Genomic DNA, 121,896 nt, shown 5'->3' with positions numbered 1-121,896 from the left:
CTTAAACGCTTTCTTGATAGTTGTGACAGGATCCACAGGCATAACACCAGACACAAACATCTCTATGACATTCCCCGTGTTCGACTAAACCTTTACAAAAATTCAATGTATTTCAAAGGACCTAAAATCTTTAACACCCTACCTGAAAACTCTAGAACTGCAGACACGTTCATCACTTTCAAAATTACAGTTAGAAAACATCTTATCTCCCTGATCCACCCCGACAACTAACTACATGATAACCACCTGGTGGTTCACACACACTCACTCACCCACTGACTATAAACCCAGAAATACTAATTTTAATCTTAAAATAATAAATCCTAACTAGTCATAAGTTTGCCTATGATACTCCAATATAGACACTTTGTATTGTGCCAAAACAAAAGCATTCACATTGCTAAACTCACAAATTATGATGTAGTCACTTAGCCTTAATACCATAATCTGTAAGGATTTAATGCTAAGAATTAATCTAAGTCTGCTCGAAATGCCTAGCCATGCTAGGTGTCCTAGAGACCCCTTCTGTAATTAGTATTTTATAACATGTAAACCACACAATACCCAAAACCTGTAAACCCCACATTGTAACCCTTATAGAGAATAAACTTGAATTGAATTCTGTAATACGGTGACCAAAACTGGCTTATACAAAGCCATCCCATATTTTAAATAATTTCTTCAATATTTGTAGTAAGTTTTTATGGGCATTCAGTTGTGCCAATAATGAAAAGTTAACAATAATAACCTATCAAAGCCAAATAGTTTGAAATGGTCTTTTATGTTCTCTTTTTAGTACTGAAATAAGGTAAATATTTCTGCCTTGATAGATTCCTGGCTCACTACACCTTCAGTTGTGGTGGCCCTTAATAACCCCATCAGCCTCACAACAGGTACAATTTAGGATTATTTGAGATATATTTACCACTATTGTCTTACATATTAATATATGTGTAAATTACCTTCAATAATTCTAGAAGTCAAATAAAATTACTTATTTTCAGTGGGGTTCATGACTTATTTCCAACACAATGGAAATAAGTCACTCTTGACTTTTTTGGGTTATCCTAGGGTCTTTACGCATATGCTGCTAGATTCAGATTTAAATTCATTTATTTCTTTGCAGGTAGTTCATTGAGATTATATTTTTACAATGATGGGTTGCAATGCAAATAGAGCCTCTGTTATGCCTTGGCATTATGGGCTGACTTAATTCAATGTCTTATTGACTACTTATCACTAAAGAAATTATCATAGTTGTACAGTGGTTCTATTAATAATAAGCGAATCTAATTTACACAAACAAAAGGATATATTCATATATTCAAAAATGCTTTTTATGACACATGATTCAGTAGCAGTTTTCAGTAGTTTACAGTATGAGACTGTTACAATTTGGTGAAAGGTAATATTGGTTTTGGTAGGTATGTATACTTCTATGTGGTAATTAGCCAATATATGAGCTGGGTTGTCTGGTCATGAGGATTTAGCATTTGGGTAATTAGTAGATTTATTGGTAGTTGAGTATTTAGTCTAGGGTGATCAGGTGGCTTTTGAGAAGTCTTAAATTAATTTTCAGATCGAGTTACTTTCGTATTTTCTGGCAATGAATTCCAAATTTTGGGGCCCTTTATGTGCATAGAGTTTTTATACAGTGTGATGTGGACACGGGGTACATCAAAAAGTGATCTGTCTTGTGTTGTGGTCATGTGTCCTGTTAAGATTGGTGAGGAAAAGTTTGAGTGGAGGGTTTATGTTTGTGTGTATTGTTCAATGTATGTATGTAGTAGGCACATGAATAAGTATGGGTGTTCTTAATGGTGAGCAGATTTAGACTTTTGAATATTGGTGGAGTATGCTGGCGGGAGTGGGAATTTGTTATCATTCTGACTGCTGCCTTTTGCTGGGTTATTAGGGGTCTTAGATGATTTAATGTTGTTGATCCCCATGCACAAATTCCATATGTGAGATAAGGGTAGATGAGTGAATGATACAGTGCAAGGAAAGCCGATTGTGGAACATAGTATCGTATCTTTGATAGTATGTCTTAGAGATTTTCTTGGTTATCTGTTGTATATGTGTCTGGAATTTGAAGCGACTGTCAAGGTGGATTCCTAGAAATTTTCCATACGTGAGTCTTGTGACAGGTGATCCGTTTAGCGTTATGTTATGCATGATGATCTATGTAACTGTATTTGTGTATACCTGAATAAACTTGCTTACAATTTGCACTATGGTGGCACATAAAACCCCAGTAGCAACAATAGGTACATTCTTTTAGTCTAACCCCTCAAGGGAGGTTCCTTGATGCTGGTGAAGGACTCTTGATCTAGGGAATTGGATCTGTGCTCCAGTTCCCCAAATTGAGCCTGAATACCTTCCATCCTATCCCCCACAGGCGCTGTATAATCCTTATGGGTTTAACGTGCCTCCATGAATATAATAATTGTTCAGCCTAACTTAACCAACTTTAAACCTAAATTCCTAAATTTGACCGTTGGATAACTCATAGTTATGTTTTAACACGTCACAGAACCTACTGCGTGGATAACTCACCTACGTAAGTGATTTGAAAATTCGGTGACTTAACTTGACTCCATTTAAGGGCACAGGGCACACATATATAGTATATTATGTATATTTAACTAAAGATTACTCATTATAGTCAAATCAAGTGGAATATATCTGTTGGGGTCCTTTTTAATTCTTGGTTTGCGGCTCTTGTGGTATCACTTTTGGGTGGCTCGGTGGTCTGGTGGCTAAAGCTCCCGCTTCACACACGGAGGGCCCGGGTTCGATTCCCGGCGGGTGGAAATTCCGACACGTTTCCTTACACCTATTGTCCTGTTCACCTAGCAGCAAATGTACCCGGGTGTTAGTCGACTGGTGTGGGTCGCATCCTGGGGGACAAGATTAAGGACCCCAATGGAAATAAGTTAGACAGTCCTCGATGACGCACTGACTTTCTTGGGTTATCCTGGGTGGCTAACCCTCCGGGGTTAAAAATCCGAACGAAATCTTATCTTATCTTATCTTAAGTACCAGGGTTCTGTCCCACCACAAGTGGAAACAGGGCATATTGCCCTACACCTCTTGCCCCTTTTCACTTGGCAGTAAATAGGTACCTGGGTGTTAGCCGACTGGTGTTGGTCACATTGTGGGAAAGAGAATCAAAGGACCCCAGTAGAAATAAGATATATGGCTTTACCGGCGTATCCTGGGTGACTAACCCCTAGAGTTAAGAAAATATTTACTGAGTTATGCTGAATGTCTAATCCTCTGGGTTGGACACCCAGGATAACCCAAGAAAGTAAGTGTGTCACTGGGGAGTGTCTGTCTTATTTTCATTGGAGGCCTTCAATCTTGTCCCCCAGGATGCAGCCTACACCAGTTGACTACTACCCATGTTAGTTAATTAGTTAGTTAGTTAGTTGTTCGTCCGTCGATTCGACGAGGACCATCTAGTCATCCTGGGGTCGAAGTTGGTGGGTACGCAGATGACTTGTCAGGCCAATCCGCGTACGAAATGTTCTCTGGCAGTGTGGACAGGGAAGGGTGGCGGCATCGAGGGGTCTGATGGCTCTGGTCTTCCTCGCCTGCCTGCGCTGCTCAGCTAGTGAGATTCTGCTTGCCTCGCAGGATGTTGCCCCTTTCTGGACAACTGCTTGCCAGTCATTCTTGTCCTGAGCTATCAGCTCCCACATGGTGTGGTTGGTGTTGAAAGCTTTCAGAGCAGTCTTAAGGATGTCCTTATAGCGCTTCTTTTGGCCTCCTTGAGAGCGCTTTCCATGCTGCAGTTCGCCAAACAAGAGTTTCTTTGGCAGCCAGTGGTCTGGCATGCGAGCAACGTGACCTGCCCAGCGAAGCTGTGTCTGCATTAGGATGGTGTAGATGCTAGGCAGGCCAGCTGTAGTCAGCACTTGTGTCTGGGATTTTATCTTGCCATTTGATGCCAAGAATTTTTCTGAGCCGTGTGGTGTGAAAGTGGTTCAACTTTCTGGCGTGACGTTTGTAGACAGTCCAGGTTTCGCAGCCATAGAGAAGTGTGGTGAGGACTATGGCTCTGTACACCTTGATCTTGGTGCTTGTGATGATGCCTCTTCGGTTCCATACATTCTTGTGGAGCCTGCCGAAGGTGGCACTGGCTTTGTCAAGTCTGGCATTCACCTCATCATCGATGACAATGTTTCTAGAAAGGGTACTGCCGAGGTAGGTGAATTTGTCTACAGCGTTCAGTCGCTGCCTGTTGATGGTGATGTTTGGCTCAACATACGTCTTTCCCGGAGCAGGCTGGTGCATCACTTCAGTCTTCGTTGTACTGATTGTCAGCCCGAAGTTGTTGCAGGCATCAGAGAACTTGTCAACACTGTGCTGCATGGCGGCTTCTGAAGCAGCATTGAGGGCGCAGTCATCAGCAAATAGCAGGTCATTGATGGTGTCAGTTGCAGCCTTGGTTTTTGCTTGAAGCCTCCTGAGGTTGAAGACAGACCCATCTGTACGGTACCTGATGCCGATTCCTGCGTCTGTGTCCCTGAATGCGTCTGTAAGCATGGCCGAGAACATCAGGCTGAACAGGGTGGGAGCAAGCACGCAGCCTTGTTTCACTCCATTTGAGACTGGGAATGGTTTAGACGTCTCTCCGTTGTCTTGGACTCTGGCCAGCATTCCATCACGAAGTTGGCGTATGATGGCAATAAACGTCTTTGGGCAGCCATACTTTACCATGATTCTCCAAAGGCCCTCTCTACTAACGGTGTCGAAGGCCTTGGTCAAATCGACGTAGGTGGAGTACAAGTTGGCGTTCTGTTCCTGACATTTCTCCTGTAGCTGTCTAGCAGCGAACACCATGTCGATAGTCCCACGATCTTTCCGGAAGCCGCACTGGCTTTCAGGTAGGAGTCCTTGCTCTAGATGTTCATTGAGCCGATTGAGTAGAACTCTAGCCAGGGTTTTGCCTGCGATGGAGAGCAGGGAGATACCACGGTGGTTGTCGCATGCCTGGCAGTTTCCTTTTCATTTGTAGAGATACACGATGGAAGCATCTTTAAAGTCCTGAGGAACTGTCTCGTACTGCCATACAAGCTGGAAGAGTTGGGGAAGTTTCTCTACCAGTGCCATTCCGCCTTCTTTGTAGACTTCAGCTTGGATGGCGTCAGACCCAGAAGCTTTGCCACTGGACAGTTGACGTATTGCTTGCTGAGTCTCCTCCAAAGTGGGGATGGCATTCAGCGTCTCGTTGGTCGGAATCTGAGGTAGACGTTTGATGGCTTCATCGTTGATGGTGGATGGACGGTTCAGCACGCTGTCAAAATGTTCTGCCCATCTCTCTAGAATTTTATCCTTGTCTGTGAGCAGCGTTGACCCATCTGCGCTGAGGAGTGGTGATGTGCCAGAGGTGGTAGGGCCGTAGATTTCTTTCAGGCCGTCATAGAAGTTCTTCATATCATTTCTGTCTGCAAAGCCCTGAATCTCATCGGCTTTGTTGCTTAGCCAAGAGTCTTGCATTTCACGCATTTTTCGCTGGGTATTGCTGCGTATGTTTCTCAGTGCATCTTGCTTCGCTCTGGACTTTGGGTCATTGATGTGGGCCATGTAGGCCTTTCGTTTCTCTTCCAGCAGCTGCTGGATTTCTGTGCAGTGTTTGTCGAACCAGTCCTTGTGCTTCCTGGTGACGGGTCCTAGACACTCCATGGCTGTGATGTACTTACTGGTAGGTGAACCATGGACACTCAATGTATGAGGCGAGTGTGTTGCCTACTAAGCCAACTGCATAACATTATATAAGAGCTAGACATAGGGTATTGCATGCCTGAGCAGATAGGCATTGTGCCTGTCTCTAGAGGAAATTTAACTTATATTTGCTTTTATTTTTTACTGCCTAAATTGTTAACTGTTAATTCACCTTACATATGAGGATCAAAAGATATTACTAAATATTTCACTGCTGTAATGGGTTCCTCATTTTGCAGTACCCTATACATAACTACAGTGGAACCTCAGTTTTCGTGATTAATTTGTTCCAGAAAGTCTGACGAAAACCGAATTGTACGAAATCTGAAGCAATATTTCCCATAAGAAATAATGTAAATCCAATTAATCCGTTCCAGACACCCAAAAATATAAACAAAAAATACATTTTATAGAGAATAACTAGAGTTTTACATATTGAAAACAATGAGAAATAAATATAAATGACTAATAAAATGGATAAGTGAACATTTAACATCACTTTTACCTTTATTGAAGACTTGTTGGTGTATGGAAGATGGCGAGGAGGGGAAAGGGAGGAGGAGAGGGTATTGTTTGGAAGGGGAATCCCCCTCCATTAGGATTTCAGGTATCAAAGCCCTCTCTGGGGTTACTTCCCTTCTTTGTCTTTTACGGGCACTAGGACCAGCTTGAGAGTCACTGGAAAATGCAGACATGGCTTGCAACAGCTTTGTTAGGGTGATAATTCTCCACCAACTCTTCCACATCCTAGCTACATGATATTTAATGGTGCCCAGGGCCATATTACCATCGACTGGGTGGTGACTGGGCCAGCACAGATTCATACACATTTTCTCTAATGCTGGAACAGAGAAAACATACTGTTTTCCCTCCGTCTGGCTAGCACACTTCCACAGTGTATAAACAATGCATGTTTACTTGCTATGTAATGTGTTTCTTATATAATATTGAAGAAAATATCATAGATGGATTAATGAAAATGTCTCTATTAACCTAAAATAAGACATTTAATGTGCCCAAGAGTGATTATTATTATGTATTAGTATTATTACTATGGCCTTAAGACTAGAGGGACACTTAGTGAACAAGTAACAAAGGCATGTTTATATGCTATGTGTAACGTGTTTCTTATATAATTTTGAAGAAAATATCATAGATGGATTAATGAAAACGTCTATATTAACTTAAAATAAGACATTTAACCCTTTCAGGGTCCGTCCCGTAGATCTACGGCTTTACATTCAGGGTCCAAACCGTAGATCTACGTCATGAGCTCAGCTCACTCTGATAAACTGTGAGTGGTACACTTGGGCCTAGATATGAGAGAATACATCTATGTGGTATGTGTGCACCACAAAAAACAAATCCTGCAGCACACTGTGTATAATGAGAGAAAAAAACTGAAACCAAGATTTTCGATTAAAACAGCAACTTTGCAGTGTTTTTTCGTATGTTTTTTATAGTTGTATTTGCAATTTCTTGGTCTCATTTGATAGAATGGAAGACATATTACAGAAATAGAGATGATTTTGATTGGTTTTAGCACTGAAAATGGCTTGAAACTGAGCTCAAAGTAGCGGAAATGTTAAATTTTTGCAGATGTTCAAGAGTAAACAAACGACCTCACACGTCTAATACACGCCAGCTGGTGGGTCTAATATGCATTCACAAATGTGGTGATGATATTTATACAATTATTACAATATTGCACAACAGCAAATCTTCTATTTTTTGGTGTGAATAAAAATTCATTATGTGAAAAAAAAAATCAAAACGGGGTTTATTTGTAACTAATGAACAGAGGAAATGTTAGTTTAGTGCCAGGAATGCCTACATTGTTTATTCTGGATGCTCTTTTGAAATTGGAATATTTTGAACTTTGTGTTAAATTGGCCAATTACCAATTTCCAATCACTTTATTTTGTAGTTGAAACAGTTGACTTGGCGATTTCTTGTGCTCAATCGATAGAATAGAAGTAATACTAGTAAAATAGCTAAGAATTTGGTCGACTGAAATGATGTAATTGGCCTAAAATGGGAGTCAAAGTCGGCAAAATCGCCGATTCGTAAATATCGCTGACACATCAAAATTCGCAAGAGCATAACTTCATCAGTTTTCCATCAAATTTCATACTTTTTGTTTTATTACCTTCACAGAAAGATTCTCTACCATTTCATAAGAAAAAATAACAAATTTTTTTTGGAAAATTCTTGGACACTGGGGCACCACTTCAGATTTTGGCCTTGGACCCTGAAGGGGTTAATGTGCCCAAAAGTGATTATTATTACGTGCTAGTCTCACGAACGTATGAGCAGCCCAGGTGGACGCGTCTGGTACAGACAATTTCCGAGTGGATGTACGAAACCTGGGGTAAAAATTCACCGAAAAAAGTGGTCAAAATCTGAATTGTACGATATTCAGACCGGACGAAAACCGGGGTTCCACTGGATAATGAGAACCTTCAGAACTAGGGATGCCAAGCCCATGATGACACTCTTCAGGTCGCTTGTTCTATCTAGGCTGGAATATTGCTGCACACTAACAGCACCTTTCAAGGCAGGTAAAATTGCTGACCTAGAAAATGTACAGAGAACCTTCACAGCATGCATAATGGAGATAAAACACCTCAATTACTGGGAGCTCTTGAAGTTCCTGAACCTGTACAGTAGGGCCCCGCTTTACGGTGTTTTGTTTTACAGCATTCTGCTAATACGGTCATTTCAAATTTTGACCAAAACTCGCTATACGGCTCCCCCCACCTGACTTTCTAATACGGTCACCACGCCCCACCCGGTTTCTTTACATTCTCTGTGAGATCCGTAAGCACTAAGTCTCTCCATTATGTCTGGAAACTCCAAAATTTCAAGTGTTTTTAAAAGTTATTTTATATATACTCTGATAATTATACTTATGTACAGTGGACCCTCGCCTAATGAACTCATCGCATAACGTTAAATCTGGCTAGCAATACATTTTAACGCCAAAATTTTGCCTTGGCTAGCGCTAAAAAACTCGCCCAACGCGATACGTTCCGTTCGAGACGCGTAAACTTGTGGCCTGAGCGCGCCTCACTTGTCCCGTGGGTGCCAGTGTTTACAAGCCAGCCACCGCAGTCGAATCGAACATACAATCGGAACATTTCATATTATCACACCGTTTTTAGTGACTGCACATGCCAAATAAGTCACCATGGGCCCCAAGAAAGCTTCTAGTGCCAACCCTACAGCAAAAAGGGTGAGAATTACTGTGGATATGAAGAAAGAGATCATTGCTAAGTATGAAAGTGAAGTGCGTGTCTCCGAGCTGGCCAGGTTGTACACAAAACCCCAATCAACCATCGCAACAATTGTGGCCAAGAAAGCGGCAATCAAGGAAGCTGTTCTTGCCAAAGGTGCAACTTTGTTTTCGAAATAGAGATCACAAGTGATAGAAGATGTTGAGAGACTGTTATTGGTGTGGATAAACAAAAAACAGATAGCAGGAGATAGCATCTCTCAAGCAATCATATGTGAAAAGGCTAGGAAGTTACATGACGATTTAATTAGAAAAATGCCTGCAACTAGTGGTGATGTGAGTGAATTTAAGGCCAGCAAAGGTTGGTTTGAGAGATTTAAGAATCGTAGTGGCATACATAGTGTGATAAGGCATGGTGAGACTGCCAGTTCGGACCAAAAAGCAGCTGAAAAATATGTGAAGGAATTCAAGGAGTACATAGACAGTGAAGAATTGAAACCTGAACAAGTGTTTAATTGTGACGAAACAGGCCTGTTTTGGAAGAAAATGCCAAGCAGGACCTACATTACTCAGGAGGAAAAGGCACTCCCAGGACATAAGCCTATGAAAGACAGGCTTACTCTGTTGATGTGTGCTAATGCTAGTGGTGATTGCAAAGTGAAGCCTTTATTGGTGTATTACTCTGAAACTCCCAGAGTGTTCAGGAAAAACAATGTCCTCAAAGCTAATTTGTGTGTGATGTGGAGGGCAAACAGTAAGGCATGGGTCACTAGAGACCTTTTCGATGACTGGTTACACCATGCATTTGCCCCCACTGTGAAAAATTACCTCCTGGAAAATAAATTGGACCTTAAGTGCCTCCTAGTATTAGACAATGCTCCTGGTCATCCTTCAGACGTGGCAGAGCGACTTTCTGGGGACATGAGCTTCATTAAGGTCAAGTTTTTGCCTCCTAATACCACTCCTCTCCTGCAGCCCATGGACCAGCAGGTCATTGCAAACTTCAAAAAACTCTACACAAAAGCTATGTTTGAAAGGTGCTTTGTAGTGACCACAGAAACTCAGTTGACTCTAAGAGAGTTTTGGAGAGATCACTTTAGCATCCTCAATTGTGTAAACATTATAGGTAAGGCTTGGGAGGAAGTGACTAAGAGGACCTTGAACTCTGCTTGGAAGAAACTGTGGCCAGAATGTGTAGACAAAAGGGATCTTGAAGGATTTGAGGCTAACCCTGAGAAGCCTATGCCAGTTGTGGAATCAATTGTGGCATTGGGGAAGTCCTTGGGGTTGGAGGTTAGTGGGGAGGATGTGGAAGAGTTGGTGGAGGAGGACAATGATGAACTAACCACTGATGAGCTGCTCCAGAGGAGGGGATAGAGAAATTGAGAAAGTTGCCTACTTCAAAGATTAAGGAAATGTGTGCAATGTGGCTTAAAGTGCAAACCTTTTTTGATGAAAATCACCCTCACACATCTATTGCAAGCCGTGCTATTACTATTACACTGACAATGTTGTGAAACACTTTAGGTTTGTCATAAAGGAACGGGAAATACAGGCCTCTATGGACAGATATGTTGTGCGACAGAGGTCCAGTGACTCTCAAGCTGGTCCTAGTCGCATTAAAAGAAGAAGGGAAGTAACCCCGGAAAAGGACTTGACATCTCAAGTCCTAATGGAAGGGGATTCCCCTTCTAAACATTAACACCATCCACACTCTCCCCTCCTCCCATCCCATCAGTCATCACCAGATCTTCAATAAAGGTAAGTGTCATGTAATTGTACATGTCTTCTTCAGTTTGTGTGTATTAAAATTAATATTTCATGTGGTAAAAAATTTTTTTTTCATACTTTGGAGTGTCAGGAACGGATTAATTTGATTTCCATTATTTCTTATGGGGAAAATTAATTCGGCTAACGATAATTTCGCCTAACGTTGAGCTCTCAGGAACGGATTAATATCGTTAGGCGAGGGTCCACTGTATACCTGTACCTAAATAAACTTACATACTGTGCTGGTGTGCAGGTACACATTAAAATCATTAAGTGTCTTATATCTCGAGACGTCATATTAGTAATGATAATACAGTGGAACCTCAAAAATCGAACTTAATCCGTTCCAGGAGCTAGTTCTAAATTCGAAAAGTCTGAAATTCGAAGCAATATTTCCCATAAGAAATAATGGAAATACAATTAATCCATTCCAGAAACCCAAAAATATTCACACAAAAAATACATTTTATAGAGATTAATTACAGTTTTACATACAACAGATACTATAGTTTTAATTATGTATAGTAATACTTATAAAATAATATTTTTACTTACCTTTATTGAAGATTGGTGATGGCATCTGGAAGATAGGGAGGAGGAGAGAGGGAGTTGGGGTTAGTGTTTGGAAGGAGAATCTCCCCCCATGAGGACTTCAGGTAAAGCCCTCTCTGGGGTTACTTCCCTTCTCTGTCTTTTAATGCCAATAGGACCAGCTTGAGAGTCACTGGACCCCTGTCTCACAAAATAACTGTCCACAGTCCTCTGTTTCTGGCACCTCTTTAACATTTCCCTAAAATGGGACATGGTTCTGTCACTGAACTTGTTGCAAAGATGGCTTGTTTCAGCTTGCTCAGGGTGGTAATTCTGCACAAACATTTGGATATCATTCCACTTGGCACGAATCTCCTTAATCTTTGAAGAAGGCACCTCATCCACTCCCTATATTAACACCTTTTGCAACATCAGCTTCCTTGATTTCTTCTTTCTTTGCCAGGATAGAACCGATGGTCGACTTGTTTTTCCCATACGCCCTGGCACACCCAACAAGTCTCACACCACTCTCATACTTCTTTATTATTTCCTTCTTTACATCTATGGTGTTTCTCACTTTCTTTACCACAGGGGTACCACTGGCAAGTTTCTTTGGGCCCATGGCAGCTTATTTCACAGTCCCACAAGCACTAAACACAACGAAATAATCGTAAAATGTGTGAATGAGAGCGCAGGTTAGTGTTCACTCAAGCATAAACAAAGCTAGACTGCTCACGGCACCTGCACGGGGACGCGGACAGAGTGGGCGGCAGACAGGCCCCGTACCCAGCAGTCCGAAAATAGGGGCGCGTTCGATAATAGGGACACAGTTTGTCCGAAAAGATGGTCCTATTTTTGAAACGTTCGATGTGTGATACGTTCGATTTTGGAGGTTCCACTGTAATAATCACCGAGTCTCATTTAAATGTTGTATATTACGTTAATATACACATTTTCATTAATCCATCTATGATATTTTTTCAAAATTATATAATAAACACGATGCATAACATAAAAAGATGATAAATACACCCCACAGTAGAATAAATAAACATAAATATGAGATGTGGGAGCCAGACAACTTGCACAAAGGACGCCATATTAGAAATGATTATAATAATAATAATCACCGAGTCTCATTAAATGTCGTATATTACGTTAATGTACACATTTTCATTAATCCATCCATGATATTTTTTTCAAAATTATGTAATAAACACGATACATAACATAAAAAGATGATAAATACACCCCACAATAGAATAAATAAACATAAATGTGAGATGTCATAGCCAGATAACTTGTACAAGTGACGGCAAGAATAACATTTTCTCTAGTCTAACATAAGAGAAAATGTGTTACTGGGGGTAACTGTAGAAAATTATTCCTTTTGTATGTATGTAAGTAAGTTTATTCATGTATACACAAATACAGTTACATAGATTATCATACATAACAGCACATGTGTAGAGAACCTAGGATAACCCAAAAAAGTCAGACAGAGTGACTTATTTCCATTGCCTTCACTCAGAGCATTTCTTCTAGACATGGTGTTACATGAGAATGGGAGTGTTCTTCTTTATTTATTCTACCGTATCAATGTGGAAACAACTTGTACACAATGTAACTTGTACACAAACCAGACGTGTACACTTTGTTTACAAGACTTACGTTCGCCTGGTTTGTTTACATAACTCTGCGCCTGTCCTCTCTCATGTACTCATTCTCTCTCTCTCTCATTTATTCGTTTTATCTCGTTTACTCACCCCTGACCCTACATTAAGACTACAAATATTTTAAGGTAAGTAATGAGTGAACTGTATATGCATTTTATTGCTCTGGGATTCTTATATGTAATAGAATATTATGTGTAGGTGGGGTGGCCTGGTATGGTAGCCTGGCTGACTACCATACATACCACACTTGATTTCTTATAATAAATACTACTCATCTCACCCTAGATTAAGACTACAAATATTTTAAGGTAAGTAATGAGTAAACTGTATATGCATTTTACCGCTCTGGGATGCTTAAATGTAATAGAATATTATGTGTAGGTGGGGTGGCCTGGTATGGTAGCCCGGCTGACTACCATACATACCACACTTGATTTCTTACAATAAATACTACTTGTCTCACCCTAGATTAAGACTAAAAATATTTTAAGGTAAGTAATGAGTGCACTACCTGGAGTTTACCTGGAGAGAGTTCCGGGGGTCAACGCCCCCGTGGCCCGGTCTGTGACCAGGCCTCCTGGTGGATCAGAGCCTGATCAACCAGGCTGTTACTGCTGGCTGCACGCAAACCAACGTACGACCCACAGCCCGGCTGATCAGGAACCGACTTTAGGTGCTTGTCCAGTGCCACCTTGAAGACTGCCAGGGGTCTGTTGGTAATCCCCCTTATGTATGCTGGAAGGCAGTTGAACAGTCTCGGGCCCCTGACACTTATTGTATGGTCTCTTAACGTGCTAGTGACACCCCTGCTTTTCATTGGGGGGATGTTGCATCGTCTGCCAAGTCTTTTGCTTTCATAGTGAGTGATTTTCGTGTGCAAGTTCGGTACTAGTCCCTCTAGGATTTTCCAGGTGTATATAATCATGTATCTCTCCCGCCTGTGTTCCAGGAAATACAGGTTCAGGAACCTCAAGCACTCCCAGTAATTGAGGTGTTTTATCTCCGTTATGCGCGCCGTGAAGGTTCTCTGTACATTTTCTAGGTCAGCAATTTCACCTGCCTTGAAAGGTGCTGTTAGTGTGCAGCAATATTCCAGCCTAGATAGAACAAGTGACCTGATGAGTGTCATCATGGGCTTGGCATTCCTAGTTTTGAAGGTTCTCATTATCCATCCTGTCATTTTTCTAGCAGATGCGATTGATACAATGTTATGGTCCTTGAAGGTGAGATCCTCCGACATGATCACTCCCAGGTCTTTGACGTTGGTGTTTCGCTCTATTTTGTGGCCAGAATTTGTTTTGTACTCTGATGAAGATTTAATTTCCTCGTGTTTACCATATCTGAGTAATTGAAATTTCCCATCATTGAACTTCATATTGTTTTCTGCAGCCCACTGAAAGATTTGGTTGATGTCCGCCTGGTGCCTTGCAGTGTCTGCAATGGAAGACACTGTCATGCAGATTCGGGTGTCATCTGCAAAGGAAGACACGGTGCTGTGGCTGACATCCTTGTCTATATCAGATATGAGGATGAGGAACAAGATGGGAGCGAGTACTGTGCCTTGTGGAACAGAGCTTTTCACCGTAGCTGCCTCGGACTTTACTCTGTTGACTACTACTCTCTGTGTTCTGTTAGTGAGGAAATTATAGATCCATCGACCGACTTTTCCTGTTATTCCTTTAGCACGCATTTTGTGCGCTATTACGCCATGGTCACACTTGTCGAAGGCTTTTGCAAAGTCTGTATATATTACATCTGCATTCTTTTTGTCTTCTAGTGTAAGCCATAGCTCCGTGTCTTTCTTTGTAGATGACACTGGATTACCATGGCAGTGACCTCCATTGAAGACACCACAAGACTTCAAGCAGACATCAACCAAAGCTTCAAATGGGCCACTCAAAACAATATGAAGTTCAATGAGGAGAAATTTCAATTACTCAGATACGGGAAAATTGAGAAAATTAAAAATGTATCAGGGTATATGAGAAATTCTAACCATACAACAGAGCGAAAAAGTAATGTGAAGGACCTGGAAGTGATAATATCAGAGGATCTCACCTTCAAAGACCACAACAATGTATCTACCTCATCTGCTAGGAAAATGTTAGGATGGATAATGAGAACATTCAAAACTAGGGATGCCAAGCCCATGATAATTCTCTTCAAATCGCTTGTGCTCTCTTAAGCTGGAATACTGCTGTACAATAATGGCCTCCTTCAAGTCTGGCGACATTGCAGACCTGGGGAGTGTACAAAGAACTTTCACAGCACACACAAGTACAATAAGGCACCTAAATTACTGGGAACGGTTGAAGGTCCTTGATCTGTATTCCCTCGAATGCAGGTGAGAGAGATACATGATAATATACACTTGGAAGGTCCTGGAGGGATTGGTACCAAACCTGCACACAAAAATCACTCCCTATGAAAGCAAAAGACTCGGCAAGAGATGCAACATTCCCCTGATGAAAAGCAGGGGCGCCACAAGTACATTGAGAGACAACACAATAAGTGCCTGCAACCCAAGACTGTTCAACTACCTCCCAGCATACGTGAGGGGGGATTACCAGTAGACCCCTCGCTGTCTTTAAGAAGGCACTGGACAGGCACCTAAAGTCAGTACCTGACCAACCGGGTTGTGGTTCATACGTCAGCTTGTGTGCAGCCAGCAGTAACAGCCTGGTTGATCAGACCCTGATCCACCATGAAGCCTGATCTCAGACCAAGCTGTGGGGGCATTGACCCCCAAAACCCTCTCCAGGTAAATGTATATACATACATGCATTATTGTGCATCCAAAATATTTCAGATCAAACAAAATATGTATTAGCAGAATGGAAATATTTGTGTGCTAATAATATGTGCAGGGTTTGATAGCAAATTTAATTAAATATTTCAATGCTAGTGTCTTTATTCCATTCTTTAATTTTTTTGCAGAATGTCTTTGTCTACATCATGGCTTCTCTTACCTGTAGTACGAAATTTTGTGACATCAGCTAAATCAAACATTAATTGTCATCGAGCTAGTATAGCACGCATTGGACGACTGACATATACACGCAAGTACCCAACAATATTAGTACAAAGTGATGGATCGACTCTAAACATTAGATACCATGAACCACGAAAAATAATTAAGGTATTTTGGTCTTGCCTCTGTTTGTAAATTTTAAAACTTATTTCATTAGCGAGTGGTTCAATTTGCAAGATTGGCTTGTATATTTTTGTAAGAAAATTACTTAACACGGTAGTTACATTCCTGAAAATGCTGTGCTAGGTAAAAACCATGTTCGATGAACTGAAGAACTTATGGGGAAAATAGGGTTATGTTCTTGAGAGCCCCCAAAAAAGCCAAACAACTTTTTTTTTAGGCCTCCACCTCTTACACAATAAAAATGAATATGTAATTGTAGTTCATTGTTGTGATGTATTATGTTGTTTTTACTGCTTAAGACTACAAATGTAACAGAAATAATAGTATTTCTTACCTTAAATTGTGGGTGCTGGTGTTTGTGGATGATTGTGGAGAGTTATGCTGTGGCCCTACTGGGTTAAGGTGGATGGTAGAGGTTCTGGTACTGAAGTTGATGGTTGTATTGGAGTGTCTAACTTTAAGTCATTCAGTCAATCAGTCAAGTCATTCAGTAAGTCAAGTCAGTAAGTTATCCAGTCAAGTCAGTGAGTTAGTTAAGTTATCCAGTAAGTCAGTCAAGTCATTCAATCAGCCATTCAAGTCAGTCAGTCAAGTCATTAGCTATTCAGCCAAGTCAGTCAAGTTATTCAGTCAGTCAGCCAAGTAAGTTATTCAGTCAGGTTGGTAAGCTATTCAGCCAAGTCAGTAAGTCAATCAAGTCATTCAGTAAGTCAGTCAAGTCATTCAGTAAGTCAGTCAAGTCATTCAGTAAGCCAGTCAAGTCATTCAGTAAGCCAGTCAAGTCAGTCAGTCAAAGTCCTTAAGTCAAGTAAGTTATTCAGTCAAGTCAGTAAGTTATTCAGTCAAGTCAGTAAGCTATTCATTCAAGTCAGTAAGTCATTCAGTAAGTCACACAAATTTATGTTTACCTCTTTTTATGTGTACAAAGTAACACTTCATTACACCACAGGTTATCTCTTGTCTGATATCTTTGTTTTCTTTGTTAATTCTAAGACTTAAATGCTTATACCTTTTCTTGCCACTTTCAGCAACACTGGTATGCCTACTGGGTGTCATGATTGCTTGTCAGATACAAGATATAGTAATTAAAAGATCAACACACAATTCACAAACACAGCTAGCTTGTAGCAGAGAAAAAAGACTGGATGCTTATGAAGTACGAATGCTGGGATGATGGGGTGGTGTAAGGGGGGGGTGGCAGGGGATGGCGGGAGGTCTCCCCTGCTGATCTACAACAACGCAGCTGCTTGAAGAAAAGAGAATTTTTTCCTTCCCACATACTGAACCGTGTTAAATTAATTTTACGAAGTGTTACATAAAATTTTGCCGCAATTCTTAAATCATGCTATACCCAAATCCTGCCACATAAACTCATTCTAAATGACGGTCTACTGTACATACAAATTTTTAAGTTATATAAGATGTGCATAATTTGAGATGCACATAAATATTTTCCATTTTGAAGATTTTTAATTTGGTGTTGTGGGTAAAGGCAAAAATCATACCAGTATCTTTTTTTTATTTTAGATCAGTTTTCCTTGATGGGAGGTAGCTGATGTAGCTAAAAAAAAAAAATGTACAGAGTTGTATTTTTTCTTGAAATGATGCAAATACAGTATTACAGACAAGGCCAGTCAAATATCTCGCCTTACATAACAACTCTTTGCTTTGAAATTTTATACTTCAGGGAGCTAGACTGGTTCATATCAGCTGCATTACTTACCATGTTCATGGTCTTCACATAATTCCTGTAGTTGATAAATCTTTTATTTCTGCCATGCCTTTTATAAATTAGTTGAAACATATTGGGTACTAAAAAAAAGTCTGAGTTCCCAGATACTGTATTAGGTACAGTTGGGCCCCACTTATACAGCAGGTTAGGTTCTGGACTACTGCTGTAAATTAGCTGTAAAGTGAATCATAGCTTTTCTTTCACTTGCAAATGCATATAAAATCCTGATAATATGTTTACACTATCATATATTAAGTAAACAATATAACTAGGACTAAAAAATGCATATACAGTGCACACATTACCTACCTTAAAATTTTTTTGTCCTTAGCTTATAGTGAGTAATGAATATTATATTTCAAATTCAATTCAAATTCAAAGTTTATTCTCTATAAGGATTACAATGCTGAGTTTACAGAATTTGGTTATTGTGTGGTTTACATGTAGTAAAATAATGATTACAGAGTGTACCAAAATGCCAAAAATGCCTAGCATGGCTAGGCATTTTGGGCAGACTTAGTTTAATTCTTAATTTTAAAATATTACAATTATGAGGTAAGTTGGTATTATGGCTAAGTGACTAAATACTAGTTTGTGAGTTTAGCAATGTGAATGCTTTTGTTTTGGCACAGTACTTAGTTTCAGTATTGGAGTATCACAGGATTCATTATTTTAAGATTGAGATTAATATTTCTGTTTATGGTCAAATGGGTGTGTGAGTGTAAGTGTGAACCACCAGGTGGTATTCGTGTAGTTAGTTGATGGGGTGTATCAGGGAGATAAGATGTTTTCTAATGGTAGTTTTGAAGGTGATGAATGTGTCTGCAGTTCTAGAGTTCTCAGGTAGGGTGTTCCAGATTTTAGGGCCTTTGACATACATTGAATTTTTGTAAAGGTTTAGTCGGACACGGGGAATGTCGTAGAGATGTTTGTGCCTGGTGTTATGCCTGTGGGTTCTGTCACAACTACCAAGAAAGCATTTTAGGTCAAGGTTGATATTGGAGTTTAAGGTCCTGTAAATGTAGATTGCACAGTAGTAAGTGTGGATGTACTGAACAGGGAGTAAGTTTAGATCTATGAAGAGTAGGGGGGTGTGTTGCCAGGGATGGGATTTAGTGATTATTCTTACTGCAGCTTTTTGTTGGGTTATTATTGGCTTTAGGTGTGTTGTTGCAGTTGATCCCCAAGCACAAATAGCATAGGTGAGGTATGGGTAAATAAGTGAGTGGTATAGTGTGAGAAGGGCATTTTGCGGCACGTAGTATCGTATCTTGGAGAGGATCCCAAACGTTTTGGATACTTTTTTGGTTATGTGTTGGATATGGATGCTGAAATTCAGGTTGTTGTCAAGGTATAGGCCTAGGAATTTGCCCTCATTATGTCTGGTAATTAGAGTGGTGTCGATCTTAATGTTAATTTGTGCATCTCCTGCTCTGCTACCAAACATAATATAGTAGGTTTTGTCAGTGTTTATTGTTTATTGGCTGTCATCCAAGTCGATATTTTGATCAGCTCATTAACAGTGGTGTTGAGGGTGGCAAGATTAGGGTGAGAGATGACATAAGTCGTGTCGTCAGCAAAGAGAATGGGTTTCAGGTGTTGGGATACGTTTGGAAGATCATTGATGTATATGAGGAAGAGCAGGGGACCAAGGACACTTCCCTGCGGAACTCCAGTATCAAGTGTAGGAAGTCTGAATAAATGAAGAATGGGTATAATTGAAAACAGTGTTAAGTGTAGCACTGTAAAGTGGAGCCCACCTGTACTTAATTCATCTTTTTCTGCAAAAATTAGGCTAAATAATTGTTTGCTGCAGTAAGTCATAATCTCTATCCATACCTATATCACCACATTTCATCAGATGCCACTTGACCTATCCACTCTTACTGAAGCTGAGAGGAAGAAACGGATAGAAGCTCGTAAACCTAAAATTAAGGTGAGTTTTTCCTACATGTTTTACGTCATAAATACAGGTCTCCCTTAACATTCGCGAGGGTTAGGGGATCAAGAGCCTCGCGAATGTTGAAAAACCCTGAATGTTTGGTGCCCCAATATATTGTAGGGAAATATAATACAATACTGCTTCCTTAACTTGTTGAACCATGAACAATCATAAAATACATGAAAACATCGTAAATTGTACTAAATATATACATGTTATGCTTTAATAACATGTATGTTATTAAATACCACAGACTCCACCAATGCCTCCACCACTTCCCCAACCACTGGGAGTCCCTACTACCCTCCCTCCGACCCCCGCAACTGGCAGCCAGCCCTCCCACCACTCAGTGTGGTGAGTGTTCTGTTTGTTCATTATTTGCTATTAAACTACAGTATAAATAATGTAAACCCATTCATGACTGCATATTGGAATGGCTATTCGGACAGGTATTAGACGGTGACATTATGTGTTTACTCTTGAACACAGCAAAGAATCAAACATTTCTGCTACTGCTAATAATAACAGTAGTAATAATAATAATAATAATAATAATAATAATAATAATAATAATAATAATAATAATAATAAATATGATATAATTGAAGAAGGAATTTGTACAAAAATACGAGGGAGTGGTTGACACATCGTCAGTGTGGCTTTGTTTATGCTGGAGTGAGCATTAGTCTCCCTGCTCTTCCAAACATTTCACAATAATTCAGCAGTTGAGGCAGTGGTATTTAATAACATGTATGTTGTAAATAATAATAGTACATATTATTAATAACATGTATTATTATTATTAATAACATGTATGTTATTAAATACCACTGCCTCAACCACTGCCTCAATCGCTGCCTCAACAGCTGCCTCAACCACTGCCTCAATCGCTTCCTCAACAGCTGCCTCACCCACTGCCTCAATCGCTGCCTCAACAGCTGCCTCACCCACTGCCTCAATCGCTGCCTCAACAGCTGCCTCAACCACTGCCTCAATCGCTGCCTCAGCAGCTGCCTCACCCACTGCCTCAGTCGCTGCCTCAACAGCTGCCTCAACCACTGCCTCAATCGCTGCCTCAACAGCTGCCTCAACAGCTGCCTCACCCACTGCCTCAATCGCTGCCTCAACCACTGCCTCAATCGCTGCCTCAACAGCTGCCTCAACAGCTGCCTCAACCACTGCCTCTACCACTTCAGTCGCACTCAATCTACAAGCACCAAACACAATGAATTATCGTGAAATGTTTGGAAGAGCACGGAGACTAATGGTCACTCCAGCATAAACAAAGCCACACTGACGATGTGTCAACCACTCCCTCGTATTTTTGTACAACTTCCTTCTTCAATTATATCGTATTTATTATTATTATTATTATTATTATTATTATTATTTTTTTTTTTATTATTATTATTATTATTATTATTACTACTGTTATTATTAGCAGTAGCAGAAATGTTTGATTCTTTGCTGTGTTCAAGAGTAAACACATAATGTCACCGTCTAATACCTGTCCGAATAGCCATTCCAATATGCAGTCATGAATGGGTTTACATTATTTATACTGTAGTTTAATAGCAAATAATGAACAAACAAAACACTCACCACACTGAGTGGTGGGAGGGCTGGCTGCCAGTTGCGGGGGTCGGTGGGAGGGTAGTAGGGACTCACAGGTGGCGGGAAACTTGAATATGATTTGGCAGCTGGGAATTTGGTGGCTGGGAATTTGGCAGTTGGGAATTCGCGAATGTGTGAAGCCCGCGAAAGCTGAAAACGTGAATGTTGAGGGAGACCTGTATACAGTAATAATTTATTGCTATTTTTAAGTGCAATAATAAAGTAGAACAATGTGTTTTTTTATATTTCACAAAAAACTGTGGTTGGATGAGGGTAACATCAGTAAATACCCTGAAACAAGAGACCAAAGGAACAAAATCATCATAAGAGGTAAAAATGCCCTCGTGGGGTAACATCATTTGCAGGGTGCCACAAGAATTAGTATGTGCTTCGATAATATTTCTAATTTATTTACAGTAAATGACTTGCCAGAGGGAATTAAAGCTACATGAATATGTTCTCAGATAATTCAAAAATTAAATTCCCAGCAGGATAAAAAATGAGTGACTGCATTCCTACAGGAAATCCTGGATAGATTATAAAATTTGTTCAGATTTTTAACCTGGATGTTTATCCACCCAGGATAACCCAGTAAATTCAGTGTGTCATCATTGACTGTTTTATTTCCACTGGGGTCCTTTTAACCCCTTAACTGTCCAAACATAGATCTACATCTTATTTTTCCTGCCTCCAAATTTGACACAATTGGCCTGAGATGCCTGGTCAGCATAGAATGGGTCTTGACACTCGGTGTGTGTACTATTAAAAAATCTGGGATCACTTAGTACCTTGTGGGAGCACCAGTTCAATTGAGCGCCAGCTAGAACAAACAGTACGGCAGACACCTGGGCTTCACTGATTTTTTTTTTTTTTTTTTTTTTCCAACAAGTCGGTCGTCTCCCACCGAGGCAGGGTGACCCAAAAAAGAAAGAAAATCCCCAAAAAGAAAATACTTTCATCATCATTCAACACTTTCACCACACTCACACATTATCACTGCTTTTGCAGAGGTGCTCAGAATACAACAGTTTAGAAGCATATACGTATAAAGATACACAACATATCCCTCCAAACTGCCAATATCCCAAACCCCTCCTTTAAAGTGCAGGCATTGTACTTCCCATTTCCAGGACTCGAGTCCGACTATATGAAAATAACCGGTTTCCCTGAATCCCTTCACTAAATATTACCCTGCTCACACTCCAACAGATCGTCAGGTCCCAAGTATCATTCATCTCCATTCACTCCTATCTAACACGCTCATGCACGCTTGCTGGAAGTCCAAGCCCCTCGCCCACAAAACCTCCTTTACCCCCTCTTTCCAACCCTTTTGAGGACGACCCCTACCCCTCTTTCCTTCCCCTATAGATTTATATGCTTTCCATGTCATTCTACTTTGATCCATTCTCTCTAAATGACCAAACCACCTCAACAACCCCTCTTCTGCCCTCTGACTAATGCTTTTATTAACTCCACACCTTCTCCTAATTTCCACACTCCAAATTTTCTGCATAATATTTACACCACACATTGCCCTTAGACAGGACATCTCCACTGCCTCCAACCGTCTCCTCGCTGCTGCATTTACCACATCCATATAAGAGTGTTGGTACTACTATACTTTCATACATTCCCTTCTTTGCTTCCATAGATAACGTTTTTTGACTCCACATATACCTCAACGCACCACTCACCTTTTTTCCCTCATCAATTCTATGATTAACCTCATCCTTCATTAATCCATCCGCCGACACGTCAACTCCCAAGTATCTGAAAACATTCACTTCTTCCATACTCCTCCCCAATTTGATATCCAACTTTTCTTTATCTAAATCATTTGATACCCTCATCACCTTACTCTTTTCTATGTTCACTTTCAACTTTCTACCTTTACACACATTCTCAAACTCATCCACTAACCTTTGCAATTTTTCTTTAGAATCTCCCATAAGCACAGTATCATCTGCAAAAAGTAACTGTGTCAATTCCCATTTTGAATTTGATTCCCCATAATTTAATCCCACCCCTCTCCCGAACACCCTAGCATTTACTTCTTTTACAACCCCATCTATAAATATATTAAACAACCATGGTGACATTACACATCCCTGTCTAAGACCTACTTTTACCGGGAAGTATTCTCCCTCTCTTCTACACACCCTAACCTGAGCCTCACTATCCTCATAAAAGCTCTTTACAGCATTTAGTAACTTACCACCTATTCCATAAACTTGCAACATCTGCCACATTGCTCCTCTATCCACTCTATCATATGCCTTTTCTAAATCCATAAATGCAATAAAAACTTCCCTACCTTTATCTAAATACTGTTCACATATATGCTTCAATGTAAACACTTGATCTACACATCCCCTACCCACTCTGAAGCCTCCTTGCTCATCCGCAATTCTACATTCTGTCTTACCTCTAATTCTTTCAATTATAACTCTACCATATACTTTTCCTGGTATACTCAGTAAACTTATTCCTCTATAATTTTTACAATCTCTTTTGTCCCCTTTCCCTTTATATAAAGGGACTATACATGCTCTCCACCAATCCCTAGGTACCTTCCCCTCTTTCATACATTTATTAAACAAAAGTGCCAACCACTCCAACACTATATCCCCCCCTGCTTTTAACATTTCTGTCATGATCCCATCAGTTCCAGCTGCTTTACCCCCTTTCATTCTACGTAATGCCTCACGTACCTCCACCACACTTACATTTCGCTCTTCTTCACTCCTAAAAGATGGTATACCTCCCTGGCCAGTGCATGAAATTACCGCCTCCCTTTCTTCCTCAACATTTAAAAGTTCCTCAAAATATTCTCGCCATCTACCTAATACCTCCCACTCCCCATCTACTAACTCCCCTACTCTGTTTTTAACCCTTTGAGGGTTTTCGTCGTACTAGTACGTTTTACGCGTAGGGGTTTTTGACGTACTAGTACTCATAAATTCTAGCGGCCTCAAATCTAGTGGGAGAAAGCTGGTAGGCCTTCATAGGAAAGAATGGGTCTATGTGGTCAGTGTGCACAGTCTAAAAAAAATCCTGCAGCACACAGTGCATAATGAGAAAAAAAAAACTTTGACCATTTTTTTTTAATAAATCAGCGACTTTGCAGTGTATTTTCGTATGGTATTTATTGTTGTATTCTAGTTTTCTTGGTCTCATTTTATAGAATGGAAGACATATTACAGAAATTGAGATGATTTTGACTGGTTTTACAAAGAAAGGTGCCTTGAAATTGAGCTCAAAGTAGCAGAAATGTTCGATTTTTACCAAACTTCAAAAGTAAACAAATCGTGCCAAGCGTGCAATACACGTCAACTGGTGAGTCTGATATTCTTTCACAAGTGCACCAATAATATTTATACCATTTTTTACACTAATGCAGTAGTCTGCATAACAGTAAATCTTATATTTTTTGTGAGAATAAAAATTCAAAGTGGAAAGCAAAAGAATATAAGAGGGGACTTGAGACATGACTAATGACCAGAGGAAATGTCATTTTAGTGCCAGGAATGTCTTTCTTGTTTATTCTGGACCCTATTCCGAAATTGGCATCTTTTGAAATTTGTGTGAAATTGGCAAAATTGCTAAATTCTGACCACTGTACTGGATAGTTGAATTTCATAAATGAGTGGTTTCTTGCATCCATTCGATAGAAAAAATGGAGTTCTAGCGAAATATTCATGTTTTTTGTCGACTAGTACAGTGAAATTGGCCAAAAATGGGGCTCAAAGTGGGCAAAATCGCCGATGCGTAAACATCGCCGAGACCGCTAACTTTGCGAGAGCATAATTCCGTAAGTTTTCTATCAAATTTCAAACTTTTGGTGTCTTTATGATCGGGAAAAGATTCTCTATCTTTTCATAAGAGAAAATAATTTTTTTTTTTTTTTAAATTTGGCCGACCCTGAGAACGAGTTTCGGAGAGGGCCTGTCGACCCTCAAAGGGTTAATGGACAAATCCATACTTTCCCTAGGCTTTCTTAACTTGTTTAACTCCAAAAATTTTTCTTATTTTCATTAAAATTTCTTGACAGTGCCTCTCCCACTCTTTCATCTGCTCTCCTTTTGCACTCTCTCACCACTCTCTTCACCTTTCTTTTACTCTCCATATACTCTGCTCTTCTTATAACACTTCTGCTTTGTAAAAACCTCTCGTAAGCTACCTTTTTCTCTTTTATCACACCCTTTACTTCATCATTCCACCAATCACTCCTCTTTCCTCCTGCCCCCACCCTCCTATAACCACAAACTTCTGCCCCACATTCTAATACTGCATTTTTAAAACTATTCCAACCCTCTTCAACCCCCCCCCCCCACTACTCATCTTTGCACTAGCCCACCTTTCTGCCAATAGTCGCTTATATCTCGCCTGAACTTCCTCCTCCCTTAGTTTATACACTTTCACCTCCCTCTTACTTGTTGTTGCCACCTTCCTCTTTTCCCATCTACCTCTTACTCTAACTGTAGCTACAACTAAATAATGATCTGACATATCAGTTGCCCCTCTATAAATATGTACATCCTGGAGCCTACCCATCAACCTTTTATCCACCAATACATAATCTAACAAATTACTTTCATTACGTGCTACATCATACCTTGTATATTTATTTATCCCCTTTTTCATAAAATATGTATTACTTATTACCAAATTTCTTTCTACACATAGCTCAATTAAAGGCTCCCCATTTACATTTACCCCTGGCACCCCAAATTTACCTACTACTCCCTCCATAACATTTTTACCCACTTTAGCATTGAAATCCCCAACCACCATTACTCTCACACTTGATTCAAAAGTCCCCACGCATTCACTCAACATTTCCCAGAATCTCTCTCTCTCTCCTCTACACTTCTTTCTTCTCCAGGTGCATACACGCTTACTATAACCCACTTTTCACATCCAATCTTTATTTTACTCCACATAATCCTTGAATTTATGCATATGTAGTCCCTCTTTTCCTGCCATAGCTTATCCTTCAACATTATTGCTACTCCTTCTTTAGCTCTAACTCTATTTGAAACCCCTGACCTAATCCCATTTATTCCTCTCCATTGAAACTCTCCCACCCCCTTCAGCTTTGTTTCACTTAAAGCCAGGACATCCAGTTTCTTCTCATTCATAACATCCACAATCATCTCTTTCTTATCATTTGCACAACATCCATGCACATTCAGACTTCCCACTTTGACAGTTTTCTTCTTCTTATTCTTTTTAGTAATCTTTACAGGAAAAGGGGTTACTATCCCATTGTTCCCGGCATTTTAGTTGACTTTTACAACACGCATGGCTTACGGAGGAAAGATTCTTATTCCACTTCCCCATGGATATAAAAGGAAAAGTAATAAGACCAAGAACTATTAAGATAAAATCAAAGAAAATTCAGATGAGTGTGTATAAATAAACGTGTACATGTATGTGTAGTGTGACCTAAGTGTAAGTAGAAGTAGCAAGACGTACCTGTAATCTTGCATATTTATGAGACAGACAAAAGACACCAGCACTCCTACCATCATGTAAAACAATTACAGGCTTTCGTTTTACACTCACTTGGCAGGACGGTAGTACCTCCCTGGGTGGTTGCTGTCTACCAACCTACTACTGATGTCATGTAGTATTAACACTTCCATTTTAAGAGGAAAGTGATGTTGACCCCGAGTTCAGTGGCTTTGAGGTGGATGTGGTCACAAGTGTTCGAGGAAATATCAAAAACCTCGATAATAACCCAACCCATGTGCAACATCTGTGCAACACCCTTTCAATTTTGGTACTACTGGTAGTGTCATCCTGCCAGAATGTCTTATAATCTATGCCCTAAGTAAAGAGAAACATTTATGGAATGTGCAATACATATTCGGCAGGTAGGCTGGCCAGCTGGCTGGCCGGCGGCTGGCTGGCAGGCAGGCTGGCTGGCTGGCTTGGCTGGCTGATTGACTTTGGCTGTCTCTATCTCTGTCTGTCTGTCTGTCTGTCTGTATCTATATCTTTCTGTCTTTCTCTGTCTATCTGTCTCTATCTCTGTCTCTGTCTGTCTGTCTCACAGGTACACATAAATACAATTATACATGGTGTAAATTGCCTAGGATAACCCAAAAAATCCAGACAAAGTGCTATACTGCACTTGTAGATATAATGCATAGTAAGCATGACTGGCAAGTAATACGTATTTACACTTGCTCAAGAATCAGATGTGACGACGCAGTTGTGTGTAATACCTGTTGGTTCAAAAGTGCCTCTCTCTGAGACAGAGACAGAAAGACAGATAAGCAGAGACAGATAAACAGAGTTAGACAGACATTTTTGTGTAACAGTGAAAACAAATCATGCCAAGGCAGTGCACACTCATGAAATGCCACCATTGCTGCACTGTCAGCAGTGGAGTGACTCATCTTACACCATGCTTCAAGAAAGATTATTATTATTATTATTATTATATACAGTGGAACCGCTACTTGCGAGTTTAATCCGTTCCATGACCTTGCTCGCAACTGGATTTGCTCGTTTGCAGAGTCAATTTTTCTCATTTAAATTAGCTGAAATACAATTAATCCGTTCCAGTGGAATTCTCTACTTCAATAATTTCGCTAATATCAGCTTTACAGCTTATTTATATATCTCACTTGACCTAATATGACATAACAAACAATAAAAATAACATAGACACCTGATATATACTCTAAAATGAATAAAATATGTAATTCATGTAGTGGTATGGGCAGTGTTGGTGGTGGACAACAGTTTGTCCGGAGACTGGACAAAACACTTCTTGAATAATTTTGCTAATATCATCTATATGGCTTATTTATCTATCACAGTTCATCTAATATGACATAACAAACAATATAAATAACATAGAAACCTGATGTATACTCTAGAATGAACAGGTGGAGGCAGCCACAACTGCTCCCTCTTTGTTGTGATAAACACTGCCATCTAGTGACAGCCTTTTGAAGCCGTCTATTATTATAATTATTATGTATTATTATTATACGTATTTTTATTATTATTATTATTATTATTGTATTATGTTATTACATGTATACTGTTATTATTATACGTATTATTATTATTATACATATTATTATTATTATAATATAAATAATTTATAATTTTTATTCACACAAAAAATATAAGATTTACTGTTATGCCTTACTGCAATAATTGTATATATAATGTCAACCTATTCACGACTGCATAGTCAAGCAAACGAGCATTTCTCCCTCGTTGAGCTCAATTTCAAGGTACTTTTCGTCATGAAAGCAATCAAAATCATATCTATTTCTGTAATATATCTTTCATTCTATCAAATGAGACCAAAAAAACAAGAATACAAGAAACTGCCCATTTACCAATTTCAGCTACCCAATAACATGGTCAGAAATTTGCAGTTTGGCCAATTTCATGAAAATTAAAAAATATGACAATTTCAAAATAGGGTCCAGAATGAACAATGCAGACATTCCTGGCTCTAAAATAACATTTTCTTTGTTCATCAGTCATGTCTCCAGGCCCCTCTGATATTACTCTTGCTTTCTATTTTGAATTTTTATTCAAACAAAAAATAGAAGATTTACTGTTATGCAGACTACTGCAATATTGTAATAATTGTATAAATAATGTTAACCCATTATTCATGACTGCATATTAGAATGGCTACTTGGACATTTATTGGAAAATGACATCATTTGTTTACTTTTGAACATCGGCAAAAATCAAGCATTTCCCTTAATTTGAGTTCCATTTCATTTGGGGCCTGAGAGACCAATACTGTATATAATGTATATATATAAACTCACTGTATTGAACACAATAACCGCACTAAAGTTATTATCGTATTATTGTTTACCACTGTTGTTTATTACAATAAACATGCACAAATATTGTATAATACTAATGTTCTATCATATATTTACATATTTACAATCACTGGACATGGTTTTAAAACTGCTGGAGCTTGTGGAACTCCTTGAAACAAGGCACCATGCACAGAGGCACCTTACATTCCTCACACATAAACCGAGTGTCTTTGCGTCTTTGTTGCCGTCGTTTTGTTTGTGCACAGACAATGCATCTCTTCTGAGCAAATTTCTTCTTAGTTGAAGGAAGCTGTATTATAAAATGATCACCTTCTCTCCTCAAACGCTTGGGTATATCCTGAGGAATTCGAGGACCATGTTGTATAGCAGGTGTTGTTACCTGGTACTTCATTATGAGTTGTCTGACAACAGACAAACAAAATTCACCATACGGTGGTCTGTTGCCAGTCTTTATTTGGTACATATTATATGCATTGAGCATTGAAATGTCCATAAGATGGAAGAAAAGTTTCATGTACCACTTGTAACTCTTACGAACACAGTCAACAAAACCAATCTGCATGTCACACTTGTCAACCAAGCGCATGTTTTGTGTATAATCAATCACTGACACTGGTTTTCGAATACGTTCATTAGTCACTCGATCAACTTTGCCACTGTCTTGCATTTCATTACGGTGAATGGTTGTCAACAATGTGACATCTCGTTCGTCATGCCACCATAATGCCATGATGTCATTGGCAGTAAACACCTGCACGTCATCACCACGAGCACCTGCATTGAGCCTGGGCATACGTTTACGATTAGAACGCACTGTGCCACACACATCTGTCTTGTTCACTCGCATGAAATAACTGAGTAATGGGCTTGTGTACCAGTTATCGGTATATAATGTATGCCCCTTACCAAGATAAGGTGCCATCATGTTTCTCACTACGTCACCTGAGATACCCAATAACATCTTGGTATCTTTCAATGTTTTACTACCCGTGTATACAACAATATCCAACACCAGGCCACTGTCACAATCACAGAGTACAAACAGTTTTATACCAAAGCGTTTCCTCTTGCTCGGTATATACTGCTTGAATGAGAGTCTACCTTTGAACAAAATCAAAGACTCGTCAATTACAAGATTCTTGAATGGATAAAAGTATATGCTGAACTTTTGTTTGAGATACATGAAAACATTTCTAATCTTGTATAACCTGTCACTTCTGTCAGGCCTGGTTTTGTCAGAGAAGTGCAACATACATAAGAGTAAGATAAACCTGTTCACTGGTATGATTTCACTGAAGACCGGGGTAGAAATTAGCCGATCTGTGGACCAGTATGCTTTTATATTATGCTTATAGATGTGAGGCATAAGCATTATTGTTGCAAAAAGCAAATACATTTCTGCAAGTCGTCTCTTTCCACCTGTGTAGTCTTGACTGTGGTGATAAGATCATATTTGCCATGGTGTACTCAAAATACTTATTACTTTCCCTGACAATAATTTCCATCAATGGCTGGTCAAAGAATAATTCAAAGAATTCCAGTTCATTGGCTGTGGTTCCAAGGGGACAAGTAGGTAGAATTCCACTTTGAGAATCATCAAAGTGGCGAGGCTTGGGAACAAAATTGGGATTTTGCTGCCAATCCCACATACGGTTTGCTGGTGGATACTGGACATCATAGGCTGGTTGTGCGGGTGGTTGTGGTTGTGGTGGGCTGGTGGCTGGCGCTCCGCTTTGTCCTTGAACTGACGAGTCAGCAGCATGGGTCCCAGCATGGCCTCGTGAGTCACGCATGGCGGTGCCACTACCATCACCACTAACACCATCCAATGATGCCTGTGGTCTATCCATGCCAAGTGTAGCCACATCATCCTCACTATCACTACCTAAAACTGGTGTTGGGCCACGGGATGTACTCCGGGATGTACTCCGTCCCCTGGGCACAGCATAGGGTACACTACCCGAGCGCGTGCGGCGGTGAACATACCGACGCTTCACTGGTGAATATGATTCCTCACTATCACTACTCGATTGATCGTCGAGCGCAATAAAATCACAGTCCACGTCACTATCATCATCATTACTGAAGTCAGAGGCCTGGCCACGCGAAAATATTAGTTTTCTCTTGCGATGAGGAACAACCGACCGTGAGTCACGAGTGCCCACACCAGAGGTAGAAGGTTGAGGATCGTCAGGGTTTTCTGCACTATTATCGATATCCTGGTCATTCTTTTCGGTCACTAACTGATCAAAACCGTAGAATTCGTCTTCATTTCCACTTCCATCAGTGTCAGAACTATCAGATAGGAAGAGGAGAGTCCCAATTTTCCGGGGAGTGAGAGCTGACTTGCGACGAGGCATGGCGAACAAGGGTAACTGAGCCGGCGTTCCCACAATGCTATGCGGGCGCCTAGATTTTTTGTTTATGGCGCACACCCACCACGCAGACCCATTCTGTCACATGTAGGCCTATGAGCGTTTTCGCGCTAAATTTGATGGCGCTAGAATTTTGGCGTTGATCTACGGTTTGGACACTCAACGTAAAGCCGTTGATCAACGGGACGGACCCTGAAAGGGTTAAACAAACCACCTCAGGACTAGATATCATCCAATAATGCAGAGCTGCTGTTTGTTCTGTTAGCAGCTGTATAACCCCAAGAGGTTTAGTGCTTCCCCTTGATTACCTGGAGGTTATTTCGGGGATCAACGCCCCCGCGGCCCGGTCCATGACCAGGCCTCCCGATGGATCAGGGCCTGATCAACTAGGCTGTTACTGCTGGCTGCACGCAGTCCAACGTACGAGCCACAGCCCGGCTGATCCTGCACTGACTTTAGGTATCTGTCCAGCTCTCTCTTGAAGGCAGCCAGGGGTTTATTGGCAATTCCCCTAATGCTTGATGGGAGGCTGTTAAACAGTTTTGGGCCCCGGACACTTATGGTGTTTTCCCTTAGTGTACCAACGGCGCCCCTACTTTTTATTGGGGGCATTTTGCATCGCCTGCCCAGTCTTTTACTTTCGTAGGGAGTGATTTCTGTGTGCAGATTTGGGACCATTCCTTCCAAGATTTTCCAAGTGTAGATTATGATATATCTCTCCCTCCTGCATTCCAACGAGTACAAGTCAAGTGCTTCCAAGCGTTCCCAGTAGTTAAGGTGCTTGACAGAACTTATACGTGCAGTAAAGGATCTCTGTACACTCTCTAGATCTGCGATTTCACCTGCTTTGAATGGAGATGTTAATGTACAGCAGTATTCCAGCCTAGAGAGAACAAGTGATTTGAAAAGGATCATCATGGGCTTGGCATCTCTCGTTTTGAAAGTTCTCATTATCCATCCTATCATTTTCTTTGCACGTGCGATCGTGGCACTGTTGTGATCCTTGAAAGTGAGATCCTCAGACATTACTACTCCCAGGTCCCTTACATTAGTTTTCCGCTCTATTGTATGGCCAGAGTCAGTAGTATACTCTGTTCTAGTTATTATCTCCTCCAGTTTTCCATAACGGAGTAGTTGGAATTTGTCCTCATTGAACATCATATTGTTTACCGTTGCCCATTGGAAAACTTTGTTTTTATCTTCTTGGAGATTAACCGCGTCCTCAGCAGATGACAGCCTCATGCAGATCCTAGTATCATCCGCAAAGGATGATACGGTGCTGTGGTGTATATCTCTGTTTATGTCTGATATGAGGATAAGGAATAAGATGGGGGTGAGTAATGTGCCTTGTGGAACAGAGCTCTTCACTATGGCAGCCTCCGATTTAACTCTGTTGACCACTACTCTTTGTGTTCGATTTGTTAGGAAGTTGAAGATCCAACTCCCCACTTTCCCAGTTATTCCTTTAGCACGTATTTTATGGGCTATTACGCCATGATCGCATTTGTCAAATGCTTTTGCAAAGTCTGTGTATATTACATCTGCATTCTGGTTTTCTTCCAGTGCATCCAAGGCCATGTCATAGTGATCCAGTAGTTGTGAGAGGCAGGAGCGACCTGCCCTGAACCCATGTTGCCCTGGATTGTGCAGATTTTGGGAATCCAGGTGATTTGCAATCCTGCTTCTTAGCACTCTTTCAAAGATTTTTATGATGTGGGACGTCAGAGCTATTGGTCTATAGTTCTTAGCTAATGCTTTGCTGCCACCTTTATGGAGTGGGGCTATATCCGTTGTTTTAAGTGACTGTGGAATTTCACCCATGTCCAAGCTCCTCCTCCATAGTGTACTTAGGGCACGCGAGAGGGGTTTCTTGCAATTCTTAATGAAAACAGAGTTCCACGAGTCTGGGCCCGGGGCTGAGTGCATAGGCATGTTGTCAATGGCTTTTTCGAAATCTATCGGAGTTAGGGTAATGTCGGAAATCTGGCATACATTTATGGAGTTTTGAGGCTCATTCATGAAGAAATCATTTGGGTCGTCGATCCTCAGACCTATTAGTGGTTCACTAAACACAGAGTCGTACTGAGATTTCAATATTTCACTCATTTCCTTGTTGTCATCTGTGTAAGTCCCATCCTGTCTGAGTAAGGGCCCGATACTAGATGTGGTATTTGCCTTGTTTTTGGCATATGAAAAGAAATATTTTGAATTTCTTTCAATTTCACTAATAGCTTTAAGCTCCTCCTTTAAAACCTTTAAAACCACCTGGTTCTGTTTTCTTCCACAATAAGTATATAATACATGTATAATAATACTGTAATATAATATGTGATGAATGGTTTGAAAAACCGACAAGTTGAAGATTGAGGCACTAATGCAGCATATGGGAATCTTTATTCAGGAAAATAAATAAAGATTCCCATATGCTGCATTAGTGTCTCAATCTTCAACTTGTTGGTTTTTCAAACCATTCATCACAACTGTCAGACACTGCTGCATCATGGGATCTTGTTACAAAGAATTCTTCAACACTTGTTCAACCTTTGGACGAAGACCTACTTCGACTAGTGGATGGTACCACTATGACCCCGCCTCCATCTGCTTCACGTCACCTCACTACAGTATATAAGCCACGTCTACGGCCCTATGCTGTACATTCTACAAGATTGATGGACTGAACACATCGACTCCAGGTTGAGGGACTGATTACCTCATTCTCCTCCTCTCCTTACGCCTTCCTCTTTGTATTGGACTGATGAAGCCACTGTGTGGCGAAACGTTTCCTGAATAAAGATTTCCATATGCTGCATAAGTGTCTCAATCTTCAACTTGTCGGTTTTTCAAACCATTCATCACAACTGTCAGACACTGCTGCATCATGGGATCTTGTTACAAAGAATTCTTCAACACTTGTTCAACCTTTGGACGAAGACCTACTTCGACTAGTGGATGGTACCACTATGACCCCGCCTCCGCCTGCTTCACCTCACCTCACTACAGTACATAAGCCACGTCTACGGCCCTATGCTGTACAGTCTACAAGATTGATGGACTGAACACATCGACTCCAGGCTGAGGGACTGATTACCTCATACTCCTCCTCCCCTTATGCCTTCCTCTTTGTATTGGACTGATGAAGCCACTGTGTGGCGAAACGTTTCCTGAATAAAGATTCCCATATGCTGCATTAGTGTCTCAATCTTCAATAATATAATATCTTTATTTCTACAAGTACATGTACAAGGTATACAGGCCTAGCTGATGTCAATGACATACTACCATATAGAAGCCACTTGTTATGCTCTCAGAGCATTTCAGGCAAATTAGGTTATTTTGTCCCAGGATGCAACCCACGCCAGTCGACTAATACCCAGGTACCCATTTTATACTGATGGGTGAACATAGCAGATGTCTTATGGAAACACGTCCTAATGTTTTCCAGCCATACCGGAGATTTGAACTCTGGACCTCAGTGTGTGAGCTGCGTGTCCTAACGATTGAGCCACTAGCTGATTAAGGGAGCCAGTGACTGCCCTCAACTATATTTCTTTTGCTTTGCTTCACTGGAAGGGGCTTTAATGTGGCTTTTGTGTTCTGTATATGTTCTTCCACATTAGCAGAGCATCATGTACTGTTTTGTGGCATTAGCCACAAACTTATTCCATCCAGAAACATGCCATTTCTTTTTAATTTTATCAGATATGTAGTAGGTTGGTAGACAGCAACCACCCAGGGAAGTACTACCGTCCTGCCAGATGACTGTGAAACAGAAACCTGTAACTGTTTTGCATGATGGTAGGATTGCTGGTTTCTTTTTCTGTCTCATAAACACGCTAGATAACAGGGATATCTTGCTACTCCTACTTACACTTTGGTCACACTTCACAGACACGCACATGCATATATATATATACATACATCTAGCTTTTTCTTCTTTTTCTAAATAGCTCTTGTTCTTCTTTATTTCTTCTATTGTCCATGGGGAAGTGGAAAAGAATCTTTCCTCCGTAAGCCATGCGTGTCGTATGAGGCGACTAAAATGCCGGGAGCAATGGGCTAGTAACCCCTTCTCCTGTAGACATTTACTAAAAAAGAGAAGAAGAAAAACTTTATAAAACTGGGATGCTTGAATGTGCGTGGATGTAGTGCGGATGACAAGAAACAGATGATTGCTGATGTTATGAATGAAAAGAAGTTGGATGTCCTGGCCCTAAGCGAAACAAAGCTGAAGGGGGTAGGGGACTTTCGGTGGGGGGAAATAAATGGGTTTAAATCTGGAGTATCTGAGAGAGTTAGAGCAAAGGAAGGGGTAGCAGTAATGTTGAAGGATCAGTTATGGAAGGAGAAAAGAGAATATGAATGTGTAAATTCAAGAATTATGTGGATTAAAGTAAAGGTTGGCGGCGAAAAGTGGGTCATAATAAGCATGTATGCACCTGGAGAAGGGAGGAATGCAGAGGAGAGAGAGAGATTTTGGGAGATGTTAAGTGAATGTATAGGAGCCTTTGAATCAAGTGAGAGAGTAATTGTGGTAGGGGACCTGAATGCTAAAGTAGGAGAAACTTTTAGAGAGGGTGTGGTAGGTAAGTTTGGGGTGCCAGGTGTAAATGATAATGGGAGCCCTTTGATTGAACTTTGTATAGAAAGGGGTTTAGTTATAGGTAATACATATTTTAAGAAAAAGAGGATAAATAAGTATACAAGATATGATGTAGGGTGAAATGACAGTAGTTTGTTGGATTATGTATTGGTAGATAAAAGACTGTTGAGTAGACTTCAGGATGTACATGTTTATAGAGGGGCCACAGATATATCAGATCACTTTCTGGTTGTAGCTACACTGAGAGTAAAAGGTAGATGGGATACAAGGAGAATAGAAGCATCAGGGAAGAGAGAGGTGAAGGTTTATAAACTAAAAGAGGAGGCAGTTAGGGTAAGATATAAACAGCTATTGGAGGATAGATGGGCTAATGAGAGCATAGGCAATGGGGTCGAAGAGGTATGGGGTAGGTTTAAAAATGTAGTGTTAGAGTGTTCAGCAGAAGTTTGTGGTTACAGGAAAGTGGGTGCGGGAGGGAAGAGGAGCGATTGGTGGAATGATGATGTAAAGAGAGTAGTAAGGGAGAAAAAGTTAGCATATGAGAAGTTTTTACAAAGTAGAAGTGATGCAAGGAGGGAAGAGTATATGGAGAAAAAGAGAGAGGTTAAGTGAGTGGTGAAGCAATGTAAAAAGAGAGCAAATGAGAGAGTGGGTGAGATGTTATCAACAAATTTTGTTGAAAATAAGAAAAAGTTTTGGAGTGAGATTAACAAGTTAAGGAAGCCTAGAGAACAAATGGATTTGTCAGTTAAAAATAGGAGAGGAGAGTTATTAAATGGAGAGTTAGAGGTATTGGGAAGATGGAGGGAATATTTTGAGGAATTGTTAAATGTTGATGAAGATAGGGAAGCTGTGATTTCGTGTATAGGGCAAGGAGGAATAACATCTTGTAGGAGTGAGGAAGAGCCAGTTGTGAGTGTGGGGGAAGTTCGTGAGGCAGTAGGTAAAATGAAAGGGGGTAAGGCAGCCGGGATTGATGGGATAAAGATAGAAATGTTAAAAGCAGGTGGGGATATAGTTTTGGAGTGGTTGGTGCAATTATTTAATAAATACATGGAAGAGGTTAAGGTACCTAGGGATTGGCAGAGAGCATGCATAGTTCCTTTGTATAAAGGCAAAGGGGACAAAAGAGAGTGCAAAAATTATAGGGGGATAAGTCTGTTGAGTATACCTGGTAAAGTGTATGGTAGAGTTATTATTGAAAGAATTAAGAGTAAGACGGAGAATAGGATAGCTGATAAACAAGGAGGCTTTAGGAAAGGTACGGAGTGTGTGGACCAGGTGTTTACAGTGAAACATATAAGTGAACAGTATTTAGACAAGGCTAAAGAGGTCTTTGTGGCATTTATGGATTTGGAAAAGGCGTATGACAGGGTGGATAGGGGGGCAATGTGGCAGATGTTGCAGGTGTATGGTGTAGGAGGTAGGTTACTGAAAGCAGTGAAGAGTTTTTACGAGGATAGTGAGGCTCAAGTTAGAGTATGTAGGAAAGAGGGAAATTATTTCCCAGTAAAAGTAGGCCTTAGACAAGGATGTGTGATGTCACCGTGGTTGTTTAATATATTTATAGATGGGGTTGTAAGAGAAGTAAATGCGAGGGTCTTGGCAAGAGGCGTGGAGTTAAAAGATAAAGAATCACACATAAAGTGGGAGTTGTCACAGTTGCTCTTTGCTGATGACACTGTGCTCTTGGGAGATTCTGAAGAGAAGTTGCAGAGATTGGTGGATGAATTTGGTAGGGTGTGCAAAAGAAGAAAATTAAAAGTGAATGCAGGAAAGAGTAAGGTTATGAGGATAACAAAAAGATTAGGTGATGAAAGATCGGATATCAGATTGGAGGGAGAGAGTATAGAGGAGGTGAATGTATTCAGATATTTGGGAGTGGATGTGTCAGCGGATGGGTCTATGAAAGATGAGGTGAATCATAGAATTGATGAGGGGAAAAGGGTGAGCGGTGCACTTAGAAGTCTGTCCTTGGAGGCAAAGAGGGGAATGTATGAGAGTATAGTTTTACCAACACTCTTATATGGGTGTGAAGCATGGGTGATGAATGTTGCAGCGAGGAGAAGGCTGGAGGCAGGGAAGATGTCATGTCTGAGGGCAATGTGTGGTGTGAATATAATGCAGAGAATTCGTAGTTTGGAAGTTAGGAGGAGGTGCGGGATTACCAAAACTGTTGTCCAGAGGGCTGAGGAAGGGTTGTTGAGGTGGTTCGGACATGTAGAGAGAATGGAGCGAAACAGTGACTTCAAGAGTGTATCAGTCTGTAGTGGAAGGAAGGCGGGGTAGGGGTCGGCCTAGGAAAGGTTGGAGGGAGGGGGTAAAGGAGGTTTTGTGTGCGAGGGGCTTGGACTTCCAGCAGGCATGCGTGAGCGTGTTTGATAGGAGTGAATGGAGACAAATGGTTTTTAATACTTGACGTGCTGTTGGAGTGTGAGCAAAGTAACATTTATGAAGGGGTTCAGGGAAACCGGCAGGCCGGACTTGAGTCCTGGAGATGGGAAGTACAGTGCCTGCACTCTGAAGGAGGGGTGTTAATGTTGCAGTTTAAAAACTGTATTGTAAAGCACCCTTCTGGCAAGACAGTGATGGAGTGAATGATGGTGAAAGTTTTTCTTTTTTGGGCCACCCTGCCTTGGTGGGAATCGGCCAGTGTGATAATAAAAAAAATATAAAAAATAATGTTTATCTCTGCTATTGATTACATTTTTGTAATGCTGTGATAGTTTGGTAATTTGTTGGGTGTATACATATATGGTTAGTTCCCCATAAGACTGCATACTCATTGGAGAAGACTGCAATCTGTATGCTAAACTTATATTCCTGCCTCCTCTCCTTACCATGAAAAATGATTGTCTTATAATATTGGAAGTGCTACAGTCTTACAGTTAGTAGAAAGTAGTCAGAGAAGAAACTCATTAACATTTGACACATTACATTAAACTTTCATAATGACAAAACCTATTTTTCAGAAGCATGTTTCATGAGGTAGGAAAGATTTCATTTCCTTTGAAAATATTTACTGCACTCCATTTTCACCAAGAAGTTGATAATTATGCAGTGAAGTAAACATTTTAAGATGTAATCACAAAAGGATATGGTTATGCCATGATTTTGCCAGGAAGCTCTGGTTTATTTAGATATAGCTACCCTGAGAGAGCTGTCCACATTAGCTATGGTTAAATCCTTATCCTCACATTGTATCTGAACCAGGGGTAGAATTAACATCACCAAGATGCAGATCCTAGATGCAATTTTGCTATGTAGTCTGTTTACTTTTATCTGTTTGCTGCTCTATGTACTAACTGTTCATTACACTAAAGAAAACTAAAACTAAAAAATATTGAATTACTTTCACTGTAATTTGTCAGTTAATTGTTTCTAATATTTAAAGACTTCCACCAGGCGTGCATGAGCGTGTTCAATAGGAGCGAATGGAGACGAATGGTATTTGGGACCTGACGATCTGTTGGAGTGTGAGCAGGGTAATATTTAGTGAAGGGATTCAGGGAAACCGGTTATTTTTATATAGCCGGACTTGAGTCCTGTAAATGGGAAGTACAATGCCTGCACTCTAAAGGAGGGGTTTTGGGATATTAGCAGTTTGGAGGGATATGTTGTGTATCTTTATACGTATATGCTTCTAAACTGTTGTGTTCTGAGCACCTCTGCAAAAACAGTGATTATGTGTGAGTGAGGTGAAAGTGTTGAATGATGATGAAAGTATTTTCTTTTTGGGTCACCCTGCCTCAGTGGGAGACGGCCGACTTATTGAAAAAAAAAATTAAAGAATTTATTTAATATTTTTACAGAATGGTATTACTGATATAGTGTATAGTACAGTACATTTCAGCACTTTTTTATTTTTCTCTTATACTGTATCTGTGGAAAATACTGTATATATTTTCCGGAAATACGGTAATTTATAGGTAAATAGATGTCCTATATTGTATTTTTAAAAGAAGTATGTTATCGAAAAAAAGTAGAGACACTCGCCATCTTGGTTTTTGAATTTGTATTAGAAACTTTGGTGAATGGGGAAGAATTTTTCGTGCTCTAGAGGTTAAAATTGTGCTGACACCTCTCAAATAGGAGGCGAAATTGGTGGATATGCATTCCTGCATAACTTGAGATATCAGGCGACTGGACAAGACCTCTCCAGGAACCTCAGATAAGCTCTCTAGATTTGTGTGTAATTCTGGCCAGCATTATTTTCATAGATTTAGTTAGTGAGGTTTTCTGAGTATGATACACATTAATCTCCAGTCAAATTGGTGAGTGATATTAAGATATATTTTCCTTCTGTTATGTAATTGTGTATATATATAACCATTTACTATTTTTAATATACAGTCCACAAATTTATATATTTACCAGTATTCCTGGTGTATGTATATTTCATTTATAATTAATAGGTCCAGAGCAACTTGTGGATACGACAGTGGTAGGTATCGAAGGGGGACATTTTTGTGACCTAGGTGTCCCAAATTCCTACTTGTCGATGTAACTCTGATAAATAATAATTATCTTTGTTATCATTTACTGTTATGTACATAATTAGTTACATTCAGATAAATGCAATTTTCCACAGTATCTCCTTTTTTTTTTTTTTTTTTTTTTTTTTTTTTTTTTTTTTTTTTTTTTTTTTTTTTTTTTTTTTTTTTTACCATTTCTTAGTTTCTCTGATGATGACAATGATGCATAAATCTGGGATGCAGGTAAGGGGAGTTAGGAGTTGTTCCAAGGACAGAAGGAAGGAAAGGAGGTTTTGAGTCCTAAGGGCTTGAGCATCCAGCAAGCTGTGTAAGCATTTAGGATCAGAGCGAGTAGAGATAAGTGGTTTTTAATGCTTGATGTGCTGTTGGAGTGTAAGCAAGGTAACATGAATGGATTCAGGAAACTGGTTAGCTAGACTTGAGTCCTGGAGGTGGGAAGTACAGTGCCTGCACTCTGAAGGAGGGGTGGGGATGCTGCAATTGAGGGTCATCTGAATTGTGATGTCACCACATTTTTGTCAAGACAGAGTTTGAATGAATGATGGTAAATATGTTTCAGTGTTTGGATCACCTTACCTTGATGGGAGACAGCCAATAAAATATAATAAAAAATTTGGTCTTTTCACACTCTTGTTTTAGAATCTTCTGCAACCTGTATTTTTTTGTACCTCTGTATGTTCAAATTATTAAATAAATAAATAAATAAATAAAAAACATATACTCTTCACATCAATTTATTTGTATTTTCCTTCCCATTAGTTTGACAAATTCTCTGTCCATTGGAGTGTGTTTTACATAGATTCAGTAGTTAATTATCGATAAGTTTAAAAGAAGAATTATTTAAAAAAATTTCACTCTTTCCTTGCAGGTGGTGATAGAAGAGGAAATTCATGATGACTTTAACCTGAGTACATATAAGCATCTGTGGAAGAAGTAATTTTTTAGTACTATTAACTATTTATGAAGGAAAATAGCTTTTTAATTTTGTTTTATTTGTTAATTTTTCATAAATTGTCAGGTTTATTTTTCACAGATTATTAATATCCTTGCATTTTTTTTGAGAGTAGACTGCTGATCACAGAAAATTTCATGCAACTTAATATTATTTTATGTATTTTTTATAGTATATAATTCATTATCTGACCAGCTTCAAAATTATGCTTGACATATATCAGGAGTTAAAGTAAGATGTGGCTCATGCACCACTAAACAGCAGCTTTTGCTCTGCAGTTTCCCATTAGTTTTGTCCAATAGACATGGTTGGAAATGAGTTCTGGAAGTTGGAAGTACATACTACATTGCCTACACTCTGAAAATTAGGTGGGCATGTTGCATATTGTAGAGTTACTCAAATTGTTATGTCTACACATTATGACTACACTGGTACTATTTGTCAAATACCTAATACCATGAAATGTTTCAAAGTTCCTCAGTATCCTTCAGTGTCTACACATTTCTCACTAATGTTCTTTTTACTGTGAATGTCCTGGGTTTCTCTGTAATTATGTATTCTGGCAATGGCACTTTAGTTTCACTCAGTTTTTGTTTTATAATGCTCTCAAATCATTTCATCATTATTCTTTAATCTTGGCTTGCATTCATGAACACTACTTAAACCGTAGCAGAATAAATTTTGGAGAAAATTACCCTAATTAATCCTCCAGTTTTGTACTCGTGGCAAACTAGTACTCCAGGTCTATAACTTTTCTAATTACTGTACCTTTTTTTTTTCTGATCAGTGTTCATCACTACCCATTTCATATTTTTTTAAAACAACAGCTGTCTCCCTCCGAATCACGGTGATCCAAAAAAGAATTAATGTAAAGTTTTTCTTCTTTTTACATTTAGTAATTGCTCCCTTCCTCTTAGATAATTCAGTTTAATTTCCCAAGAAGGCATATTCAAGTTAAAATAGTTAATTACCAGTATGGTAGAATTAGATGACTTGGTGAAGAAAATATTGCCATTTTTTTTTTTTTGTATCATTTCAAAAAAGAGGAGCTCTGGCATTTAATAAGCACTAAAATAAAAAACAAAAAGTTTAAAAAAGAATTACCATGTATTCTCAGCCAAAAGACAATCTTTATTTCATCATTCTTATAAAAAGTACAGAACAGTATTATTATGTTAATAATGTTTTATGTATTCAGGCATTGTAATATATATTAAACTGTAAACATAGGAATGGTAACAGTTCTCATATAAAAATCACCTTTAAATATCGTATATCACATCTAACAATATTACTATACTGTAGTGTGTTATGATGTATTTGTGGAATTTTATTCGAATTAAGTAAAATGAAGGTTTTATTATGGAAACATGGCAGGTCAGTGTTAACTTATGATCAATGATATACTGAGAAAAATAATGCTCAGAATATTTAGACATTAAACAATTAATTCATTCCAGATAGGCAGAGATATTTAAGTGATTACAGACTAATAGTTCAATGACTGTACTGTATTTACTGTTTTTTGCTTGATGGAGATCTAAACATTTAAAAAGAATTACCATGCTGTATTTTACTTTTTTCTGGTTATGCCCTTTATTGTGGCTAAAATACAGTATTAGTGTATTGTAATAGCTTTATTTCACTGCCCTGGAATTGATGGAAAGTGCATCCAGTATAATACTGTATATGCCACAAGTTCTGTATAGTTCACTGGTAAGATGGTTAATATAATTTATCTAGATAGCTACTTTCATGAGAGCATAGGTTTTGTAGTATGTACTGTACTTAAGACAAATACATATAAATACACAAAATACATATAAATACACTCCTAATACATGTATTCCAATGTAATTAAGAAAAGGTTTCCATATATGTAATTTTCAGGTATGAAATTACCATTCTGTACTATGTAATTGTACATATTTTTTTTTAATAATGGTATCAAATATTTACCCTTTACTTCTCCTTACTTTTAAAATAAAAAATAATTCTTATAAACTACTAAACATCTATATTTTATATTCCAGATTTTTCCCCAAATAACAGTATGTTTACTCTTTGCCAAGGCCATAGGTCATCAGGATCTCTTTTATAGTCATTCTTCCTTTAATAAGTTGATAATCCATTCTTGTTTGCAATTAATATTTTAGATATAACAATAATTCTCAGTTCCTCATGCTGTATTTTTGCCTTTCTATCTAGCTATTCCTCATTAAAAGTTGTACCATAATCTCTTGATGATTAAAGGCTTTGGTTTATTCTTCATGTATATTTTCAAATGCTTCTTTATGTTAAATACTTTATATACTGTGGGCAAAGAGGAAAATGTATGAGAGAATAGTGGTACCAACACTTAAATGGTGTAGCGAGGAGGAGGCTGGAGGCAGCAGAGATGTCATATCTGAGGGCAATATGTAATATGAATATTATGCAGAGAATTCAAAGTTCGGATATTAGAAAGTGCGGTGGTACTAAAAGTATTATCCAGAGGGCTGCAAAAAGGCTGTTGAGGTGGTATGGACATTTAGAGAGGATGAAGCAAAATAGGATGACTTGGAGGGTATATAAATCTATAGTGGAGAAGGCAGGACAGGGAAGGGGGTAAAGGTTTTGCATATGAGGGGTTAGGACATCCAATAGATATGTGTGAGTATGTTAGATAGGAGTGAATGGAAGCAAGTGGTTGTAATGCCTTGATGCGCTGTTAGAATGTGAGCTTAGTAACATTTACGACGGAATCCAGGGAAACTGGTTACCCAGACTTAGTCTTGGAGGTGGGAAGTACAGTGCCTGCACTCTGGAGGGGTGGAAATGTTGCACTTTGGAGGGGTATCCAAACTGTAGTATTGGCGTGCCTCTGGCAAGACGGTGTGGAGCGAGTGATGATGAAAGCATTTCTTCTTTTTCGTGGCACCCTACCGTGATGGGAGATGGCTGGTGTTGAAAAGAAATGCTGTAAATGGGGGAAAATATCATAAAGTTTATTACCACATATATGAAAAACTGCCACAAAACTTGTGGCATTGACATACACATCTTTGGAGGAATTTGTTCCTCTGAAGATGTGTGTGAAAGCACATGAAATATTCAAGTATTTCTGCTTTATTTTTCATTGGTATTTTTTCACACTGAATCAACTCTAACTACAGTACTGTAACATTTGGCCATTTTATAAATTCATTATTATATTACACTGCTGCTATTTATTACTTCCCATTACATTATTTTGGCTTTAAGTGTCATTATCTATACTACTATTAATTACTGTAAAGAACAACCTTGCATGGGGACAGACCATTACTGTAGACAATGCTTTGCTCAGTAAGCTTTATAAAGTCAATGGAAATGAACACTCAAATTATAGCTCATATCCTAATGCAGCAGGAGCTTGGGGTCAGAAGGTCAAGCTAGGGTAAAAAGGACAGTGGATACTGGTACAGATGCTAAGGTAAAGGTTTAATTGGGATTTATTTTGTCTTGTTAATCATTTCAGCTCTCCCCTAGCTTAGTATTGTAATAGGAAGTGATGTCAAATGCCCCTTGGTTTTGTTACAGTGTGTCTCATATTGTGATGAATGTTGCAGTGAGGAGAAGACTGGAGGAAGTGGAGATGTCATGTCTGAGGGCAATGTGTGGTGTGAATATAATGCAGAGAATTTGTAGTTTGGAAGTTAGGAGGAGGAGGTGTGGGATTGCCAAAACTGTTGTCAGAGGGCTGAGGAAGGGTTGTTGAGGTGGTTCAAACATGTAGAGAGAATGGAACGCAACAGAATGACTTCAAGAGTGTAAAAATCTGTAGTGGAGGGAAGGTGAGGGAAGGGGTCAGCCTAGGAAAGGTTGAAGGAAGGGGGTAAAGGAGGTTTTGTGTGTGAAGGGCTTGGACTTCCAGCAAGCATGCATGAGCATATTTGATAGTGAATGGAGACAAATGGTTTTTAATACTTGACATGCTGTTGGAGTGTGAGCAGAGTAACATTTATGAAGGGATTCGGGGAAATCAGCAGGCCGGATTTATGTCTTGGAGATGGGAAGTACAGTGTCTGCACTCTGAAGGAGGGGGTGTTAATGTTGCAGTTTTATAAACTGTAGTGTGAAGCACCCCTCTGGCAAGACAGTGATGGAGTGAATGATGATGGAAGTTTTTCTCTTTGGGCCACCCTGCCTTGGTGGGAATTGGCCGATGTGTTAATAAATAAATAATTATTGTCAGTAGTCCTAGTCATATATCCATTTGAATTTTTTTATTCCTCACAGTAAATAAATTTCACTACTTCTGAATGGCTTTCAAAAGCTCATTGCTAGTAATCCCTTCCTTAAATTTCTTGTTAGAGCAACTGCTCAAGAAGAAATTTCTCACCTAGCCGGTAGTAATAAGTTATCACAAGTTATATACACTGATGGATCTAAACAGGAGTCTTCTGGCAGGGCTGCATCTGCTCTTGTTGCCACCTCCCTAGTTAAGAACGATAATAAATTTGTTGAGTTAGGCATAAGAATTAACAACTGGGCGTCTACACTGCAAACTGAATTGTTTGCAATCCTAATGGCGCTAAAGCTAACCTATGACACTGAGCTTGACTCTATCATCATTACTGATTCTATGTCATCATTGAAGGCTCTTGACTCATATAATGACTCCAACAACATGCTCATTGGGGAAGCCAGGTATAGATACTCAAAAATTAGGGATAAAGGAATTAATGTACAATTGCTATGGATCCCATCACACATTGGATTACTCCTTCATGATAAAGTTGATATGTTAGCCAAGAAGAGTACCCAGAAGGAGAATGTAGAATATAACTTTGGTATAACTGTGTCTAGCATTAGGAATAATATTAGGAGAGAAGTAAATAATGAAAATGATTGTTATAGGAATGCAGTTAGAAGCCTGAGTAGATCTATAACCCACTATGATAACATGAACGTAGATAAGTATGTTTATGGAGCAACTTGCAATGTGAACAGACTGACTGATGTTGTAGTGGCCAGGCTTAGGCTTGGTTACAAGTACTTCTGGCAGTTTGGGAGACACAGATGATGATCAAACTAAATGTAAATTATGTGATCAGGCATATGGTCACTGTCTTGAACACTATGTGCTTAATTGTCCACTTATTGAGGAATACAGAGACAGACAGTATAATAACCTATGTGACATGTCAAGATATCTTATTAATGAAAATAAGATACCAGATATACTAAGCAAATTTCCTAAATTTGCTTGTAACAGATAAGTGAACTATAGATATGTAGATATAAATCCATATGTATTCCTGTTAACCCTTTGGGGCCTAGTTCCTAGGCCTTTTGTGTATCCATATGCTCTCGTGCTACCGTCCACAGGATGGATATGGGGTGCACAATAAACTAGCCACTTCGGTGGCAAAATCTAAATCTAATCTTTCAAAAGCATGAATGAGCAAAATGAGAGATTTGGGCATTGGTCAGCTTACTTCTCTGCTTCCACAAACAACTGAATCCCAATTTTTGGCTTAAAATCCTGAATCTCTCTTCTTTCTCTTTCTTCATTAGTTACCTTTGGATACTTTTTATGCACTTCTTCATAATGTCTTCAAGCTGCAGCAGTTCCATTCTTTCTTTGGAAAGGCGAAAAAGGCAGGTCAATCGCTCTAATTCCTGCTGACTTTCGTGTATTGAAATCTTGCAGAATTTCTTTCCATTCTTCATTATCACCTGTCACTGTCTCTAAAGCATCTAGAGTAAAAGTGTCCACCAAATTGAAGAAATTCTCCAGCACAGATTCCTGTTAATCTGCTTTGCAAGACAGGCTATCAGTTTCCAGCTGCTTTGCCAACCCAGTGTTCTACTTAAAAGTCAAACTTATGTAGATCAAGATCTCATCTCTGTTCCACAACACCCAGTTTTGCTTTGTTAATGTTCAGAGTGATTGTCACTGAGGATATTTAATATAGTTTTTAACAGATAGTCTTTTTAATGTCACCATAGTTCTTCATATTTTTTTCTGATCCATTGAACCTTCTACTAGCATAAGTTAATGTGTGCAGCTTGCCATCAGCCTCCTGTGACAAGATGGCGTCTAATTTCTAAAAACTGGCATTCTACCTGGAGTTTACCTGGAGAGGGTTTCAGGGGTCAACGCCCCCGTAGCTTGGTCTGAGGGCAGGCCTCATGGTGGATCAGGGTCTGATCAACCAGGCTGTTACTGCTGGCTGCATACAAACTGATGTACAAACCATATGTATGCTGGGAGGCAGTTGAACAGCCTTGGACCCTGGGCACTTGTTGTATTGCCTCTCAATGTACTAGTGGCACCCCTGCTTTTCATCGGGGGAATGTTACATCTCCTGCCGAGTCTTTTGCTTTCACATGGAGTGATTTTCATGTGCAGGATTGGTACCAATCCCTCCAGGACCTTCGAAGTGTATATTATCATGTATCTCTCTCACCTGCATTCCAGAGAATACAGATCAAGGACCTTCAACTGTTCCCAGTAATTTAGGTGCCTTATACTTGTGTGCCATGAAAGTTCTTTGTATGCTCTCCAGGTCTGCAATGTCTCCAGCCTTGAAGGGGGCCGTTAGTGTACAGCAGTATTCCAGTCTATAAGTGTCTCTGTAAATGGTTCAAGTCAAACTGAAACTTCATAATAAGCTCCTCTCTCCTATGTACGGATTATTTGTGTATTGTTCCAGTCACGGTATTATGTCTTTTTTGTTCTTTATACTGTAAGTCTCTTGTAAGAATGATGGCTTAGTGTAGCTCACATACATAGTGCCAACACTACCTTTATAGCATCTACTTCAGATTTTGCAAGTAGTGTAGTATCATATTCAGTCCATTTATCCATTGTTGTTTATGTTAGTCTGATAAACCCAGACGTGAGTGGCTGGACTTTCCACATCAGACAGCACTTATCTTCAAGTAATTTGTCTTATTTCCCCTCACCAGATACTGTACAGCCTCTCCTCACTCTCCTCGCCTCACGAGGTATTCGTTTACCGACGACTCGGACTTAGGACAGGCTCTCTGACCAGTGTGCATGCTTAAATAATGTATATTAGAGCTGATTTCCTCAATTCTGTTTATTACAATATACAGTACACTACTGTATAGACATTTAAAAATATATCAGAAATGTTATAAATGGTGCAAAGGTGACATTAAAACAATATCAGAGATGGTTGACACAAACCAGTTATCATTATAGCATGCTCTTCACTTACCAACGAACTCATTTACCGATGTGGTCTTAGGAACAGAACTCCGTTGTTAAGTGAAGAGAGGCTGTATAACCCAAAGAAGAAACCTTTAAAGTGAAACAGGGATTTAACTTAGTTATGCTAAGTAAACCATTTCTGAGCATTGCAGATGGCTTTCTATGATCTGCTACAGGACCAGAGCCCCAAATTCAGCATTTGTCATTGGAATCAGGGATGCTTTAAAATTACAGGATGGATAAAGGCAGCATGCAAGGAGTTGGCCAGAGACGATGCATCAAAGAGTCAGTCAAACTGGCAGTGGAGTTAAGGGTTTAAAAACGGGACCAATCTAGATGCAGAGGAATGAAATCACATTAACAGACAGTGAATACATGGCAGTGCCCAGAAAAGAAGATGAAGGGGTGTATGTGCAAGCCCTGAAGATATATGGCAGTGCAATAAGATCACAGTAAACAGGTGATATCACAATATGCAAACAACTGTGAAAAAATAGTTAAATTCCAAGCGATTACGCAATTTCTCACATCAAGAACCTGGTCCTTAATACATAATGTGAGAAATAGTAAAAACTCTTAAATTGTTCGATTACATGACATAACCGGAGAATGATTCATCTGATCAGCTTCAAATTTTCACTAATGATGTGGTTTACACTGCTCTTGGGTGGCATAAGTCCCAAAATGCCAAGTTCAATGATCATATAAATACATAGTGATATTAACTTTATTCAATAACTGAAGAATGTGTGTTATCATTGTCTTCAAAATATTGTTGATGGTGCATTCTATAAGAAGAATGATATCCCATAAGTGGGTGCAAATTTGAAATTTACCTGAAATTGTTAATAAACTTAGAATCACAGGAATGAGATCAATTACTGGGGAATGCCTTTTCTGATCAGCTTCAACTTTTAACTATGGGTGGGCTTTATTAAAACCAAGCTGGTCACTCTAAGCTGTGTAAATTTAAATTTGCCAGTTTTATTAAGTAAATTATTTCCAGTGGAATACTAGAAAATGCCTCTTCAAATTGGCTTCAAACCCTAAATACTGGTGTATCTTAAATGGAAAATTTTTTGGGATGAATCCCCCTCAAGGAAGGTTCCTTGATGTTGGTGAGGGGCTCTTGATTTAGGGAATTGGATCTGTGCTCCAGTTCCCCGAATTAAGCCTGAATGCCTTCCACATCCCCCCCCAGGCGCTGTATAATCCTCTAGGTTTAGCGCTTCCCCCTTGATTCTAATAATAATTGGGATGAATTTTTGGCTGTGGGCATGCCAATTAGCTACATAAATTTAGGATGATTTAAGTAGCCAGTATTTAGGTATTCCGTAAGATGGAGTATCCGGTATTATGAACTGTTAGGCAACCTGATCTAGGGAGAATCTTGTGTTAAAGTATTCTTTGTGATCGTGTTTCTTCTGTGCAGGTATCCTGTGTGATGGAGTATCCTGTGTATTGGTATTGTGCGTGATGGAATATCCTGTGTTCAACTATCCCGTATTGGGTAAAAACATCATGGGTACAAATACCCTTGTAAAATGTCACATAGATCAGAACAGCCACACAAAGAGGGCTCTTGATCCAAAGAATTATATTCCTTGGGTCAAATCAGATTATCTCCCAGGTGCTGAATGACCCTTACCGGTTCAGCGCTTCCCCCATTAATACATATTGATTGCTAATTCAAGTTCAGTTTTTTTTTTGTAGTACAAAAGTAATACAGTTTACATGTAATAAAACACTGACAGGCACAAAAGAAAGCTACTAGTATGCAAAGATCCCTTCGCAGCATATTCAAAGTAGGCATTATTATTTTTTTAACAAGGCCATTTCCCACCAAGGCAGGGTGATCCAAAAATAAAGAAAGAAAAACTTAAATCATTCAACACTTTCACCACCACTCGTACATAATCGCTGTCTTTGCAGAGGCGCTCAGATAAGGCAGTTTAGATGTCCCTGTGCTCCAGTTCCCCGAATTAAGCCTGAATGCCTTCCACATTCCCCCCCCAGGTGCTGTATAATCCTCCGGGTTTAGCGCTTCCCCCTTGATTATAATAATAATAATTAGATGTCCCTCCAAACTGCCAAATATCCCAAACCACACTTATAGTACATGCATTGCACTTCCCATTTCCAGGACTCAAGTCCAGCTAACCAGTTTCCCTGAATCCCTTCACAAAATATTACCCTGCTCACACTCCAATAGCTCATTAGGTCCCAAAAACCATTCATCTCCATTCATTCCTATTTAACACGCTCAGGCACATTTGCTGGAAGTCCAAGCCCCTCGCTCACAAAATTTCCTTTACCCCTTTGTCCAACCTTTTCGAGGACGACCCCTACCCCGCCTTCCTTCCCCTACAAATTTATGCGCTCTCCAAGTCATTCTCCTTTGTTCCACTCTAAATGACCAAACCACCTCAATAAGCCCTCTGACTAATACTTTTAGTAACTCCACACCTCCCCCTAATTTCCACACTACGAATTCTCTACATAATATTTACACCACACATTGCCTTTAGACACATCTCCACTGCCTCCAGCTTCCTCCTCGCTGCAGCATTTACAACGCATGCTTCACACCCATATAAGAGTTTTGGTACCACTATACTCTCGTACATTCCTTTGCCCCCATGGCAAAGGAATGTGTTGTGTTGAGGTCTCCACAGAGACCTCACCACACCACTTATGTTTTTTCCTTCATCAATTCTATGGTTAACCTCATCCTTCATAAACCCATTCGCTGAAAAGTCAACTCCCAAATAGCTGAACACATTCACTTCTTCCATACTCCCTCCCTCCAATGTGATATCTAATTTTTCTTTAAATCATTTGATACTCTCATCACCTTACTCTTATACTCTTATCTATGTTCACTTTTAATTTTTATACCTTTACACACACTCCCAAACTCGTCCACTAACCTTTGCAATTTTTCTTTAGAATCTCCCAAAAGCACAGTATCATCAGCAAAAAGTAACAGTGTCAATTTCCATTTTGTATTTGATTCCCCATAATTTCATCCCACCTCTCTTCCCAGCACCCTAGCATTTACTTCTCTTACAACACCATCTATAAATATGTTAAACACCATGGTGACATTACATATCCCTAAGACCTACTTCTACTGGGAAGTAGTCTCCCTCTTTCCTACACACCCTAACCTGAGCCTCACTAGCCTCATAAAACCCCTCAAGGAAGGTTCCTTGATGTTGGTGAGGGGCTCTTGATTTAGGGAATTGGATCTGTGCTTCAGTTCCCCAAATTATGCCTGAATGCCTTCCACTACCCCCCCCAGGCGCTGTATAATCCTCCGGGTTTAGCGCTTCCCCTTGATTATAATAATAATAATAATATCCTTATAAAAACTCTTTACAGCATTTAGTAACTTGCTACCAATTCCATACACTTCCCAACATCTGCCACATTTCTCCCCTATCCACTCTATCATAGTAGTAGTATTAAAATTTTATTGTAAACTAAGTTTAAATAAAATAAGCCTAGACTGATTATCAGAATGATTCATTAGAATGATGCATTAAAAAATATATTTCTGAACATTTGTCATGATGACACTCTTCAGGTCACTTGTTCTATCTAGGCTGGAATATTGCTGCACACTAACAGCACCTTTCAAGGCAGGTGAAATTGCTGACCTAGAAAATGTACAGAGAACCTTCACGGCGCGCATAACGGAGATAAAACACCTCAATTACTGGGAGCGCTTGAGGTTCCTAAACCTGTATTCCCTGGAACGCAGGCGGGAGAGATACATGATTATATACACCTGGAAAATCCTAGAGGGACTAGTACCGAACTTGCACACGAAAATCACTCACTACGAAAGCAAAAGACTTGGCAGACGATGCACCATCCCCCCAATGAAAAGCAGGGGTGTCATTAGCACGTTAAGAGACCATACAATAAGTGTCAGGGGCCCAAGACTGTTCAACTGCCTCCCAGCATACATAAGGGGGATTACCAACAGACCCCTGGCAGTCTTCAAGCTGGCACTGGACAAGCACCTAAAGTCGGTTCCTGACCAGCCGGACTGTGGCTCGTACGTTGGTTTGCGTGCAGCCAGCAGCAACAGCCTGGTTGATCAGGCTCTGATCCACCAGGAGGCCTGGCCACAGACCGGGCCGCGGGGGCGTTGACCCCCGGAACTCTCTCCAGGTAAACTCCAGGTAATGCAGGAGAATGGCTCAGCTGAGAGGTTGGGGAGGTGGTTAACCTCCCTAATTACATAATTAATGGCTAATTTTCGTTTTGTTGTATTTACCAGTGGCCCCATTAGCACGATGGTTAAAGAAATTTCACATATCGGAAAACATGTGCAAAAACTATTTTTTTTTCTGCATCACTTGATTTGAAATGAACTGAGGTAGGATAACAGCTGTTAGCCTATAAAATTTGTGTAAAAAAAATATCTTCGTCTCCTAGACTGAAATCTTACTGCGCCATTGTGGCTGGATGTACTCGATGACATTATAAGAGCCGTGGACCAGTGTGCACCGTGAGATAACACAGGAGTATCCTGGGAGATAACACCGGTGTTGATGTACTGACTCAAGTACAATATGACGTGAGTAGAATAGCCTTTGAATTATTAGAGTAACCTTGATACATTGTAGCAAACCACTTACCAACTTCCTCGAGGTGAAGTTATTTTGATTAATTGCTTTGTTAAGCACCTCATACCCAACCTGTCTGTGGGTGGTTACAAATTTACTGATACACAAGAAGCGTTCAGGAACTGGGTCCTAATATTTTGATAGCTAAGCAAGTTACAGTGAACTTCAAGTGTATGATCTGCTAATAATCGTAATCAGCGGTTTAAGCAGACATATGTTCAGTCACGACATTACAGCGTTCAAAAGTATGATTCAATTTAGACAATATTAAAGGTTATGAGTTATTCACAATAGGCAGTAAGATATTTGTGCAGAATGACTTAATATACCACTATGGATAAATGCTCTTAAGTGTCTGGAACGTCTGTGAGCCTTTTATTTCTAAATTCATTATTTTTTCCTCATTCCAACACATGATGCAAACATTCGGCTTCTGTTAATCTATGCCCTTCCAGAGAATGCTACCTTGATGCAAGTGAATATTATATCCTTGAGGAAATTCTAAACCCGTAGGGGGTCATACAGTGCCTGGAAAGTGGGAGACAATTGCTTTCGGCACCTAAAATGGAGGAATATAGCAAATAATGTTGTTGCAGTAATAACACCAGGAGGCAGCTCTGATGAGAACTCACACACACACGAGCTTTTAAATCTGCACAAAATTCAATTTAAACCAGCAAATAATAGAGCCTACTAGACTGGAGAATACACTAGACCTCATCTTCACAAGCAATGATGATCTGATACGAAATGTCACCATATCAAAAACAATATACTCAGATCACAACATAATTGAGGTTCAGATATGTATGCGCGGAGCCCCAGACCGACATAATGAGATTAGTCACGAGGGAGCATTCACCAAATTCAACTTTAATAACAAAAACATAAAGTGGGACCAAGTAAACCAAGTCCTAACCGATATAAGCTGGGAAGATAGACTAAGCAACACTAAGTGCACTCGATGTATGCACAAGGCTTATTCCTCTAAGAAAAAGGAGGAGTAGATGTAAAATAGAAAGAGACAGGCGCTCCCTTTACAGGCGACGGAAAAGGATAACAGAGCGGCTAAAAGAGGTCAATATATCTGAAATGCGTAGGGAGTCACTGGTCAGAGAAATAGCAAGCATCTAACTTAAGCTAAAGGAATCTTATAGGAGCCAGGAATCGCGGGAAGAGCTAAAAGCCATAAATGAAATCGAAAGAAACCCAAAGTATTTCTTCTATGCCAAATCAAAGTCGAGAACAACGTCCAGTATTGGGCCCCTACTTAAACAAGATGGGTCCTACACAGATGACAGCAAGGAAATGAGTGAGCTACTCAAGTCCCAATATGACTCAGTTTTTAGCAAGCCGCTAACCAGACTGAGAGTCGAAGATTAAAATGAATTTTTTATGAGAGCCACAGAATTTGGTTAACACAAGCCCATCTGATGTTATCCTGACGCCAAATGACTTCGAACAGGCGATAAATGACATACCCATGCACTCTGCCCCAGGGCCAGACTCATGGAACTCCGTGTTCATCAAGAACTGCAAGAAGCCCCTATCACGAGCCTTTTCCATCCTATGGAGAGGGAGCATGGACACTGGGGTCGTCCCACAGTTACTAAAAACAACAGACATAGCCCCACTCCACAAAGGGGGCAGTAAAGCAATAGCAAAGAACTACAGACCAATAGCACTAACATCCCATATCATAAAAATCTTTGAAAGGGTCCTAAGAAGCAAGATCACCACCCATCTAGAAACCCATCAGTTACACAACCCAGGGCAACATGGGTTTAGAACAGGTCGCTCCTGTCTGTCTCAACTATTGGATCACTACGACAAGGTCCTAGATGCACTAGAAGACAAAAAGGATGCAGATGTAATATATACAGACTTTGCAAAAGCCTTCGACAAGTGTGACCATGGCGTAATAGCGCACAAAATGCGTGCTAAAGGAATAACAGGAAAAGTTGGTCGATGGATCTATAATTTCCTCACAAACAGAACACAAAGAGTAGTAGTCAACAGAGTAAAGTCCGAGGCAGCTACGGTGAAAAGCTCTGTTCCACAAGGCACAGTACTCGCTCCCATCTTGTTCCTCATCCTCATATCTGACATAGACAAGGATGTCAGCCACAGCCAGGGCCGGATTACCGCATAGGCAAACTAGGCATTTACCTAGGGCCCCGCGCATTTGGGGGCCCCGTGGTCCAAGGGGTTCAGGGGCTCATCCAAGACTGCGCACATGGTGCAAGTGCTAAGGGGTCCCTACCTAAAAAGTTCAAGTGTTTGGAGAGTAAAATTGATTTTTAAAAATTAATCCAAACAAAAATAAATAGTGAAATAAAATAAAATAGAAATAAATAAACCTAACCATAGATGGCAACACTCAACACGCCTTTGTTTACATCAGAACAGCTGTGTTTTCCCGCTAATGGGTGAGTATGGGAGATTCCTCTCCAATTTTCTGTAGTAATTACACATAATGATTAGTTTAGTTATGAAAATGGTAATATAAATACCATTGTGCATTGTTCTTGGACTCGGTATGATTTCTGTTTAAGTAAATTGGAGATCAAGGAGGATGAATTAGTAAAATATTCGTAGCCCAAATCACTAACCTAATCTATGGTAAAAGTTCTGTATATGACTCCTTTCTGGTAACGTTTTGAATTTTTAGATGCGCAGCCAGAGGAAAGGGGGCTACAAGGGTCATATCCCCCCAATTGACAGAAAAAAAAATTAATAATGATTAAAAAATTAATAATAATTGATAATGAAAAATTTGTATTTGCATGATTACAGACAGTGATACATCCTCATTATGGCATCTCGTGAGCGTGATGTTGGACGTTCTTATGCGAGTGGGTCACAGAAAAGAAAGAAGAAAATTCAAGAAGAAGAACAGAAAAAGATGTAGGAAGCTGCAGAAAGATCACAGACATGCTCACGAAAACAGTTTCTGATGTTACCAGTACAGTTGAATCTGCAGATACGTCAGATCATACAGGAAGCCCTCCCTCCATTATTTCTCAGCCAGCATCTACTTCTTTTGTGTCTCCTCTCAATGTCTCAACGGACATTTCATCCACAGGATTTGTCTTAAAAGATCCTGCCTCATGGCCAAATGTAATCCCAGATTCTCTACGTAATGCTTTCATTGCAGAAAACTTCAGTCAAACTCTGAACATTGACTTTAGGAAATCAGCAAGCATTTATGATGATGGAAGTCGTCGTTGTTTAAAGTCATCTATGTTTTATAGGAAGCTTGCAAATTCAGAAACTGTGAAAAGATCATGGATGGTATACTGTGAAAGCTCAGGAAAAGTGTACTGTTCAGCATGCAAGCTATTTTCTACCAAAGAAAATACCTTCACACAGGGGTTAAATGACTGGAAAAATTCCAAGCGTTTCGAGGAACATGAAAACAGCACCACTCACAGGAGCTGCATTTTAGCCAGTGTATTTCGTGCACAGAAAAAAGGCTTGTTGGATTCTCATTTGGAAAATCAAACTGAAAAAGAGCGCACTTATTGGAGAAAAGTTCTAGAAAGAGTTGTTGCTGTTGTAAAATTCTTAGCTCTAAGAGGACTTGCTTTCCGTGGAGAAAATGAGGTTTTTGGGTTCGGATAACAATGGCAATTTCCTAGGGATCATAGAACTGTTAGCACAATTCGATCCATTCTTAGCAAATCATGTGTCACGCCTTGGGAATGCAGGAAGAGGCACTGTGTCTTACATGTCATCTACTATATGCAATGAATTTATTGAACTGATGACTAAGAAGGTCCTCAATAACATCATAGCAGCTATGAAAACTGCAAAATACTTTGCAATAAGTGTAGATTCAACACCAGATATTTCACATACAGATCAATTGACATTCATTGTTCGCTTTGTTTATTATGCACCCCATACCCATCCTGTGGGCGGTAGTCAAAAGATTACAGAGGTACATAATTGGTCCAGGGACTGGACTCCAAAGTTTTGATAGCTGAGCAAGTTACAGAGGTAATGAACTCACAATTTACAAAGGTAATGAACTCACAATTTACAAATGTAATGAACTCACAATTTACAAAGGTAATGAACTCCAGGTAGGTCTGGTCACAACCATGACAAGTTACAAAGGTATTTACAGATTACAGAGGTACGTAATGGGTCCAGGGACTGGGCCTCCAAAGTTTTGATAGCTGAACTAGGTACAAAGGTAATGAGCTCACAAGTTACAAAGGTAATGAATTCCGTAAGAATGGTTACTTACGTTTATACATGGCTACAATCATGAACAAATTATAGTGTAGTGAGCAATTCACACTTCCACACCCGGTCACAACTGTAATGAGTTATTGGTGCAAATATTGATTGTTGAGTCACACACACACACACACACACACACACACACACCTGGACAGACTGGACACCTGGTCCAGCAAATGGCTTCTCGAATTTAATCCTGCCAAATGCAAAGTCATGAAGATAGGGGAAGGGCACAGAAGACCACAGACCGAGTATAGGCTAGGTGGCCAAAGACTGCAAACCTCACTCAAGGAGAAAGATCTTGGGGTGAGTATAACACCGAGCATGTCTCCGGAAGCACACATCAACCAGATAACTGCTGCAGTATATGGGCGCCTGGCAAACCTGAGAACAGCATTCCGATACCTTAGTAAGGAATCGTTCAAGACACTGTACACCGTGTATGTCAGGCCCATACTGGAGTATGCAGCACCTGTTTGGAACCCGCACTTGATAAAGCACGTCAAGAAACTAGAGAAAGTACAAAGGTTTGCCACAAGGTTAGTTCCAGAGCTAAGGGGAATGTCCTATGAAGAAAGATTAAGGGAAATCGGCCTGACGACACTGGAGGACAGGAGGGTCAGGGGAGACATGATAACGACATATAAAATACTGCGTGGAATAGACAAGGTGGACAAAGACAGGATGTTCCAGGGAGGGGACACAGAAACAAGAGGCCACAATTGGAAGTTGAAGACACAAATGAGTCAGAGAGATATTAGGAAGTATTTCTTCAGTCATAGAGTTGTAAGGCAGTGGAATAGCCTAGAAAATGACGTAGTGGAGGCAGGAACCATACACAGTTTTAAGACGAGGTTTGATAAAGCTCATGGAGCGGGGAGAGAGAGGGCCCAGTAGCAACCGGTGAAGAGGCGGGGCCAGGAGCTAAGACTCGACCCCTGCAACCACAAATAGGTGAGTACAAATAGGTGAGTACACACACACACACACACACACACACACACACACACACACACACGCGCGCGCGCGCGCACACACACACACACACACACACACACACACACACACACACACACACACACACACACACACACACACACACACACACACACACACACACACATGGTAATGCATTATTTACAGCTAGCAAAGTCAGGGTATTTCTCCAGAATGGTCTGTAATATACCACTGTGGATAAAATGCTTTGTCATTTCTTGAACATTTCTAAGTGAGTTGTTTCTAAATTCATTAATTTGATCACACTCCAGTACATAATGATGCAAGGTGTGACAATAGTCCATCTGGCAAAGTTTACATTTCGTTTGGTCTACATCTGGTGGTGGTGATTTAACCTGCCATAGATACTTGTAACCCAGCCGGAGCCGGGCAGTAGTGACATCCAATAGTCTGCTTATCTTGTTGGATGCACCATAGACATGTGGCTCCTCCTGCATGATGGAATGATGATAGATGGACTGTTACACAACCCAGCAGTTACACAACCCAGGGCAACATGGGTTTAGAACAGGTCGCTCCTGTCTGTCTCAACTATTGGATCACTACGACAAGGTCCTAAATGCACTAGACAAAAAGAATGCAGATGTAATATATACAGACTTTGCAAAAGCCTTCGACAAGTGTGACCATGGGGTAATAGCGCACAAAATGCGTGCTAAAGGAATAACAGGAAAAGTCGGTCGATGGATCTATAATTTCCTCACTAACAGAACACAGAGAGTAGTCGTCAACAGAGTAAAGTCCGAGGCAGCTACGGTGAAAAGCTCTGTTCCACAAGGCACAGTACTCGCTCCCATCTTGTTCCTCATCCTCATATCCGACATAGACAAGGATGTCAGCCACAGCACCGTGTCTTCCTTTGCAGATGACACCCGAATCTGCATGACAGTGTCTTCCATTGCAGACACTGCAAAGCTCCAGGCGGACATCAACCAAATCTTTCAGTGGGCTGCAGAAAACAATATGAAGTTCAACGATGAGAAATTTCAATTACTCAGATATGGTAAACATGAGGAAATTAAATCTTCATCAGAGTACAAAACAAATTCTGGCCACAAAATAGAGCGAAACACCAACGTCAAAGACCTGGGAGTGATCATGTCGGAGGATCTCACCTTCAAGGACCATAACATTGTATCAATCGCATCTGCTAGAAAAATGACAGGATGGATAATGAGAACCTTCAAAACTAGGGAGGCCAAGCCCATGATGACACTCTTCAGGTCACTTGTTCTATCTAGGCTGGAATATTGCTGCACACTAACAGCACCTTTCAAGGCAGGTGAAATTGCCGACCTAGAAAATGTACAGAGAACTTTCACGGCGCGCATAACGGAGATAAAACACCTCAATTACTGGGAGCGCTTGAGGTTCCTAAACCTGTATTCCCTGGAACGCAGGAGGGAGAGATACATGATTATATACACCTGGAAAATCCTAGAGGGACTAGTACCGAACTTGCACACGAAAATCACTCACTACGAAAGCAAAAGACTTGGCAGACGATGCACCATCCCCCCAATGAAAAGCAGGGGTGTCACTAGCACGTTAAGAGACCATACAATAAGTGTCAGGGGCCCGAGACTGTTCAACTGCCTCCCAGCATACATATGGGGGATTACCAACAGACCCCTGGCAGTCTTCAAGCTGGCACTGGACAAGCACCTAAAGTCGGTTCCTGACCAGCCGGGCTGTGGCTCGTACGTTGGTTTGCGTGCAGCCAGCAGCAACAGCCTGGTCGATCAGGCTCTGATCCACCAGGAGGCCTGGTCACAGACCGGGCCGCGGGGGCGTTGACCCCCGGAACTCTCTCCAGGTAAACTCCAGGTCCAGAGGGGAAGGTGTGTTCAGTTCTTTGGATCAAGAGCTCTTCAAGTTCACCAGCGATGACTGAAGGGGTTCTGATTCAAGGAATTGGAGCTGCTCCACTTATGCACTGAGTTGGAGTTTTACGACTCACTCGCCATGGATTCAAATCCCACCCTTACCGTGGTATTGTATTCCATTCCCCAGGTGTATGAACCCTACATGCTTCAGGCTTCCCTCTTAATATAATAATAATGAATAAGATACTGACACATTGATGAATAAGATACTTGTGTCTTATTAATAGCGAGAGACGTTTCGCACACCCGGGGTTTCATCAGTCTAATATACACCCGAGAAACTCTTATATAGTGGAGCCAGTGGAATTGAAGCGATGCAGCAGTAGTAGACGTGGTCAAATGTGGGCGGGATCCACAAGTGGAAGTAGGTCAAAGATTTAGCAGTTGAATTATAGAATCTTAAATCCCCGTACCAAGATTCCATGGCGTTACTTGTCCGACACAGCAACATCTTTGAATATCCATACAGAGAATACAAGTTTCTACAACCTGGTTACATCGATGGAGATTCCTTGGTGCTAGTAAAGGGCTCTTGTTTTAAGGAATTGGCTTTGCCTTCCTTTGGATCAAACCTGAATGAGGAGCTGATTAAAATATCGACTTGGATGACAGCCAATAAACTTACGCTTAACACTGACAAAACCTACTATATTATGTTTGGTAGCAGAGCAGGAGATGCACAAATTAACATTAAGATTGACAACACTCTAATTACCAGAAATAATGGGGGAAAATTCCTAGGCTTATACCTTGACAACAACCTGAATTCCAGCACCCATATCCAACATATAGCCAAAAAAGTATCCAAAACGGTTGGGATCCTCTCCAAGATACGATACTACGTGCCGCAAAATGCCCTTCTCACACTATACCACTCACTTATTTATCCATACCTCACCTATGCTATTTGTGCTTGGGGATCAACTGCAGCAACACACCTAAAGCCAATAATAACCCAACAAAAAGCTGCAGTAAGAATAATCACTAAATCCCATCCCTGGCAACACACCCCCCCCACTCTTCATAGATCTAAACTTACTCCCAGTTCAGTACATCCACACTTACTACTGTGCAATCTACATCTACAGGGCCTTAAACTCTAATATCAACCTTGACCTAAAACGCTTTCTTGATAGTTGTGACAGAACCCACAGGCATAACACCAGACATAAACATCTCTACGACATTTCCCGTGTCCGACTAAACCTTTACAAAAATTCAATGTATGTCAAAGGCCCTAAAATCTGGAATACCCTACCTGAGAACTCTAGAACTGCAGACACATTCATCACCTTCAAAACTACCATTAGAAAACATCTTATCTCCCTGATACACCCCGTCAACTAACTACACGAATACCACCTGGTGGTTCACACTTACACTCACTCACTCATTTGACCATAAACAGAAATATTAATCTCAGTCTTAAAATAATGAATCCTGTGATACTCCAATACTGAAACTATGTACTGTGCCAAAACAAAAGCATTCACATTGCTAAACTCACAAACTAGTATTTAGTCACTTAGCCATAAAGATAAGATAAGATTTCGTTCGGATTTTTAACACCGGGGGGTTAGCCACCCAGGATAACCCAAGAAAGTCAGTGCGTCATCGAGGACTGTCTAACTTATTTCCATTGGTGTCCTTAATCTTGTCCCCCAGGATGCGACCCACACCAGTCGACTAACACCCAGGTACCTATTTGCTGCTAGGTGAACAGGACAACAGGTGTAAAGAAACGTGTCGAATGTTTCCACCCGCCGGGAATCGAACCCGGGCCCTCCGTGTGTGAAGCGGGAGCTTTAGCCACCAGGCCACCGGGCCTTACCAACTTACCTCATAATTTGTAATATTTTACAATTAAGAATAAAACTAAGTATGCCCGAAATGCCTAGCCATGCTAAGCGTTCTAGTGGTACACTCTGTAATCACAATTTTACTACATGTAAACCAAACAATAACCAAATTTCTGTAAACTCAGCATTGTAATCCTTATAGAGAATAAACTTTGAATTTGAATTTGAATGTCAGAAGATACCAGAAACACTGCTGGAACAAATGTTGAAATCGTCAAGAGAAAGCTGGACAAGTATCTTCATGGGGTACAAGATCAACCAGGCTGTGATGGATATGTGGGGCTGCAGGCCACCAGCAGCAACAGCCTAGTTGACCAGGTAGCACCAGACGAGCCTGACCCATGGCCGGGCTCAAGGAGTAGAAAAACTCAAAACTCGATAAAAGTAAAGGTAAAGGTCTCCCATTCCCCAGGAGCTGTGTGACTTCTACGGGTTTAGCATTCCTCCGTGAAAGTAATGTAATAAAACAATCCGATTGCTAATTCTTGCCTAGTCTTATTGGCCTGACCTACTTCCATTAGTGGGCCCAGCCCACATGTGACTGTGACTGCTATTACTCTACTCCTTTCACTGGCTCCACTATAAAAGGCTTCGTACTCATGTCTGTATTAGACTGACAAAGCCTCTGGTAGGTGAAGCGTCAGTCAGTACAGATAACCAGGTGTTGATCATGTGTCATTCATCATAATAATTTTAACAAACTTATCGTGTTTATTGATTAATGCAAACACTGTTATAGCCTTATATTTTAGAACAAATGATATCTACTTTTAAAATGATCTCAACTGTGTGTGTGTGTGTGTGTACTCACCTAATTGTGGTTGCAGGGGTCGAGACTCAGCTCCTGGCCCCGCCTCTTCACTGATCGTTACTAGGTCCTCTCTCTCTCTGCTTCCAGAGCTTTGTCATACCTCGTCTTAAAGCTATGTATAGTTCCTGCCTCCACTACATCAATTGCTAGACTATTCCACTTCCTGACGACTCTATTACTGAAGAAATACTTCTTAACATCCCTCTGACTCGTCTGAGTCTTCAGCTTCCAATTGTGACTCCTTGTTTCTGTGTCCACTCTCTGGAACAACCTGTCTCTGTCTACATTATCTATTCCACGCAGTATTTTGTATGTCGTTATCATGTCTCCCCTGACTCTCCTATCCAATGTCATCAGTCCAATTTCCCTCAACCTTTCTTTGTAGGACATACCCCTGAGCTCCGGAACTAGCCTTGTTGCAAACCGCTTGGAGTCTCGCAGTGTCTTCGATGGAGGTCACTGCCATGGCGATCCGGGTGTCATCTGCAAAGGAAGACATGGAGCTAAGGCTTACATCTCTGTCTATGTCAGAAATGAGAATGAGGAATAGAATGGGAGCGAGTTCTGTGCCTTGTGGAACAGAGCCTTTTACCGTGGCTGCCTGGGGCTTTACTCTGTTTACTATTACTCTTTGTGTTCTATTTGTCAGGAAGTTGTAGCTCCATCTACCAACTTTTCCCGTTATTCCTTTATCCTGCATTTTGTGTGCTATTACACCATGGTCACACTTGTCGAAAGCTTTTGCAAAGTCTGTGTATACTACATCTGTATTTTGTTTATCCTCTAAAGTAATGGGGAAGCTGGAGATGCTGTCCTGGGAGACAGTAATGGTGAAGCTGGAGATTTTGTCCAGGTAGTCGGGAATTATACGCAGGAAGGAATACATATGAATGACCTCATAGGGGACAGGAGCCATAGTAGGGAAACAAGTGTAGTCAAAGATAAGATAAAACCAATATTGCAAACTAGAAATACCGCAGGAAATAGCAAACAAGAGGACTCCACTAGCAATAGTGAGGATATATTACCAAAAACAAATGGTGGGAGCTCCATTGTTGGTGCTAGGGAGGATAGAAGTAAGACAGGGAAACATGCACCAACAGGGAATACAGTCACAGAAACCCAAGGCAAACGGAAACCAAGCCTGTGCACATACTATGCACTCGGTATCTGCTGGCATGGGAAATCTGGAAAAACAGATGGGACGTGCAACTATGACCACCCTAGGAAATGCCATGCCCATATGACAACAGGAAAATGCAAACTCCCTTCCTGTAAGCTTTTTCACCCTGAACTGTGTACCTCTTCAGTACAGGAAAGACTGTGCTATAACTTAAATTGCCAGGCATACCATCTAAAGGGGACAAAAAGATACAAAACATCCAGGCCATGGGAAAACCTGGGTAGCCACAGCCACTCAAGAGGGAGAGGTTTTTTAGTGCCAGGAAGGAAAAAAAACTGGCAGGAAATGGCAGAAATCGTACACCAAATCCAGTCATTCCTGGAGTGGAACCACAGTCGATGGCCTCCACTCCAAACCAACAGATACAGATACTAATGCCGGAAAAAAAATCCCCCCCCAGTACCAACAATACCACCAGTCCGATAACATTCTTCTTTGCAAATATACAGGGTCTAAAGCCAGCAACAAACAACAAAATACCTTTCATCCGTGGACTGCTTGCAGAGGCAAAGGCAATGTTCGCGGCTTTCACTGAGACCCACATAAAGGATCACTTGGACAACGAAATATGGATCCCAGGTTACAACCTATACAGATGTGACAGAGTGAACAGGCAAAAGGGGGGGGTTGGCCTGTACATTGCAGAGTCACTTGTTTGCACAGAACTGCTAAATGCCTCAAATGATGTAGTGGAAGTTTTAGCAGTAAAGGTCGAGAACCAAAACCTAGTCATTGTGATAGTCTACAAGCCTCCGGATGCAACATCCCAGCAATTCCAGGAACAGCTGTTAAAAATTGACCACTGTCTGGAAAATCTCCCAGCTCCTGCACCCAATATCTTGCTCCTGGGGGATTTCAACTTAAGGCACCTAAAATGGAGGAATATAGCAAATAATATTGTTGCAGTAATAACACCAGGAGGCAGCTCTGATGAAAACTCACACTCACGCGAGCTTTTAAATCTCTGCACAAAATTCAATTTAAACCAGCAAATAATAGAGCCTACTAGACTGGAGAATACACTAGACCTCATCTTCACTAACAATGATGATCTGATAAGAAATATCACCATATCAAAAACAATATACTCAGATCACAACATAATTGAGGTTCAGTCATGTATGCGCGGAGCCCCAGACCGACATAAGGAGATTAGTCACGAGGGAGCATTCACCAAATTCAACTTCAATAACAAAAACATAAAGTGGGACCAAGTAAACCAAGTCCTAACCGATATAAGCTGGGAAGATATACTAAGCAACACAGACCCCAACTTATGCCTAGAACAGATTAACTCGGTAGCACTCGATGTATGCACAAGGCTTATTCCTCTAAGAAAAAGGAGGAGTAGATGTAAAACAGAAAGAGACAGGCGCTCCCTTTACAGGCGACGGAAAAGAATAACAGAGCGGCTAAAAGAGGTCAATATATCTGAAATGCGTAGGGAGACACTGGTCAGAGAAATAGCAAGCATCGAACTTAAGCTAAAAGAATCCTTTAGGAGTCAGGAATCGCGGGAAGAACTAAAAGCCATAAATGAAATCGAAAGAAACCCAAAGTATTTCTTCTCCTATGCCAAATCAAAATCGAGAACAACGTCCAGTATTGGGCCCCTACTTAAACAAGATGGGTCCTACACAGATGACAACAAGGAAATGAGTGAGCTACTCAAGTCCCAATATGACTCAGTTTTTAGCAAGCCGCTAACCAGACTGAGAGTCGAAGATCAAAATGAATTTTTTATGAGAGAGCCACAAAATTTGATTAACACAAGCCTATCCGATGTTATCCTGACGCCAAATGACTTCGAACAGGCGATAAATGACATGCCCATGCACTCTGCCCCAGGGCCAGACTCATGGAACTCTGTGTTCATCAAGAACTGCAAGAAGCCCCTATCACGAGCCTTTTCCATCCTATGGAGAGGGAGCATGGACACGGGGGTCGTCCCACAGTTACTAAAAACAACAGACATAGCCCCACTCCACAAAGGGGGCAGTAAAGCAACAGCAAAGAACTACAGACCAATAGCACTAACATCCCATATCATAAAAATCTTTGAAAGGGTCCTAAGAAGCAAGATCACCACGCATCTAGAAACCCATCAGTTACACAACCCAGGGCAACATGGGTTTAGAACAGGTCGCTCCTGTCTGTCTCAACTATTGGACCACTACGACAAGGTCCTAAATGCACTAGAAGACAAAAAGAATGCAGATGTAATATATACAGACTTTGCAAAAGCCTTCGACAAGTGTGACCATGGCGTAATAGCGCACAAAATGCGTGCTAAAGGAATAACAGGAAAAGTCGGTCGATGGATCTATAATTTCCTCACTAACAGAACACAGAGAGTAGTCGTCAACAGAGTAAAGTCCGAGGCAGCTACGGTGAAAAGCTCTGTTCCACAAGGCACAGTACTCGCTCCCATCTTGTTCCTCATCCTTATATCCGACATAGACAAGGATGTCAGCCACAGCACCGTGTCTTCCTTTGCAGATGACACCCGAATCTGCATGACAGTGTCTTCCATTGCAGACACTGCAAAGCTCCAGGCAGACATCAACCAAATCTTTCAGTGGGCTGCAGAAAACAATATGAAGTTCAACGATGAGAAATTTCAATTACTCAGATATGGTAAACATGAGGAAATTAAATCTTCATCAGAGTACAAAACAAATTCTGGCCACAAAATAGAGCGAAACACCAACGTCAAAGACCTGGGAGTGATCATGTCGGAGGATCTCACCTTCAAGGACCATAACATTGTATCAATCGCATCTGCTAGAAAAATGACAGGATGGATAATGAGAACCTTCAAAACTAGGGAGGCCAAGCCCATGATGACACTCTTCAGGTCACTTGTTCTATCTAGGCTGGAATATTGCTGCACACTAACAGCACCTTTCAAGGCAGGTGAAATTGCCGACCTAGAAAATGTACAGATAACTTTCACGGCGCGGATAACGGAGATAAAACACCTCAATTATTGGGAGCGCTTGAGGTTCCTAAACCTGTATTCCCTGGAACGCAGGAGGGAGAGATACATGATTATATACACCTGGAAAATCCTAGAGGGACTAGTACCGAACTTGCACACGAAAATCACCCACTACGAAAGCAAAAGACTTGGCAGACGATGCACCATCCCCCCAATGAAAAGCAGGGGTGTCACTAGCACGTTAAGAGACCATACAATAAGTGTCAGGGGCCCGAGACTGTTCAACTGCCTCCCAGCACACATAAGGGGGATTACCAACAGACCCCTGGCAGTCTTCAAGCTGGCACTGGACAAGCACCTAAAGTCAGTTCCGGATCAGCCGGGCTGTGGCTCGTATGTTGGTTTGCGTGCAGCCAGCAGCAACAGCCTGGTTGATCAGGCTCTGATCCACCAGGAGGCCTGGTCTCAGACCGGGCCGCGGGGGCGTTGACCCCCGGAACTCTCTCCAGGTAAAGCATCCAGGACCTTGTCATAGTGGTCCAGTAGCTGGGACAGGCAGGAGCGACCTGCTCTAAACGCGTGCTGCCCTGGGTTGTGTAATTTTTTTTTATATTTTTATTAGAAACCTTACAAAAGTACAAAGGATGCATAATAAAGTACAGGAATACAAAACATTCTTTTGTGCTACTAGTACCAGGTTATTCCTGGCGGTAACAAGTATTATAACATCTTGTTATAGCAAACAATACACGCTAAGACAAACCTCACTAAAGTATAACAATCATTAATAGTTGCCGCCAAGCCATTGTACCCAAAGAAAACACACCAAAATGAAACTTTACATAGTTTAACAATATAAAATGAATACCTGACATGTCCTATTACAACAAAAACATCATACAAATGTACAACATCACAAGATTACTAAAGTTGAAATTGTCACACATGACTAAAACCATAACCACCTTTAACACACAATATATGTACTACACAAATCATGTCAGTAAAGTAAAAGACCCTAACCAAAGCTACCATAACAACTACAAAACAAGACAAAACCCTAACATACCCGCTATGACAGGGTACAGAGTATTGGTTATGTTACATTAGATCCTAACCAATAGGAATTCGGAAGGAACGTATGATTCCTTATGCACAATAACCATAGAGAAACAGTATTTTACTATTATTAATATGTTAACCCTCAAATACAATAATTCTGATACAGAAAACAGAACAACATACATGTAACATACAATAATAAAATAACCCAAAACAAGTTTTTATAACAAACTTCGGCACATTAAAGGGTTTAAAACCAAACCCTATACATAATTAAACCTCCCACATATGTATATAAACCGAAAATCTTGTCCACAAGACTTTTTTGGTATAACCCCATAAAAACATGGTATAGACCCAAAACCTATACATACACTTAAATTTTTTCACATAGAACCTTCATCAGACAATAAAAGTTAAACATAAGACAAGAGAAGTAATAAGAATAAGGCTGCTGTAATAATTTGCCAGTCCCAAAAGAACTGACACGTATCAGAAAAAATTTTTGTTAAAACCAACTTGCCGATCTAATTACTTAAAAACGAGATCCTAAGGGCTCGGTATCCTGGCTATCAAGGAAATTTTAAAACCAGTGAACATAACCATCAGGCTTAGAAATGTAACCCTGGAAACCACACTTATATCTCACTATGACAAACATTCTCGTGAAACATTGCGTACCATCCATACCTAATTCTCACTACCTTCCTCTTACACTCTACATAAGCTCCAGAGAAAAGCAAACCCCCCCCCTTTACATCCCCCCATAAGGAGACCACTCCTTTGTCCATCCTCAGGGACCCCGACAAAGGGAACCCACAGTGAGGTTCCTATAACCTTCCGGGAAAATTTCTTCCCAGGACTCCCCATAAACTATCATATTCCTACACTTCGTCCTAAAGAATCTAGCCGCCAACGCTTTTATCCTCGTATCACCCCTTAATCCCCTCATTCCCCATGAAATGTCCAGATAATCTACTATGATATACATTATAGCCCTTCCAACATCCCTAGGCACTCCCCTTACATCTAGTAGTAAAGCCATTAAAAGCGGCAAACGACCCCCTCCCCCAACAGTCTGATAACCCCACCCGTCCATGATCTCACCCCCTCCAAGGAGGTACAAAAGAAGACCACATGAAACGCCGTTTCAACATCACCACAAAACTGACAAAAAGCCTCTTCCACAAACCCTATACAACGTAACACCTCCTTGGAAGCCAGAATCCCCATGATAAAACGATACACTAATTCTCTTACTCTAGCCGGTATCCGAAGCTTACTAAAATCTTTCCAAATAACCCCCCAATCATATGTTGGATACACGGCTACCCCTTGCATAATTCCCTGACCTTTCACTACCCTCACCAACCTTTTCACTTTGATGTTATCCACCTGTTGCACTGTCAATAAAAATCTCAACATATCTTCACAAAACCTCAATTCCTTCCCACTCCACCATTTACGTGCCTCCTCCATAACTCTTCCTACTTTAGCGCCCCCTCACACCCCCTTCCCTCATATACCTCCGCTTGATATATACAGCCATTACTCTCAGTCCTAAAGGCAACAAACCTAAACCCCCTCTTCGAACATCCGTCATAACTACCTCCTTACTTAACCATGCCCTCCCAAATCCCCACACAAACTTCAGCACCCTCCTCTGCATTTCCACAATATCTCGTACCTCTAAGGGAAAAACCTCTGCCACCCCCCATACCTTGCTATAGACAAGTGAATTTACCACCACTACCCTCTGATGTAAAGCTAAGTCCCTCGCACTTAAACCTCCTAGTCTATTTAAAACCTTACCCATGACAGACTCCGAATTTACCCTTCTGCATGCCTGCACTTCTGCCATATACCATATCCCACATACCCTGATTCTGTCAACCACTGTCCATCCTAACCCCATCCCCAAGCCCCCCCATCCTATCCAATTATCGACCTCTAGTAACCTTGATTTCACCGTATTAACTCTCATTCTGGTATTCATACCAAACATCTGAATCACTCTACCCACCCTCCTTAACTCCTCCTTACCCCATAGCAAAACAGTAGTATCATCCACATACCCAACGATGCCCCCTTTGCACCCCCCTTCCATCTCCTGTTTGTCCATCACCCTCTCAACAGACTCATAAAAAGGATTCTACACACACGCAAAGAGCAGCTGTGACATCGGACAGCCCTGCCTCAAACCTCTCTCCATCGGTACACTTTCACCCAACCTCCCATTGACCTGTACCCTCACCTCTGCCTCAGCATACAGGGTGTTCACCCACCTCACTACCCCCTCCCGAAACCCCAGCCTCTCTAAGCAAACCCCTAAGAAATCTCTGTCCACGCAATCATATGCATTCACCCAATCTAAACCTAGTATTCCCCCTCCCATACATCTCTCTAGAAAATCCCTAATCAAACCATGTCCCTCCCTCATCCTTCTTCCCGGAATTCCCAACTGCCCCCTATGTAACACTAAACCCAACACTTTCCTCATTATGTTGCCCAAAACCTTAGCAAAAAACTTGTAATCCGAGCACATTAATGTAATCGCACGGTAATCATTCAAAACTCTGCATTCCTTCTTTTTGGGCACTAAAACCGTGACACCCGTTCTTTGCGATTTTCCCATCCTCCCACTACTTAACATACAATTCAAAACCCCCACCAGACAATGCCGTACACTCCCCCAATGACACCTATAAAAATCGTTTGGTATGCCGTCTATGCCTGGGGTTTTACCCTGGCACATCCCAAAAACTGCCTCCTCCACCTCCTCTACACTAATACTACCCTCGAGTCTGTCACTGTCCTGCTCACTTAATACCCTATTAAACCCTTCATCCCCAAAACGTCCCTCACCCACTCCCCCGCCAACCCTCCTCCACTTCTCCCTAAACCAAAAATCTGCATACAAACTAATATTTTCCATGGTGGATAGGCCTTGACCTTCCTCAAAGCCACCTCCCCCCCCTGTACTTGCCTCAATATACGCCAAGGTGGTTTTCGCCTGCCGTTCCTTAAACCTCCTTAATACAAAACCCGATGGCCTATCCCCCCTTAAAACATCCTCCAACCCCGCCCTAACTCGGATTGCCTCAAATTTTTCATTGTGAATTTCCGCCAACCTATTTCGCAAACGTTCCATGTCCTCACTCCACCCCACCCGTTCCTCTGCATAACAGTCATTTAACTGACCCTCAAGATAATTTTGTAGACCATAGCTCCACCTCGCCATCTCCTTACCCCGTACTTTAAAAAATTTCACGATTTCAACTTTAGCCCTCATTTCCCACCAATCCAGCAAATCCATTTCCATATTCCTAGTCTCCCAAAAGGATTTCCACCAATCTTCAAAACCTGTAGGGTCACCCTCGTCCCTAAGTAGCCTCACATTTAATTTCCAGTATCCTGCATAAACTCTCACTATGCCATCTACCCTCAAATCTGCTATAACAGCACGATGATCAGAAAAACCCACATCGATAGTCCTCACCCTCTCCACACCTATGCCCTGCCTAACATAAATCCTATCTAACCGTGCCTCATATCCCCTACGAATAAAAGTGTGCTCCACTCCATATCCCCTACTTCCCACCACATCTACCACTCCAACATCTCGCAAAACATCCCGCAGAACCCCCAAAACACAACCCGCCCCCCTCGGAAGCACATCACCATTCCTAATGACACAATTCCAATCCCCACCAATCACTGTAAAAGCAGGTAAACCTCTCAAGTGATATACCAGAACATCGCGTACAAAATCCACCTTCACTCTAGCGTTACTAGTTGCTGGCATGTACACACCTACAAAACTAGCCCTCCTGGCCCCCCAAAACTCATCCACCCTGACAACCCTCCCACCCCCCCCTCCTCCCAACCCAGGATACACAAAGGACTGGTCTCCTTTACCGCCACAGCCACACCTCCTTTCAACCTCAAAGCATCACATGTAAACAACCTATAACCTTTCAACAACAACTCGCATCCCAACCTATGGTTATGTTCCTGCAAAAAACAGACATCAATACTAATCTCCTCAAAACCCACTCTAACCATACCGTCTTGACCTCGGTTTTAAGACCGTTTACATTGAAAGTTACACACCTGAATTTTACAAGAATGGCGGCTTACCCCTGTGCCGCTGAGGCTTACTTGGTCCTCCTTTCATAGGTCTCGGTCCTTCTCTATCAATCCCTCGTTCCTGCCCTCCAACCCCTCCCTGTCCCTTCCCGCCGAGCTTCCCATTCCCCCCCCCCTCCTCCCGGACTTGCTGTTGCTACCACAGCTGCCCACATCTTCTTCCCACGCCTCTGCGCTGGTGTGAGGACTTCGTCCATGTCTGATGCCCCTGCTGATCTCTTGCGGGAGCTACCCTCTACACACATATCTTCTGCAACCACATCTTCTTGATGGACCTCCACCACCACATTGCTCTCCTTTCGAACCTCACTCAAGTCTTCCTTACCCCGCTTCTGTTCATCCATCACCTTGACATCACCTGACCTCACATCGCTTTCCACACCATGCTCCGACTCTTCCAAAAAATCCTTCAGCACAGCCTCCAAAATCCCTTCCTGAGCTGAATCTGTAGTACCTAACGGTCTGTCTGACAGCGATATTCCCTCCCCATCCCCGTTTCCACTGGTAGTGTAACACACGTCTCCAAAACCACCTCTGCTCTGTCGACCTCCTCACTCCATAGGCCTGTACCCCGGCTTTCCACTTCACCCATCATAACGTCCGCGGCTTCTAATGGCGTATCCACAGAAGCTGTCTCCTGACGCCTAGGGCCCTGTCTCCTGGGGCATTGTGCCACCATGTGCTCATAAGAGTCACATAAACGGCACGTCTTCCTCTGCCCCGCATAGTGTACAAAAACCTGTGTTCTATGGCTATGCAATGTGACATATGATGGTATCGGCCTCCTCAGGGTCATTTTCAGTGTGAAGAATCCTTCCGGCATCCCCTCGTAAGGGCCGTCCCTCCACATTCCCATGCTCGCTGAGTATACAGTCCCATAACCACTGAACACATCTTGTAGGCTGTATGCTGTTGCCTCAAAAGGTACATTCCTTACCTTCACCCAAGTAAAATACTTAGACACATCATGCAAGCATACTTCCACTGCCGAATTGATACTCATCCTCCTTTCTTGAAATTCGTCGACGATGGTAGAGTAGAAGTCAGCTCTCATGAACTTCACGAAGACCCTTGACATACCATTCAGTGCCACACCATACAGCTCTTCATTGGGGATGCCATAACAGTCCCTGATAATGCTTGGCAGGAGAACGTTCATCGTGGCGCTGCTTAAAGATCCTCTAACCAGCTCAATGCAGACAGTATTTATGCGCTGGTTCATTCGGTCCGCCATCTTGGTGCTAATGCTATGTTTTCCTCACCAGGTGGCGTGCAAGAGAAACTGCAGAAGCGTCCTCTCTCCCCGCAGGTCGAGAGACGAATGGGTTGTGTAATTGATGGGTATCTAGGTGGTTGGCTGTCTTGCTTCTTAGAACCCTCTCAAAGATTTTTATGATATGGGATGTTAGTGCTATCGGTCTGTAGTTCTTTACAATTGCTTTAGTGCTACCTTTGTGGAGTGGGGCTATGTCTGCTGGTTTTAGTGTGTGTGGGATGACCCCTGTGTCCATGCTCTCTCTCCATAAAATGCTGAAGGCACACCATAGGGGCTTTTTGCAATTCTTGATGAACACTGAGTTCCACGAGTCAGGGCCTGGGGCAGAGTGCATGGGCATGTCATTAATTGCCTCTTCAAAGTCTTGTGGAGTTAGAATAATATCCGAGATTTTTGGGATGACCAAATTTTGGGTTTCGTTCATAAAGAATTCATTTGGATTGTCGACCCTGAGTGGACACTGGCTCACTGAACAGTGAGTCATATTGGGACTTTAGTATCTCACTCAAGTCTTGGCTAACATCTGTGTATGTCCTATCCCGCCTAAGCAGGGGCCCAACACTGGATGTTGTTTTTCCCTTAGATCTGGCATAAGAGAAGAAGTATTTTGTTTTTTTTTTCAATTTCCTTTATGGGTTTTAGTTCTTCCTGTGATTCTTGTCTCCTATAAGATTCCTTCAGCTTAAGTTCGATATTTGCAATTTCATTGACTAGTGCCTCCCTTCGTATTTCACATATATTGACCCCACTCAGCAGCTCTGTGACTCTTCGCCTTCATCTGTATAAGGTGCATCTCTTTCTTTCTAGTTTACATCTTCTCTTTTTTTTTTTGTTAATGGAATGTGTCTTGAGCAGATCCCAAGAACCACAGAATTCATTTTTTCAAGGCAAATGTTCGGATCCTTGTTGTTTAGGATATCTTCCCAGCTTGTTTCATTTAGGACATGGTTCACTTGATCCTATTGTATGTTTTTGTTACTTAAATTGAATTTCGTGAGAGACATTCATGACTGATAACATTTTGCTGGTTCGGAGCCCTGTGCATACATGTCTGTTCCTCTGTTATGTTGTGATCTGAATGAATTGTCTTTGATACAGTTATATTAAGTATCAGATCATCCTTGTTAGTGAAGATGAGGTCCAGCGTATTTTCTAGTCTTGTAGGCTCTACTATTTGCTGGTTTAAGGTGAATTTGTTGCAGAGATTTAATAGTTCGTGTGTGTGTGAATTTTCATGAGCTGCCTCCCGGGGTGATCTCTGCTAAAACATTGTTTGCTATACTCCTCCATTTTAGGTGTCTCAGGTTGAAATCTCCTAGTAGTAAGATGTTTGGGGCAGGAGTTGGGAGATTTTCCAGACAGTGGTCAGTTTTCTCACACTGCTACTGGAATTGCTGGAAAGTTGCATCTGGAGGCTTGTATACTACCACAATGACAAGGTTTTGGTTTTCGATCTTTACCGCCTAAACTTCAGCTACATCATTTGAGGTGTTTAGTAGTTCTGTGCAAATGAGCGACTCTGTGACATACAGACCAACCCATCCCCCCTTGTTGCCTGTTTAGTCTGTCGCATCGGAATAGGTTATAACCTGGGATCCATATTTCGTTGTCATGATGATCCTTTATATGGGTCTCTGTGAATGCTGCAAACATTGCATTTGACTCTGTGAGCAGTCCGTTGATGTAAGGAATTTTGTTGTTTTTTGACGGCTTTAGACCCTGTATGTTTGCAAAGACAAATGCCATATTGGCGGAATTTAGGGGGGTTTTATTTGCTGGCTCTAATATCTGTTGTCATAGGGTAGAGGCCAATGTCTGTGCCTCTGCTCCAGAAGTGTTTTCAGGTGGTGTAGGATTATTTTATAATTATTTTATAATATGTAAACCACACATTGTAATCTATACAGAGAAATAAACATTTGAAATTTGTTCCAGAAGAACCTTAGAAAACTTACCTAACCTTATTATAACAAGCACCATTTAATTTAGCCTAATCCAGCTAAATATATTTTAGATAAGTTTACAATTATTTAATAATAAACGAACACAATGATTTTTTTTCCTTAGGTTCAGAATTATTTTTGCGAAATTATTGCATACACAATTTTTCGCTTGCCATACTTGGCAAGAACAGCATTGCTATTTAAGTCAAAATCGTAAGTTTTACCTATTCGGCACGAATATATTTATATACTTGTGTGTGTGTGTGTGTGTGTGTGTGTGTGTGTGTGTGTGTGTGTGTGTGTGTGCGTGTGCGCACTCACCTAATTGCGGTTGCAGGGGTCGAGACTCAGCTCCTGGCCCCGCATCTCATTATATGTGTGTGTGTGTGTGTGTACACACCTATTTACTCACCTCTTCACTGACCGCTATAGGTCCTTTCCCTGCTGCTCCATGAGCTTTATCATACCTCGCCTTAAATCTATCTACGGTTCCTGCCTCCATTACCTCACTTTCCAGACCATTCGTGTGGCCCGGTGGTCTGGTGGCTAAAGCTCCCGCTTCACACACGGAGGGCCCGGGTTCGATTCCCGGCGGGTGGAAATTCCGACACGTTTCCTTACACCTATTGTCCTGTTCACCTAGCAGCAAATAGGTACCTGGGTGTTAGTCGACTGGTGTGGGTCGCATCCTGGGGGACAAGATTAAGGACCCCAATGGAAATAAGTTAGACAGTCCTCGATGACGAACTGACTTTCTTGGGTTATCCTGAGTGGCTAACCCTCCGGGGTTAAAAATCCGAACAAAATCTTATCTTATCTCTCTTATCTTATCTTCCACTTCCTAACAACTCTGTGACTAAAGAAATACTTCCTAACATCCCTTTGACTCATCTGAGTCTTCAATTTCCAATTGTGACCCCTTGTTTCTGTGTCCCATTTCTGGAACATAATGTCTCTGTCCACCTTATCTCTTCCTCACAACATTTTGTACGTCGTTATCATGTCTCCCCTAATCCTCCTGTCCTCCAGTGTCGTCAGGCCTATTTCCCTTAACCTTTCTTTTGTGTACTCACCTAATTCACCTAATTGTGGTTGCAGGGGTCGAGACTCAGCTCCTGGCCCCGCCTCTTCACTGATCGCTACTAGGTCCTCTCTCTGCTTCCTGAGCTTTGCTATACCTCGTCTTAAAGCTATGTATGGTTCCTGCCTCCACTACATCACTTGCTAGGCTATTCCACTTCCTGACGACTCTATGACTGAAGAAATACTTCCTAACATCTCTCTGACTCGTCTGAGTCTTCAACTTCCAATTGTGACCCCTTGTTTCTGTGTCCCCTCTCTGGAATAACCTGTCTCTGCCCACCTTATCTATTCCACGCAGTATTTTGTATGTCGTTATCATGTCTCCCCTGACCCTCCTGTCCTCCAATGTCATCAGTCCGATTTCCCTCAACCTTTCTTCGTAGGACATACCCCTGAGCTCCGGAACTAGCCTTGTTGCAAACCTTTGTACTTTCTCTAATTTCTTGATGTGCTTGACCAGGTGTGGGTTCCAAACTGGTGCTTCATACTCCAGTATGGGCCTGACGTACACAGTGTACAGTGTCGTGAACGATTCCTTACTAAGGTATCGGAACGCTATTCTCAGGTTTGCTGCAGCAGCTACCTGGTTGATGTGTGCCTCCGGTGACATGCTCGGTGTTATGGTCACCCCAAGATCTTTCTCTTTGAGCGAGGTTTGCAGTCTTTGGCCACATAGCCTATACTCTGTCTGCAGTCTTCTTTGCACTTCTCCGATCTTCATGACTTTGCATTTGGCCGGGTTGAATTCAAGAAGCCAGTTGCTGGACCACGTGTCCAGCCTGTCCAGGTCTCTTTAAAGTCCTGCCTGATCCTCATCTGATTTAATTCTCCTCATTAACTTCACATCATCTGCGAACAGGGACACCTTTAAGTCTATCCCTTCCATCATGTCATTCACATATACCAAAAATAGCACTGGTCCTAGGACCGACCCCTGTGGGGCCCCGCTCGTCACAGGTGCCCACTGTGATACCTCATCCCGTACCATGACTCGTTGTTGCCTCCCTGTCATGTATTTTCTGATCCATTGCAGTGCCCTTCCTATTATACGCGCCTGATCCTCTAGTTTCTGCACTAGTTTCTTGTGAGGAACTGTGTCGTCGAAGGCCTTCTTGCAGTCTTGTGTGTGTGTGTGTATGTGTGTGTGTGTGTGTGTATGTGTACTCACCTAATTGTGGTTGCTGGGGTTGAGACTCAGCTCCTGGCCCCGCCTCTTCACCGACCGCTACTAGGTCCTCTCTCCCCCTGCTCCATGAGCTTCATCATACCTCGTCTTAAAACTATGTATATTTCTTGCCTCCACTACATCGCTTGCCAGACTATTCCACTTCCTAACTACTCTAAGACTGAAGAAATACTCCCTAACATCCCTTTGACTCATCTGAGTCTTCAGCTTCCAATTGTGACCCCTTGTTTCTGTGTCCCATCTCTGGAACATCCTGTCTCTGTCCACCTTGTCTATTCCACGCGGTATTTTGTATGTCTTTATCATGTCTCCCCTGACCCTCCTGTCATCCAGTGTTGTCAGACCGATTTCCCTTAACCTTTCTTCATAGGACATTCCCCTTAGCTCTGGAACTAGCCTTGTTGCAAACCTTTGCACTTTCTCTAGTATTTTGACGTGTTTGACCAGGTGTGGTTTCCAAACTGGTGCTGCGTATTCCAGTATGGGCCTGACGTACACAGACACAGTGTGTGTGTGTGTGTGTGTGTGTGTGTGTGTGTGTGTGTGTGTGCGTGTGTGTGTGTGTGTGTGTGTGTGTGTGTACTCACCTAGTTGTACTCACCTAGCTGAGGTTGCAGGGGTCGAGTCTAAGTTCCTGGCCTGTGTGTGTGTGTGTGTGTGTGCTTACCTAATTGTGGTTGCAAGGGTCGAGACTCAGCTCCTGGCCCCGCGTGTGTGTGTGTGTGTGTGTGTGTGTGTGTGTGTGTGTGAAGCAGAATATTCAAACATCCTCAAGGAGGAATCTTGATGTTTTTCCTGAAAACCAATTTATTTATAAATTCATAGACGTGAGGAAACGCAGGAGGGAGCAATAAACCAGAGTGGGCACGCCATTATGCACTCACCGCGGCGCACGTATTGACAACATAGAGAGCGATAGTCTACGCTTTTTATTTTGTGAGCAATATTTTTCATTGCATTTCGAGATTCTAGCTTTTTATTTTTATCTTATCGCATGGTGGCACTGAGTTCACATCCACTTTAACTGCGTTTTAAGTGTCTCCAGTGCAGATGTTCCCCACGCTGGCTATATTTACGCCAATGAATATATGTTATTTTTTTTTGTTAAAGTAATGGCCTGTTTAAGTATACTATCAGCTCCTTGCATACAAGTAAATAGGTACTTGGGCATTAGCCCAGGTACCTATTTACCTCTAGGTGAACAGGTCCAGTAGGTGCATGCCTATAGTACCTACCGAAGAGGTAATATATATTGGAACCAGATTTTCAGCTGAAATTACGTATTGTGATCTGCCCTAACTCGTGTCCTAGACAAACATTTTATTCGTATTCCCTTAAATCTTGTGCCTCGTATTGTTGTCCATTATATATAAACAACCCTTGTTAGCAAAACCGATTTTTTTTTTGTACGACCAGTTACTCCAAGAACTTTTTGTAGGGCCTGGCAACTTGCTCGAATGTCAACACTCACTCCAAAGAAAAATATTTAATTACGTAAATGTGCACATATGTAACGTTTTGGATTTTTTTTTTCCTGTTACGTGTCGCTGACCAGAAATTTTGTCACCCTTAATATGAGAGCTTGACAAATCTGCTGAGCCAAACGTAGCCTATGATAGCCTCACAAACGCTGCATATGTATGTCTGTCTACCTAATTCATCGTTAAAGTTTTCATAACTTTTATACTCACAGAAAAAAAATTGTTAAAGCATGTAACGCATGTAAAAATGTCAATAATATTTTTGTGGTTATTAAATTACGGTTTCCTGAGAGGAGATTAAATTTGGATGCTGTGCTCTCCGCCGTCAGGGGAATTAAGCCAAACTGACCGCCAGAAATAACCAGAGGTAAAAAAGATTTCCTGATTTAGATGCGGTTCTGCACTTCATGGAAAAGTTTCCACAGATAATGCAGTGATTATGCGTTAAACCAGCTCAGCACCCTCGACTTGTATGTTATTGAATGTGTGCCCCTTGGTCAACTAGGTTAAGATCCACTTAGTCTGGCCAGTAACCAGATGGGAGACCGTGCATATGTAGCCTTGCCCTTGGTAAAACCATAATCCGTTATTTAGATAAGATAGCGGTGTGAGAGCAATGATAAATTTGGAGCTCGACGGCTACGCTTCATCTCGTGAAACTAGTAATTATGTATGGAAAAGATAATCGTGGACGAAGTTACACAAACAAAAATATTTTTTTTTAAGAGTTTTTGACTTTTCTTTTACGTCTTTGACGTGTTCTCATTTTAATAATGTTGATATTTGTGATACATTGTTCGCTGATGATTAAGTAAAAATCAGCTTAAGCCTCATGTAACAAGAATCCACTTGGACGTCCTTGGCTTATTTCATATATTAATCGCTTTATATTTTTCCCTAAGTACGCTTATTGTCTTGTCTGAGGAAGAGGGTCTCTAACTACCAAAGATGATCTCTCTCTCTGTCTCTCTGTCTCTGTTTTTTTTTTTTTTTTTCACACAGGGTTTGACAAGGTTAGGATCCCTTGCATTATTGACAAGCTCTCTCGCTCTCTCTCTCTCTCTCTCTCTCTCTCTCTCTCTCTCTCTCTCTCTCTCTCTCTCTCTCTCTCTCTCTCTCTCTCTCTCTCTCTCTCTCTCTCTCTCTCTCTCTTTCCCTCTCTCTCTCTCTCTCACAATCATTATCATCACGTATTGCCTGCGTTATGTTGTGGTTGAGGTAGGAGGGAGGAAGGGCAGGGAGTTAACACGCAGTAACCTCCTCAGTCAACACTGCTGCTATCTGAGGTTCCTTTCATTTAGTCATTGCTGCGCTCTAAGGTATACAATATTTTACACACAAGGTCGCTCACGTAGAACCTAGGCAGCACTTAAACCCAGTGACCGGTCATTCTCCGTACCCACCGGTCAACCAAAACCTATGTTTGGTATTAAAGGGGTGGACACGGAATTTGTTGGGCTGTAGTTTTTGGAAGTAAACTTAAAAACAAGTTTTAGTTGTTCTTCAACTCCCCCCCTCCCCTCAAATCTAGAGAAGGTTCTGGGTAAACGTCTTTGGAGCGAAATTGCTAAGGCATCCCAAAAAATGAAAATGTAGTTTTAATGGGAGATTTTAACTTTAGCCAATCGATTGTAGCAGTTTGGCAGGAAAGCTGGAGTCTAGTAACTTTCCTGAAATGATCCTGGACTGCTTTCTAAAATAGTTTGTGCCAGAACCATCTACAGGAAATAACCTGCAGAACTTTTGGTTCTGGCAACCAAGGATTCTCTTGATATATTAGTTATCGTTATTAAGGCAATTCCATGAGATATTGAAACTAAGTAATTTGTGATCGGTTTCATCAAGTTCTTCACTAACAGCTTGGAGAAAATGATCACAAATCACTTAGCTTCAATATACAACGGATTTACCTTAACGATAACTATAAGTTCCCCAATTTTCACGCTGCAAATTAAACGGGGCTAAGGGATTAACGAAGTAGTGTAGTCTCCGGTAACCTGGCTATTAATTATGAGAAAGGCCTTATAGACGGTGGTTAATGATTGACAGTATAACATTTTCCAAAACACTGTACAAGCTGGCTAAGCTGTGTATATTCCTAATAGAAAATTTAGATCAAGCATAAAAGACCTGAATAGATAAATAGACTCAAACATCTGGATGAAAAGAGAGATATTTACATGCGAATCAAGAGGTGAGGGGGTCACCTTATTGAAAATATATTCAATTGAAGAAAGACGTAAAAAAAAGCAATGAGGGAAGCCAAAAGAGGATACGAAAATAAAGTTGTGAGGAAATTAAAGACCATCTAAAAGTTTCTTTCAGGTGTATACGAATAAAACGGGAAAAAATAGGCCCACTTAAATGTAACTCAGCTGATCTTACTGTTAGTGACGAAAAAAGGGGTACCATTTTCCACATTTATTTCCTCTGTGTTTTTACACAAGATGATACAAACGAGATCCCGGATATTTATAATTACATGGGTCAGAACGAAAACAACTAGAGTGAAACCAAACAAGTCACTGGGGCCCTGATGAGCTGTTTTCTATTACGTGCGGACAGTTTGTGTACTGTTCCAGTCACGGTATTGTGCCTTTTTTATTTTATTCTTTTCAAGGGTTCAAAAGGATTGTAAGAAATAACTTGGCAGACCATTAGTCAGCCTCTTCAACATATCACTATAAACAGGTATGGTACTGGACAAGTGGAAAATGAAAAATGTGATGCCCCATTCACAGAATGGCTGACTAATTTCCCACCAACACTTAATGAAGTTAAAGTACCCTTGCAAACAGTTCGTCGGGGCACAGGAACTTATTTTGTTTTAATATCTCTTCTTCTTTAATAACTATATCCCTCGTGACTAATATTAGTTTTCTTCGGTTCCATTATAATTATTAATTGCTGGGATATCATTTATGTCTTGTGCGAAAACTGAAAGGAAATAATTATTAAAACAGCATATTTCCTGCTGTTTATCAGTAAACAATCCAGACCTAGTTCTCGGTGGTCTTATTTTTTGTGATATATGGTTTAGAAAACTGACAAGTTTTCTAAACTTCTGCACTTTTGGATTAGTCTATGATTTATTAGCTGCTTTAAATGTATAGTCTCGTTTAGCCTTTCTAATCTCTTTCTTTACATCTCTTTTAATATAAACATATTGGTCAGTAAGGTTACTATCTCCCCATTTGATGCGCCTATAAATTCTTTTTTTTTCATCCTAATAGATACTTTAGTCTCCTAGTCATCCATTTCTGATCGTTCTGGTGCTTACTAGGCAGGTCCTTCTACATGGACACAGAGGGTATGTATCAGTAACAACGTGAAGTGAAAGAGCAGTAGTAGTAGAAATGGAGGTAACTCATGGTTCCTACGTGATGGCATGGTTTATTGTTTTGAGAATTCAGTTGCTGATACTTAAGAGATGATGAAGCTGCCTTTATTTTCTTTATTGGTGTCTGAAATGGCGAGTAAAGATGATTTAAGACATTTACCCCTCAAGGGAGGTTCCTTGACGCTGGTGAGGGGCTTTTGATCTAGGGAATTGGATCTGTGCTCCAGTTCCCTGAATTGAGCCTGAATACCTTCCATCCCCTCTCCCACATGCGCTGTATATTCCTACGGGTTTAGCTCTCCCCCATGATTATAATAATAATTAAGACATTTACGTGTGCGGAAATTTGGTTCTTTGATCACTAGGAAAGCGCCACTGAATTTGATTAAATGGTTGGTGGAGTTCCTGTGCTGTACACATACCTTCGTCAAGTTGTCGTTTCAACTTACATTGATGTGTTTACTGAGACTTGTTTCTAGGCTTCGTGCTATTTCACCGATGTATTCATTGTCACAGCCTCCGCAAGGGATTGTGTTATCAACTACATTAACTGATTCAGGATGCTTCACTTTGGTCCTGGCCAGGTCTCTGATGCAAGCGCTAGCTACGATGGCGCAAGACAACACTAGAGTCGATATATAGATTGTATACTGTGACAAGGACATAAAAAATAGAATTCGTATTTGTCTCTGGTATGGCAATGAGGGACTTTGATGACCGGATGACCAATATTGTGCCTAGTTGTGAAAATAATGCTGCTGGTTGTAAGCGCATGGGTGGCAATGATATCAGGAGGGCAAGAAGTGAAGATTTGCTACACATGTTTGGCTCACACCTACGAAGACTGATAAGGGTGTTATGTTTGTAATATGTAGCATTCTGTCTGCAATGATGATAGAAAACATGTAATTGTCTAGGACACTTGGAGTAAATAACCGGTTTGGTAAATACTGCGAGGAATCCAATATAACATTTATAGACAACTGGGGCACCTTTTTCGATATGCCTTTGCAAAGGATGGAATTCATCTTTCTCGGCAGGCAGTCAAAGCTTCTGCTGTGTCGGTGGAAAGGTTGGTGAGTAGCCTGTCGGAGGGTTTAAAATAGTTTCTGACAGTGGTGTGGGAAAAGTTAACGATTTTGAAACTGTGGATGGGCCTGGAGCAGATGCGCCAAGATTTTCTGGAATAGGAATTGGTGTTACCTGGAGGTTACCTGGAGGTTATTCCGGGGATCAACGCCCCCGCGGCCCAGTCCATGACCAGGCCTCCCGATGGATCAGGGCCTGATCAACTAGGCTGTTACTGCTGGCCGCACGCAGTCCAACGTACGAGCCACAGCCCGGCTGATCCGGCACTGACTTTAGGTATCTGTCCAGCTCTCTCTTGAAGGCAGCCAGGGGTTTATTGGCAATTCCCTTAATGCTTGATGGGAGGCTGTTAAACAGTTTTGGGCCCCGGACACTTATGGTGTTTTCCCTTAGTGTACCAATGGCGCCCCTACTTTTTATTGGGGGCATTTTGCATCGCCTGCCCAGTCTTTTACTTTCGTAGGGAGTGATTTCTGTGTGCAGATTTGGGACCATTCCTTCCAAGATTTTCCAAGTGTAGATTATGATATATCTCTCCCTCCTGCGTTCCAACGAGTACAAGTCAAGTGCTTCCAAGCGTTCCCAGTAGTTAAGGTGCTTGACAGAACTTATACGTGCAGTAAAGGATCTCTGTACACTCTCTAGATCTGCGATTTCACCTGCTTTGAATGGAGATGTTAATGTACAACAGTATTCCAGCCTAGAGAGAACAAGTGATTTGAAAAGGATCATCATGGGCTTGGCATCTCTCGTTTTGGAAGTTCTCATTATCCATCCTATCATTTTCTTTGCACGTGCGATCGTGGCACTGTTGTGATCCTTGAAAGTGAGATCCTCAGACATTACTACTCCCAGGTCCCTTACATTATTTTTCCGCTCTATTGTATGGCCGGAGTCAGTAGTATACTCTGTTCTAGTTATTATCTCCTCCAGTTTTCCATAACGGAGTAGTTGGAATTTGTCCTCATTGAACATCATATTGTTTACCGTTGCCCACTGGAAAACTTTGTTTATATCTTCTTGGAGGTTAACCGCGTCCTCAGCAGATGACAGCCTCATGCAGATCCTAGTATCATCCGCAAAGGATGATACGGTGCTGTGGTGTATATCTCTGTTTATGTCTGATATGAGGATAAGATAAGATAAGAGATAAGATTTCGTTCGGATTTTTAACCCCGGAGGGTTAGCCACCCAGGATAACCCAAGAAAGTCAGTGCGTCATCGAGGACTGTCTAACTTATTTCCATTGGGGTCCTTAATCTTGTCCCCCAGGATGCGACCCACACCAGTCGACTAACACCCAGGTACCTATTTGCTGCTAGGTGAACAGGACAACAGGTGTAAGGAAACGTGTCGAAATGTTTCCACCCGCCGGGAATCGAACCCGGGCCCTCCGTGTGTGAAGCGGGAGCTTTAGCCACCAGGCCACCGGGCCTGGAATAAGATGGGGGCGAGTACTGTGCCTTGTGGAACAGAGCTCTTCACTATGGCAGCCTCCGATTTAACTCTGTTGACCACTACTCTTTGTGTTCGATTTGTTAGGAAGTTGAAGATCCATCTCCCCACTTTCCCAGTTATTCCTTTAGCACGTATTTTATGGGCTATTACGCCATGATCGCATTTGTCAAATGCTTTTGCAAAGTCTGTGTATATTACATCTGCATTCTGATTTTCTTCCAGTGCATCCAAGGCCATGTCATAGTGATCCAGTAGTTGTGAGAGGCAGGAGCGACCTGCCCTGAACCCATGTTGCCCTGGATTGTGCAGATTTTGGGAATCCAGGTGATTTGCAATCCTGCTTCTTAGCACTCTTTCAAAGATTTTTATGATGTGGGACGTCAGAGCTATTGGTCTATAGTCCTTAGCTAATGCTTTGCTGCCACCTTTATGGAGTGAGTCTTCGCGGAGAAGGAAATAGTTGTGATATTAAAAAAAATACATGAGAAATACATTTCGAAACCAGTAAAAAAATTTATTAGGTGGGTAAAACAAAAGTGCAAAAAATGAAAGAGAAAGCAAAGATGAACAGAGGAAAAAAGGCATGGAAAAAACTTTTTCAAAATCTGTTACACTAAAAGTCGGAGATGTGAGACCATACATGAAATAAATATCTTAACATACTTGATAAGATAACGTAGTCAGTTCCTCAGGCTTAAAGGTGCTGCAACTGTTGACAGAAGGTGAGGTAATCAGTCCCTCAGCATAGGTGTTCCAACTGGAGACAGTAGAAGGTGAGGTAATCAGTCCCTCAGACTAGAAGGGGTTGAAACTAGAAACACTAGAAATTAAGGTAATCAGTCTGTCAGCCTTGAAGTTCTTCACCACCTTAGCCTTCATCAGTCTCCAAAAGACTAAGTGGTGATCACCTTCTAGGCTGAGGGACTGTTTACGTCATCTCCGACTGTATCCAGTTAATAACCTCTGTGTTGAACTGATAATGCCACTGGATGGCGAAACGTTTACAGAATAAAAATACTCAAGTGTTGAATGATGCCGACACGTTCGTGGTAAAAAAAACACGGGTGTGTTGATCAAGACACTTCATGAGGGAACGTTTCGCCACGAGTGACGAAACGTTTCCTTGGTAAATTTCTTGAAGAATGCATAAATGCCGTTCTCCTACAAAAAAATAGTTATAATCGCAATTAAATAAACATGGTTTGATTTAAACGAGTCTGGCCATACCTGACGACTTCGCTGTACGAGAGTTGAAATTATTCCACATTGTCAGAACATGAAATGGAATGGTATATAAACGTTTGTTGCAGGTTGGTGGTATATAAACGTTTGTTGCAGGTTGGTGGTATATAAACGTTTGTTGCAGGTTGGTGGTATATAAACGTTTGTTGCAGGTTGGTGGTATATAAACGTTTGTTGCAGGTTGGTGGTCTATAAACGTTTGTTGCAGGTTGGTGGTATATAAACGTTTGTTGCAAGCTGGTGGTATTTAAACGTTTGTTGCAAGCTGGTGGTATTTAAACGTTTGTTGCAAGCTGGTGGTATTTAAACGTTTGTTGCAAGCTGGTGGTATTTAAACGTTTGTTGCAAGCTGGTGGTATTTAAACGTTTGTTGCAAGCTGGTGGTATTTAAACGTTTGTTGCAAGCTGGTGGTATTTAAACGTTTGTTGCAAGCTGGTGGTATTTAAACGTTTGTTGCAAGCTGGTGGTCTATAAACGTTTGTTGCAGGTTGGTGGTATATAAACGTTTGTTGCAAGCTGGTGGTATTTAAACGTTTGTTGCAAGCTGGTGGTATTTAAACGTTTGTTGCAAGCTGGTGGTATTTAAACGTTTGTTGCAAGCTGGTGGTATTTAAACGTTTGTTGCAAGCTGGTGGTATTTAAACGTTTGTTGCAAGCTGGTGGTATTTAAACGTTTGTTGCAAGCTGGTGGTATTTAAACGTTTGTTGCAAGCTGGTGGTATTTAAACGTTTGTTGCAAGCTGGTGGTATTTAAACGTTTGTTGCAAGCTGGTGGTATTTAAACGTTTGTTGCAAGCTGGTGGTATTTAAACGTTTGTTGCAAGCTGGTGGTCTATAAACGTTTGTTGCAGGTTGGTGGTATATAAACGTTTGTTGCAAGCTGGTGGTATTTAAACGTTTGTTGCAAGCTGGTGGTATTTAAACGTTTGTTGCAAGCTGGTGGTATTTAAACGTTTGTTGCAAGCTGGTGGTATTTAAACGTTTGTTGCAAGCTGGTGGTATTTAAACGTTTGTTGCAAGCTGGTGGTATTTAAACGTTTGTTGCAAGCTGGTGGTATTTAAACGTTTGTTGCAAGCTGGTGGTATTTAAACGTTTGTTGCAAGCTGGTGGTATTTAAACGTTTATTGCAGGCTGGTGGTATTTAAACGTTTGTTGCAGACTGGTGATATATGAACGTTTGTTGCAAGCTGATGGTATTTAAACGTTCGTTGCAGGGTGGTGATATTTAAACGTTTATCGCAAGTTGGGGATATTTAAACGTTTGTTATAGGCTGGTGATATTTAAATGTTTATTGCAGGTTGGCTGTATATAAATGTTTATTGCAGGCTGGTGATATATATTCTTGCCGAATAAGGTAAGCGAAACTTTGTGTATGCAATAATTTCGCAAAAATCATTCTGAACCTAACGAAAAAAATATATATATATTTCATTGTTTGTTTATTATTAAATTATTTTAAACTTATCTAAATTATATTTAGCTGGATTAAGTTAAATTAAATTGCGCTTGTTATAATAAGGTTAGGTAAGTTTTCTAAGTTTTTTCTACAAAATTATTAATTTTAACATTAGCATTACATTAATCGTATAAGAGAAAATTTTAGAAAGGCCTTAATTTTAAATGAGTTCTTGCTAATTGACCAATTTTACCTATTCGTCACGACATATATATGATCACAAGGTGCCTGACAAACTGAATTATGCACGGGAGACAAGTGTATAACAATACAGTGGGAAGAATGTACGATATTGACTACCGTGAGTGTGTACGTGGTCTGAGTTATGATGTGTCATGAACTAGTGAGTCCAGGCTGGCTGGCCCTTTAGGGTGAAAGGCTTTTAATCCAAGAAATTGGAGTTACCCTTCCCTTTCCTCATACTGAATATGACTGTCTTCCATTATCCATGGGACGAGTTCCCCCATGTAATAAGGAAATCTAGGCTGGCCGGCTTATTAGTGTGTTTTCTTCCCTTTGCACCATATCCTCCTCCATTTATTATTATTCCCATTTTGGACCACATATATTCTTCCCCTCTTATTATACCCCCTTCTATTCTCTCGTGCCTTTACTCCTCAAATCCCTCTCAGATCATCACCTTTACCAACCACTAAACGCAGGGTGACATGCTTGATATCCTCAGGATGACACTTTTTTTTAACCTTATGTATCAACCCATATTGAAAAAGACACAATATGTGACTTGTCTCATTTTATTGAGAAGCCGAAACATCTCATTAAAATTCCAAACACTTTATATTGTATCTTATTCACATACTTGTGAGTATGTTCTAACCAATGATATACCTGTGTAACTCATACTGTAATATATGGCATCTGCTAGCTATTGTTGCCACACTATCATATAGACCTTCATCGCCGCACAAGTTTCTCCGTTTGTTGCACCCTCAACCCCTTCCCCCATGTCACCCCTTCACCCCTTCCCCTTTGTTGCTCCCTCACCCCTTTGCTCCCGCCAAGTCAGCATACAGGAATTTCACTTGTATGTTACTATTGATTTGTTGCAGCAGGTTGAGAGCGCCTTGATCGTCACAGTGCAGTGTTCATGCTCGAGAGAACCTCCTCCAAGGTGTCAACAAAGGCCACGGCCTTAAGGGGCACGTAACTTCCCCTGTCTTCTAATAATATGTTCATTTTCCACGATAATCTACCTTGCCCATAATTACTATGGCATTTGCTTTGTCTGTTTCGTTAGGTAAAGTCCAGGATCTTTCCTTAATTCATGGTATAACTTAACAAATCTTTGATGACATTTGTTATACCATTAATTAAGGAAAGACCCTAGACTTCACCTTGCGAAACAAAGCAAATGCAGTAGTAATTATGGACAAGGTAAATTATAGTGGAAAAATGAGCATGCTATTAGAAGACAGGGGAACTTACGTGCCTGTGGGGTTTGAATTTATGCTCGGGTCCAAAAGTTTTGTCCTCTATAACAATACGGAAATAAGGAGTGTGTCGTAAAAGTGGCTTGGATGCGCTAGAAAACAAGCAAAATGCTGACGTAATGTACAATAACCCTGCGAAAGCGTTTGTCAGGTGTAATAACACACAAAATACGCCCAGGAGGAATAACTGGGGAAAAAATGGGAAATTGGATGTTGAATTTCCTAGCTACTGGGACCTGATGGGTGAACATGGACAACAGGTGTCTTATGGAAGCACGTCCTCATGTTTGCACCCGTAGTTGGATTGCTAGCTGAGTGCACTAGCAATCCAACTACGGGACAACACATGGAAATAAAGTTTTCTGGCGGGCTACAGACTACACCATAATGATCAACTCAGACACATTTTATTTGTTCTGCTGTAGAGAAAATGAAAAGTGGAGCACAAAACAATTAAACCACATAATAGACCGTAAGAATATAATGGAGCTGAGTGTAAGCACGGAAGCAGTTCATGAGTTAAACATATCATTTAGCACCGACTTTGTGCTCATGATACTCCGCCTGTTTAGGGAGGCGCCTTGGTACTCTTGATCCAAGGAACTAGACTTATTTTTCTCTTGCTTTTATCGAATTTGAATATTCCCATTCCACAGACGTTATATGACCCCTACGGATATAGTGCTTTCCGCTGATTAAAATATAACAATGATGACCGGTATCAATCTTCATTGGTTGATGCATCGTACGAGATGGATGGAACATTTCATGGGTTTAGGCTGTGTAGGCACAAATTTTGTTGGATTCTTTACAATAACTGAAAAATGTATCTTCTGGTCGGCTTTAAACTTTGAGTGTTGATGTGTTGACTTCAAGGTAAACAATGTCTTTATGTTAGGTTGTGTAAGTTATCATCTGCCAATTTTATTTATTAAATTGATTTCTGTGAAATAATTAAGGAATGTTTCTTCTGCTCAGAAATAAGTCACAATGTGTGACTCTAATTATGTTAGGTTATATCAGTGTAATGTTCTTATATGTGTATACCTGGAGGGAGTTTCGGGGGGTCAACGCCCCCGTGGCCCAGTCCGTGACCAGGCCTCGTGGTGGCTCAGTTCCTGATCAACCAGGCTGTTACTGCTGGCCGCACGTATGTGTATATAACACTGTTAAAAATATGTATGCTATGTACACTAAGCTTACATAAAGCTTGCTTTAGTAACTGGTGGTCAGTCTTAGAGAAAAGTTGCAATTGATTTTGACCTGTAAAAACAAAAAAAAAAATCGGAAGAAATTTGAAAAACTGAAATACTGCTTTTCAGTGCGATAATTTGTGAGTGTCTCTTGTTATCTTCAATCCTTCCATGATGATTACTTGAGAGCGCAACATCTGACCGGTTTCAAACTTAATATGCTTGTGTATTTTAGGACATTGGTCACTTTAGTTCCTCTGTAAGATTTGAAATTTTGATATTAGATTCCATATGATGGCTCGTGAATGTCTTTCCTGATTTCATTTAAATCTTCAACGCTAACATTTAACTGCAAAATAAACCAATGCCACACTCTGCACTATTCCAATCGCGTTCATTGAGGCACACGGACAGCAGTTACGGAATACGGAGATACCTTCCGCGAATCGCCCAGCGACTGAAATATACCTAGTTTATTTTACTTATACGAAGAGTACTCGATTTGATGAAAATAAATGGTATAAAATACCGACACAATGGAAACAAACACATATGCAGTTTAATGTGATTTACAAACATACGTTCTTCCTATTTTTTTTAATTTATAGAAGAATTGTTCGTATAGAAAAAAATAGCACAAGTGATGGTTATCTTTGACTCATGTTGGTACTGCAACTTGCTGCTTGGGAAAACATTAACTGGTTTCTATGTGTCGTGTTTGTGTAAATTGTGGTTTTTGTAAGTGTGGTGTGTGTAACTTGTGGTGTAATTTGGGGTGTTTGTAAGTGTACATGTGTGTGACTTGTGGTGTTTGTAAGTATACATGTGTGTAATTTATGGTGTTTATAAGTGTGGTGCGTGTAATTTTTGGTGTTTGTAAGTGTACATGTGTAACTTGTGGTGTGTGTGTAACACGTGGTGTTTGACCATAATAATAAGTGCCTTGATTCATATAGTACGTGTTTTAATTCAGTATTTTAAATCGCATAATACTGAACTATTACTGCCGTACACATTGCCAGTTGAAGTGTTGCAACACCTGACAGCGTGTGTGGCCCTGGCCAGAGTACAGTACGTCATGTAATGATAGGGAACTAAACTCTCCCGACCTGAACAGTCCGCTTGTGTTACTGGAAATACTCGATTTCCACACAGCGCACCCGTGTGTGCGTGTGCGTGCGGGAGTGTCGGAGTGTTCGTCCGTGAAAGTGTGGAGTGTAGGTTGGTTGGTGTGGGTAATAGATGTGGGATATTATGAAGCAGAATTGGATTAATAAGCAATGTGCTGCTATCCTGTTTTATATGATAGTTACACAGTGAGAACAAAAGCTAGCTATGTTTCCCTGTCATATTCCATCACACATGATGGGTTTCCCTTGTCATATTCCATCACGCCGTATGGATTTCCCTTGTCATATTCCATCACACAGAATGGGTTTCCCTTGTCACATTCCATCACACAGAATGGGTTTCCCTTATCGTATTCCATCACGCCGTATGGGTTTCCCTTGTCATATTCCATCACACAGAATGGGTTTCCCTTGTCATATTCCATCACACAGAATGGGTTTCCACTGTCATATTCCATCACGCCGTATGGATTTCCCTTGTCATATTCTATCACGCCGTATGGATTTCCCTTGTCATATTCCATCACACAGAATGGGTTTCCCTTGTCATATTCCATCACGCCGTATGGATTTCCCTTGTCATATTCCATCACACAGAATGGGTTTCCCTTGTCATATTCCATCACACAGAATGGGTTTCCCTTGTCATATTCCATCATGCCGTATGGATTTCCCTTGTCATATTCCATCACACAGAATGGGTTTCCCTTGTCATATTCCATCACACAGAATGGATTTCCCTTATCGTATTCCATCACGCCGTATGGATTTCCCTTGTCATATTCCATCACACAGAATGGGTTTCCCTTGTCATATTCCATCACACAGAATGGGTTTCCACTGTCATATTCCATCACGCCGTATGGATTTCCCTTGTCATATTCCATCACGCCGTATGGATTTCCCTTGTCATATTCCATCACACAAAATGGGTTTCCCTTGCCATATTCCATCACGCCGTATGGATTTCCCTTGTCATATTCCATCACACAGAATGGGTTTCCCTTGTCATATTCCATCACACAGAATGGGTTTCCCTTGTCATATTCCATCACGCCATATGGATTTCCCTTGTCATATTCCATCACGCCGTATGGATTTCCCTTGTCATATTCCATCACACAGAATGGGTTTTCCTTGCCATATTCCATCACGCCGTATGGATTTCCCTTGTCATATTCCATCACACAGAATGGGTTTCCCTTGTCATATTCCATCACACAGAATGGGTTTCCCTTGTCATATTCCATCACGCCGTATGGATTTCACTTGTCATATTCCATCACACAGAATGGGTTTCCCTTGTCATATTCCATCACACAGAATGGATTTCCCTTATCGTATTCCATCACGCCGTATGGATTTCCCTTGTCATATTCCATCACACAGAATGGGTTTCCCTTGTCATATTCCATCACACAGAATGGGTTTCCACTGTCATATTCCATCACGCCGTATGGATTTCCCTTGTCATATTCCATCACACAGAATGGGTTTCCCTTGTCATATTCCATCACGCCGTATGGATTTCCCTTGTCATATTCCATCACACAGAATGGGTTTTCCTTGTCACATTCCATCACGCCGTATGGATTTCCCTTGTCATATTCCATCACACAGAATGGGCTTCCCCTGTCATATTCCACCACACAGAATGAGTTTCCACATCATATTCCATCGCACAGAATGAGTTTCATACACCTAGTGATAAAATTTGTCCGCCTATAAGATAGGAGACTTCGATGGAGGTTATGAGGATATTCTCAGATATTTCATTATGGATTCAGAAGCTAAGTCAACTTCAAAGTATTCCTTCCAGCAGAGTTGGAGTTACTATCACTTGCGAGTCTTCATCTCCCAGGATGCCTCATCTCACACACTTAAGTGGATGGGGAGGATATGTAGGGATACGTGTGTGCGGATGAATATAGGGAAAAAATAGGCGCGGGGGGGGGGGGGGTGACAGTGTTATTCCCCTGTCCAGAAGACTGGTTTATGAAGATATATTGAGAACCCTTATTGTTATGATTATTATATTCTTATTATTATTGTTATTATTATTATTATTATTATTATTATTATTATTATTATTATTATTATTATTATTATTATTATTTTACTATTATTTTTTTTCCACTGGGAATCGCTAAACCCGTAAGTCACATAGTGCCTGCAGAATGGGAAATAATTAAGGAATGCAAAACTAGCTCCAACTTAATGGATCAAGAGCTCTTTACCAGCATCAGTGCATCCTTTTACTCCTTCCCCTGGAAGGGTTGAGAGTCCCGGACCCACACAAGCGTTGTTGATGACATAATCAGATGAAAAAAAAAATAACGAAGCGAGAACTTCAAGCAACGATGGCATGAAAAAGTTGACCTTAGAGCGAAACGTTGCCGCAGTCAAGCTGGGTTTAGAGGGAAACGTTGCCGCAGTCAAGCTGGGTTTAGAGCGAAACGTTGCCGCAGTCAAGCTGGGTATAGAGCGAAACGTTGCCGCAGTCAAGTTGGGTTTAGAGCGAAACGTTGCCGCAGTCAAGCTGGGTTTAGAGCGAAACGTTGCCGCAGTCAAGCTGGGTATGGAGCGAAACGTTGCCGCAGTCAAGCTGGGTTTAGAGCGAAACGTTGCCGCAGTCAAGCTGGGTTTAGAGCGAAACGTTGCCGCAGTCAAGCTGGGTTTGGAGGGAAACGTTGCCGCAGTCAAGCTGGGTTTAGAGCGAAACGTTGCCGCAGTCAAGCTGGGTTTAGAGCGAAACGTTGCCGCAGTCAAGCTGAGTTTAGAGCGAAACGTTGCCGCAGTCAAGCTGGGTTTAGAGGGAAACGTTGCCGCAGTCAAACTGGGTTTAGATTGAAACGTTGCCGCAGTCAAGCTGGGTTTAGATTGAAACGTTGCCTCAGTCAAGCCGGGTTTAGAGGGAAACGTTGCCGCAGTCAAGCTGGGTTTAGAGGGAAACGTTGCCGCAGTCAAGCTGGGTTTAGAGCGAAACGTTGCCGCAGTCAAGCTGGGTTTAGAGGGAAACGTTGCCGCAGTCAAGCTGGGTTTAGAGCGAAACGTTGCCGCAGTCAAGCTGGGTTTAGAGGGAAACGTTGCCGCAGTCAAGCTGGGTTTAGAGCGAAACGTTGCCGCAGTCAAGCTGGGTTTAGACCGAAACGTTGCGGTAATAAAGCTGGCGTACGAGCTGAGCGTTGTTCCACTGGTTGATTGCTGTAGGTCTCATCCTAGACAGGACCTAAACAGACTAAGCCGGTGTCGTGTCTCGTAGCTCGATCGTTATCGCAGTCAGCTCACACATTGAGTTCAGGGGTTCGATCCTCGTAAGGATGGAAACATTAGGATGTGTTTCCTTAAGACATCTGCTGTCCTTGTTCACCCATCAGGAAAATACGTACCTGAGTGTTAGTCGACTGGTGTGGGTCGCATCCTGGGACAAAATTGACCTAATTTGCCCAAAATGTTTTGCATAACAAGGAGCTTTCTATATATGTAGTAGTATGTCAGCTTTCTCGCCCTGTCCCGGAGGCAGGCTTACCTGCTGGTTGTCTGGTTGACCAGGCTGTTGCTGTTGCTGTTGTGCCCTTCCCTGCAGACCCCAAATATCCATTACAGCTGAAGAGTGAGACACATGGGTAACAGGAGTCTTTATTGGCGAAACATTTCACCTGCGCTGTAGGCTTCATCAGTCGATTACGGAAACATCAGCAAGGGTGGAAGATGAAGTGGAGAGGTAGTTTGATGTAATCAGTCCCTCATCCTTAGAGCAAGATGATAAGTCTCTTAGTCTAATTATATACAATTTGTAACATGAATATGATAATGGTATACAATACCGACAAGTTGATAAGTAAGACACATGTGCAGCAGTTAGGTACCGAAATAAAGATACCTAACTGCTGGGCATGTGACTTACTTATCACGTAACATGATATCCATCACAGCTTGGTTGGTCTGTCACAACGCTGAGGTAGTGAGGTTCCAAAAAGATAATTATTCCAGGTAGAGGCAGACTCCAAACATGTATAACAAGTGCCGGACCGCGGCTCCTGGAAAGTGAAAATACCAAAACAAAATAAGTCAGTCAAGAAATAGCATCAGAATCTCTCCATAACCAAGAAAGTTTGAATTCAACTTATTATCGGATAATGATTAACATTTTCTAATGTTTCCTGGGTTTTTCAGTGTTTTATTAATAGTAGAAGAGGTTTATATTCATTAAATTCAATAATTCTTTAGCGACTTACCTGTGACAGATTTCGAGAGTTCTACATTCACCCCCCGGCTGGAAACAAGATTTCATTGTTGACTGCTTGGTCATTCAAGCTGTTGATGCTAGCGAACTGCAGATCTCTTACTGTGTATGCTCCTTCACCGTATGTACTCCGTCACCCAGTGTACCTTCTCACCCGGGAGAGAGAGAAAGAGAGAAGGGGGAGAGAGGGGGAGAGATAGCGATAGCGATCGCAGGAGAGAAAGAGAGCAAGTTGAATGGATGACTGGAGGTGGCGTGGGCGAACTGAGGGGCTGCGCTGCCCCCTTTCTCTTCCCCTCTTTCCTCTCCCCTCACCAGTCCTTTCTCTCTTTCTCCTCCCAAGTCCTTCCTCTCTTTCCCCTCCCGTCCCCTCTCACACTCTCCACCACCAAGGCCACAACATCCCTGTATCGATTCCTGCACCGTCATTTTTACACTTTAATTTATCAGGGTTGCCTAGCACACATTAGTGTAGTCAGGAACTCAGATGAGAAACTTCTGATTGTTCACACGTTGTCATTTGTAACTTATCAGATAGATTATAAACAAATTGTATTACCGTATTGTAAATACATATAATTTTTGGAAAAGCCTGTAGCATACATTGTAACTATAGTGCATTTTGGTATCCTTGAAAGTGAGATCCTCTGATATTATCGCTCGTAATTCCTTCGCGTTATTTTTAATATTGGAGGTGAGGGGATTTAGTTCTTTACGGTAGTTTTCAGTGTGCTGATTTGGGACCAATCCCAAATCAGCACACTGATTATCTAGCCTGCATTCCAAGGAGTCCAAGTCGAGGGACTTCAAATATCCTCAGTAATCTAGATGCCTGACTGACTATATGAGCAGTAAAAGTTCTCTGTACATTCTCTAGGTCTTCGATTTCGTCTGCCTTAAAAAAAGGAGCTGTTAGTGTACAGCAGTATTCCAGCCTAGAGAGAACAAGTAACTTAAAGGGGACCGTCATTGGTTTGCCATCCTGTCATTTTCCTTGCGGTTGTGATAATCACACCGTTGTGATCCTTGAGAGTTCCTCTGACACTATCACAACTAAGTCCTTCGTGTTAGCTTTTCGCTGTTGAGTGGTTAAGGTTAGTTTTTTATTCTGTTCTAGTTTTGTTTCCGCAATATTTCCAAAATGGAGTAATCGAAAATTGTTCTCATCCAACATATTTTTTTTTCTGGGGCACGCTGGAAGACTTAGTTTATATCCACTTACAGATATGCAGTATCCTAAGTAGATGCCACTCTTACACATATTCTAGTATCGTCTGCGAAGGATGATAAGGTACTGTGATTTATGTCCCTGTCATTAAGACTGCCATCCCCACGAGCCCCTTTGGGGCGGGGCAGATGGCAGACCAGAGGCCTAGCTTCTCCCTACGAGCCCCGTGAGGGCGGGGACTGTGGCTAGGCCTGGGGACAGTTGGTTCCAAAGATGAGGGGGTACTTGTACCTCCTCCCATGGGAGACTTTGGTCTCGAGACACTCCCCAGATAGGGAGCCAAGGCCGGGTCACCACTACTTGGAAAAGACCCGGGCCGGGAGAATACCGGCGAATAAAAAAAAAAAATGCCCCTGTCGCACATGAGGTTGAGAAAAAAGGATGGAGGCGAGTATTGTACCTTTGGGAACAGCTTTTGCTATGACAGCCAATGACTTAACTCTGTTTAACATTACTCTTTGTTTTTTTTTCTCGTTAGAAATTTAAAAATACATCTGCTCACTTTTCCATTTATTCCTTTTGCACACATTTAGTTGCTGATACACTATAGTTGCACTGATCAAAAGCTTTTGGAAAGTCTGTGAATACTGCATTTTCATTTTCTTTGTATGCCAGTGCATCCAGGAACATGTCATAATGGTCCAGTAGTTGTGAGAGGCAGGAGTGACATGCTCTGAACTCATACTTAGTGAATTCATGTGGTTAAGATACGATAAGATAATAGATTGTTCGGATTTTTAACCCCGGAGGGTTAGCCACCCAGGCTTATATACAATTATTACTGCTAAAACTTCAGTTACGTAAATTGTAGAGAAAAGTAAGTCTGTGTAAAGCAGCTCCTTGCCACATAGGGCAATCTTCCAACCCTCATCACATTCTTTTTCTTGCCTGTTCTTTCTGTCGCATCTAATTTAAGTTGTACCCAGGTATCCGTATTTCGTTCTCAGAGGAGTCCTTTGTGTGGATTTCTGTGAAAGCTGTAAACTTTGCATTTGACTGCAAAAAAGTCCACTGAGAAATGGTATTTTGTTGTTGAGTGATGGTTTAAGGCCTTGAATACCTGCAAAAACTAAAGATGTATTGTTTGTATGTCGGGTGATATTTTGTCGACGTTAATTTAATGTTTGTGAGTCTCTTGTTGGGGCCACTGGCTGGCCCGTCAGTCTCTGAAGGCTCACAGCTCTTGAAACATTTTGTTCATTTCTTGCCATTTTTTCCGAGCTTCCTGGGACTAAAAACATTTTTTTTTTAATTTGAATGGTTGTAAATACCATAGATGTTTTCCTTACAATGACACGTGTGACTGTAAGCCACAACAACATTCTGACCTTGATAAGGAGGTTAGACTGTTCATAGCATTACATACCCACCTTGGTAAGGAAGAGTGACTTCATACCATCACATACACTGGTAAGGAAGAGTGACTTCATACCATCACATACACTGGTAAGGAAGAGTGACTTCATACCGTCACATACACTGGTAAGGAAGAGTGACTTCATACCATCACATACACTGGTAAGGAAGAGTGACTTCATACCATCACATACACTGGTAAGGAAGAGTGACTTCATACCGTCACATACACTGGTAAGGAAGAGTGACTTCATACCATCACATACACTGGTAAGGAAGAGTGACTTCATACCGTCACATACACTGGTAAGGAAGAGTGACTTCATACCATCACATACACTGGTAAGGAAGAGTGACTTCATACCGTCACATACACTGGTAAGGAAGAGTGACTTCATACCATCACATACACTCACATACACTGGTAAGGAAGAACTTCATACCATCACATACACTGGTAACTTCATACCATCACATACACTGGTAAGGAAGAGTAACTTCATACCATCACATACACTGGTAAGGAAGAGTGACTTCATACCATCACATACACTGGTAAGGAAGAGTGACTTCATACCATCACATACACTGGTAAGGAAGAGTAACTTCATACCGTCACATACACTGGTAAGGAAGAGTGACTTCATACCATCACATACACTGGTAAGGAAGAGTAACTTCATACCGTCACATACACTGGTAAGGAAGAGTGACTTCATACCGTCACATACACTGGTAAGGAAGAGTAACTTCATACCGTCACATACACTGGTATGGAAGAGTAACTTCATACCATCACATACACTGGTAAGGAAGAGTAACTTCATACCGTCACATACACTGGTAAGGAAGAGTGACTTGATACCATCACATACACTGGTAAGGAAGAGTAACTTCATACCGTCACATACACTGGTAAGGAAGAATGACTTCATACCATCACATACACTGGTAAGGAAGAGTAACTTCATACCGTCACATACACTGGTAAGGAAGAGTAACTTCATACCATCACATACACTGGTAAGGAAGAGTGACTTCATACCATCACATACACTGGTAAGGAAGAGTAACTTCATACCGTCACATACACTGGTAAGGAAGAGTAACTTCATACCGTCACATACACTGGTAAGGAAGAGTAACTTCATACCATCACATACACTGGTAAGGAAGAGTGACTTCATACCATCACATACACTGGTAAGGAAGAGTAACTTCATACCGTCACATACACTGGTAAGGAAGAGTAACTTCATACCGTCACATACACTGGTAAGGAAGAGTGACTTCATACCATCACATACACTGGTAAGGAAGAGTAACTTCATACCGTCACATACACTGGTATGGAAGAATGACTTCAGTGGTGTAGCCAGGTTCTAAAATTAGGAGAGCACATAAAAAAAGGCGGCATGACACGTACCTAATAATTTTAAATTCGTTATACATTTTTATTTTGTATTTAAAATCAAAACACAAGGAAGATACACTTTTAAATGACGTACATAACTGTTATTTTGTATTTAAAATCGAAACAATAAAAAAGTTTTACAGTAAGTTCATAAATCTCAAAACATAATAAAAACATTTGTGTTATTTATTTTAAATTTAACGTAAAAAGAAAACAAAACGAAGTAATATGAAAAATGTATGAAGGAACTACAACAGTGTTTCGTCTAGGCTTCATTCTAGCAAAGTTATTTGTAAGTTTATTATAATCCAACTCAGTGGATTATAATAAATGGAGAGCAAAGATAACCCAGACAATGTATCCTTGACCATTGTAGAACCAAGGTAGGACTTGATGTTTGTGCTGATTAATGGATCGTTCCGCAGCTGCACTAGTTATTGTTAACGTTAGAAAATGTGGTACAGTGTGGACAAGTTAGGATAAATGGAACATATATCGTTAGCACAACTGAACTAAAGAGTTAAAAAAAAATTTGAAAAGGCGCCACTTTCGAAAAATGTGCTCAGGGGGAGCGGTCGCTCCCTGTTCTCACTCTAGCAACTCTACTGAGTGACTTCATGCCATCACATACCCACCTTGGTAAAGAAAAGTGACTGTTCATACAATCATATACCACATCAACCTTGATAAAGAGGATGAATTGTTCGTACCATCACATACCCATCTTGGTAAGGACTGATTGTTCATACCATCGCATACAAAGTCTACCGATTTTATTTCTTTCATAAATATGGCAGAGCAAGCAGTGCTGTAGGCTTGACCCTCCGTCTGTTAATTATTGGTACTCACCTAGTACTCCATATTCATGCGCTAAACCTGTGTGGGTAACAAAGCTGATTCATAATGTTTGAAAATAACACCGTGCCTAATTTCTAGGAATTAGAAGCTACCTTTCTTCTCCCTTGGATCTGTATGATCCCCACGAAATTAACTTTTCCCTAAATAATAACGATAACAATAATCGCAATAATAATAATAATATTAATAATAATAATCATAATCATAATAATAATAATAATAATAATAATAATAATAATAATAATAATAATAATAATAATAATAATAATAATTACAATAATAATCATAAAAATACGGTGGCAAAGGGAGGGTGGTATGTGTTGTCAAGCAACTTGAAGGTCACACTTTTTCCTGTCCCCGGGAGTCTGGGTCTCACGTGGTGTGGACATGCATCACAATGGTCTGGGAGGACACGTGGTGCTTGGGGTGGATAGGATATGCATAAACTTGCCCTGCGACTAACCCAGTGCACGTCCTTCACACTCTAGCCTCCCACCCCCTTGCCAGGGTCAACAAGAACACGTGGTGAGGGCGGAGAAATACGTACAGAAGAAAAAAAAACAGGAAGGTTACTGTACTTAATACAAGAGCGAAGATAATCTTAGCCGGGAGATCGCCGAGATAGAACAAAAACTCATCTTTTGTAGCAGAAATTCTGAAGCACAAAGCTGTACGTTTGATTATAATAATTACAACGAATATTGTAAGAGGTTCCTTGCAATATCCTGAACGGATATTGCAAGAAACCTCAGTTATTTCTACACATGAGAAATCCTAGTCACAAGAACTACATGTAGAACTGAACCATTAATCACCGGAGGTTCATACCATACACTCACGAGCACGAGAGAAAAAATGAGTGAAATTTTAAAAGATTATATGAACCAGTGTTCAGCAACCCACTAAACGAAAGCAGAGTGGAGATTGTCAGTGATGACATCATTCAAATCACTTATGCTCTCTTGCCTAGAGTATTGTTCAGTGTTGGCTCCTCCGTTCAGGTTCAGGAGAGATAGAGCTGGAACAAATACAAATATTATTTACAGCCCGCATAGAGCCAATGATGCATTTAAATTACTGGCAAAACCTCAGAGTTCTAAATATGTACTCGTTGGAGCGTAGGAGAGAGATATACACGATAATATATACCTGGAAGGTCTACCTACCTACCTACCTGGAGGGCATTTCGGGGGTCAACGCCCCCGCGGCCCGGTCCATGACCAGGCTTGGCTCTAAATCTGCACACTGCCTTGTACCAACGCACTGGAGTGAGATATATGAGATGAACTGTAAAATAAACCCAGTAAAAAGTAGGTGCGCTGTAGTCACAATAAGAGAACACTGTATCAGCATCTGTGGGCCTAGACTATTCACATCTTACCAGAAGATATCAACACTGGGAACAAGTGTAGAAGTCTTCAAATGGGAAACTGCGCAAGTACCTCCACCAAGTGGTGATAAATGATATGAAACTTCTACACGATGGAAAAATAGAAAAATAGACACAAATGGAGTATAATGCGATCCTTTATTGACTACATTTCGCCCACATAGTGGATTGTATCAAGTCACAAACAGATATGATCTGATTATTTATGACTTGATAAAGCCCACTGTGTGGGCAATACGTAATCAGCAAAGGATCGCATTTTGTACTTCATTATTGTCTATGCCTCCACCAAGTTCCAGATCGACCAGGCGGTGAAAATATGTAGGCCAGTGGGCCGCCAACAGCAACAACCAGGTTGATCAGGCAGGCACTAAGCAAGCTTGGTCTAGGGTTGGGCTGTGGTAGTAGGAAAACTATCGAAACCCACCAAGAGTATATTAAAGGTCGAAACGTTGTCAATAAAGGATCACATTATACTTCTTCTGTGTTTATTTTACCATTGTGTCGGTATTTTATACCATTTATTTCCAATTTCACATCATTTGCGAAAAGGGACACTTCTGAGTCTATCCCTTCCATCATGTCATTCACATATACCAAAAACAGCACTGGTCATAGGACTGACCCCTGTGGGACCCCGCTCGTCACAGGTGGCCACTGTGATACCTCATCTTGTACCATGACTGCATCGAAGGCTTTCTTGCAGTAAAAGAAATGCAATCCACACACCCTTCTCTCTCGTGTCTTACTTCTGTTACTTTGTCATAAAACTCAAGAAGGTTTGTGACACAGGATTTGCCTTCCATGAATCCATACTGGTTGTCGTTTATAATCTTGTTCCGTTCCAGGTGCTCCACCACTCTTCTCCTGATAATCTTCTCCATGACTTTGCATACTATACACATCAGTGACACTGGTCTGTAGTTTAATGCCTCGTTTCTGTCTCCTGTGTGTGTGTGTGTGTGTGTGTGTGTGTGTGTGTGTGTGTGTGTGTGTGTGTGTGTGTGTGTGTGTGTGTGTGTGTGTGTGTGTGTGTGTGTCTGTGTGTGTGTGTCTGTGTGTGTCTGTGTGTGTCTGTGTGTGTCTGTGTGTGTGTGTACAAGGTCATGAGACGTAAGGAAAGAGAGAGTAAACCGGAAACGGAATACAGGTGAGAGATACGACAGCTGCGACTCTCAGAGCAAGGGACCTTGTATGTACTTCAGTAACAAGCACATCACCTCAACAAAGACTCATTTAAGACCTTGTATATGTTATCACAGAGCAAGCGGCATCGGCAGGAAGCCCGCGCTTGATCAAGCACACCCAGAAAATAGAGAAAGTCTAGAACTTTGCTAGAAGACTGTTATCCGAGCTGATAAGAATGCCTTATGAAGAATGACAGAACTAATCATTAGAAAAGGAGATTTACAGGAGACATGACCATTATGTACAATACAAAGACAGAAATCTCCAGGGCAGAAACTGCATTCAAGGAGAGTCCTGGTGGCAAGGAGAGTCTTGGAAAGGAGAGTCCTGTGGACAAGGAGCGTCCTAGGTAAAAGGAGAGTCCTGGGGACAAGGAGAGTCCTGGAGTCACAACATTAGACAACTGATTGGTTTTATAAAAATAATAATGATAATAATAATAATAATAATTATTATTATTATTATTATTGGTATTATTATTATTATTATTATTATTATTATTATTATTATTATTAGTGGTATTATTATTATTATTAGTGATATTATTATTATTATTATTATTATTATTATTATTATTATTATTATTATATTCAAAGGGAAGCCTTAATCCTCCGGGGTGATAAATTCCAATGTGTGGCTGCTCTGATCTATACATGTCGCTAGGTCTGAACCAAAATTGTGACAAAAATACCTATCACAGGATGTGTTTTCCCGTCATACGTCATCATACAGGATGTGTTTTCCCGTCATACGCTGTCACACAGGATGTATTTTCAGTTTTAGGTTGTGGGTTAGTTATGAATTACGCATGTACAGCGTGACGTCATGCTGGAAGAAGCGTTGGTGAGGTCATTGTCAAGCTCTACCACTTGTCCCGAGTGATAACAACACTGCCTCCTTAACTTGCAGATGATCCTCTATATCCACACACGGACTTGGGACTTTAGGATAATATAGAAAGTGGATAATTGGACAGTGAGTGTGAGGATGTGGTATTGCAAGGTGTTACACCAGTCTCTCTCCAGCACGTTCATCACTGGTAGTGCCAGAGAATGTGTTGCCAGGTCACACACACACACACACACACACACACACACACACACACACACACACACACACACACACACACACACACACACACACACACACACACACCCACACACACACACACACACGCACACACACACACACACACACGCACACACACACACACACACAAGTACGTGTGGGTGTGTGCAATCGTTCATGGTTGCAGGGATCAATTTTTAGCTCCTGGCTATGCTTCTAAATAGTTTCACTCCCTCCCAAGCTAGTGGGCCTGATCATGCCTACTCTAAAAGCTCTGTATGGAGTCTGTCTCTTCCACTTCATGCAAGTCATTCCACTTTCTTACCCCACTTAATATAAAGAAATACGTCTTAACATCCCTGTGACTCGTTTGTGTTTAACTTACATTTTTGTCTTCGTGGTCCCATTTCCATAATATGTTCTAGTGTTTGTTCACTTTTTTTTAAACCACTTGTCAACATAGTTTATATCATACTCATCTCCTGTCCCTAGAACACTCCATCCCTGTCCATTCTATCAACTCGTCTGAATATTATACAAGGTTTTTATCATGTTTTTTTCCCGTGATCCTTCTACCCTTCAACGTCATACCCCGAGTCTCTCGTCACAGTTCATTCCTCTTAGCTCCAAGGCTAGTCTTGTCGCGAACCTTTGCATTTTCTCCAGTGTCTTGACATATTGAATCTGGTAAGAATTCCATGTTGTTACTTTATACTCCCAGATGAGCCTGGCGTGTGTTGTATATAGGGTGGTGAATGGCTCTTTTGCTTCCTGAAAGATACTCTTAAGATTCGCCAAACACGCATTCGCTGCCTACTCACCTAATTGTGGTTGCAGGGGTCGCGTGAACCCGGGCACGTGTGTGTGTGTATACTCACCGATTTGTATTTTTCGCGTTTCGTTCTGGCCTCTTGGGCTTTATCATATCTACCCTTGAAGCTGTGTATTGAGTTTGCCTCCACCACTGCCTCATCCAAATTATTTAATTTTTTTAACTGACCTGAGACTGAAGAAATTCTCTCTTACACCCCAATGACTCATGTCTCTTCAGCCTCCCCGTGATCCTTCTCCTCTTCTTAATTCAATCTGTGTGTGTGTGTGTGTGTGTGTGTGTGTGTGTGTGTGTGTGTGTGTGTGTGTGTGTGTGTGTGTGTGTGTGTGTGTGTGTGTGTGTACTTGCCTAATTGTGGTTGCAGGGGTCGATTCATAGCTCCTGGCCCCGCCTCTGCACTGGTAGCTACTAGGTCCACTGTCCCTGATCCATGAGCTTTATAAGAACACAAGAAAGAAGGAACACTGCAACAGGCCTACTGGCCCATGCAAGGCAGGTCCAAGTCTCCTACCGGCTTAAGCCAATGCCCCAACCTAGTCAGGTCAGGTCACATTCACTTAAGGAAGGAACACGGCAACTGACCTAGTAGCACAAGCTAATCAGATCCAACTCATACCCACTCATGTATTTATCTAACCTATTTCTAAAACTATACAACGTTTTAGCCTCTATAACTGTACTCGGGAGTTTGTTCCACTCATCCACAACTCTATTACCAAACCAGTGCTTTCCTATATCCTACCTGAATATGAATTTTTCCAACTTAAAACCATTGCTACGAGTCCTGTCTAGACTAGATATTTTCAGCACGTTATTTACATCCCCTTTATTTATTCCTGTGTTCCATTTATACACCTCAATCATATCCCCCCTGATTCTAGGCCTTTCTAGAGAGTGCAGATTCAGGGACCTCAGTCTATCCTTAAGGTGCCCCGGTGGCCTGGTGGCTAAAGCTCTCGCTTCACACACGGAGGGCCTGGGTTCGATTCCCGGCGGGGTGGAAACATTTCGATGTGTTTCCTTACACCTGTTGTCATGGTCACCAAGCAGCAAATAAGTACCTGGGTGTTAGTCGACTGGTGTGGGTCGCATCCTGGGGGACAAGATTGAGGACCCTAATGGAAATAAGTTAGACAGTCCTCGATGACACACTACCTTTCCTGAGTTATCCTGGGGGCTAACCCTCCGGGGTTAAAAATCCAAAGAAAATCTTAACTTAAGTTACTGTTGTACTATTGTTAAGATATCACGAAGATAAGAAGGTATGAACCAGCATAAATAAATAGAATATGAAGAACCAATGGGAGCTAATGAAAATAAAGTTCATTGTTTTGATTATTTGACAGAAGTGGAAATAGAGAGAAGGGAAAATTTATTATACCTGGATGATAGGGAATGATAGGAGATGAAGGACTGAAAAAAAAGGAAAAATAATACAAAGCACAGACATGTAGTGAGGCCTTAGTTAAAAACAACAAAAAAAAAAATAAAAAAAGTAAAGTTTAAAGAAGGAGTGCAGTGAACAAGGAGCTAAGCAGAAGCGCCAAGAACGACTGTGTAATGAAAAGAATTGAAGCCGGAAAATACTAAAGGTCATAATGGATCGGAAACGGACGCACAGCCACGTAAGATGGAGGCCAGAACCAAGGGGCAGAGAGATAATTCAAGAAGAATTACAGGAAGATATGAGAGGTCAGAACTGATATTGAATAGGGAAGGAAAATCCACATGAAGACCTAAGAAGAAGGATCTGGATGGGGGGGGGAGACCTCTTCCATGAAAGGCGTTGTTACAAGTTTTAGGGACACAGGTCATTTAATAGTATTACAGGTTTGAGGGAATATTAGTTTAAGAAGGATTCAAGGTTGGAGGAGGAACAGAGTGCATTGGCACGTTGTCTCTTCAGTGGGAGGTTGGAGGGGGAGGCAGAGGGGTTGTTCTGGCAGGTTCCCCAAGCTGCAGCTGGCTTGAGGAGGGTTCTAGGTTCACACTGTCACACAACGTAGTCGACGACGTTCCTACTGAGGTATTTCTGGGTCTTGGATCTTATCGTCACCACATTTTTGTCTGGGTTCTGGCAGAGTTGCCGAGTGTGTGGCCAGACCAGCATAATGAACTAAATACAAGTATATACGTTGCTAGTATATACTGCAATATTTGTCACTAGTATAACTGTAGTATATTTGTCACTAGTATATATTGTAGTATATTTGTCACTAGTATTTACTGTAGTATATTTGGACAAAATAGCTTATTACAGTCATGAATAAATGATCGTTCAGTGATTGTGTTGACTATAAGTCACTCTGTATATTATATATTTACCATTTGGTTATCTTGCTTTTAATTTATGAAAAACTACCCAATTAGAAGACTGTCAGTCTGTCTATTGTAAAGTCGTTTATGCGGAACTTTGTGTTTGCTAGCAAATGATTCAGGAAATTGCAAGGAGAATTTAATTTTAGCTTCCGGAGGGTCGTTCCACTGTCAAGGTCACGTTCACCACAACCCTGTGTAGTGGCTCTTCAACCCTGTGCCAGCCCTGGCGACCCTGTGCCAGCTCTGGCGATCCTGTGTCAGCCCTTGCGACCCTGTGTCAGCCCTGGTAATCACACGTATTAATAAACCTCTCCCTAGAAGACTTGGTAATAGAGTTGTAAGAGGTGTTGGAACAGTCACTCTTCAGGATCAAACCACTTAAGATCAGGTAATACCCCCACACAGTCAGGTAACACTTCTTCGTGATGATGGTCAATTCATATCTTACCCGAAAAGTCTCTTATGATATGTCGCAACGATACCGGGTGTTTATCTCTGTTAAACTGTGCTCTCCTGTCATTTATCATCACCTCTACTGAGAGTTTCTTGATGCAGGTGAAGAGCTTATGATTGAAGGAACCAAAGTTACCTTTCCATTTCTTAGATAAAACATCATTACCTCCAGTTCTCCAGATTTTCTATACCTCCTACGAGCTTATCGATTCTCTATGAGTATTATATTACGATTACAAAACGGCCATTATTCTGCAGACCCGTGTGGAGGGTTCATGTATCCTCGTAACCTGGTCTGATGTCAGTCAACGAGAAGGCCTGGCCTCAGGCCGGACTACTACGGTAGAACTCTCAAAATCGGTCACATATATACTGCAGAAAATAAAAATGTATCGGCGTATAAAACAAATTCCAATCACACAATAGAGCGAAAAACTAATGTGAAGGACCTGGGAGTAATAATGTCAAAGGATTTCACGTTCAAAGAACACAATATTCTACCACATCTGTGAGGAAAATGATAGGATGGATAACGAGAACTTTTAAAAATAGGGATGACAAGCCCATGATGAGTCTCTTCAAATCGCTTGCTCTCTCTATGTTGGAATACTGCTGCACACTAACGGCCCCTTTCAAAAGCAAGCGAAATCGAAGACCTGGAGGATGTACAGAGAATTTTCACGGCACGTATAAGTACGATAAAGCACCTAAATTACTGGGAACGGTTGAAGTCCCTTGATTTGTACTCCTTAGAACGCAGACGAGAAAGATACATAATAATATACACTTGGAAAATTCTAGAGGGACTAGTCCCAAATTTGCACACGAAAAATCACTCCCTAAGAAAGCAAAAGCTAGGCAGGAGATGCAACATCACCCAAATGAAAAGCAGGAGCGCCACGAGTACGCTAAGAGACAACACAGTAAGTGTCAGGGGCCCAAGATTATTCAACTGCCTCCCAGCATACATAAGGGAGATTACAAATAGACCCCTGACTATCTTCAAGAAGGCGCTGGACAGGCACAGTACCTGATCACCCGGGCTGTGGTTCGTACGTCGGTTTGCGTGCGGCCAACAGTAACATCCTGGTTGATAAGGCTCTGATCCACCACGAGGCCTGGTCACAGACCGGGCCGCGGGGGCGATGATCCCCGAAACCCTCTCCAGGTATATTCCAGGTAGACCGTCACAGGAAATGGTACACTGAAGACCTCGTCAAAATGACATTTATAACAAAAAATCTGTGTTCATTGGTAATGACAGATCAATAAACAGTGAAGACAGCGGTGTCTTAGAATCAAAATACTAACTTCTCATCCATGACACTTAAGAGAAACCTGCCGATAACACGAGATCACAAGTTTAAACAAAGGTTTGCCAAAAGGTATATATCGGCACGGAGGAAGAATAATGATGAAGAATGGTACAAAAGCTGGAATTTATAATGCTAAAATAATGCGGGGAAAAGAAGAGACATATTTATAGAATGTAATACACTAGAAGGAACAGTGTTCAACACAAGTGTTCAATATAGTGTTCAACACAGTGGTACCAGAGGAAGTGTACACAGTGTTCAACACAGTGGTACCAGAGGAAGTGTACACAAACAGTGTTCAACACAGTGGTACCAGAAGAAGTGTACAAAAACAGTGTTCAACACAGTGGTACCAGAGGAAGTGTACGCAGTGTTCAACACTGCGTACCAGAAGAAGTGTACAAAAACAGTGTTCAACATAGTGGTACCAGAGGAAGTGTACACAGTGTTCAACACTGGTACCAGAGGAAGTGTACACAGTGTTCAACACAGTGGTACCAGAGAAAGTGTACAAAAACAGTGTTCAACACAGTGGTACCAGAGGAAGTGTAAACAAACGGAAGCTAGATATCCAGAACAATCACAGAGATGTTAGAAAACACACCTGCAGCTTTACTTAAGAAGTGGAACAGACTAGAGAGCGACACAGAAATAAAAACACTTCACACCTTCAATAGAGAAGATAGTGTTAGATCAAGTCATTAAACAGAAAGTTAAGAGGCAGCTTTAAAACAGTAAACTCAAATAGATATTTAAGTAAAACACACACACACACACACACACACACACACACACACACACACACACACACACACACACACACACACACACACACACACACACACACAGCATGATAATGCTGTGCAGCATATGGGCGCCTGGCAAACCTGAGAAAAGCGTTCCGATACCTTAATAAGGGATCGTTCAAGACACTGTACACCGTGTACGTCAGGCCCACAGTTACAGAGTTGTCGGGAAGTGAAAGAGTCTGGAGAGTGATGCAGTGGAGGCAGGCACCATACACACTACATAGCTTTAAGAAGAGATTACGAATTTATTAATTTTTTTCACTAAGGTATTTGAGGAGGTAGATCATGATAAAGAATATGATATTGTGTATATGGACTTCAGTAAGGCTTTTGACAGGGTCCCACATCAGAGACTACTGAGGAAAATTAAGGCACATGGAATAGGAGGAGAATTTTTTTCCTGGATAGAGGCATGGTTGACAAATAGGCAGCAGAGAGTTTGCATAAATCAGAGTGGGGAAGCGTCACGAGCGGTGTTCCACAGGGGTCAGTGTTGGGCCCCCTGTTGTTCACAATCTACATAAACGACATTGATGAGGGCATAAAGAGCGACATAAGCAAGTTTGCCGATGACACCAAAATAGGCCGTCGAATTCATTCTGACAAGGACATTAGAGCACTCCAGGAATATTTGAATAGACTGATGCAGTGATCGGAGAAGTGGCAGATGCATTTTAATTTAGACAAATGCAAAGTTCTAAATGTTGGACAGGAAAATAACCATGCCACATATAAACTAAATAATGTAGATCTTAATATTACAGATTGCGAACAAGATTTCGGAGTTCTGGTTAGCAGTAATCTGAAACCAAGACAACAGTGCATACGTATTCGCAATAAAGCTAACAGAATCCTTGGCTTCATATCAAGAAGTATAAATAATAGGAGTCATCAGGTTGTTCTTCAACTCTATACATCCTTGGTTAGGCCTCATTTAGATTATGCTGCACAGTTTTGGTCACCGTATTACAGAATGGATATAAATGCTCTGGAAAACATACAAAGGAGGATGACAAAGTTGATCCCATGTATCAGAGATCTTCCCTTAAACAGTGGAACATAATGGGAACATTTTTAAAAAGTTTCTTATCTTCTTAGTAAGTTACTTATGCCTTAAGGACGAAGATTGCGTGAACTGTAACAATGATAGCTGACTATACAATACTGAACTGCCTTTGAAGGAACAGCAAGGGATCCAAGCCTAGTTAATGCAATCGGACTCATTGATTCATCGGATACAATATTTAACAGTAGCAAACACCGATGGAAATTTTTTTTAATATAGATCTAAATAGAAGTGGAATGGTTGGGGCGCATGCTTAATCTTGAGGACCACGGAAGTTGTAAAACAACTCTGTGTGGGGAGCCACAACTGTTACTCAACTCTTTTACATAAAGTTCCTGACGTCAACTCGGGAACTACAATATATCGCCAGTCCATAACTACGAAGCACTACCATTCAATTTCTTTCTGGTTGCTACACTCATGATAGTGTAGATTTTCAGTTTGTATGAATCCAAATATTTTGCTCTGTAAGGACTTCACTACAGTTAACCAAAAAAAATGCGAATCGGAAAAATTACAGAACTTGTAGTAGCTCTTTATTTTTTATATAAAATAAATGGAAAAGTGAAGGCAAAGCGATGTAATCGCTTAGATGACCTGTTATTCCCACTACAGACAGCACACCCCACCAATATTCAAAACTCTAAACCTACTTACAATACAAAACATCCATACTTATTACTGCACCTACTACATACATAGAACAATTAACTCTCACATAAACTCTCCCCTCAAACATCTCCTTACCAACCTCACACGCTATGCAAAAAACTCAATGCACATAAAAGGCCCTAAAATCTGGAATTCATTACCTGTGAATATAAAAGAAACACTACCTGTTTATAAATTCAAGTCTCTTCTCAAAAATCACTTACTCACCCACAACTAAATAAATACTGAATAATTGTATCTCATATATGTCTCATTATTGCATATCATAAATGTCAACCTGTGACCCAATCAAACTTTGTTACTATTTAACTGCATTACCTAACATAATACTCCATTCTACTGATTACACAGCAACACAGTAAATGACCATATGACCTGTCTTTGTAATACTCATTTGTACTAAATTGTTATCTGTTTTACAATAATTTTTGTACCACTGAATATATCATTTCTTAGTTAATCTTAAGTTAATTTTAAGCTGCCCATAATGCTCTGCATACAAGGGGCTTTGGCATACTGCACTTTAAAAATTGTATTCCTTGTACTTCTCTATATCATGTTCAAAATAAATAAATAAATAAATAAATAAATACTGATTGTACAACAATGCATGCAACCATACGACCTGTTTTTGTAATACTCATTTGTGCTTAATTGTTATCTGTTTACAATAATGTTTTACCACTGAATACTTCATTGCTTAGTTAATCTTAAGTTAATTTTAAGCCTGCCAGTAATGGTATGCATTCAAATGGCTTTGGCATGCTGCATGTAACTGTATTCTTTTGTACTTCTCTGTATCATGTTCAAATTAATAAATAAATAAATAAATGCCAAGCACTCAGTGTAAGTTGGTCACGGAGACTGCTAATTGCCGTCAAAAACAAAAAAAAATGTGTGAACTAGTTGGATGTCAGTGATGACCTGCAACTTGCCTTGTGCAAGATCACTACACTTGTCCAAGATCACTAAACTTGTCCAAGATCACTATACTTGTCCAAGATCACTACACTTATCCAGGTTCACTCCACTTGTCCAAGGTCACTACACTTGTAAGATCACTACACTTGTGCAAGATCACCACACTTGCCCAAGATTACTACCCTTGTCCAAGATCACCACACAAGATCACCACACAAGATCACCACACTTGCCCAAGATTACTACCCTTGTCCAAGATCACCACACAAGATCACCACACTTGCCCAAGATTACTACCCTTGTCCAAGATCACCACACAAGATCACCACACTTGTCCAAGTTTACTACACTTGTCCAAGATCACTGCACTTGTCCAAGATCACCACACTTGCCCAAGATTACTACCCTTGTCCAGGATCACCACACAAGTTCACCACACTTGTCCAAGATCACTACACTTGTCCAAGATCACTACACTTGTCCAAGATCACCACACTTGCCCAAGATTACTACCCTTGTCCAGGATCACCACACAAGTTCACCACACTTGTCCAAGATTACTACACTTGTCCAAGATCACTACACTTGTCCAAGATCACCACACTTGTTCAAGATCACTACACTTGTCCAAGATCACCACACTTGTCCAAGATTACTACACTTGTCCAAGATCACTACACTTGTCCAAGATCACCACACTTGTTCAAGATCACTACACTACATCAGTATCTTCTTCAGGCCAAGACACAACAGCTGTCTCATTGAAATTTACTGTTTATTACATTTGCATATTTTGGATTTATCTCAAGCTATTTCAGGAAGTGGCCATAAATTTTTGCGTGCAAAAGCGAGGTTGAAATAAATAAATTTTGGTATAGTCATTTTATTTTAATATTATTAAGCACATTTTTTTAAGATTTTTTTTATATTCTGACTATCTGGAGGGTTTTCCGGGGGTCAACGCCCCCGCGTCCCAGTCCTTTACCACGCCTGTCGGTGCAAAAGAAAGCAGTTTCCAACGAAATAAAATGCTAATAATTAATTGACACCTCCAATTACTAAGGCAGTTATTTTAAAGCGTGGTATACCACCGACTACTTTTAATAAGAGTGATCATTTTTCTGTCGTTTCATTTAAATAATGAAACCCAATTCCTTGTTTTGCGATTTTCTGAATTATCTTTGGTATATGAGTTTTATAATTTGAGATTATTAGTGTCAAAAAAAAATAAAACTGTTGAAAGAAAGCTATTCAAATCACATTTAATATTCTGACTTTGTAACAGGATAAAAAATGACATCTTAGAATAGGCTGGGGGCATTGTATTGTGTATATGTATTTATGTGCATTGTTGAGGTGTTCCATGCTTTCATCACACATTGTTGAGGTGTTCCATGCTTTCATCACACATTGTTGAGGTGTTCCATGCTTTCATCACACATTGTTGAGGTGTTCCATGCTTTCATCACACATTGTTGAGGTGTTCCATGCTTTCAATCACATTGTTGAGGTGCCCCATGCTTTCATCACACATTGTTGAGGTGCTCCATGCTTTCATCACACATTGTTGAGGTGCTCCATGCTTTCAATCACATTGTTGAGGTGCTCCATGCTTTCATCACACATTGTTGAGGTGTTCCATGCTTTCAATCACATTGTTGAGGTGCCCCATGCTTTCATCACACATTGTTGAGGTGTTCCATGCTTTCAATCACATTGTTGAGGTGCTCCATGCTTTCATCACACATTGTTGAGGTGCTCCATGCTTTCATCACACATTGTTGAGGTGTTCCATGCTTTCAATCACATTGTTGAGGTGCTCCATGATTTCATCACACATTGTTGAGGTGTTCCATGCTTTCATCACACATTGTTGAGGTGTTCCATGCTTTCAATCACATTGTTGAGGTGCTCCATGCTTTCATCACACATTGTTGAGGTGCTCCATGCTTTCATCGCACATTGTTGAGGTGCTCCATGCTTTCATCACACATTGTTGAGGTGTTCCATGCTTTCAATCACATTGTTGAGGTGCTCCATGCTTTCATCACACATTGTTGAGGTGCTCCATGCTTTCAATCACATTGTTGAGGTGCTCCATGCTTTCATCACACATTGTTGAGGTGTTCCATGCTTTCATCACACATTGTTGAGGTGCTCCATGCTTTCATCACACATTGTTGAGGTGCTCCATGCTTTCATCACACATTGTTGAGGTGCTCCATGCTTTCAATCACATTGTTGAGGTGCTCCATGCTTTCAATCACATTGTTGAGGTGCTCCATGCTTTCATCACACATTGTTGAGGTGCTCCATGCTTTCATCACACATTGTTGAGGTGCTCCATGTTTCAATCACATTGTTGAGGTGCTCCATGCTTTCATCACACATTGTTGAGGTGCTCCAAGCTTTCAATCACATTGTTGAGGTGCTCCATGCTTTCAATCACATTGTTGAGGTGCTCCATGCTTTCATCACACATTGTTGAGGTGCTCCATGCTTTCAATCACATTGTTGAGGTGCTCCATGCTTTCATCACACATTGTTGAGGTGCTCCATGCTTTCATCACACATTGTTGAGGTGCTCCATGCTTTCAATCACATTGTTGAGGTGCTCCATGCTTTCATCACACATTGTTGAGGTGCTCCATGCTTTCATCACACATTGTTGAGGTGCTCCATGCTTTCAATCACATTGTTGAGGTGCTCCATGCTTTCATCACACATTGTTGAGGTGCTCCATGCTTTCAATCACATTGTTGAGGTGCTCCATGCTTTCATCACACATTGTTGAGGTGCTCCATGCTTTCAATCACATTGTTGAGGTGCTCCATGCTTTCAATCACATTGTTGAGGTGCTCCATGCTTTCATCACACATTGTTGAGGTGCTCCATGCTTTCAATCACATTGTTGAGGTGCTCCATGCTTTCATCACACATTGTTGAGGTGCTCCATGCTTTCATCACACATTATCAAAGAAGTTTGTCACCAAAAAAAAAAAAGGTTAAGAACACCCTCATCTAGAGTCATTTTAGGGTAAAAGTTGTGAACAAAACAGAGTTTAATCTAACTTAATCATGCAGCATATAAAGACGTCAGTTACTGAGCTAAAGTTTGAACAGTTGTTTTTCAGTTTACAATATTGTGTTAGTTGTGTGTATCTAGTGTCTTGTCACGTCGGTGGCAGGTACCTCGCTGCTGCCTGCCAGAGTATATGGTGTGAAATCAAAAGGATCTGGGTACAATCCAAGGCGGGGTAAGATATATCAGCAAGTTTCTTAACACTTGTATTTTGGGGGGGGATATCATGTATTATTAACCCTCCGGCGTTAATGGGAAGAAAATTACTTCAAGAAAATGTTAATATTGTGGTTCACATAGATTATTTATTTTCGTACCTCGGTTTTCAAGCATAGAACTCTGAAGTCAAGCACATAATATTTATATTATTATTGACGTTGGATACAACTGTAGGAAATTGTCGTAGTAAAGGTAATAATAGGTCGATTTCAACTTATCATCATCAGGGCTTGGTGGTACTCAACACCCTGCCCCTCACCCCCCGTCTGCCCTCCCGCCAACCCTCCTGCCTGCCCCTCCCCCTGCTCTACCTCCTGCGCTCCAGCCTACCCTTCCCCCTGCCGAACCTCCTGCCCAACCTCCTGCCCTCCCACCTGCCCCCCCACTTGCCCGCCCTCTGTCTGACCTCTGTACCTGTCCACAGTGACTCTTCCCCCACCTGACATCCCCTCGTTCTCCCAGCACTGTCTCCACTCCAACTAGTCTCCATCTTAAGCACAACTGCCTCATCCCCCATAATTTCTCTCTCTCTCTCTCTCTCTCTCTCTCTCTCTCTCTCTCTCTCTCTCTCTCTCTCTCTCTCTCTCTCTCTCTCTCTCTCTCTCTCTCTCTCTCTTTGTAATTTAGGTGATAGAAGAGGTTTTACAAGTGATTTACTTGTGACCTGTTTCTGGAGTTTTCTGGGGAGCGACCCGGGCCCAGACCTCCCTCTTGATTGCCTGGTCGACCAATCTGTTGCTACTGGCCGCCCGCTAAGTCATGTCTATCACAGCCTGGTTGATTTGGCAAACTGCGGAGAGTGGTCTAGTTTCCTCTTGAAGGTCCCTTCACAAATGCCAGTAATATTTTTAATGTTTGTTGGTAGCTTCCTTGGTGTCTTCCTTTGCAGATGACACCCGAATCTGCATGACAGTGTCTTCCATTGCAGACACTGCAAGGCTCCAGGCGGACATCAACCAAATCTTTCAGTGGGCTGCAGAAAACAATATGAAGTTCAACGATGAGAAATTTCAATTACTCAGATATGGTAAACATGAGGAAATTAAATCTTCATCAGAGTACAAAACAAATTCTGGCCACAAAATAGAGCGAAACACCAACGTCAAAGACCTGGGAGTGATCATGTCGGAGGATCTCACCTTCAAGGACCATAACATTGTATCAGTCGCATCTGCTAGAAAAATGACAGGATGGATAATGAGAACCTTCAAAACTAGGGAGGCCAAGCCCATGATGACACTCTTCAGGTCACTTGTTCTATCTAGGCTGGAATATTGCTGCACACTAACAGCACCTTTCAAGGCAGGTGAAATTGCCGACCTAGAAAATGTACAGAGAACTTTCACGGCGCGCATAACGGAGATAAAACACCTCAATTATTGGGAGCGCTTGAGGTTCCTAAACCTGTATTCCCTGGAACGCAGGAGGGAGAGATACATGATTATATACACCTGGAAAATCCTAGAGGGACTAGTACCGAACGTGCACACGAAAATCACTCACTACGAAAGCAAAAGACTTGGCAGACGATGCACCATCCCCCCAATGAAAAGCAGGGGTGTCACTAGCACGTTAAGAGACCATACAATAAGTGTCAGGGGCCCGAGACTGTTCAACTGCCTCCCAGCACACATAAGGGGGATTACCAATAGACCCCTGGCAGTCTTCAAGCTGGCACTGGACAAGCACCTAAAGTCGGTTCCTGACCAGCCGGGCTGTGGCTCGTACGTTGGTTTGCGTGCAGCCAGCAGCAACAGCCTGGTTGATCAGGCTCTGATCCACCAGGAGGCCTGGTCACAGACCGGGCCGCGGGGGCGTTGACCCCCGGAACTCTCTCCAGGTAAACTCCAGGTAGCAGATTGAAAAGTCTAGGCCTACGAATGTTGATACAGTGTTCTCGTATTATGTCAATGGGTCCCCTGTTTTGCACTGGATCTGTTTTACACTTTCCATATGTCGCACTTAAGTACGTTGTTATGGTGGTATGCCCTTCAGTATCTTCCATGAGTATATTACTACGTAACTCTGTAACCTTCTTTTCAGAGAGTGCAGTTCCAGTTGTTTCACGCTTCCTGGTAGTTTAGAGTCTTTATTGGTGGATGATAAACAGACTCAGTATTTCTCCAGTGCTGCTATCTCACTGCTCTGAATGTAGCTGTCAACACTGAGGAGTCCTCCAAGCAAAAGAGCACAGGTGATTCCAATACTGTTACCACTGGTATTGTTCCTCTTGTCAGGCATGTAATTAATTGTTAACTTTTTAATAATAATTTATTTTAATTATTATATAATTTTCGGTCTCACAGTTATAGTTAAATCAGTTAGTAAAAGTCTTAAAACACGTCTGACAGTGCTGGAGTGTTGGGACTGGAACCGTTGTCCTTAGTGGTAGGTCAGTGGTGTACCACTGGACTACAACGCTTACATTAAGAAACTGTCACAGACGACACTATTGTGTCATATCCTGTGCTGTCTGTAAAGCTTTCCTATTGTAAGCCTCATAGCCCACTGGTACAGAACTGGACCCGCAACTAATTAGGACCACGGTTCGAGTCCCCATCCTTTATATATATATATATATATATATATATATATATATATATATATATATATATATATATATATATATATATATATATATATATATATATATATATATGCGTGTGTGTGTGTGTGTGTGTGTGTGTGTGTGTGTGTGTGTGTGTGTGTGTGTGTGTGTGTGTGTGTGTGTGTGTGTGTGTACTTACCTATTTGTGGTTGCAGGGGTCGAGTCTTAGCTCCTGGCCCCGCCTCTGTGTGTGTGTGTGTGTGTGTAGTGCCGATTATGTAAAACTGGTCAATTAGCAAGAACTCATTTAAAATTAAATCCTTTCTGAAATTTTCTTTTATACGTGAAGAAATTTCTCACCTAGCTGGTAGTAACAAGTTATCACAAGTTATATACACTGATGGATCTAAACAGGAGTCTTCTGGCAGGGCTGCATCTGCTCTTGTTGCCACCTCCCTAGTTAAGAACGATAATAAATTTGTTGAGTTAGGCATAAGAATTAACAACTGGGCGTCTACACTGCAAACTGAATTGTTTGCAATCCTAATGGCGCTAAAGCTAACCTATGACACTGAGCTTGACTCTATCATCATTACTGATTCTATGTCATCATTGAAGGCTCTTGACTCATATAATGACTCCAACAACATGCTCATTGGGGAAGCCAGGTATAGATACTCAAAAATTAGGGACAAAGGAATTAATGTACAATTGCTATGGATCCCATCACACATTGGATTACTCCTTCATGATAAAGTTGATATGTTAGCCAAGAAGAGTATCGAGAAGGAGAATGTAGAATATAACTTTGGTATAACTGTGTCTAGCATTAGGAATAATATTAGGAGAGAAGTAAATAATGAAAATGATTGTTATAGGAATGCAGTTAGAAGCCTGAGTAGATCTATAACCCACTATGATAACATGAACGTAGATAAGTATGTTTATGGAGCAACTTGCAATGTGAACAGACTGACTGATGTTGTAGTGGCCAGGCTTAGGCTTGGTTACAAGTACTTCTGGCAGTTTGGGAGACACACAGATGATGATCAAACTAAATGTAAATTATGTGATCAGGCATATGGTCACTCTCTTGAACACTATGTGCTTAATTGTCCACTTATTGAGGAATACAGAGACAGACAGTATAATAACCTATGTGACATGTCAAAATATCTTATTAATGAAAATAAGATACCAGATATACTAAGCAAATTTCCTAAATTTGCTTGTAACAGATAAGTGAACTATAGATATGTAGATATAAATCCATATGTATTCCTGTTAACCCTTTGGGGCCTAGTTCCTAGGCCTTTTGTGTATCCATATGCTCTCGCGCTACCGTCCACAGGATGGATATGGGGTGCATAATAAACTAGCCACTTCGGTGGCAAAATCTAAAATCTAAAATCTTTTATACGTTTAAAGTTATATTTTTTCATTAATGTTAATGTAAAATTTTTTAATTTTGCTCCAAAAGAATCTTAGAAAACTTACCTAACCTTATTATAACAAGAACAATTTATTTTACCCTAACCCAACTAAATATATTTTTTATTTGTTTACAATAATTTAATACTAAACAAACACAGTGAAATATATTTTTTTCGTTAGGTTCAGAATGATTTTGGCGAAATTATTGCATACACAAATTTTCACTTGTCCTATATGGCAAGATGAGAGTTGCTATTTAAGCCAAGATGGCAAGTTCTGCCTATTCGGCACGACATATATATATATATATATGTATATATATATATATATATATATATATATATATATATATATATATATATATATATATATATATATATATATATATATATATATATATATATATATATATATATATATATATATATATATATATATATATATATTATATATATATATATATATATATATATATATATATATATATATATATATATATATATATATATATATATATATATATATATTTGTATTTTTGTGAATGTTTGGCCAATGTTTTTTGTCTTTAAATAAAAGATACTTGAAATATAGGGGGTGGTAAGAGAAATTTCTCAAACAGCTTCAGGGAAAACCTTGAGTTTTCCCTGAAGCAAGTTTATTCTTTTCTCTGAGGATGAGGGTCCCTATAACAGTTCTAGAGGTGGTACCTCCCTATATATATATATATATATATATATATATATATATATATATATATATATGCCTTTGATAACGTGAGAACTCACGAAAGCCCTTGGAATTTCGCTATTTTTTAACAGTGGTTATTCCACGTACACACACACACACACACACACACACACACACACACACACACACACACACACACACACACACACACACACACACACACACACACATATATATATATTTATATATATATTTATATATATATATATATATATATATATATATATATATATATATATATATATATATGCAAAACAACCACCTGGGAGTAGAATGATAGCTCTAGACCTTTCGTGTTGCAATCAACACATCATCAGGTGCTTGCAAAATTGTAGAAAAGAAGAGGATGTCCAAGTGAGTATGGATGGTCCTCTGGGAACGTACTGTATCGCTTGGTTTACGATACTTGTATATATATATATATGTATATATATATATATATATATATATATATATATATATATATATATATATATATATATATATATATATATATATATATATATATATATATATATATATATATATATATATATATATATATATATATATATATACATGACAATTCTCAGTAGTGGGAAAATGATAGTAGTGTAAAAAGCACTGTTTTAGTATGGCCAGAGATATAAAAATGGAGGAAAAAGTATGAAAATAAAGGAAAAAGAGAGAACAAGAAAACGCCATGAACTGTATAGAGAAAAGTGAGTGAGCAAGGACACAACGGTACACACCCGCTCTGAAGCACAAGTCA

General features: G+C 40.8%; 1 protein-coding gene across 1 annotated transcript; it reads left to right on the top strand.

Annotated features, from left to right (window-relative positions):
• The first annotated feature begins 931 nt into the window (after window positions 1-931).
• Window positions 932-43,596, top strand: mRpL55 (mitochondrial ribosomal protein L55). Its single transcript, XM_070082358.1, has 4 exons — window positions 932-953; window positions 15,880-16,081; window positions 19,690-19,764; window positions 41,559-43,596. The coding sequence occupies exons 2-4, from the start codon at window positions 15,881-15,883 to the stop codon at window positions 41,625-41,627; spliced, it is 345 nt and encodes a 114-aa protein (XP_069938459.1). The 5' UTR covers window positions 932-953; window position 15,880; the 3' UTR covers window positions 41,628-43,596.
• Window positions 43,597-121,896: the final 78,300 nt, after the last annotated feature.

Source organism: Cherax quadricarinatus, chromosome 7 (assembly GCF_038502225.1).
Source record: "Cherax quadricarinatus isolate ZL_2023a chromosome 7, ASM3850222v1, whole genome shotgun sequence".
Classification (NCBI taxonomy): domain Eukaryota; kingdom Metazoa; phylum Arthropoda; class Malacostraca; order Decapoda; family Parastacidae; genus Cherax; species Cherax quadricarinatus.
The sequence above is the reverse complement of the archived record's forward strand: the minus strand, read 5'-3'. Positions and strand labels throughout refer to the sequence as shown.

Bases quoted from the DNA above. Each gene is read 5' to 3' on its own strand.
- mRpL55 (XM_070082358.1), top strand. From the start codon at position 15,881: ATGTCTTTGTCTACATCATGGCTTCTCTTACCTGTAGTACGAAATTTT. The intron at 16,082-19,689 runs GTATTTTGGTCT...ACATTTCATCAG, and splicing joins AACCACGAAAAATAATTAAG to ATGCCACTTGACCTATCCAC. The intron at 19,765-41,558 runs GTGAGTTTTTCC...CTTTCCTTGCAG, and splicing joins CTCGTAAACCTAAAATTAAG to GTGGTGATAGAAGAGGAAAT.